We start from the raw sequence: 121,896 nt of genomic DNA on the forward strand, positions 1-121,896 counted from the left end.
TGATGTTGATATCTCAGATGTTAAGGTTTCCTGAGGGATTCTGAGCTAATTTCCTAAAAGTATACACACATAAGCAGGGTTTCCCTCACATTTTCACAGATTCACTAATCAAGGTGGTTATTAGAGAGTCTGGACTTCACTTTATCTTAAATGTCCCAGCACATGTGATTGCAAACTCACCCCAGCACCTTCCTGGTGTGCTTCCTCACAAAATTGTCTAATGGAGAATATGATTGATTACCTCTTCACAGGTACTTCTCCCCATGAGGATGATCAGGTTTTAATGAAACTTTTACGAACACTACTAGAGGAATCTATAAAATTTGAGAACTGGGAGATAAGAGGGAAAAAAATACACTTTTTCTAGGCAACCAGTTTTGAGGCAGTATTGTCAATAGTCGTTTTCAATTTATCATCTAGCTCTTGATATAAAAGTTCATACATCAAAGCATGAATCCACAAATGCAGAACCAGGACTCCATATATCAAACAGCACAAACATACTTCCTCAGTTATAGAAATTAAAACTCTCTTCTGATCATAAACATCCTATTTAGAATTTTTTAAATTTACTCATAAAAAGAGCCTTCATCACATTATAACAATGTAAAATTAATTTCTCTACAAAACAAAATCAGCAGACAAATTCAAAATTAAAATATGAGAATCTCACATGGATCAGAGTTCCAAAACTGGTAGCTGTAATTAAGACTAGAGGTGTCAGAAAGCAATTTTAAGGCAAGAGAATCTTAAAATCTGAAAGAAATGCCTAAATAATGCTAGATATAAGAATTTACATTAGCAAATGAAACAGGCACAAGGATAAAAATGACACAGTTAAGGAAGGCCAAAACTTAGCTTGTCCTCACATAAAATTGAACATATCCATTCCTTGCCCTAACACCTTACCCTAGCCTAGAGAATTCACAAGAGACTAAGACCTAAAGCAATTAGGTACAACCATCTGTAAATCACCCAGAAAATGATTGAAAGTGTAGTATCAAAAGACTGACAAGAAAAAAAAAAAAAAAAAGACTGACAAGAAGGAAACTCTTATGATGAGAATTTATAGCATTCAAGAAAAAAAAAAAGCAGTGAAGCCAGATGTCAAAATACGTATTTAGTGACTCATAAAATTTCATTGCCCCAAAGTGAAAAAAATGAATACCACAGTTAGGCAACATTTTCAGCAGATGCCCCTAAAATACTTCTAACTTTAAAATAGTTCTTTAAGTCTTCTTGAAGTGCTTGCTATTCATTTATATTTCTCTTAGTTTATTAACGTTTTCTTACCAGTGTCCTACAGAATTAGGGACTGGATGCAGGAGCAAAAGGAATCTAGGTAAACTGAAGATCAAGCTCCCCATACTCTGCTTATCCAGATCTAAGTCAAACTAGCTTCAAACATGTCATCAGATGGGATAAGCCGGGGGATAAAACGAGAGAAGGAAATGGATCCATTTTAATCATAGTCTTATCCTCCATCTTTATAAAAGACAATCTACAAGATATACCTCTTACATTTAATGTTTTAACATTGTTTTAAAAACCTGAAAAAGAAAATAGTACTGACTATTCCACACTGGAAAAGCTGAAGAAAACTCCAGGCATGAGAAGGATCTCCCCAACACCTCAACCCCCAGAAGACTTTATACTCAGGTCAAAGTGGAGACCGAAGGGGGTCAAATCTGTCCACAGATGTGTTTTGATAACTGGAGTGCCTTTCCACAGAGCATCACTCTTCAATATGCCACAACCCCACCGCTACACATTATATTTCACAGAAGCGCTTCACAATCCACTTTATCTATTCGTCCCTGTATACATTTCAGATTTTGACCCCTTCAAATGAAGATTTATCTTCATACTTTCACGTAAACTCAGCATTAGCACCAGCCTTAAAGTCCATCTCGGAGAACAGTCATCCATTAGGTAATTAGATTATCTAATACATTTCTGCCTAGCTTTTGGCACATCAGAAACATCAGAAGGACTTCTTACAAGTATAGGTGCCTGAACGCCATCCCTGATCTACTGAATTAAATATCTAAGGGTAGAGGTGGGATGGGGGTTGGTGGGTGGAGATGGTTGAAACATCTACACAGGTGAATCTGATGAGCTGTGAAGGTTACAAACCATTTCTTTACTATACCCAGTAATGAAGAACTCACTGCCTCCCAACAGTTTTTTGGATAACAATGTAAGCAAGTTCTTTCCTCAGGCAAATCTTAGTGTTCAGACTAGAGATAGAGAAGCTTTACCTGCCTCTCTGGGGTGGTTTGACAGTATATCAGACAGCCTTGTCAAAACTCACAGGAGTTTGTTACAGAAACTAGTCTTCACTTCTTCCACTTCCTGCCGTATGCTTCATCCCCTGCTGGCTCCGTTCTGAGAACATGTTCCACCTCTATGTCCATATGAAAGCTGAAGCTACCTATTCAGGTGTTGCAGCTGTCACCAACAATACCCTGGTGATGGGATGAAATAGATTTTGCTTCAGAAACTATGAAAAGAAATGCGGTGTGCAGAAATGACACGTTATGAAATGGTGAAGTACAACATCTGGCTCCGAAGTGAGTCATATAGGTGCCGTTAATGAGATAAACAGGAAACTTCTTTATTAAATAGCAAAGTTAAATTTCCAGGCTATTTTGGACTTTCTCTACAGGGGTTGGGGAGATTCTTCTCATGCCTATTAATCAATTCAGTCAAAATAACATTACAATGGATTTGACCAGATGTTTGGCTGAATTAGGTGAAATAGCTGGCTATTATAATACAACAAAAATTCATCCATGTGATTTCGTACAGAAATTTGATAGACGTATGTCAAAAATACATTGTTATAGGGGACTTCTCTGGTGGTCCAGTGGGTAAGACTCCACCCTCCCAATGCAGGGGACCCAGGTTCCATCCCAGGTCGGGGAACTAGATCCCACATGCATGCCGCAACTAAGAAGTCCGCATGCTTCAATGAAAAGATCCCACGTGCTACAACAAAGATCCCACGTGCCCCAACTAAGACACGGCACAGCCAAAATAAATAATATATAAATAAATAGATACTTAAAAAAATATATATATATAATATTATAATATCAAGTCAAACTGTACAGCACTTTATACCTTTCAAAGCACATGCTCACAAATAATCTCTTCAAAACTTTAAAGAAATCCTTAAATCTATATGATAGATGAAGGAACAGAGACTTCTGTCAAATGATTTACCCACATTTACTCAATTAGGATTAGAGCCTGCACAAGTCCCAGATTCCCCACCTCTGAGGACATGGTCAAGTTCTGGGGAATTTCAGGTTCTTAGATTACAAAAGGAAGCTAAAAAAAAAAAAGAAACAAAAAAAAATCAACATAAACCTAATCATGATTATGGAAAACACGTAACCGAACAGGGAAAAAATGCAGTAAAGAAAGAAAATGTTAGCATCTATCTCTGACTGCTTAGGTTACATGTCAGTTTTCAAACCTGAGCCCTAAGGTGCTGCTGGTGGCATAATCATATGCACCCAATTCCCAGGCCCTTAAGGAGCCAGCTGTCAAAGGCACAGATGTAGGGCAGAGAACAGAAGAGTGAGGCCACTTTATAGATGTGCAGCCCTTTAGACAGTCACAGAGAAGAGATGAGACATATTTCCCTGCTAGGTAAATACTGGCTGAAGAATATCGAGACACAGTAGCATTTGGGGAAAGAACATGTGAAGTGCAGCTGAAAGGGCTCTATGAACCTCAGCCACTACAATGCTGATGGTCAACCATGATGGGAGGTGGAAGTAAAGTCCAAGACAGGGGGCTTCCCTGGTGGCGCAGTGGTTAAGAATCTGCCTGCCAATGCAGGGGACACGGGTTCGAGCCCTGCTCTGGGAAGATCCCACATGCCACGGGGCAACGAACCCCGCGAGCCACAACTACCGAAGCCCGCGTGCCTACAGCCCGTGCTCCACAACAAGAGAAGTCGCCGCAATGAGAAGCCCGTGCACCACAACAAAGAACAAAAGCAGCCAAAATAAATAGATTAAATAAATTTTTATATTAAAAAAAGTCCAAGACAGATACTCGACTCGGTAAACAAATAACTTTGAAAACATGTACATAATGCATTATTTTATTCCACCATATTTGGGTCAGCATGCAAAGTTAAGTCATGGTAAAATGAGGAAGAATGTCTCTTAAATATCAAGATCTTAATGCCCTAAGTAATTAGGCCCCTGGATCATTAGATTGAGACAAGGAAAAATTGACAGTGAAAACAGTGGCCCCCACTCTATTAAAATATATGGGAATGAAATTAGATATGGAATGACTCCTTCTTCCTACATAATTCCTTGTTATTTAGGACGTTTTACTAGAACTCTGCTATAAAATTGTTAGCAGATTGTAAATTTTTTACAGGTATGAACCCCATAGTTCATTTTATTTTACTCTTCAAATTTTATTAATTTTCACTGTTGATTTTTAGGATCAGGAAACTTCCTCAAAATGTTATGTATCCCTATACTAATACCATATATATATCTATCATATACACGTATAGAGAGATATATTTCTCCTGGGCCAGCTATAAGTCTCTCAGAGAAACCCCACAGTCACATGGACCCTGAGCAATACAGGAGTGACTAAAACGAGGCGCCCGACCAGAAGGGCCTGGGAGAGCACTTTCTTCCCCAGGGCCAGCACATGACTGGGTGGTCACAGAAGATGGTTCAAGGTGTTGGCTGTCCAGCTCATGGGCAGTTCAGTAAGATCGTGGGTGAACAGACTGTAGCAGAGCCACTGCTAAGCCAGGGATCGCAGCCAGGCCCCAGAAGGTTTGTCTCACTACAACGAAGGGGTGGGCCAATGTTTCTTAAATAAAAGGAGCTACTGTTCTCCCTATAGTTTTTCTTGGGAAGCATTATGGTCTTGCCCACAGCCAAGGAGACGTGGACCTCCAACTAGGAATATTTTCCATCAGTGGAAGATGACTCGCAACTGCATATCCCAGGGAAATCTGCTGGAGTGCATCTAAGACTGACAGAACTTTATTACATATTTATCTCTTATCAGATTTACTGTTACTTTTTGTCTAAATTTGTTATAATAGCAGTAGCTCAGATTTGACCAGCATATCAAAAATTCCATACCCAAACACACACACAGAAAGAACTGAACTCAGGCTATGATAAACATACATTACCATCAAAACAATAAATCTGTGCTAGAGAAAGGCAGTTAAGAGACAGTCCTTTAAGGTTTTCACCCAGGGCAAAGGACATTTATCATGCATTTACAAAGAACAAATATTACTATGCATGCAACCATCATCCCCTTAAGCAGAGGATCTGATCTTTGCCCACAATTAGCTTAGGCACAATGCTGTTCAGGTCATTATATTACATCTGGGTCTGGGTCTGCATAGATCTAAACAATGTAGCTGCTACAGAGATGTACCATAGTCACGCCATATGGTCCACATCCTCTCTCTGCTCCGGCAAACAGCATGACCTTGTTTAAATCACTAACCCCTGTGCCATGGTGTTTCTATTTGTAAGACATAGAAAATACTTCCTGTCCCAGGTGCTCCTATAAGGAAGTTGTAAAAGATGAGATTAGAGATAGCAAAGCTCTTTGTTTGAAAGGTGCCATTTAAATCACAAGTACTATTATTAGGGCTCTCTGCAATTTCTCGGCTAATGGATGATGCAACAGATGGGACTTAGAAGATGTTTGATATTATTGATATTTCCCTTGGATTTTTCTTCTTCCGACCTCTCTTATTTATTATTTATTAAAATTCTAGCTCTGATCTACATGACAAGAAGAAAACAGAAGGCTTCTGTGTTCGGGCTGAATTTGTGAAGATCGCCTTATCCAGACAGTTTAAAATGTATTACTCCTCTGCATTTTTAAACGCATTGAGGTCTTACCAGCAGGAACAATTGATACAACTGGATTAAGAGGTTACTGATGTGCTAGGATTTCTTTCTCTTCTTTTAAAACCTCCTTTTTAGGTGTTTGATGTTTACAAAATAAAAATTGAAAAAAATTGTTAAACCCTACCTGTACTAAAAATGCTTATCTGGAAGGTCGAACATAAACACTTTAGACTAAACTAATAGAGTAGCATTAACTACTGGCCAGAGATATACTGAACATTTACAGTTCCATGAAGGAAGGGGATCAGGAAAACCCGGTAATGAGGGCACTGGCTGCCAGGAGACAGGAGAAGGGGGTGGAGGGTTAAATCTGGCTGGTGGAGGTGTGACAACAGGTATACAAAAGGTTTTTAAAAAGCAACTTGATTCATAGACCTATCATAATCACAGTATCATGCCCAGCAGCCTCCACTGCCTGTTTGCTTTCTGCCGAAAATCACCTCTGGCCAAACCAATTCCATTTTGAGTGTGATCGAGCCTTCCTTTTAATACAAGTTATTTCAACAGTTAACTCACTGCCATGATGCACTTTAAACTATAAAACACACCTAAGATTAGAGAGAGAGAGATGCCTAGCAAGATACTTTATTTGGCCCCAATTTGCTTTAACCCAGGCACCTAAAGGATGCTGCTTCTGCTGCTGCAACTGTTGCTACAGCAAGTCTCCAGTGAGCAGGCTGCTGCCCGACAGCATAGGAGAGAAAGGAACATGTTGTGCCTGTTTATTGCTGCTTGGTGTCGATCCCAAATAAATGGACGCTTATGGAGAGGGAGTGTGGCTTCGTATTTGATGACACCCTGAGTGTATGCTAGGAAGTCTCGGGAAGGCCGCTTTAAATTAAAGCTAAGGTTAAACTCGGCTTAATTAGCACTGCTGTAGCGGACTTCACTTTTCCCTAACAGGGAGAAGAATGTGGTATGTTACAGTTTTTCTGCTGCAAAATACTAAACTATGGGATAGAGGTGAAGAAGTGATCTGGGAACTGAATGACTTGCTGGCAAAGGAGAAAGGGACAGGATGGCATTTCACTAATTAAGATGAGTGCTGTATAACCAGATGGAAGGAATACAGAGTGGAACAATGGAAAGAAATCCTCAGAATGACACCATTATTTTGGAAACTATTATAAATCAGATGGGGGTTGGGGACCTATAAGCAATTCCCAATAAAAAATGAGCCAGTTACTCTTGAACATTCTGAGCTAAAAAGCATTAAGGATACTGAGAACTGAAACTCTGACTTCCATATAATTCATCTGTACCTGATGGGAGTATAATAGGAACAGCAGAGGTGGGAATAGCCCCTACTTTTGTCAAATATCACTGCCAGTCAGCACACTAATTGCTCCGCCTTTGACCTCACTTAGTCTTATCTCTGACACTTGCTTTTGCTTTGTTCCCATTCACACATAAGCTATGCAGGCTTTATGCTTTAGTTCAAGTTCCTTCCTCGAGTGCCAAAGAAAGAGGAGCCACTTAGGCTGCCAGTCACCCAGTCTGTTGGGGACTTCATCTGCAGTAAACACGGAAGCACAGGATTGGTTGTCTCTGGACTGGCCACCAGACATGAAGCACTGGGCATTGCATAAAGCACAGCCAGGTCAGATGGGCTTTCACAGAATGCTAGCGCAACAAGTTGACCAGAGAGAAAAATCCAAGCTTGTAGCTTTACCTAAAACGGTTTACTAAGTGAACTGTCCTACTCAGAGTCTCAGGAGGATGACTCTGAGTTTGACCACTACACAGCTGCCTACCTCTGCCAAAGACAGCTATTGTCATCCCAGAATAAAGAGATGATTATTCTGCTCTCTGATGCAAGTCAAAATACTCATATCTCCTGCTCACAAGAAGCCAGCATAAAATGGGTACTGACTGGGAGAACAGGTGTGTTTGCACTTGGAGGAAGCAGCTAGGGATATGAAAATGACTTAGCAGCTGGTGAAAAAGATTGAAATTGTGCCAGGCAAAGGGTGTTTTTTCCCTAATTATGCAAAAGCCTTAATTTCATTGATCATGTTGTTCTCTTCTTTCTCCATCTAAATAATACAAAATCTATGTAACAACTCTTTGGGGAAGTCAAAAACATTGCCAGGGATGCTTACTAAGAGAATGTAGGTCAAAAAACACTCTTTAGTGGATAACCTTGCTACTTTCTCAGGGTTTATGAACCATGGTAAGCTTAATTAGAAAAAAATGAAAGATGTAATAAAAGGAGATGTAGTCATTAGAGCTGAAAAAAAATGGCCTAAAAAGAGTAACCTCTGAAAACAAGACCCAGGAAACCCGAAATGCTCTTTTTAAAAAAATATTTATTTATTTATTTATTTATTTATAGCTGCATTGGATCTTTGTTGCTGCGCATGGGCTTTCTCTAGTTGCGGCGAGCGGGGGTTACTCTTCCTTGTGGTGTGCTTCTCATTACAGTGGCTTCTCTTGTTGCAGAGCATGGGCTTTAGGCACATGGGCTTCAGTAGCTGTGGCACACGGGCTCAGTAGTTGTGGCTCACAGGCTCAGTAGTTGTGATGCACGGGCTTAGTTGTTCCGCAGCATGTGACATATTCCTGGACCAGGGCTCGAACCCGTGTCCCCTGCATTGGCAGGAGGATTCTTGACCACTGTGCCACCAGGGAAGTCCAAGGCTCTTTTTTTATTTGCATGGTTATTTAATTGTCGGCATTCATTCCTTTACTCATTTGACAAAAATTTATCAAACGTGTATTTTGTGCCAGGCACTGAGACACACTTCAGAATACAAGGATGAAAAATGCATTTTCTGCCTTCCACAATGGCACATAATCTAGGAGTGAAGAAATGTTTCATCCTAACTCTGTTGAAAGGGTGGTGCGGGCAGCTGCTTAGAACTTCATTCTAACTGAGAAGATTAGTTGGACCTTTCATTCCAGGTGCAAATTCCTTTTTTTTTCTTTTTTGTACGCGGGCCTCTCACTGTTGTGGCCTCTCCCGTTGTGGAGCACAGGCTCCGGATGCGCAGGCTCAGTGGCCATGGCTCACGGGCCCAGCCGCTCCGCGGCATGTGGGATCTTCCCGGACCGGGGCACGAACCCTTGTCCCCTGAATCGGCAGGCGGACTCTCAACCACTGCACCACCAGGGAAATCCAATTCCAGTTTTTAAAGTTGAAGCTTAGATGAGTTCTTGTGATGATTAGTGAGCAACGTAGCAAATGATTTAAATTGAGGACGAGGACCTTGCTCACCCACGTGTGACCGTGCGACACAGAAGGCTTGCTCGATGATCCTATAAGTGATCCTACATGAGCATGTAACCCAGATATGCTCCTCTTCTCCAAACCAAATACAATAAAAGACCAAAATCAACAAAAGAAGGAACCATCCCCCAAAGATTCACATTAAAAAGAACAACTGCTTGAAAATGTGTTTGTGACATCACTGCAATTTGCCTCGGTTCTTTCCCACTCAGGGAAGCAAGTGTGCCAAGCGACCAAGGAGTGGAAGCTACCTTCTGACTCTACAGCTTGTGGTTGTGAACCAACACAACACATCTCTCCACACTGTCAGAAACAGCGTCAGCCATCCTCAGAGCTGGAAACGGCAGTCCCAGGCTGAGGTTCCATGTCGCTCTGTTTGACTTAGAGAGTGTCAATCACTGCGTGGTCTCAGATACATTGACTTGTTCACTGTTTGGTAACATTGCAATGACAATGTGTTTTAAATATATGCTGGAAGGACAATTTAAACACTTGACAGCAGTGAGAGTCAAGACAGACCATATTTTCCTTTCTGAATCTAGTATGCAAGAGAATCTGCACATACTGCCAGTGTTTTATTGTCATTTACATAGTCTTCAAATGTAGAAGGGTTGGCTAAGCAGGCATCCTGCTAGTCGGTTTTACCTTGACAGCCTGATAGAGGGAGGAAGGGTTACTAGTTGAAGAGAACAAAGAGGACTAGAGCCAAAGGCACCAACCCACAGGTTTCCTATTCATTTTGCTTGTTCTCTGTAGGTGCTGCCTCTTTCGTTAAACCCAGCTCCCATGCCCAGGCTACTGTTCTGGAACTTACACCCTTAAAATGGTCCATGCAACACTTTAAAACTTGTCATCCACTTTCTTTTTTTAACCTATGTTTCTACAGAAAGTTGTGATCCAGTTTTATTTTTCATTTTATTTATTTACATTTTTATACAGCAGGTTATTATTACCTACTTTATACATATTAGTATATATATGTCAATCCCAATCTCCCAATTCATCCCATCACTACCACCTAATCATCCACTTTCATTAAAGGAAAGGATCCAAGGAGAATGTAAAGAAAGAAAAAATATAAAACATAGTGTGGCAGGATAATTTACTGAGATATTACATCATGCTGTATTCTCAAATTACACTTCCCTCTTAAGCCCTTTTCCAGAAAAAAGCCATGCCCTTTGGATTCCTTTGCTCCAGGAGCCCAATGATTTTTTTTTTTAATAAATTTATTTATTTATTTATTTATTTATTTTTGTCTGCGTTGGGTCTTCGTTGCTGTGCCCGGGCTTTCTCTAGTTGCGGCGAGCGGGGGCTACTCTTAGTTGCGGTGCGCGGGCTTCTCACTGCGGTGGCTTCTCTTGTTGCGGAGCACAGGCTCTAGGCGCACGGGCTCAGTAGTTGTGGCTCGTGGGCTCTAGAGCGCAGGCTCAGTAGTTGTGACACACAGGCTTAGTTGCTCTGCGGCATGTGGGATCTTCCCAGACCAGGGCTCAAACCCATGTCCCCTGCATTGGCAGGCAGATTCTTAACCGCTGCGCCACCAGGGAAGTCCCAATGTTACCTTCCTGACTTTGTTTTCCAATACTTGAGAGCTCCTTGAAGGTAAACATTATGGTATTATGTTATGAGGATGATGAGAAAGAAGTTGGCCTGACAGAGAGAGGAGGTTTCCTCTCATCTGGAAAGAGATTGGAGGAGCCTGTGACCTGCACTTCCCTCCCAACGTAGAGCTTCAGGAGAGATGATGCTGAGAGCCAGGTGTCACAGAAGCAGCAGGGTCAGCTGCTGATTCAAGGGGAACCTCACCGGTTTAGACAAAGTGCATTTCAGTGGTGACCATACTGGCTCTGCCTCTATTTTCTGGGCAAAATTTAAACCTCTGGAAGGAAGGAAAAGGAGCACAATGATGACAATTTTTTTTTTTTTTTACCTGCTTAGTAACTTGCAGAAAATAAAGTAACACAACATTTCTTGGTCATACATATTTGTGATTCCAAATTCGACAGTTTCAAGTACAAATGAGATAGATTAAGCATATTTGTTAGCAGTGCATTCTACGTAGGTGTCTTTTTCTCCCAGGGGATGTGTGGTTGCCGTTATTTCTTCTTTGGCCATACTTTGTGGGGCAGTGCCAACTTCTCCATGGACCATGAATTTATAATCAGAAGACCCAGAGTCTATTATCTGGGCCTTGATTCTATTCCACAGTCTTTAACTGAATGCCATTTTGTGGTTGTCAAGAATTGTGAAGGCTGTGAGATTGTATCCTATTGATTAGATAACAAGTTAGCCTGCCATAGTTTCATGAAAGTTGGCTGATGACATGAGATTCTTGGGTCAGAGATGTAGGACTTATTACTCACGGCACAGCAGCAGGCAGCATGGATAGCATATTTCTGTCAGTTCTTCCTTGTCTTCAAATCCCAGGGAGACAACGCAGATGGGTCCAGATGGGTGCCGGCACATGCAGTGGGTTGCATTTCAGAAAAGGATCTTTGAACTTAGGAAACTTAGATCTTTTATACTGGACAGCAAGCATGCCTGCCCTTTGTTCTGGTGGGAAACACTCTCTCTGTCTTCAAAGGCTATTTGCTATATAAACCTTCTTGAAAAGACTTTCCATAGCAAAGGGCAGACTGTGTCTCTGCTCATGCAGAAATGTGAGAGACACACAGAAAACAGTGCTAAGTCTACTGTAGCATTTATAAAGGCCTCAACCCTCAGATAATCCAGGAAAAGAGATCAATTAGCTGGTATGGGATTTGAAGCAAAAAATTTCATTTTCCAGTGCTTCTCTTCCTGTGATTATAAAGTAGGAAAGATATCTGCCCACTCACTGCTTATTTTGAGAAATAAAGGAAAAAGAATAGTCTGACAAATGTGTTGAGTTTCATGATGGACACACTAAAATAGAAGAACACCATATAAAAACATACTGGGTTCTCATCACGATTCTATTCTCTGATGCCTTTGAAGGAAGTATGATAAACATATAGATATTTCATTCTGAGAACATGGAGATATTAATTTTTTAATGCTGAACATGAATTTAAGCCATTAATCTCATCAAACTGTAAAGCTGATTACATGTATTTAAATATTCTGTTTTTATTTCAAGCACTGTTTAGATTTCTTAAGAAATCCAATAGGTGTGCTGTCTCTTTATCACATCACTTTGTAGCTCAGGGATCCCTGGGTCCTCCTTACAACATCTTCCCCACACCCCACATCATGTCACATGCACAGTGGGCAGGACTGCCTTCCTGTCTGTCTTCCAGCTCAGGGGTAACCGATCTCCTCCTCATTCCCTCAGTCTCACTTCCTCTCTACTGCCTGGTGAGTGATGGTATAAAGTCAAAACTAGATTTTATGCTTATAGGTATAAGAATCACTAGGTTATACAGACTATATTTAAAAGTTTACTTAAGCGCAAATATAGAACCTAAGCATTCCATGGTTAATTCTAACAGCAATTGTGTTAAAAGATGTCCTAAATTTTCCTGAAAACAGTGTTTACTTATCGAATGTGCTCTATAACCCCTACATAAGAAAGTCTAGGTCCACACTCTAGATCTAGTTAATCAATACATCTAAGGATAGAGCCAGAAATTTGCTTTTTAATAAGTCCCACAAGTGATTCTGACAGTCACTAAAGTTTGAGAACCAATCCTTTAAAATAATCACCAATAGAATTTTAGTAATTACATTCATCTTCTAAATTACAGAATACAAGACAGGAGCATAGGTCAAGCAAGAGACAAGCAATGTTTTTTAATTAAATAGAACGATTTCTAAAGACCAAGTATATCTCAATTTTATGTGTATATATAGATATATATATAGTATGTGTAAATAGCCTGATTACCTTTATTAAAAAGCAAAGAGTCTAAAAGGATTAAATATCCAACAATAGGAAAAGAGTTAACTATAGTACATCCACTCAATGGAATATTTTGCAGTTGTTACAAATGATCATTATGAAAACTATTAAGCAATACAAAAATATCTATGAGAAAATACATCAAAATGTAGAGCACAAAACTGCATGTACATAATTACTACAACTAAATATATGTATGTGTTTAGGAAAGTCTAAGAGAGAAAAGGTCAGAGTTATAAGATTACGGATGAATACACCACTCCATTTTTTTTCAAAAATATATTTAATGTATTTTTTCTACAATTTAAGCTAAAGAAGATTGTGATAGAGTTTGGGAATCCAAATTGCAGCCTCTGACAATTCTATCAAGTAGATTAACAATGCTATTTTGTAAGTATTATGACACGAGAATAAGTGAAAGTGACTAATTCTGTTAACCTTGATTTCTGATGGGGCCTAGATTTCACATGAACATATTACGGGGTCTTTTCATTCCCATAATCTTCCCACTAATATCCAAACGCTTATCATCAGGACTTTTAACTCACTTCTCAAACTAGAAACCCAATACTCTCCTTCTTCTCCTCCCTCCCTGAATGGCTTCAAGTTCCTACATCTGTTCACTGTCTCTCAAGGGGTAGCACCAAGATCCACTCTCCAGAAAGTACCTACATTTCCCCTCTCTGGAAACCCACAGTAGAATCCACAATAAATTTTGCTCTGCAGTACAAAAGCCACTGACTGACCTATGAAAATTGGACATATTTGGGTTTTTCGTTGTTTTGTTCTTCTTAGAGTTTCAACTTAGGAGGGGAGAAATTTTTCCCACTACATACAAGTTGAAAACATACGATACTGAGACTCTGAAGATGAAATACTTTTCTTCAACCATCCCCTTATCTTATAAGCAGTAAACTAATATAAATAAAATAAAATCTTGTGTCAGGGATGCCATGAATGGTTATTCAGGAGGTACACTACACAAGAGCTCAGGCAAGACATTAAGTGGCGGCCAACATTGAGTCAGAACTCTGCTCACTACGTCTGTTCTTTTGTTGATGTAACACCTGGAAGGGAGTGTACATTCTCCACTGGGAGAAGTCTGCTATGTTTGTCTATTTTTAAAGCTCCTTGATTGCATGATTTTCACTGCGTCAAAAATGCCTGCCCAGGGGCTTCCCTGGTGGTGCAGTGGTTGAGAGTCCGCCTGCCGATGCAGGGGACGCGGGTTCGTGCCCCGGTCCGGGAAGATCCCACGTGCCGTGGAGCGGCTAGGCCCGTGAGCCATGGCCACTAAGCCTGCGCATCCGGAGCCTGTGCTCCGCAACAGGAGAGGCCACAGCAGTGAGAGGCCCGCGTACCGCAAAAAAAAAAAAGCCTGCCCAAGAAAGTCTTCAATATAGCAGACAACCTGTGAATACAGACTTGTTCCCTTTCTTCATGCTTTTTTTCCCCTGTACTTTTAACTATACTGGGAAACAAAGGAACTGGATCATACCCTGCCAAGACTACTCCTGATATTCAGTTTCTTCAGGGAATACAGACTCCTGAACAGAGCATGACTTCTGTTTCCCTGACTTAACTCTAGCACCTGTCCCACCCAAGCACAGTTCCAGGACAGCTCAATAATAGTGTTGCTAGTGTCCCTGAAGATGCTATAGCTCCTTCCGAATATGGAGAACAAGATGGAAGCTGGCACTCTGTATCTACAATAAGTCCTTTCTATCAAAAGATACAAACTTCCAGTTATAAGATAAACAAGTACTTGGGATGTAATGTACAACATGACAAATGTAATTAACGCTGCTGTGTGTTATATATGAACGTTTTTAAGAGTAAATCCTGAGTTCTCATCACAAGAAAAAAAATGTTTTTTTGTATCTCTTTAATTTTGTACCTGTGTGAGTTGGTGAACGTTCACTAAATTTATTATGGTAATCACTTCATGATGTAGGTAAATTAAATCATTATGCTGTATACCTTAAACTTATACAGTGCTGTATGTCAATTATATCTGAATAAAACTGGAAGAAAACTTTTTAAATAAAGAAATAAGTCCTTTCTATTTATGAGCTTTAACTTCAGAGCTAATGTGTGCATACAAGTGCCTAACACAAAACCTAGAACCATTGTGTACCTAGTGAATCACAAATATTCTCATCATTGTCGTCTCTCTCATCTAAACTTTGAGTAAAGAGGAAATCAGTCAAACACTAAGTTGGAGGTGGGGAGATCCCAAAGTAATGCACTGGGTAAGTTTCAGACTAGTCCCAAAACTGTATTTTCCACTTAGCTAACTCTTACCCAGATTAATGAATGTTCACACCATGCTTAGGATTGAAACCATAACTTGTGACAGTCATGTGCCCTTACAGCTGTCCCAAACCACCACAAGACTGCTTCTGCTGCCAAACCAATCTTACAACTGTTACCAATTCTTTAACCACCGGTACTTTTTTTATAGAATTGCTTATTTTTAACACTTTCTCTCATTCAAATCTAATGAAAACTACAGCTTTTATGTTAGGTGTTTAATATTTAGTGTCCATTTTGCAGAGTTGCTATCAAAAAACTTTTCCCATGAGCTCACCCTAGTGATTCGAGCAGTCTTGAGTACATCAAATTATACAGAAGAGCCAGCTCCAGAATTACCTTTGACAATAGTTTTATTCAGTTCCATCCATAATTCAGAAATATAGTCTTAGGAAACCATAATGTTAACTATTGAGTGTTAAGCCTGAACGAATCTCTGAATTAGAGTATTTGAAGTTATGATTCTATCCCAATTCCACCTGGATCGAAGTCAAATCAGGGCTCAAGCACCATGCAACTCGTTGAATTCTCTTGGGTGTCTCCAGGCTTGGTCCAATCTGACCCTCCACCTAAACTGGCAAAGACTGTCAGGCCAGAATCATCAGTTATAGGATTTATAGAGAGTCTGGGAGTTAGTCCAGCATTCGGCTCTTCAGCTCCACAGGGAGAGAAGGAGTGTACCATAGGATGGGAATAGTTGAAGATTTACCAGAAAGAGAATGATGGGATGTGATGGGAAGTGAGAGGAGCCAGACCACAGTCCATTACCACAATGTAAAACACAGCTGGACACATCTACTTAATATGCGTTTCACATGCCACTTGGCTGTGGACTCTTAAAGAAATACTTGTCAGCCATCTATCGTGTGTGGGAAATATCTTTACGGATATCAAAAAAACACGATCTAACAGGCCCTTCTGCCCTCTGGGGAACACAGCATGTGTGCTATACAAAGACCACAGGCCCTAGAGACAGACATACCTGAATTCGAATCCTGATCTGCCATTTACTATGTCCAAGTTACTTAGTCTCTGGGAGCCTACTTCATCCTCTGAAAAGTATCTAATTCACAAGGTAGTTGTGAAAATGCAATGAGAAAGCCTAGCCCAGCACAGAATAGGCTCCCGATAAACATGAGCTTCTTGCTGCTTTCCTTCATAGGAATTTTCCAACTAGGTGTTAAGGTAATAAAAAGAATCTCTGCATTTCCAGGATTAGCCTTTTGTGGAGCTGCTCCACTTCAAGGCAGTCTAATTAACAGCCACTCTTCACCTTCACCCACGCTTTCATCAGTGTCAACATGGTTAATCACCAGCAGGAGGTCACATATCAGATCCAGGCCTCCCGATTCTTAATCCCAATTTAAACTTCTGAGTATCTGTTTGCGACAGGAAATTTAAAGTACAGACTTTATTTGTAGTTTTGGAAAAATATTTAGCTCTTCAAATTCATGCCCCTAACCCCCATCCTTCTAGGTTCTAACACAATAAAAAGATATTTCTAATTAAATGCTTATCTAATTTTTTATTAATTTCTGTGAGCATGTATTTATGCTATAGGAGAGCTGCTTTTTTATGGAGTGTAAACACTTATTACTTTTTTCCCCTGAAGGTCTTTATTTTAAAGGTCTGTAAAGAAATAAAATATCACAGACTTTGCAATGCTGTTTGCACAAAACAATCAATTGGGGAAATTTTTAAAATACTGACACTTGGGACAGACCTGAGACCAATTAAGTCAGAATCTCTTGGGGTGGTACCCAGGCGCTAGAGGGTTTCTAAGGTTCCCCAGATGATTTTAATGAGCCGCCTGAGGGAAGTAGGATGGAAAAGACATGACTAGTTCTCTCCCCTTTTGTTTATTATACCTCTCCCCACTGATTAATCTCTGAGTCCCAACTCCAGCCAAGGCACTCGTTGGGATTTTAGAAGGGCCACATCATCTCTTCCCAGGAAGGAGCCCGGTGAGTTTGCACTGACTTTCCAGGCACAGCCCAGCAGCATTTCCTATGACGCAGCTCTTCCTTTCAGCCCTCCTGATGACTTGGCCTGGTCCTGTGTCCCCGCTGCCCTGGGCTCCTCTTTTAAACTTGTGCTAAGAATGCCCTCATCCTGTGGTCATGAGAGACTTTGTTCGGTTCGCTACTCTGCCAGGCCCTGGTTTCCTTGACAGAGCAAGAATCACCTGGGGATCTTGTCAAAAGGCAGAGGCAAGGCCCTAAAATTTTGCATTTCTAATAGTCTAATGGTGCTGATGCCGCCGATCTGTCAACCACACGTAGGTAGCAAGGACATGGATGGTCTTTTTTATCTCTAAATTCTAAGGAAGAAAGCAATGCTCTTGTTTCAAGGCCTTTTTTCTTTTGTGGGACATTCTTTGTTTGCTATTTCTGGTATATTTGATGTTGAGTCTGTGGGTAGAAATATATCCCACAATTAAAGCGTTGCTCCTATGGAAAAGCACAATCCATTTTATGAAAACCCACTTTTATATTCAGTTCACAGGAAGCACCATGGTGACAAGAAAGAGTGTCTCTGTATAAATTAACTGATAGCTACAATTTAGAGCAGTATATGCTACATATCAAGTGAGGGTATCAATCCAAGTTGGTAAATACACAGCCACCACACATATGTCCCACTACCTTGCCTCTGGAGCCTTTGGAAGATATCAATGACCATTGATAACATTCTTTCTCTTTGAGCACATATGTAGCCTTAGAATCCTTCCCAACACAGCAACCTAACCCAATGTCCAGCATTTGCATCCCTGACATGGATATGATGAGAGTTTAGACAAAGAAACAATCAATTCCAAGAGGAGCATTTCCCAAAGGGAGTGGATTTTGATTCAGCCTGGCCAGACAATTTAACAGCATCTCTTTGTGACACCAACCTGACAGTGAATAATAAACTAGTATGTTTAAATGGTCACTTAAGATAACATTACATTCATTTTATCTGTAACTATGTAATTATAGTTTGTGCTTTATCAATACTTCTCATGAAATCCTTGATTTTCATCTTCCTGATTTACTATCAATAATAGCCAAACAACAACAATAATTTCAAATGGTACTCAAAAATAGCTTTGATAGGGCTTCCCTGGTGGCGCAGTGGTTGAGAGTCCGCCTGCTGATGCAGGGGACACGGGTTCGTTCCCCGGTCCGGGAAGATCCCACATGCCGCGGGGCGGCTGGGCCCGTGAGCCATGGCCGCTGAGCCTGCGCGTCTGGAGCCTGTGCTCCGCAACGGGAGAGGCCACAACAGTGAGAGGCCCGCGTACCACAAAAAAAAAAAAAATAGCTTTGATAGAAAACCCATAGATGACATTTAGGATGGTCAGCAGCTGCTACTGCTGACTTAGAGAATTGGGTCTGGAATTCGATGCCACTTTTGTTCCACACTCCGTTTGCTACCATGCAAAAAACATGGTCTCTCCCTGATTAGGTTTCCTGTTTCCTTGTCAGTTGGTATATAGCTGGAGAGTGTGTGGCTTAGATCAGAACTTCCAAAATGTTTGGATTTTATGAACTAGTAATATTTTCAAAAAATATTTTGGAGACTAATATAAGGTTGTTCATCTTTAATTTGCTAAGCAAAGATATAAAAACCAATAATGACCATCCACTAACACTGTTGTTTTATTTTTTAAAAGCACATATTAATACCAAAAAAAATAAAATAGGAGGGAACAAATCACAGACTAAAAAGCAATTCTTTAAAGTGACTAAATTTAGCTTTAGAGGAAAAACCACTACATTATCCTCCTCATTTCACGTGGTCTGATAATAGACAACAGTCCATATACTGTCCTTTGGGTACTACAGGCTTAAGTAACTGAACTCTGGGCAGCAGGTAATGTTTTCCTCATCAACAGCAAGGACTAGGGTCTTCCTTTGCTCAGGGAATGAATTGGCTCTTTTTGAACCAGGCTAGAAAATCAGTACCCGCCAAAACCAGCCCTGTACAAATCATGCTTGTTGTGCTCTGCGTGGAGGACACCCAGCTACCCCTGGAAGGGCAGTTCTGTATCCATCTTTCCCATCTCAGCTTCTTTCCCTCACCTGCTTGTCCATATTGATAGGTTCTATCATGTCTAAGTATGGCAATCCTCTCTCCTATCTACTGAGGAAACGCCAGGTTATAGACAAAACAATCTTTTCCAGTCTTCTTTTATTCCAGAATGTGAATCTCTGATTTCTATCAAGTTGCCACAGACTGTTTTACACTGTGTGGGCTGCATTTATGAGCCCATTTATGAGGCAGCCCACACAGTGTAAGTACTTAGAAGAGGAACAGGTCTCCAAGTCTCTGTCAGGTTTTAATTCTGTCATTACTTTTAAGAAGTTATGTTGGCTTTGAAGAGAAGGCAAAGCAATTATGTTTTCTCCCTGTCTTAAACTGACCTCAATGACAGTAAAGATGAAATCAAAGAAAAGATTTGGGGGATTTGAGATATGTTAACTTCTTAAATCTTTACTAGCAGGCAAGCTGTGAAAGCAGTGGCAGGATCTTTCCTGATGAGTCACAACAATGGGATGATTCATACTCAAGCAAATTCAAGGCCACGGAAACCAGAACTCTAGCAAGGGAGAAGCAGGAATCAGGCCAAGATTGTAATTTCAAGATTGGAAATATGATTATTGAAATCAAGAGTAAAGTTTAGAAGTAGCACAGGCCACAGGCTGTTTGAGTCTGTTGATCATGCCGAAATTAGGAACACAATAGATCAGAATTGCATCATAATTTGAGGATCAGGAATGTAAAAGACCAGAGGTAGATGGATACTAAGTGAAGCCCCTCGATTCAGGCTTTCTGGGAAAAAAGGCCTAAAAGACCTTAAATAGACGTTTTGGACATCTGCTCCTCTGTTGTCTCTAGCCTAAAAAAATTATTCTCATTTGCCCAGTCTATTCATTACCCGTCTGTGGGAACCACCCTGAAAGAGTGATGAAAGTCTCTGAGGCTAATTCTACACACCAAACTGGGTTCAACCATATTGACTGAAGCAGTACTTCAAATAAGTCTATAAATTAAGCCATTGTCTTGTTGAAAGATATAGCCCAAATCTACACTTTGTGTTTAAATTGTCTCAATAGTAAAATTACTGATGTGTGTAGCAGTATAAGTAGACTTGTTCCTGTTGCCTCTGATTTTCTTTTTTTTTTTTATGTTTTTTTAAAATTTTTATTTTATATTGGAGCCATCGTCGATTAACAATGTTGTGTTCATTTCAAGTGTACAAGAATGTGATTCAGTTATACATATACATGTATCTATTCTTTTTCAAATTCTTTTCCCATTTAGGTTATTACAGAATACTGAGCAGCATTCCCTGTGCTATACAGTAGGTCCTTGTTGATTATCTATTTCAAATATAGCAGTGTGGATTTTACATGTCAATCCTAAACTCCCAATCTATCCCTCCCCCACTCCCAACCCCGGTACCCAAAATTTCGTTCCCAAAATCTGTGAGTCTGTTTCTGTTTTGTAAATAAGTTCACTTGTATCATTTTTTTTAGGTTCTGCATATAAGCAATAGCATATGATACTTGTCTTTGTCTGACTTACTTCACTTAGTATGATAATCTCCATGTCCATCCATGTTGCTGCAAATGGCATTATTTTATTCTTTTTATTAGCTGAGTAATATTCCGTTGCATTACATATATGTACCAAATCTTCTTTATCCATTCATCTTTTGATGGACTTTTAGCTTGCTTCCATGCCTTGACTATTGTAAACAGCACTGCAATGAACATTGGGGTACATGTATCCTTTCAAACCATGTTCTTCTCTGGGTATATGCCCAGGAGTGGGATTGCTGGATCATATGGTAGCTCTATTTTTAGTTTCTTAAGAAACCTCCATACTGTTCTACATAGTGGCTGCACCAGTTTACACTCCCACCAACAGTGTAGGAGGGTTCCATTTTCTCCGTACCCTCTCTGAAGCCCAAGAGCAGAGAACAGTGTTAAGAGCCCACATTATCTGTACATCTGCTCAGGGGTCACCAAAAAAGCTAACCCAGAAACTCAACCCCAAAAATAAAAAGAGGCAAGCTGATGCATCCTGACAAGATTATAGCTGGCCCAGGGGCTGGAGTTTGGGTTGGGGGGTTTGGGGACAGGAATTGTTCAGAGAGAGTAATTATTTGTCAAGAAGTTTCAAAAGGGAATGGTAACAAAAAGACAAAAGATACATGCTGGCGTGGATGTAGAGAAAAGGGAACACTTGTGCACTGTTAGTGAGACTGTAAATTGGTACAGCCACCATGGAAAACAGTATGGAGCTTCCTCAAAAAATCAAAAATAGAACTACTGTATGATCCAGCAATTCCACTTCTGGAAATATATCTAAAGGAAATGAAAACACTAACTCGAAAAGATATCTGCCTCCCCATGTTCATAGCAGCATTATTTACAATAGCCAAGACATGAAAGCAACCTAAGTGTCATCAGTGGATGAACGGATAAAGAAGTTGTGAGATATATACATATTATATTATTCACCCATACAAAAACACGAGGAAATCCTACCGTTTGTGACAGCATGGATGGACCTTAAAGGAATTATGCTAACTGAAATAAGTAAGACAAAGAAGGAATAAGATCTTACTTATAGGTAGAATCTAATAAAAATCCACACAAACAAATAAATACACCAAACTCGTTGAAAAAGAGATCAGATTTGTGGTTACCAGAGGCAGAGGGGGAGGGGAAGGAGGAATTGAAGGAAGGTGGTCAAAAGACACAAACTTCCAGTTATAAATAAGTAAGAGGGATATAATGTAAAACATGATGACTATAGTTAACACTGCTACATGATAGATAGGACAGTTAAGAGAGTAGATCCTAAGAGTTCTCATCACAAGGAGTTTTTTTTTCCTTTTATTTTTGTTTTATCTTTAAGAAATGATGGATGTTAATTAAACCTAGTATGGTAATTATTTCACAATGTTTGTAAATCAAACCATCATGCCATACACCTTAAACTTAAACAGTAGTGTATATCAATTATTTCTCAGTAAAATTGTGGGGAAAGGGGGAATAATGATTGAGATACAGAACTTCAATTCCAGTCTCCTCAGACTCTTGTAGGATTTACCACCTTAATACTTTATGAGTGAATATAAATCCTGGCTAAGATATCTCCACGTGAATGCTCGATTGCCTCCTGAATATCAATTTCCATAAAAGTGAACAAATCTTCTCCACCACCATGGTCCTGTTCTCTCTACATCCTTCATCTAGGCTCTAGCGTGATTACGAAGATTCAATGAAATGAGATATTTGCGTGCAGCATCTGGAATGGTGTCTGGCACAGCATTTAGCACTCAGGTACTGGCATTACCAACTTTCCAGTCATCCACTTACAAACGCAGTAGCATCCTCAACAACTGCCTTTCCTTGGTTTCCCACATTTAATCAGTGCCCATATTCTGCCAATTGTACAGTCTAATAATCATTCCTAACTGATCTCCCCGCCTCTAATCTCTCTTCTCTTCATTAGATTAGATTATAATGTTTTATACCTCTCTGTATCCCATATATTAGTACAAGTAATTTATTCTACTCAGAGCTTTCAGCTATTAAATAACCCTTTCCTCAGAAAGAGAATGTGTGTACACAAAAGCTGTCTCCTCTAGATGACAGAAATTTTAAAAGTGTAATGGGAAATCCCAACAAATAAATATTTCAGGTACTTTTAGCTTCAAAAATTTACAAGGCTCCAAAGCTATCCCATCTGTGGTACTACCTGTTTCCAGATCATGCCCCCTCGTTTCGGCAGCTGGAAAAAAATCTTCCCTGTCACACGCCTGCCCTGCTGGGCCACCAACTGGATTAAAACTGTGGTTCTTGTCTAGGCCACTTCCCTGATAAGCCCCACCTCATTCTAGCCAATTTCATTCAAAGCTACAAACCCAATCCTCAAGGAAATGTTCTCTGCTTTTAGAGGAGACCCAGGTCATGCACCTAATCTAAGTAAGTGAATTTGCCACTCATTCTAATGATCATAGATTCTCTTCTCAAGAGAGACCATGTCATGTGGTAGAAAGAGCCTGGGCTCCAGAGTTAGACAGGCCTCAATCCAAATCCTGGTTCCACATCAGTGACTGTGTGACCCTGCCATCTCTATTTTCTCATCTGCAGAGTGAGAACAAAATCTACTTAATAGTGTGGTTGAGGTGAGTCATTAAGATACTATGGCACCTGGCACAATGAAGTTACTTAATAAATATGTTTCTTTATCTTTTTTATTAATATTTATTTTTGGCTCTCTCGTCTTACACCTTGAATTATTTTGAGAATCTTGGAAAAAAGCTTGGAGTCCTGCCAGTCATGACTTTAGCTCGTACTGAGCACTGTCATAAAGTTTCTTTGTTTTATTTGGACCATAATTCTTATAAATGGGCAGGACCAAGGTATTCAATTGGGTGGTTTCCTTAAGTTTCTGGGTGGGGCTCAATTCAAGAAAAGAGTGAATGCCCAAAGCCTTTAGCCTTTTGTTTCTGTGAATAAGAGTCTTGTTGCTATAGGAAGTTTTTCTTAACATGTAATGCCAAATAGGAAATTCTTCCTTTGATTATATCATTAACTCATAATATATCAAAACTTAAACATATCATTAACCTCATAGCACTTCTAGGTGCCGTGAGAGTATAAATTATGTGCAAGTCATGGCCTCTGCTTTCAAAATACGTGGAATAATTCTACAACAATGAAGGAATATGTAAGATATAGCTAAACTGTGTGTTTCAGAATCTTGTTGCTTAGAGAAGTTCAGAAGAGACAGGAAAGTTTCCCTAATGATAGGGGAAAGTTTCAGCTTAGGGTCAAAAAAAAAAGACTTCTAATTCAAGAACAGAATGTCCACAATGAATGTACCATCAAATACTAAATTCACTATATTTGTTCCAAGTTGGATAGTTTCATTTTTCTTCTCAAGAACCCCACCTTCAGCCTTGCACACTGGGCAAGTCATCTCTGCAGCCCACCTACCTGCAACCATCCTGGCACACACTTTCACTCCCCACCTTTACCTCCACTCCACCTTCTTTTCTTCTCAATTTCCTCCTGTGTCCTGTCCCCTCATAAACAAGCTCTGTGTTAGAAATTCGATCATGCCAAGGAATAGAATGACAAATTATTGACGTGTTGGAGCCAGATGGCATCTTAGACATCATAGACTACCCTCCCCTTCATCCACTGTATGCAGTTGAGGACTTCTATCTTCTACTACTGTTTAGTTATTCATTATTTCACTTCAAAAATATCTAAGCCATCCTATCATATACAAAGTTCCCAGTAACTGTATTTACTGCTATATCTCCCTTATCCTTAAGGGTCTTATTCCCTGCCTTTTCTCTATGTGATCGGTTTAGACAAAACTGGGAAATGGACAAAACTGTCTTTTGTACTCCTAGCCTCTTCATTCTTAGCCCATGTTCCCCTTCAGTGACCACCCCATCCTAGTTCCTCAAAAATTTCTCATTTCCCTTATCAATGGTTATCATTAGAGTCTTCAGTCACCCTAAGGTTTAACGGCCCATAACAGTATAACAGTTTTCTTTCATGAGGTAGTTACATTTTAATTGGGGTCAAAGTCTTATATTACAAATAAAAGTCAACCTATTTTGGACCTTAGTCAAGGAGGATTTGGGGAGCCTCAAGACTTTGGTGAGGACCTGAAGAGACATTTTATAAGAGACCTGTTTTACCTACCTTCAAGTAATATAGAGGATATACTTAAATAAAAGCTACCATTGAATACTGACATAACAGGGTAAAATGAAAACGAATCCCCTACCTTCAAAAGTGTTCCAGCTAAAACTGTATTGCTTCCTAGTTCCAAAGCCACCTTTGTTGTCTGCCCTAAAAAAATGGAGATGGAATGTTGGAATATTTCTTCTTTGCAATGAGCACGATGTTAAACTTTGTCAGTAAGAGAACTGGAGAGACACTACAAGAGGAACAGGACTTCTCCTACTGGTTCTGGTATCTTCCATTTGCTTCTTGTTCCTATCTCACGGCTGCCAGCTTCATGCTTGCATTTCTTCCAGTGGCACTCACCCTCATCAAGTTTCTGTGGCACATGTGCAGACAGCTTCTCATCAAGTTTCAGTAGCGTCTTGATTGACAGCTTCCCAATGAGTCTCACAGGTATCCCAGAAGCCAGTTTCCCAGCCTTGGCCCACCTGCACTTTGGAGGAGTGGTTCCTGCTTGTCCAGTATCTATGGATAAGTCCTAGTCTGGGCAACTGGATTGCAAAATTCTCTGCAATCCAGGGGTCCACAGCCACACCTTTTCCAATGTGGCCTTCCTTAATCTCAGCCTTAGGGAAGAGAGATCTTTTCCACATTTGTTCCCTCTTTGGGTACCCTCCTGAGCCCTAGAGTATTCTTTTGAGTTATCTTTACCCTTCATAGATCACCATCTGTTACAGTTAATTATTCTTGATATAAAACTTTCCCTGTTTAAATTACTCTAGGGTGTCTGTTTCCTGATTGGCTTCTCATTGATATAATAGAGGGGAGAAAAGATCTTCATTCCTGAGGAATAAACCTTCAAAGCATTTGTTTAAAAACCCAAAGAATGCAAAGAACCAGAAAGATAGTTTGACTTTCTGTCGGAGTAATCTATTGCAAGTGAGCCCAATATCTTGATTACAATAAATGAGATAGAAAAAAAGGCAGTGAACATTCAAATTTTAGAAAAAAAGGATTTTCATATTAAACCTGCAATAAAATAAAGCAAAATGAACAAACAAAATTAAAAATTCAAACCTCAATACACAAGGGCCTTAATTGTCAAGTTTCAGTATTGCTGTGCCCAAATGATTATCTTCTATATTTAGTTTAAAAAATTATCTGGGGGATCAAGGAAGAGGATGCCTGAATAATTAGACTTTTACATTTGTTTTCTGTGAAAATATTGGCACAAAAATATGCCACAAACAGGACCTGCTGGAAGTATAAGGTCTGCAGTCATGATACTTTGTACATGGTGTTCATAGTTTCACTCTTTGACTCACAGAGAATGAGAATCATAATACCTGTGTCATGGAGTAATTATAAAGATCAGTACCTAGGACAGTGCTTGCCGCATAGCAACTTCTCCAAAAGTCTATTTTTTGTGGTTATTGCTGTTATTCATGACTTCTTTTTTATTATATTGAGTATTATGGCAAGAAGATTTCAGTTGCTAGTAACAGAAAATCCAACCCAAATTCACTTAAACAATCAAAAAAGTGCTTTGGGGACTACATAATAGGAAAGTCAAGAGGTAAAGGGAAAGTGAGCTATGTATTCCAAATCAGAGTTCTGAAATTCACTCAGATTAGATTGGCTTAGGTCACATGCTCACCCCAATAGCAAAGTTCAGAGAAACGTAATGTGCTGACTGGCTTAAGCCAATCCTGGCTTACCCGTGAAATCAGGGGTGTTTTCCCAAACTGCACATAGGCTATAAGGGGGAAAAGGAAAAAGCTATATGGATGTTGCATAGAAAAATAAAAAGATCTTGCTTAAATAATTTAATTTCCCTTGTCTATTTTTCCTGTAAAGCTTGTATAAATTCACATTATGATTTTATAGAGATAGTGAATATAAATATAACAAAGAATAAACAACAACAACAATCTCACATAGTCTCATCACGTGCTCAGTGTTTTAAATGCTTTAGATATACTCATTCATTCAATCCTCAAGACTACCACAAGATTTAAGCAAGGAGCTATCCAAGAATGGAATCAGGATTTGAAACTTAGACAATAAGGCTCCAGAAACTGTGTGCCTAACCCTTCTGTTAGACTGTCTCTCAACAAAGCGGTGATACTTAATTCCTCTGGTGTGCTACAGAAATGTTGTGGAGCTTGGTTCTATGGTGCCCTCTGCCCAGGGGTGATCAGCACAGAGCAATTGATGAATGAAGGACTAATGAGTAAATGAGTGACTTGGGAAGGAGGTGTTCTAGAAAGATTTTTTTTTTTCCATTCAAACAATGTTTTAAAACCTGAAACCCAATGACAAGAGACAAAGCACATAGGCCATTCACCAACAGAGTAATCTGAAGTTCTCCAGTCACATTCCACTCAGCTTCCAAACCTTAAGAGCATCCTCAGATTGTAAAGTCAGAGATGATCTTGGATCTACGATCTCTAATTCCAAAGATTAGAAAGCTGTCAACACCGTTAATCGAGAAAATCAATCTGAGTCTCAGATTCTTCCCCTGTGAAGTAAAGGAATACAACAAGGTTATCTAAAGAACAGCATGTACACACACACACACACACACACACACAATTACTCCTACACTTCTAGCACTACCTCAATTTTTCCCCCCTCAAACAATAGCTTGTGATTTTATTTGGAACCCATGTTTATTAAATCTTTCATCATGCCTCTGGCATCCCTCCAAATATGATCAAACTAAAAAGGAACGTAACTGGTAAACCAAAGAATAAATAACACACGAGAAATCTTGAAATCTCTCTGCAAGATTCAGCTGGTTAATCCTCCCAACATCCCCTTGGAGTTAAGCTAATCGTTTTCAAAGGTCAGATCTTTGAAAGCCTGACTAATTTTATTAAAGCCATAGAAAAACCCAGAGTTTAAGGATTATCCTTCCTGTCTCTCCCTCTTTTCTCTTCTCTCACTGTGTTGTGTCATAGAGGCTATAGATGGGCTAACATGTTTTTTATCTCCTTATTTATATAGAATTACAAGTTGGAACTATTAATCCTGCTAATGTTAGAAACTATATCAGGACTAAATTACTGTACTGTGTGCTCGCATAGAAAATTATTGATGACCTTAAGCACCTCACAGCAATTTCAATTTCATAAATTTATAAATCCAAAATAAATATGTTTCAGGTAATGCAAAAGCACCATTCATAAATTCTGGACCTTTGTGAAGGATCCAGGTAACTTCTATTTTCTCTATTCTAATAGCTAAATCATTTTCTGGGTTTCTCAGCTTAGAAAGAAAGTGCCTATGAGACTCATTCTTTTGGTTGGTGATTCTCATTAACCTCAGACAAAAGAAATCCCAGTACATAGATCAAAATGAAAGGGCCATTTGGCAATGAACTATTGCTACCTTGGCCACTAAAAGAGAAAGTAGAATGTATAATACCTGAAACAAACCTTTCCGTGGTGAGGTACCTTCATTCCCTGATGAAATTCTGTCAATTTATAGAGATTTTTTTATGGAGACCTAGATAGTTCACCTTGTATCCTGTAGAAAGTATCATGAATTTTTATTTTATGAGATTTACTTAGCAATCCATAACAGATGAGAAAGCAAAAAAATTGAAGGCTAAGTAAATCTGCAGAAACAAAATGTGCACTGTCATCTTCCTTAACTAATGGCATTGAATCTGTTCCAAGGTTGCCCTTTTTTTCTAAATTGACACTTGAGAAAAGGCAGCAAGTCTAATACCTCCTCCACTTCTCCACAGGAGCCCAACTTCTGCCCCACCCTCCTTTTCCTTTCCTATCACCTTGCTGTCTCCAATTATACCATTCTTACATGCCCATCCTAAGGCCAAACTGGTAGGTGTTGGGCAGGGGATTGGAGGTGGCATATGCTCAGTTCATTAACTTCTTGGCAGGCTGGAAGCTTTCAAAACTGGACATAAGAAGGAATAAAAAGTGACAGAGAAAACACCTGAATTTCTTCTCACTGCCTCTAAAATGTTGTGCCCTCAGTAAATGAAGGAATTTGTATTCAATAAAGTGCATTATAATGTACATCCCAGCTGCACTATAGTGAATTTGTTAAGAGCATGGACTTTGGAGACAGATGTCTGGGTTTCCACTTAATAGCTACATGCACTTGGATAAATTAGTTAACTTCCTTTATGCCTCAGTTTTTGTATCTATAAAAGAGCACCTTCCTCATAGGATACTTCTAAGGATTAAATGAGGTGATACATGTAAAGCACTTAGAATTGTGCCAGGACCACAGGAAATGCTATATAGGTATTACTCATTATTATCTCATCTGAGATTTTAATAACCTTTCAATATTCCCAAGCAGCGGTCATTTATCCCATGCTTGATTTTTCCCCAGAACATGGAACTCATTATCTCCCAGGGTAACTTACTATTGTTCTTACTATTGTAATGTTGATCTTTCTACAGTGAACCAAAATTTGTTTTCCTTTTAGCTCCTACTTACTGGTCTGAGGTTCACCTTGGAGCTCTATAGAAGAATTTAATTCAGGTATAAATACTATTATTTCCTTCTCATTTTCTTTAAGCTAAATATCTTCCATTCCTGCAATCATACATATGTAATATGGATGAGTATTTAATAAATAGTTTGTGGTCTTTTTAAAGCGTGGTACCTGGAAAGATGTGTCTGAAAGCAGAACTAGTGCTTCCCTCATTCTAGAGGGAATTCAAAGGTCCTGTTCATTTTGGAATTTTTTTAGCATCCCTGTATTACCACCTCAGATGAAACTCTTAAGTCATTTTTGTATGACTGCTACAAATTGCATCTCACCATCCCTTTCTGGCCTTATGCAATTTTTTTGTGTTTTTTGTTTGTTTGTAGGATGGTGGATGGTTGTAGGGTGATGTAGTCTGTAAGTGAGAGTAGTGATTACTCCTGTTATAGTTCATGTGGCAGCAGCCTACAACGTGAGTTTGTCAAGATATTTTTGGATTTTAGTTTTATCAACCTTCATTTCATCATACATCACAAAGTGTCCTCTTCCTTTGATAGTCAAAAGTATGTAGCCATCATACAATGAGGATGACAGAGTACTGTGGAAACCAGGGTCGTATTTTTATTCCTAGTCTCAAAACTAACAGGCCTAACATACTTCTTAACTGCTCAGGCCATCTGTGTACTTCGCAGCTTTGTTTTGTAACGAGAGTTACCCAAAACACTAAAATGGTATCTACCTATCATCAAGACTGTAAATAATCCTCTAGAATGTTAAAAACCAAATTAAGGGCTTCCCTGGTGGTGCAGTGGTTGAGAGTCCACCTGCTGATGCAGGGGACATGGGTTCGTGCCCCGGTCCGGGAGGATCCCACACGCCGTGGAGCGGCTGGGCCCGTGAGCCATGGCCGCTGAGCCTGCGCGTCCGGAGCCTGCGCTCCGCAATGGGAGAGGCCACAGCAGTGAGAGGCCCGCGTACCGCAAAAAAAAAAAAAAAAAAAAAAAAAAAATTAATATTTTAGAAAATGTTTACTTATAAAGCTATGGAAATGAGCAAAAAGCCACAAGGTTAGCCTAAAAGAATGAATTTACTGAGAATATGCAGAAAGGTATAATATTGATTTTTAACCCTTGATCTTCTGCTTGCTCAGTTCCTGGATGTCTAGGCATCTCTTTATGAGTTGCTCTAGCTCTGAGAACTGCCTCTCTGCCCACACGGCACTTTGTACGTATCTCTGCTCTCATTTTGGCGATAGGCAGAGGAAAATGTTGTTTGCCTGTCTGTCTCTTTCTTAAGATCATGAGCTCCTCCAAGGCAAGAAAAAGCATTTTAATAATTCCTACACCCAGCACGGAACCTAACACATAATAGATAATACATGTTTATTGAGTAAGCATGCTAAATGTATGTACCTACTGATACGAGGTCCATCATTAATTTAGGTTACAGCTTAAGTAGAGGAATTGTAAGAAGTAAGGACATTTCCCCTTCCCTATCTCCTCCCTACTTGCACCAAATCCCCTTCCCCTGTTCACTATGACCAGAAATTCAGTTAAATAAGGACATTTTAATTCTACAAGTCTCTAAGAGAGAAAATATAAGTATCCCCACTGGAGCAACACTTTAGAATAAATTTATGTTAAGTTGCAAAGTAGTGATATCAACTACTCCCCACAGTGCACTTTATAGAGACTGAGGTGGTAGCAAAAGAGCGTATCCATCATCCCTGCAGATCCCAGCCCTGCTGCGGCCATGGGCCAATGAAATCCTGTAGCATCAGCTCACCAGCAAGTAGAGGCTAGAAAAGTCTGTTCCTCCCACAAATACCATGCCTGGAACATAGATTTATACTGCAGGTGTCCTTGAAAGAGTCTGAACGAAGTTTTCCAATTAAACACCTACCGCATGCAGCCCAGCTGCCTAACTAACTTCTTGGCCAGAGTTACAGGCACCTGGGTCCCATCCTGAAGGAGGAAGTCTATCTCTGAATCCCAGTCAGCAATGAAGAGCACAGGCTTCTGCGCCCTCCGCTATCCCCAGGGAAGACTCTGCTTTCCAGGGATTCTTCTTCAGGACGTCTTTCACCCAGACCTGCCTAGAGAACCTTGTTGTCCCTTGGTGGTGATTTCTTCATTCTTTGATTAGCAAACCCTTGGCCATTCGCCTCTGCCTGAATGGGAACCTGACTTGTGCCTCCCATTGTCTCATTTGGGATGGGAGCTCCCCACCCCCTGAATCCCCCCCCTTCTTCTAATCATTGGACCCTAATCCTTGCCAATCCCTCAGTACCAATTTGCTCCTTCCTCCCCTGCAGGAATCTCTGCATTTCTATCTGCTCCAGTCACATGGTTTATGACTCTGAGAGGAAAAAAGGAGGGGGAGGGAATAGGAAAAGGAACCACTAGAGACAACAAAGATAAAAACTTCCATCCGCCTCACATGTTTTGCCTGGAGCCAGAACCAGTCCGTGACAGAGGTTCTAAATTCCATGCACGCAGCCAAAATTTCCTCCACAAGCGTTTCTAACTATAGCTTCTCTGTCTTGGCCTCAGGATCTTCTTGCAAACAGTGCCCCGCCAGGTTGAGACCAATTACCCTGGATTAGCCAGTTCTGCTGGGGCTTGGGCTCATGCCAAGCTCACATGCCAAAGTAAATAGAAGAGGGAGGGGGCACAGAATAAAGAGATCAAAGGGGCATTTCCCAGTTAAGACATCAGCACTGCTTTAAAAAGTAATAATAAAAATTAAAAAATTTTTTAAAAACCTATGTTTTTAAAATCCAATTCAAAAGTGTAAATTCTTGACAAAAAACTTTTCTTTCCACCAATGGCTATCTCACTTTTTTGTTTGATTTGCTGTATTCACAGTATTAGATAGGTTTTATTTTCCCATTACACACAAAAAAGTTTAATGTTTGATATCAGTAAGTTCATTATAAAATGTAAGGTGCTAAAGGAAATTAATACTTCATGATATGTTAGATGAATAAATGGAATGTTTTTAATCATAAGCTTATTCATCACTTTAGATTAATTCAGAATTATTTCCTTTTTATAGAATAATTTCTTCAGGAATAGAAATAACTCAGGTTTATTTAACATCTAATTTAAGAGAGGTGGTGTTTTAAAGTGGAAAAGAAACTAGACCAAGAATCCAAAGTTCTAAATTGTAGTTCTTTTGCTAACTGTGAACTTTTGGGTAAGGTCTCAAACTCTTCATCTATAAAATGCAGGAGTTGAACAAGGAGACTGCTCAATCGCTATAGTCCTTTTCCTGTTCAATAACTTGCTACACTGAGAAAAATACACTCATTCAAAAGACAGATTTTAATCTGAATGCTGCCTCTAACTTTCTTGGTGACTTTGAGCATTTACCCTCTCCTGTTTCCTCATCTGTAATAAAAAGGAAATGGAACAGATGGTGTCTAAGGACATTTCCAGCTCTAAAATTTTATAACAAAGAAAAATGTCTGGGGTGCATATGCCGCCTTCCATCTGCATGTAGAACTTGATGTTTTGCTCCAAGTAGCCTGAGAAGAATATATGTATTTGTAAAGCATTTCCCCAGTGTGCTGGCATATATGATTATCCACATGAAGAGAGAATCTGAGGTCCCAGGGAGAAAAGCTCTTAAGAGCCTTTTATGTTTCACCTCTCTTCTAAGTACATGAGGTCAGGCTCTGGAATCCAGCATAAACTTTAATAGTACTAGGCTTCATCCTAGTGACCTCTGTAGGCCATGAAGCAAAGACAACTATACTCAAATCTAGTCTTCACCTACTGTTTATAAATACACTGCTCAGGTCAAAAAGTGACTTCTTAAAACCTAAAAAAAACATTTATCAAATAAACTTACTTTAAAATTTTGCTACATGAAAATGTGCTTAATCCAAATATAATTTGGGGTTTACGATTTCTGGATTTTTGTTAAAACGTCCTAGCTCTTCAAGTAAAGTATCTTTGCTTCAAAAGGAAGTCAAAGTTACAGCCACGGTGGTTTACAGAACATTTTCTGGTAGTCTTTGCTTTGTTTCAATATCTTGCCATGATTGGCTGTTGAAAGTTACAAAAAAGGAAGTCTTCAAGGCGGGGGATTTCTCAGTGGAAGTTCCCAGTTTAACTCAAGGGAGATCTCAGGACAGTTGGGGCGGCACTGCTAGAGACTCGAGGTAAAACTTCCAGACCCTGTAACTGTCTACTTCTTTAAAAGCAATAGTCTATGAAGGAAGCCTTGTAACCTGGAGAAGAGGTAATCAAAACTTTAGTAGTTCCTACCAATTCTCAAGCTAGCAAGGTGGCCTGGATGTCTTAAACTGACGTGTTGCAGATTTGCTCTACAATTCCTTCTGTTAAGTGAGTAATTTATGACATGATTCAGTAATGCCTTTTATTCATTGCCACAGTTGGAAATTCAGCCTTTTAAAAATGGGGTCCCTAGCCAAGACTAAAGGAAAAAATTTTAAACTGTGATCTTTTTGCATTCTTCTCAACTTTTAAGGTAGAATTTATGTCTTTATTTGAAATGATTTTTTTTAAGTTTATATCTGGAATATAGCCTTCTCCAGTGAGTGGTTTTTATAACATAAGACTTAAAAGATATATATTTAGCATAAGTTAAGTTGTATACCGCTTACTAGGTTGAAAAGTAAATACTGTATATATTCATACTTTTTTTGGTTAAATTTTTAAAGGTCAATTCTGGCCTGATCCAGTGTGTTCATTCAAACATTAACTCACATTTACTATTTTTCTATCTTCTAAGAAACACATGTTTATGAATATTTCTTTACAGTAAAGTATTAACCTTATAGAAAACTTGGCATTTCCTACCTTCGAACATTTAAATTTACACAATAATAGCAATCCAGTCTTATTCTATTATCAATTGGCCTTTATTTTCACAAAAAATGAATATTAAAGATAGTATAGTATATTCTCAAGAATAAGTAGATAGTTCAAAAAGATTAAACCTCAAGGATCATTACTATTGTTATATTAATAGCTGCCATTATTGAGTGTCTGCTACAGGGAAATGGTCACAGGATCTCCCAGCTAGTAAGTGGTAGAGCCAGAGCTTAACCATAAATCCACATCATTTCTTTTTCCATGGCTCTCTGTTACCACTGCCCTGCCTTCTTACAATACTGAAAAAGTGTTTTGAGTTATCTTATCTAAACTGCAAACGGATGGGGGGAAAATGACAATACTTGGTCAAGATCACAGAGAAGCCAAGTCATTCATAGAAGCTTAGAATTCATTCCTAGGTCTTCCTTGTCCTCACTTGCCCACCCCATCTCCTCACTCCCTCCAGGGCTCACTTCCACCTGGGCACAGGTGCACACATTAGTCTGCCTCCATGCAGAAGGGGGGACCTATGGCTGTATACCAGGTCTAACCTGACTGAAGTTCCTGCTAGCAGCCAACTAGAGCAACATCCAATTATTTCTCTTAAACACTTATGACAATGAGAGAGATGGCCAACTGGAAGATTTAAAATAAATATGTTAAATTCCTCCCCAAAAGAGCTGGTTGGAACTTCATGAAACTTATGCACTAATTTGAAGAAAATAGTTATCCTTACAGGAGAGAACCTTACTGTCTGCAAACATTCTTTCTCTCCATGTGTTAAGGCCTCAGGAAACATAGGTTGGTTGTTTATTATAAAATGTATTCCAATATATTTTATCTTCTTCATGTGTGTCATAGGGATGCTATCTTGATAGGGGTATTATTTCCACTATATTTTCTAACTAATTACTGCTGACATTTAGGAAAGTTCTTGAAAACAAAATTTTATCTTGCATCCAGTCATTATATTGATATTTTATTTATTTCTAAATTATTCTAAATTATTTTAGGTAATTCACATGCAAAGCCTAGATAGGAAGAATTTACTTTTGTCTTCTTTTTTCTTCTGGTGGTGACATTGGCCAGAACTTCTAGAACAGTGTTTAATAACAGAGGAGATTGCAGCCAACCTCATCATGTTCTCATCTCAGTGGGAATTTCCCTAGTGGTTAACATTAAGAATGACGTAGGCTGTTGGTTTGAGATAAACACATTAATCATAAAGACCAAATAACTACCAAATATGCCTCTAACCCTAGTTTGCTAAAAGTGTATCAAGACTTCATGGTAAACTATATTCATTGTCTTTTTGATATCATCAGAGACAGCTGTATGGTTTTTCTACTTTAAACTATATAGTGCCCTGTTGTTACACAATAGAGTAATTGTATTTTTAAAAAATTACGTGTTGTTAAAAATCATCCCTCGGTAATAAAAGTAGGTTTATAATTATGAAGTATATTTTGTTACTGCCCTGGTTAAGATAATAAATTGGTTGATCAAAGCAAACCAAACCTACACATTTCCTCATTTTCTCTTCAATCCACATGCTTAAACGCCTCTCCCCTATTATTTTGGCTTCACAATTCAGTTCACAACTCAAATTAACAGAAAAGAATGAAAACAATGTGGCGTAGCCAAGGAACCCTATCAAGGCAGAGCAACCAACACTCAGACAAAGCAGCTGTTCCTACACATTGTGCAAAAAGCTTTCTCCCTATTTTAACACTGCTAGCTGCAGACCACAATTCAGTTACAACCAACAGTGGTGTGCAAAATGTGTGTCCAAATTGATTTATCTTACACCAATTTATATTAAGAAAATACATACTGAAAAAGAATTAATGAGAATTTTTGCATTCCTATTCATAAGTGAAATTCATCTGTATTTTAATTTTCTGATAAAAATACAAAACTCTCCATGTTCTAAAAAAATTTCGTGGGACTTATCGGCTCCTTGAAATGTTTAAAGAGCATATCTTAGCACTCTGTCCCTGACACGCACTTTTGGAAGTAATTCTTTAAAAGCTTTTCAACGTTTTCTATTGTTATTGATCTATTCAGGTTTTATGCCATTTTTTCGCACAGTTTAGGTTATTTGTTGTTTATAAATAAAATTTTATCAAAATTTTCAAATGTATTGGTATACATGGTATTGTAATTTTTACCATCTCCATAACCATATGGATAACCCTTTTCGTTATGTTTTCTCTCTGTTTTTTTCCTGATTGAACATGTCAAAGGGTTAGTCTCTTGGATGTATCTCATTTATGGTTAGCTCTTTTTTAAATAAATAGTTTTTGCTTTTATCTTTATTACTATTTTCTTACTGCCTTTCCTTCCTTTTAGATTATTTTACTTTTCCCTTCCTCAGTTTTAGATTTGGTTGCTTAGTTCATTTATTTTTTTTCTTTCTTATTTTGTAATGAAAGTATTTAAGGCTAGGAATTTTCTGAGTACCATTTTAACTGTTCTTACACGTTTATATCATTTTCACATTATTTCATTATTATTTTATGTTTTTCTAACTGCAGTTTTATTTCCTCTCTGATCCAAGAGTTATTTAGAACAATAAAGGTTTTTCTTGTTTTTTGGATTTTTTTTACCTAACAGACTTTATTTTTTCGAACAGTTTTAGATTTAGAGAAAAAATGAGTAAACACTATAGAGAGTTCCCATGTACCACCCTGCCTCTTCCCCCGCACCCCTGCTCCCCAACATAGTTTCCCCTGTAATTAACGTATTAGTGTATGGTACATTTGTGACAATAGAGGAACAATATTGATACATTTTTATTAACTCAGTTTATAGTTTATTCAAAGTTCCTTATTTTTTCCTTTTACAAAAATTGAGGTAAAATTCACATAACAAAGTTAAACATTATAAAGTGAACAATTTAGTGGTATTTAGTCCACTCACAGTGTTGTGCAACCACCACTTCTATCTAGCTTCAAAACATTTTTACCACCCCAAAAGGAAACCCTTTACCCATTAAGCAGTTGCTCTGCATTTCCTGCTCTCCTCAATCCCTGGCAGCCACCAATCTGTGTCCTGTCTATATGAATATACCTATTCTGGATATTTCACATAAGTGAAATCATATAACCTGTGAGTTTTTCTGTCTGGCTTTTTTTCACTTAGCATAGTATTTTCAAGATATATCCATGTTGTAGCATATGTCAGTACTTCATTTCTTTTATGGCCAAGTAATATTCTGTTGTCTATGTATACACCATTTATTTATCCATTCATGTGTTGATGGACAGGATAGTTGGGCTGTTTTCACTTTTTGGCTATTGTAAACAGTGCTGCTATGACCATGCATTTACATTGTATGATGACCTATTTTCAATTCTTTTAAGTATATACCTCACAGTGGAATTGTGGGGTCACATTGTGGGCTAATTCTATGTTTAACTTTTTTTTTTCCTTTCCTTTTTTTTTTTTTTTGCGGTACGTGGGCCTCTCACTGTTGTGGCCTCTCCCATTGCGTAGCACAGGCTCCGGATGCGCAGGCTCAGCGGCCATGGCTCACGGGCCTAGCCGCTCCGCGGCATGCGGGATCTTCCCAGACCGGGGCACGAACCCATGTCCCCTGCATCGGCAGGCGGACTCTCAACCACTGCGCCACCAGGGAAGCCCTATGTTTAACTTTTTAAGTAACTGCCAAATTGTTTTCCACAATGACTGAACCATTTTACATTCCCACCAGCAATGAATGAAAGTTCCAGTTTCTCCACACTCTTGCCAACACTTGTAATTTTCTGGGTTTTTTGTTTTGTTTTGTTTTTGGCTACGTTGGGTCTTCGTTGCTATGTGCAGGCTTTTCTCTAGTTGTGGCAAGCAGGGGCTACTCTTCGTTGCGGTGCACAGGCTTCTCATTGTGGTGGCTTCTCTTGCTACGGATCACAGGCTCTAGGCGCGTGGGCTTCAGTAGTTGCAGCATGCGGGCTCAGTAGTTGCAGCACACAGGCTCAGTAGTTGTGGCAGGTGGGCCCTAGAGCGTGCAGGCTTTAGTAGTTGCAATGCATGGGCTCAGTAGTTGTGGCTCGCAGGTTGTAGAGCGCAAGCTCAGTAGTTGTGGCGCACAGGCTTAGTTGCTCCACAGCATGTGGGATCTTCCCAGACCAAGGATCAAGCCCACGTTCCCTGCATTGGCAGGTGGATTCTTAACCAGGGAAGTCCCCTTTCTGTTTTTTAAGTTATTATTATTATAGTCATCCTAATGGATGTTACATGATACCTCATTGCGGTTTTGATTTGCATTACCCTAATGACTAATGATGTCAAACATCCTTTCATGTGCTTTTTAGTCAACTGTATAGTCTCCTTGGAAAAATGTCTTCAAGTCCTTTACCCATTTTTTAATTGAGTTGTCCTTCTGTTGTTAGGCTAATATAATAAAAGAGTTCTTTATATATTCTGGATACACGACTCTTATGAAATACATAATTTGCAAACATTTTCTCCCATTCTACAGATTGCCTTTTGATAATGTCTTTCAATGCACAAAAGTTTATTTTCAAAAATTTTTAGAGTCCAATTTATTTTTTTCTTGATTGTATTTTTTTGTTTATGATTTTGGTATCATACCTAAGAATCCATTGCCAAATTCAAGGTCACAATTATTTACGTCTTTTCTAAGTTGTATAGTTTTAGCTCTTGTATTTAGATTACTTTTTCACTTTGAGTTAGTTTTTGTATGTAATGTGAGATAGGGGTCCAGTTTTGTTATTTTCATTATGGATATCAGTTGCTCCAACATCATTTGTTGAAAAGACTATTCTTTCTCCATTAAATGGTCTTTGTACTCTGCTCAAAATCAATTGGCCATAGATGTAAGGGTTTATTTCTGGACTCTCCGTTCTATTCCTGTGGTCTATATGTCTATCTTTATGCTCTTATCACACTGTTTTGATTACTGTAGCTTTGTAATGAGTTTTGAAATGGGGAAGTGTGAGTCCTCCAACTCTTTTAATTTTTTCAATATTCCTTGGTTATTTAGGGCTCCTTGCAATTCTACATGAAACTGAAGATTGGCTTTTTCATTTCTGAAAAAAGTCATTGGAATTTTGATACAGATTACATTAAATCTGTAGATCATTTGGGGAGTATTGCCATTTTAACAATTTTAACTCTTCCAATCATGAACACAGGATGTCTTCCCATTTATTTAGGTCTTCTTTCATTTTTGTCAGCAATATTTTGTAGTTTTCAGTGTACAAGTCATTTGCCTCTTTGGTTAAATTTATTCCTAGATATTTCATTCTTTTGGATGCTATTATAAATTGTTTCCTTAATTTTCTTTTTGAATTGTTCATTGATAACATATTGAAACCAACTGATTTCTGAGTGTTGATCTTGTATCCTGCAACTTTGCTAAATTCATTTATTAGCTCTAGTAGCTTTCCTGTGGATTGTTTGGGATTTTCTACATGTAGGATAATGTCATTTGCAGATATAGTTTTACTTCTTCCTTTTTAATTTAGATGCCTTTTTTTTTTCTTGTTTAATTGCTCTTGCTAGAACTACCATGACAATGTTGAATAGCAGTAGTGAAAAAAAGCACCCTTGTCTTGTTCCTGATCTTAGGGACAAATCTTTCAGTCTTTCACCATTGAGTATGATGTTAGCTGTGGGTTTTTCATAAATTCAGAATGTCTTAATTTCTCCTTCATTTTTGAAGAATGGTTTTGCCGGATATAGAATTCTTGGTTGGCACCTATTTCTTTTTTTTCCCCAGCATTTTAAATATGTCATCCCACTGCCTTCTGGCCTCCATGATTCCAAAGTGAAATTGGCTGTTAATCTTACAGAGGATCCCTTGTAAATAAAGAGTTGCTTCTCTCTCGCTGCTTTCAAGATTCTCTCACTGTATTTGGCTTTCAACAGTTTGATTATAATGTGTCTCAGTGTGAATCTGAGTTTAGCCTACTTGAGTTCACTGAACTTCTTGAATGTACAGATTCAGTCTTTCATCAAATTGGGAAGTTTTCAACCATTATTTCTTTAAATATATTTTCTGCTCCTTTTCTCTCACCTCTCCTTCAGAACTTCCATAATGCATATTTTGGCTTACAAGATGATGTTTCATAGGCCTCTTAGGCTCTATGCACTTTTCTTTATTCTTTTTCCCTTTCTGTTCCTCTATCTAGATAGTTTCAAATGTCTTATAATCACATTCACTGACGTCTTCTGCCTGCTCAAATCTGTTGCCCCTCTAGTGAATTTTTCATTTCACTTATTGTACTATTCAGTTCCAGAGTTTCTATTTGGTTCCTTTTTACAATTTCTATCTCTTTATTGATAATGTCGTCTTGTTCATACATCATTTTCTGATTTCCTTTGGTTTTTTGGTTCACAGTTTCCTTTGGCTTTTTGGGCATATGTAAGACAATTGATTTAAAGTAAGAGATTTTCCTAGTAAGTACAATCTCTACACTTCCTTAGGGTGAACTTTTAAAGACATTTTAAATGATAATTCTGACTACTTACTTAAATTAAAAATCAACTGCATGTAGAACGACCTACTTAAGTTACAGATATTATCTATACAACGTGGGATTGAACTGCATGGGTCCACTAATACGTGGATTCTTTTCAATAAACATGTACTACACGATCTGCAGTTGGTTGAATCTGCAGTTACAGAACCATGGATAGGGAGGGCTGACTGTAACATTATATGTGGATTTTCAACTGCATAGGGGGGTTCGTGCCCCAACCCTCTCATTGTTCAAATGTCAACTGTATTAGCTAATATTTATTGAGTTCCTCCTATAATCCAGGCCCTGTTCATATATTATCTCACTGTACACATACACATACACACACAACTTTTTTTTTTTTTCTTTTGTGGTACACGGGCCTCTCACTGTTGTGGCCTCTCCCGTTGCGAAGCACAGGCTCCGGACGCGCAGGCCCACCGGCCATGGCTCACGGGCCCAGCCGCTCCGTGGCATGTGGGACCCTCCCAGACCGGGGCACAAACCCGTGTCCCCTGCACTGGCAGGCGGGCTTTCAACCACTGCGCCACCAGGAAAGCCCCACACACAACTTTTGAGGCCAGTATTATTATAATCTATACTTGACAGGAGAAGAAACTGAAGCTCGGGGTTGGTCACATGGTTAGTAAATGACAATACCAACATATGACTGGGGCAATTTTAATGAGAACTCTCATTTATAGCCTGCTTGCATTAGCCTATGTCAGCTTGAGTTTGCCTTTGTGAGGGCAATGATCATCTAGGCCTCAGACTGTGTTACAAGTTTCTTTAATATTAGTTGTAATAGTCATCCTAACTTCAGAAACACCCAAATATGTGTCTTGGAATTTCAAGTGTGAGGCATGTCATAAAGGGGAAAGGACAGGGTGAAATAGGAGCCCATAGTTCTAACCTGGAAGAGAAGTCAAGTGAGGCCCTGCTTTGAATCAGACCATTCAGCTGAGGCCTTAATAGACCAAGCAAAATGTGAGGGAAACGTTCTAGTATGAGGAACACACACTAGCAAACACCTGAAAAAGACAGAACACGGAGCATTTGAGGTGTTGAAAGAAGCCAGAAGAAGAGGCAGGATATGAGTCTAGAGAAGTAAGAAGAAACCTCATACTATGTTTAGAGTTTGGATTTTATTCTAAGGTTAATAGAAAGTGACTTTAGGTGCTAAAGGAACATAATAAAATTTAGAATTTGACAAGAGAAAAAGTTAGGAGAATAGTTAGGAGATTGTGTGGTAAATATGAATTTGATGATGGCCTGAACAAGGGGTGTCAATAGAGTCAGAGTGTGACAGTGAGGACAGAGTTGACAATGAGAACAGAGTATATGCGTGCAAAAACAATGTTGCAGAGGAGTGCTCACAAGAGTTACCTTATTGGATGAGTTTTACATCTTCATTACATGAGCAATGTTTTCCTTTCTTTCTCCTCTATTGAGGAGCATGAAAAAATGGGGAATTCTATGGTGGTCCAATGGTTAGGACTCCTCGCTCTCACTGCCAAGGGCCAGGGTTCAATCCCTGGTGGGGGAACTAAGATCCCACAAGCCATGAGGTGCGGCCAAAAACATAAACATAAACAATAAGCATATAATTTTTAATGGCTTTATTGGAGTATAATTGCTTTTAAGTCTACTTGTAGTTATTTACCTTTATATTAAAAAAAATCTAAAATAATATATGTTCAATTATAATATCATTGTTAGAATGAGAGCCTATCATTTCCTTGTTTTCACATATAGAAGATAAGAAAATGAGTAAATTAGAACTTTCTCCTTCCTGCCACCTCTCTTCTACCCACTTGAGTTTTTGTTGCTATAATCAGGAAGTTTAGAACAAATTATTACTAACCTATTTATTTATACTTGGACCTTATATCTTAAAGATTACTTTTAATATTCTCATTATATTTGCAACAAGTTTTTACCTAGTCCAATATTTAAATTATTTCAAATATTTACAGATATTTCTTTTATATCAGAATTTCACCTTTCTTAGTTTTTGCACTTTGATTCCCTTCTGACTAACTGAAGTGTATGTCCAGTTATTTCAGGACATAGGTGAAATATCTCTGAACTATAAGGTACCTAAGAATGTCTTAGTTTTCCTTTCCTATGAAAATGATAATTCGAGTGGGTATAGACTTTGTAAGTCAAATCTTTCTCAGGCTGCTGTACGTGTTATTCTATTCAGCTTCTGAAGTTTAATGTTGAAGTTAAGTCTATTTTTCATTTTTTTTTCTTCCTTTGAAAATAGTTTCATTTTTTAATCTGTATTCTTATTGAATTTTTTCCATACTTTAGATTCAGAAAGCTTTCTCTCACCCCCTGATGACTAGACTAAGTGTCATCCAATGTGTTTTTTGAGTACCCTATTCTTACCCTTATTGTTATGGTGTAATACCACATTGTATAGCAATTGCCTGTTTCTTGTATGTATATCATCCACAATAGACACTAAGTTCTTTTAAGGTAGAACTGTGACTTGGTAATCTTTGTAGCCCTAACTTTTAGCATATAGCAAGCACTCACAAAATAGTTCCTGAATACATGAATGGATACATAATTTAACATTACAATCTTTATCAGGATAGGTCAAAATGTTGGGCTGTTTTCATTAATACATTTCAAAACTCACTGAGTTCTTTTCATCTCTGATTGTCTTATACCAAAGTATTACTTCGGATATATTCTGATATATCTTTAGTTGCTATTTCTGTTCCATTTACTCGGATCTCTTTTTCAGAAGTTGGAGCACTATCTTTCCACTATTACATTTAATGGTTTTTCATCTATTTCTCCTTTCCATTCACATTTTGAGAGAGTTTTTCAAGCTTTTTCTCTAATCATTGATTTAACATTCTGCAATATGGATTCCATTTTTTATTATGTTCAAATAATATTTGAATTTTGATGTTGCATGTTCTGTGTCCTTACAGCCTTAACTTACCCAACTTTGTTCTTATGTCTCCCTTCTTGTCTTAGCTTAATATCATGCCTTAGATTTCAACTCTTGTATCACAGAAAATACAAATTGGATTCTTTCCACTTACTTATGCTTCTGGCAAACCATTTTCTAGAGTGTTCATTTTCTCAGGATTTGGGGGGGCTTTGCTCTTCTTCCTTTATGCAGCACAGTCTTTTCAAAGGGATGCTTTATCTTGTATTACACTCATTAATACAAGTATATTATATCTTGTATTAAACTCATTCCAAGGTTTGTGTAGCCCTTACTAACCAGAAGTGTGGATTTTATTTGGTTCTTCTCATTATTTTCCTGATTTCTACTAGCTCCTCAGCACAGATCTTGAGCTGGGAGGCATAAAGACATGCATAGTTCACAGCTAACTTTTGGACCTAAAGCTAACATTTACCAACTTTGTCACTATGAATACTGGCCTGAGGCAGAGATCCCTCACCCTTATTGCCTAGTTGTTTTAATATGAAGAAAAGAATTCCTGGTTAATCAGGAAAAAATCATTGGTCTTTTCCTTGATACGAGCCATGTATGAAAAACTAAACTCCCAGAGAGTCAAACACACAGCTCTATCTGCCCAGGCCCTTCCATTATTTGCTTCACATATCCTTAGATACAGAGTATCACATCTGTCCACTCCCATTGGGATCATGTTGGTATACTCCAAACCAGAGCTCAAAAATATCAATAGATAAGAAAAACACGTACTAATGGGGGATAATGGGGCAACAAGTTGTAAAATAGTACTTGAAGGTGACACATAGTAGTGGGGTTACTGTCCAATTCACTAGTAGGTGACATGAAGCAGAAGCAGATAGCTTTCTTACTATCCTTCAGGGTCACAGGTTTGCTCACCTTCAAACAACAAAGCTCATGTCCATTTCAGCCCTACAGTTCTTGCAAGTGGTGGAAAATCTTGTCAAATTCTGTCAGTAGGATGCTTATCAGCAGGGTTATAGCAACTCTGGAAGACTCAAGCCCAAGGTAGCAAGGCTTGGCAAGTGAGCGAGCACCTATTTCAGCCGAGTGCCCTGTACAGGGCACAGCCTCTCAGCCATATGCGCTGGGTCTGGTCATCAATCCTGCCTTTTGATGCTATTATGAGTTCTCATATTTTTCTGATTTTTCATTAGGCATTTAATTCAGAGACTCTGAGACAAAAACAGCTCGTCCAGATGTCATCCTAAATCAGAAGTCAACCAGATTCTATTAATAGTGATATTTCACATCAAAGATTTGACTAAGACCATTGATGCATACCTGGCATTCCAAGTTAGTTGTAGTGAGTGTTTATACTGGCAGCTTTCCTTGTTTCTAGATTTATATTCAGAACTCTCAATAAAATATTAAGCAGTTTTGAAAACAGGTCCTGAAATAGTTTTAATAAAGCTGCAGTTCTCATTTTCATTCCACCCTACCCTCCAGTACTACTTGTTAACCTGAGGTATATAATAATATAAGGAAAATTAGAGTGAAATTATGTCAGTTTTAAAGAATTATTCCTCAAATGAATATCCCAACTCAATTCCTAACCTTGATAAAACATATTGTATGTCATTTCTAAAAAATTCATCATCATTATAAAAAAAGGAAAATGTTTGACACTGTTTTAGCACAAACTCATCCACTTACCCCAGCATTTATGCATGTTTCAGACATTGGAGCAGTATGCAGCCACTTCTCTTCATGACTACAACATCATGGGAGTGGAAAGAGATAAAAATATATAGTTAAGAAATGTGTGTTTAATTTTTTCTTTCCTTATTTAAAGTGTTTAGCACTTTCATATTTCAAAATGCTCATGAATTCAGTTTTAGATTCTGAGTGTATTATTAAATTCTACTATTTAAATTAGAAATAGTCAAAGTAGCTCCTTCAATTTGCTCAAAAGCAGTGCTGGATAAGTTAGACTTTGTTAAAATTAAATTTTTCTGCTCTGCAAAAGACACTGTAAAAAGAATGAAAAGACAAGCCACAGACTGGGAGAAAATATTTTCAAAAGATACATCTGATAAAGGCCTGTTATACAAAACATAAAAAGAACTCTTAAAATTCAACAATAAGAAAACAAACAACCCAATTTTAAAATAGGCCAAATACCTTAACAGATAATTCACAAAAGAAGATATACAGATTGCAAATAACCATGTGAATAGATGCTCCACCTTATATGTCATCAGGGAAATGAAAATTAAAACACAATGAGATACCACTCCACTCCTATTTGAATGGTCAAAAGCCAGAACACTGACAACACCAAATGCTGATGAGGATGTGGAGCAAAAGGAACTCCCATTCATTGCTGGTGGGAATGCAAAATGGTACAGCCACTTTGGAAGACACTTTGGCAGCTTGTTACAAAACTAAATATACTCTTGCTCTACAGCCCAACAATCACGCTCCTTGGTATTTACCCAAAGTAGTTGAAAATATGTGCACACAAAAACCTGTGCACTAATGTTTATAGCAGCTTTATTCAACTTGCCAAAAGTTGAAGCAACCAAGGTGTCCTTCAGTAGGCAAATGGATAAATAAACTGTGGTACATCCAGACAATGGAATATTATTCAGTGCTAACAAGAAATGATCTATCAAGCCATGAAAAGGCATGGAAGAAACTCAAATGCATATTACTAAGTGAAAGAAGCCAATCTGAAAAGGCTACCTACTGTATGATTCCAACAATATGACAATCTGGAAAAGGCAAAACTATGGAGACAGTAAAAAGATCAGTGGTTGTCAGAGATTAGGGAGAGGGAGAGATGAATAGGTGGATCATAGAGGATTTTTAGGGCAATGAAATTATTCTTGTATAGTATGATAGTATAATGATGGATACATGTCAGAGTGTATAGAGTATACTAGTATCCTCCAGTATACTGTAGTATAATACTATAATGATAGATACATGGCATTATGCTTCTGTCCACACCCATCAAATGTACAACACCAAGAGTGAACCCTAATGGAAACTATGGACTTTGAATGATAATAGTATGTCAATGTAGGTTCATCAATTGTGACAAACGTATCACCCTGATGGGAAGTGTTGATGATGAAACAGTCTTATGCATGTTTCAGGGTAGGGAGTATGTGGTAAATCTCTGTATCTTCCTCTCACATTTACCGTGAACTTAAAGTTACTCTTAAAAATTCTTTTTTAAAATGTGCTGTACTGTCATGTTTAACTCAATTACTTATTACAAGAAAACTGTTCAACTGGTCATAATGCTATACACAAGAAGTTTCTGTTGTTTTTTTTAAAAAAGGTTTTTAAATTATGTTTTGGCTTTGACTTTAAAAAATAAGCCCAATATTCAAGTTAACCAAGTAGAATACACCGCAATTTGGCAAGTTTTTAAATTCTTGGACTTACTGGCCTAAGGAAAGAAGTATAAACATCCATGATTCAGAAATGTAGGGAGAAACTGAGGCAGTCAGAACCCCATCCTTCTGCTCTAACAGAGAAAAGATACTATCCTAGGAGGAGCAAGATCCTGGACCTCCCTGGGAAGATAGTAGCTTCTAAGTTATATGGGACAGCATGACTAGAAAAAAGGAGCTCAAGATTCCAGGGCTAGCCTTGCAACTTTCAGGATGAATAAAGATTCTTGGATGGACTGAAGACCTGTCAAGGTATGGCTTAGCCAAGACCACTAGGACAGGAGTGTTACAGGAGTGTTCAGGAGTGTTCTCAACTTTGGAAATTTCATCAAGTCTATGGATATAGAGCTATGCTCTAGAGCAGGCTCTGCCTGACAACAATATACAGTACTCATGGTCATTTTAATCTTTACTATGAAATCACTATTTCAGCACCCTTAGTATGCTTGTGCTTGGTGATAAAGTCTTTTTCAAACACCATTAACCCTTGTCAGATATATGCAAAAATAGTGAGTTTTAAAAATAATGTTTAATTAAATAAATAGTAGGTCATCACCATGGAAGCTTCTGAAAGTGCTACATGCATTCACCCAGAACAGTTATGCTCCAGTCCATGTAGAGAGTCCCAGCCTTCAGTGCTCTCAGGAAGCTTCCACATGTGCTGTGGATTTGACTGCTCTTTTCCTGAAAGGAGTCCTCGGGATGACCTTGGTGGTGGGAAGGAGCCAGCATGACATGAGTGATTCCAGACAACACCTTTCATTTACAGAGCATTCTGAACTTTACCACGACTTTTGCCTACATTATGGATTGATTCTGCAACCATCCATCCAGTGATGTAGGTTATCATTGTCATTTGTCAGATTTTAGAGTATCAGTGTTCAATAGGTTAAGCAACTTGCCTGAGGTAGTAGGTATTCGAGCTAAAACTTTTCTTGAGTTATCTGTCTAAACTTTCTATCTTGGAGAATATTCAAGCATGGTTAGGAAACGGAATAATGGGGAATCGTAAGTCATGGGAAATGTTAAAGGTCTACTTGCATGTAGCAATCATTCAACTTTAGCAAGTACTTTTAATGAAAGGTGTTACTAGTTGGGGGAAAACCAAATGTGTGTGTGTGTGTGTGTGTGTGTGTGTGTGTGTGTGTGTGTGTGTGTGTGTAATTTTTCTCAGAGTGTGGAGTTTAATCACCTTAATCACATTCATATAGGGATATGTTGAAAATTCGGGTTCCTGGGCTTCACCCCAGTTGCTCTGAACTCTGGGAATCTCTAGGGGTGAATCTACGTCTTTAACAAGCCTCTCAGGTGATTCTTGCGTAATTCTCAGGTGATTCTCAGCTCACACACTGGGTGATGCTAGACCCTGTTATTTGTTGTTTGGCAAAAAAGCTAGCCAACACACTCAGGTGACCTTTAAACTTGACATTGTACGCCTTTCCGAGGCTGTGGTTTTCCCTGCGAGGAGGGGCGGGGCTGCGCTGGGCGGGGCTTGGATGAGCGGGGCTTGGCTTGGATGAGGGGCGAGAGTGGGCGGGGCGGGGAGGGGCGGGGCCGGAGAGGCCAGGCCTGGAGAGGTAGAGGGTGAAGGGTTAATGCTCCGCGCGCAGGCGCTGCCCTCTGAACTGGAACGGAAAACAACTTCCGGTTGGAGTCACTCTGCCGGGCGCCGGCGACCCGCGGTGTGGGAGAGCGGCGCGGAAGCCCTGAACTGTGAGTAAGAAACTTCGTGAGCTAGTTGGTGTGTCCGAAGCCGTCGGGCACGGCGACAGAGAACTTGTGTGTGTGAGCGACGCTGGCCGTATGGGCGCCGCAGGGAGAGAAGCCGAGGAGCTGCAGAGACAACCAGTTCTCAGAGTGGGGAGGGACTTAGTGCGAGAGAAACCACCTGGGTCCCCATCCCCGAGCGGACCAGGGAGGGGCTTTCCGGGCCCGCGACGTCAGCGCAGCAACGACGGACCCCGCTGCGACGGCAGCAGGGGAGGGATCCTGCCCGACTCCGCGTCGGCTGCTCTCGGTGACTTGACTTCTTGGCTAGCCACCGGGGAGGCAGGGTTTGCGATATCAGGGTGAGCAGTGGACCCCGCCTGGAGGTCCCAGCCTCCTTTGAGGACGCGGGCAGCCTTGCAGAAGCTAGTACTATCGTTGTTACTCTTCCGAAAACTTCGTCGGTTCTTTCTGTTGTTTTTCCCCCAAGATTATTGCACAGTTTTGCTCTCAGCTTTCCTGTGGGGTGTTATCATAGCCTTGTCAATGAGAAGTTGGGTAACTTCCCCGAGGGTCACGGAGAGAATAGATGGCTGAGGCGGAAAGAGCAGAAGCAAACCCTGCCCCCAGTGGGAACCGGGCGTTAGGTGGAATCCCCAGCGCGGCGTAAACTGACTAGCGACGAGTTACGGGTGTCACAAGCTGTGCTTGTCACGAAGTGAAGAAAGAAGGGGGAAGACACTCAAACCAAAGAGTCTTTGTGTCTCTTATTATGCTGTAACAAGCAGAAGTAGAGCAGCCTTTGCTATGTCAAGTGTCATTTATCTCACAGATTCATTTGACAAGTTATATCTTAAGAGAGAAACCGGTAGTAAAGGAAGTGAAATGACATGAAAGTGAAGGAAAATAACGTGATCTGCTTCCCTACCACGGTTGGAATACACATTTCAAACGAGAGGTAGCAGAGAAGCAAGCTCTGTATTCTGCTGAAAAATTATTTTGCCCCTCTCATTAGGGAGGGGAGGAGAACCCTAAAGTGATAGTCATGTATAAAGCAGAAAATGTAACTCCTTCACAGCCCTCTCCCCAACCACAGGTACTCCAACGTCTTCCACATCTCTCATGTGTATGTAAACATGTTGTTTCGCTTTCTTATGAAAATGAGATTATGTATGCATACAGTTCTATTATCTGGTTTTTCAGATGAAAAATATATAGTGGAAATCTTACCACATGTAGCTCTACTTTATCTTAATGCCAGCATGGTATTCCTTTGCCTGGATGTACCATATGTAGTTAACCATTTCTTGATATTGCCTGTCTATATATTTTGCTCTTGTTCTACGAAATTATCTGTATTTCATTAGGATACAGATATATTAATCCTCTGTGAATTATATGGCAAATATTTTCAAGAACTATCAGTCTTTGGTTTAAATGCCCAGGTTTTGTATCGCTTAAGAATGCTGTCCTTACTCAAAAATTATTAAAATATTTTCCTGTATTGTCTGTTAATTCTTTTTATAGTTTTGTATGCTTTACTCATTAAAACATATGAAAATTATTTTTGTACATTGTATAAGATAGGGTTTAGCCATTTTCCCTGAAATCATTTGCTGAAATCAATTCTTTCCCAACTGACTAGAAATACTACCTTAATATAGTAAATTTCCACCTGTACATGAGTCTTTTTTTTTTTGGATTCTTCTGTTGCTGTGTTCTATTTGCCTCTTCCTACACAAATACCAATCTCTTTGATTAGGCACTTTTTAGTAATTCATAAAGCAAGTCCCTCTTCATTTGCCTTTTTCAAAATATCCTTGGTGATTGCGTTCTCTTCTCAGGTAAAATTTAAAGTAAACTGTTTATGTTTCATTAAAACATAACTTTTGGGGGGGATTTTAGCCATCCAGTAATATTTTGTGACTGGTATGTAGATAATTTATATATCTGGCCAGCTTTCTAAACTTATTGTAATAATTTTTTTCTCTTGAATTTTCTAGGAAAACAGTCATCTAAATATAATCTTATCTCCTTCCTTATACTTCTTTCTTTCTTTGGTTTAATAAATTTCTAGCTTTTCCAGAACAGTGGTGTATAATAACATTGATTCAGACCATCCTTATCATATTTCTTAGTTTGTGGATGTTTTTACTGTGTCATCATTAAATATGAATTTTAGAGTAAATTTCAAATAATTTTATTTATCAAGGAAGTGTCTTTAATATTTCTAGCTACTGGGATTTTTGCAGGGAATGGATTTTGGATTGTGTCTGAAGTTGGGTTTTTTTGTTTTTGTTTTTTCTTTTGGTCTGTTTGCATTGGCTAGCACTTGGAGAACAGTTTTAACTAACAGATGTTGAATGTTCATTTGGTCTGTATATTTCTTGTTGTCAAGATGATGTCTTTTCATTACTACTTAACTAAACATTTTTATCAGGAGTAGAAGTTGAGTTTTGTCATACGGCATTTTGGCATCTATCATGGCCTGTCATGTGCTTTTCTTCCTTGACCTATTAGAATGGAAAATTGTTTTAGTAGATTTTTGGGGTTTTTGTTGTTGTTGTTTTGTTTGTTTGTTTTTTAATTTTTATTAGAGTATAGTTGATTTACAATGTTATGTTAGCTTCAGGTGTACAGCAAAGTGAATCAGTTATACATAAACATATATCCACTTTTTTTTTTTAGATTCTTTTCCCATATGGGCCATTACAGAGTATTGAGTAGAGTTCCCTGTGCTATACAGCAAGTTCTTATTAGTTATCTATTTTATATATAGTAGTGTGTATATGTGAATCCCAATCTCCCAATTTATCCCTCCCCCCCTTTCCCCCTTGGTAACCATAAGTTTGTTTTCTGCATCTGTGACTCTACTTCTGTTTTGTAAATAAGTTCATTTTTACCCTTGATTTCTACTTTTTGAACCAACCTTACACTTGGTCATTGTGTAATATTTAAGCATATAGGTTTCTTTTCGGTCACATTTTTATTTAAAATCAGTAATTGAGTTTCATCTGTAGTTATCTTTTTACTGTTATCTTTGGCAGAGTTTGATAGCAAGGCTATGCTGATTTTCTAAAAAGAATTGAGAAGAGTTCCTTCTTTCTCTGCTCTGAGGTAGTTTAAATACAGCTTAAGAGCTCTCTATTTGAAGGTCTGAAAGAATTCACTCATGAACCCATCTGAAAGTACAGTGGACCCTTGAATAACACTTGGGGGTTAGGGGTGCCAAGCCTACCAGCAGTTGAAAATCTGCATGTAATTTATAGTCAGCCCTCCGTGTCTGAGGTTCTGCATCCTCAGATTCAACCAACTTCAGATAGTATAGTACTGTAGTATATATTTAGTGGGAAAAAAATTCACCTGTAAGTGTATACATGCAGTTAAAACCCATGTTGTTCAAGGGTCAATTGTACATTGTTCTTAAAAACAGCAATAATATTCAGCAAAAAGGTCCAGAACTTTAAAAGGCGAACAAACAAAAACTCCTTAGAGTAAATCCTTATAAAAGAAAAGATGTGAAACACCAATAATGTCAAGAAAGAAGAACTGCTGTACTGATCCTGGTTATTTTTGTCCCCCACCTTTTTTTTTCCCCCCTGTTCTGGGAAAATGCTGTAGGTAGACTGAGGCTGATAATAAAGTGTTTTACTGTTTTTTCTCTTCTCTACTCCAGTTTATGAAGGAAAGAGTGTTGCTTCTACAGGGGCAAGCTCTTCTATGCCCTGAAAGAAACCAGGAGGGATACTCAACTGAGAAAGCATCAGTTTCACTTTGTTGTCATCAGCTTCCCAATTTTGCCAGGAAATTTCTTGCTTTAGAGGTAGTAACCAAGCTGACATTCTACTCTAGCCAAATCCCATAGGGGAGTTTCAAAAGGAGTGGTTGAGAACATATGCAAGCTCAGCATGCTTTTACTTATTTAATTTGAAGTGAAAATCAGTAGCACCGTCTAGGGATGTACATGGCCTCTGCATACACGTAAGAACAGGGCTGGCTTCTAAGGAATACAAACCATCCAACCAAAGCCCACCGTTTTACTCAGCTAATGGTTTACTGTTAATATGTGGATAGTATTGTATTATGTAATCTTTGGTAGAGTTACTAACTTTTATAAATGATTATTTTAAATATTTTTTGATTACTTTCAAGACTATTACCTTAGATAATGGAGTTTAGCAGTGTACATCTGTGAACTGTGGAGGAGACTTCAAGACACTCGTAAGTGTTATTTACAGAAGAATACAGGCATTATGTCAATGCTTGGATATTTGAGTATCTTAAATTATCATCTATTAATCTAGAACAGATAATTATTGGCATAATTTGGGGGGCGTGCCCTAAATAAATAAAGACTTGCATGTTTTTTAAAAGCATACCTATTATCTGTAAGGAAATGGTAAAAAATAGATAGCCTGTTGATGTAAAACTTCACTATTCTAACTACAGTTGATCCTTGAACAACACAGGGGTTAGGCATGCCAACCCTCTGCTCAGTTGAAAATCTGCATATATTTTACAGTCAGCCTTCTGTATCTAAGGTTCCTCCGTATCTGTGGTTCCACCATACTGGCAGTTCCACATCCAGGGATTCAACCAACCACAACTGAGCAATGCAGTGTTTATGTTTACCTTAGATGGGTAGAACATCACATGCCTAATTTCCTTTTTGGTGTTAATACTATTTAGTTTTGCACTTCAACCCGTAGAATTTGATAAACAGTTTGAGAGAGGTCCTACTGGAGATAAAAAAGGAAATGAGGCAAAGCTGAGACTCATGGGTGTGGTCTTGGCTATAAAGTCTTCTTTTAACTCTTAGAAGATAGCACAAAAAGTTTCACCAAGTTTTAACATCCAGCATAGTGGAGAACCTGGTCTGGGGAGCTTTTGGTTTGATCAGTGGGATTGTCTTACCTTGTTTATCCTGATGCATTTAGCAATCCAGCTTATGAAAAAAATACGAAATCCAAATTCTGACACTACTGGATCTATGATATTTAAGTTTCTATTATTTTAGCTGCCTGATTGGAACATAGTAACAGTGTAGTGCAGTGTGCTATGGGTATATCCATAACCGAAGTTTACAACCTGGAAAGTGAGAACAGAAATGCAAGCTGTCATTTTGGGGAATTGGCTGCTTGTGTTATGGAACTTTCTTAAAAGTGGGAAATGATCGTAAGTAAATGTCAGGAGTGACAGTTCTCTTCCATTTCCTCTCTTCAGACAAGGAAAACGTACATACTTTTTAGTGTCTTTAAAGGTTTACCTTAACCATCTAAGACAGAGGATGTTATTTATGTGTATATACTACATTGTTGACTTATTTTCTGCTTTTTGCTTCTGTTGCTTTGTGTGAGTGAGGAGGCAAACATAGAGCTAAGATAGAGAAAAGACAGGATGTATCTCACTTATTCACCTCTTCGTTTGCTAAGATGGCAACTTTTCTGAGATAGAATATGAACTCATTATTATTCATACCCTGAGGGGTTGGGAAAAGCAGGTGACTTTCTTTTCTAGGGCAGAGTGGAAGACGTCATATTTACTCTATGTGATCCTTCCCCCATCCTGAAGCTTCTGTAGATTTGAACTGGCATCTTACCACAAGTGTGAACCCTGGTAGAATATTTACCCAGAAGCAGAATAGTCTCAGCAGTGGGGGAAACCCAGCAGAGGACCTTTTTCTACTTACTAAATCACCCACACTTGTCTCTACTTGTCCACAAAAAGTAGACTTGTTAAAGACTTATAAATCATTTTAGGGGTGGAGGTGGTGGAAATCTACCTTTAGGCCTGTGATTCTTTTCAAACTTGAAATCCCAATGTATATAACTAATCACAGTTGAGCTGCTCTGGTTGAACTGGGCAATTGGTGGTAGACCATTGTTTGGCTCATACACCTGCAGCCTCAGTGGAGCTCCAAAAGCACCACTACTTTCTTTGATTATTAATTTTTATTCAGGATTGGTTAGATATCATTTGGTATCATAGTGCTGGTTGTCAAAGACAACAGGCTTAAGATATTTTTATCTATAAAATAAGGGAAGAAATGTTTGTTTAAAAAGAAGGAGGGGGACTTCCCTGGTGGCACAGTGCTTAAGAATCCGCCTGCCAATGCAGGGGACATGGGTTCAAGCCCTGGTCCGGGAAAATCCCACATGCCACAGAGCAGCTAAGCCCATGTGCCACAACTACTGAGCCTGTGCTCTAGAGCTCACGAGCCACAACTACTGAGCCCGCATGCCACAACTACTGAAGCCCGAGTACCTAGAGCCCATGCTCCACAACAAGAGAAGCCACCACAATGAGAAGCCTGTGCACCTCAACAAAGAGTAGCCCCCGCTCGCCACAGCTAGAGAAAGCCCGTGCGCAGCAACGAAGACCCAATGCAGCTAAAAATAAATAAATAAACAAACAAGAAGGAGGGTGGGAGGAGTTAGAGTACCACTTCAGAAAATTTAACATCCAGATAGTAGGAGTCATAGAAAGGGACACAGAAGGAATGAAATTGCTCAAAAAGTTATTCAAGAAAATTTGCAAGAACTGAAGGGTGAACTTCCACGTGGGTTAAGTACAAGATCAGAAATCAAAATGGCTCTGGACTTCAACAAAAACAAAAGGGAGCATAGTAAAACTTATAAAACTCTGAGGAAAAATTACTTCCAACCTAGAACTTTTAACCTGGCAAACTGTCCTTTAAATCTGAGGGTAAAGATATTTTCCGTTATGAAGGGTCTCAAAAAATTTACTTTGCAGGCACTTTATCAGGAAGCTACTAGAGGGTTTACTTCACCAAATTGGGGAGTAAAACAAGAAGGATGAAGATTTGGGATACTGAAAATGAGGGATTCAGCTAGAGAGAGAGGTGAATAAAGGGAATCATCAAATTCAAGTTGAAAGAAAGTCTCAAGATGAAGGCTTTCCTCTAGGCATAGAAATCAACAAATCTAGACTTGAGCAAGTCAGAAAGGTCAAGGAGAGATTCTTCTAGGAAGATGAAATTGATAGAATAATTGAAGTGTCTCAGTGGATTGAGGAGTTGTAGTAATGATAATAAGAAATGAAACAAACAAGAAATTTTTTCAGGAAAAATGTTTTTCAGGAAAGGAAAAGGAGCCATAGTATATTATATGGCTCAGCAGTGAATAGCATTACGTAGTCATAAGAAAGTTAAAGTAGAATGCAAATCTAACCAAAAAATAGGATATAACTATATGAGGAGAATGGAGAGAATATAAAGGGAGGGGAGATTTTAAAGAGAGCTGAATCCTTATTTTGCATAGTGGGAAGACAAGTAAAACTGAAAACTCAGTAGTGGCAATATTAACATGTTATTTAGAGATACAGAGATAATACCAAAAAGAATCAACCAAAAGGGACTTCACTGGTGGCGCAGTGGTTAAGAATCCACCTCCCAATGCAGGGGACACGGGTTCGAGCCCTGGTCAGGGAAGATCCCACATGCCACGGAGCAACTAAGCCCGTGCACCACAACTACTGAGCCTGCACTCTAGAGCCCGCGTGCCACAACTACTGAGCCCACGTGCCACAACTACTGAAGCCCACGTGCCACAACTACTGAAGCCCACACTCCTAGAGCCCGTGCTCCACAACAAGAGAAGCCACTGCAATGAGAAGCCTGTTCACCACAACGAAGAGTAGCCCCTGCTCGCTGCAACTAGAGAAAGCCCGCGTGCAGCAACGAAGAGCTGACACAGCCAAAAATTAAAAATAAAATAAAAATAAATTTATAAAAAAAAAAAGAGGAATCAACCAAAAGAGCTGAAAATTGTTGCCAAGGTGAAGCAGGAAATGGGAAGGGAGGAGAGTAAGGTACTACTGTTTTTCTTAAACCTTATAAAGTTATTTTACTCATTAAAATGTAGATGTGTTATGCTTTGATTAAAAATAAAATAAAAACTAAATTAGGGTGAAAAGAGCTAGGATGTTGGACTTTCACATCAAAGAGACCTGGATTTATCTGGGTCTTCCATTTTCTCATTCGTTGAACTCAGGCAACGTATTTAACCTTTTGAAGCTCAGTTTCCTTATCTGGAAAGGGAACATTAAAATAAGGTAGTTTATGTAAAGTAGCAAGCAGTTTTTACCTCAGCAGGTGTCAGTCTCTACCCCTGTCCCTAAGGTTTCCCAGGAGGAAATAGGGAACCACCACCACTGTTGGGAAGCTTCCCATTCAATTATAAGACTAAGATTGTCCTTCTGGTTCATAGCTGTGTGCCTATTCGGATTGAAGGCATGGCACTGGGATCTATGCCCTTTCTAAACTATCTGTAGATAGTTAGAGAATTTAAATAGAATTGAGATGATTTAGAGTATTGGTAGGGGTAGAATCAAGTTATAAGGACTGCTTGGTGGGAGAACTCTGGTCACACTCAGATTTCTCTTTCAGCATGAACTTCAGTGCAAATGCCATTAATGGTGTCTCTTCCATTAATAGAGAAAACAGTTGTCACATAGACTGATGAACTGTGGAAATTTCATGGAATCAAGATCGACAAGAGTGCTGTTGCTCTGGACCATCTGCCAAAGTATCAAAATACCTTTTTTTTTTTTTTTTAAGAACATCTACCTTAGCAACTGCTATTTTTGTTTCTCAATTCTATACACTTCTTTTGGAACAGTTCATAAAGCAGATCACTTTAGAACAAAAGGACACTTTATGAAAGCCTATTTCCCTGCCTTGGTGCATATTTGTGTAGTGTTTTACAGAGTACAGTGCTTTCCCAGTTATGACTTGATCCCCTATGGCAGTGATTCTAAATCTTTCACACTTGCTTCTCCCTCTTCCTCCCCTCACCGCCCCCTCTCCACCAAAAAAAATTATGATCCAAGAAGTCTTGGACAGGGGTGGCTGATCTGTTTTTTGAAACTGCCCTGGATTATTCTAATGTACTGACAGGTTGGGAACCCATGTCCTACAGCATGCTGTACCCCAGACATTCTAAACTGGGACAGATGAGGGAACCGAGGTCCACAGAAAGGCTACAGCTTATTTACTCTCACCCATCAACAAGCATATCTAGACTGGACATGTTTTCTGCACTTCAACTCTGATTCTATCTTTGGTTGACTAGGCTTTTTAATTTTGATTCTCTAACTTGTATTAAGAGAGAAATTAACACATTTTACACAAGATGTGGTCTCAGTTAAAAATAAGATTTGGAATCTTATTTTATAGCATCTTTTTAATTTTTTCCAGATGCAAAAGGAAATGAAACAGAATCAAATTTTTTAATAAACTCTTGCTCCTCCACAGTAGGGTAGCATAACAAGCTAGACTTAACTAGATCTGAATATTCACATTTGGGATCTGGGACTTAACTAGATCTGAATATTCACATTTGAGGAAAACTGGAGTGGCCCTGAAAAGAGTAGAGATTTGGGTAATTTTGGCACAGAGGCAGGTTTGAGAAGTTGGTTTGTCAGGCTACCCAGGGATTTTTAGTCCTGTCTTCAGGAGTATTCAACAGTAGGAGTAAGAAAGTGTGTTGCATGGTATAAAAATACTGTATCTGGTTTTAAACTTCTATCATATTATACATTTAAAGTCACAACCTAAACATCTTGGGAATGACTAGGAATGGAGATCTGGATATCTCTGAAACCTTATTTATTTTCTCACTGGAGTTCTCTCAGTTACTTCTAATAAGACAAGTTGTGACTTGCAAACATTTGCCCAGCAGCCTCTAGGTGTCCTCAGGGAAATTAAAAGCAGCGATATGAAGAGCCGTAGAGTTCTGTGCTGGTAATTAAGAGCACAGAGTACAGCTTATAATTATGTAGGCTTTTGCCTGTTCCCATTTATCATTGGTAATATTCTCAAGGCTAAATGACTGTTCAGCGATTTCAACTGCGATTTAAGAGAAAATAGACCTTTTTGTGAAAAGGTCCTCTGTCTCCTGAAGTTTCATTCTCTTTTCATAGAAGAGCTCTCTCATTTCGTAGTGGTTATGATTTAGTAAATGACTCAGAGATGCTGGAGGGGCCCCTAATCTGTTAACTCATGAGATTTTAACTACTTCTTTTTCAAAAACAACTTTGCCCTTTATGAATCTGGTGCAACGTGTGTCATCTCTTCTGGTTGGCGGGACCTTTTTAAGATTACTGAAAATATTTTTTCACACTTTTTAAATTAAAACCAGAAGATAGGTACAAATGTTCTACTCTTGTGAAAGATCATTAATAATACTATTTCATTATCATAAATTTGGTAGAGTAGAAGAGAGAGACTTAAGAAAAATAACACATTCACTCTACCAGAAAGTTATTTTTCTTGTTATTTAACACTGTATAAATGTTAACAGAACAGAACGTTAGATAACATTCCTGTTTGGCTAATAATCTCTTCATATAAGGTAACAGACTTATACTAAAATGCCTTACTATTTTATGCATATCCTAGTTTTCCTTCTGACGTTGTCCAGTGGGCCTATCCTCTTTTTTGGTTTATATTTGGGAGAAAAAAAGTGTGCATCTTGTGACACAAAGTGGTACAATAACAAGTATTGCTTCTTTCTCCCTCCACTGTTTTCTTTTACAAAATGTAAGGGGTTTGTTTGTTTGTTTCTTTTTTGGTAAAAAGATTTTGGCCTGGTTGACTGTCAACCAGTACCAGAGGACATTAAAAACTTTAAGAATATAAGCAGGAGGGAAGGCATACTTAGCCATCATTTCTTCCTTTAGATTTCATTATCACTCAATTGGTACATTTTTCCTGACTGTTGTTAATTATGTCTCTGTTAGCACTTTTGTTCAAAATTGAATTCAATATCCTCTCCTCTCCCCCTCAGTATTTCTTCCTGTTTCTCTGTGGCTGACTAGCATCACTGTTTGCCTAATTTTTGAAGAATATGGCTGGTGAACTATCTTTAACAAAATAACCTGATTACTTTACTTATTAAAATATAGATTATAGGACTCCTTCCCAGGCCAACTGATTCAGAATTGCTGGGCCCTGAACGCTTCCTTCTTGTCTGTTGTACAGATCCAGTTGGCCAACAAATCCTATTGATTCTACCTTTAAAATGTCTCTTGAATTCATTCATCTTTCATTTTCCCTACTCTAGTTTAAGCCCTCATCTTTCACTCAGAATACAGCAGTAGCTTCTTATGGATATCTTCACTTTGTCTCCCTCATTTGTTTATATTCCCTGCTGATATCCAGTTAATCTTTCTAAAACATATCCATCTCCTGCTTGACAATCCTCCATTATTCCTTAATGTTAGCAAGTTAAAGTCTAAATTTCTTAAGAGTGACATTCAAGGTCTACTGCAATCTGGCCGTATCTAATCTGCTGTGTAGTATAGTTTATGTAGTTAGTGCACTCTGTAACTCTAGGGTGTAACTCTTTCCAATTATGGTCTACATGAACGGTACCTATAGGGATCTTTCAGTGCAGCACAATCACACATGGTGGCCCTGACTATGCACCTGTCTTAGCACCCTGACCTCTCCATCCTGTCTGTACATACACCTTACTTTCATAAATACAATACTCACCACCAGTCCCTAAATGCACTATACTAGTGATTTCTCAGAGCCTCAGCTCCTTCAGAGTGAATGTTCTTTCCCCTCTCATTCTCTACTTGTTGAAATCCTTCTCATATTTCAGGTCCCAGTATAAGCGTCAGATCCTCTGTGAAGCCTTCCACAGTTCCTCTCATGTTAATTGTTCCTTCTATTGAGCCTTTTTCCTGCTTATACTCTTTATTTAACAGTTCTTTCTTTTCTTCTTCTTTTGAGATAAAACTTAAATACAATGAAATGTACAAATCTTGAGTGAGCCTTTGGGTCAGTTCCTACAAATGCTTCTACCTATGTTTCCCAGATACCTATCAAGATACGCTTATACATTTTTACACATTTATAATTGATCTGTTAATATGGTTAATCATTTCCATGTGTTTCTGCCTTACTAAATTATAAGCTCTAATTAGAGCTTATAAGGCAAAGACTATGAGTTTGTCTCTTTCCCATGGAAAAAGGAGAACCTACTGTGTGTTCAGCACTGAACCAGTCTTGAATATTGTACCAGTTAGGATACAGCTCAGCTCCTCTCTTAAGAGACCCCCAAAGACACTGGCTTAAACAAATAAGACAGATATTTTATTTCTCTCACGTATTACAATTCAAAGTATAAGATGTCCAGAGCTGATCTGGCAGTTCCACAGTGTCAAGGACCTGTCATTCTTGTTGTTCCACATCTCCTTGTTCCACCATCCTGGAAGTGTTGCCCTCACCACAGTGTTTCGGGTGACTAACCACAATATTCCATCCAACTGGGAAAGGGAAAAAGAAGAGAGCTTGTCTTGGAAGTTATACTTACTTGCCGATGACCAGAACACAGTCACATGACCACATCAGCTAAAAATCAGGAATACTAGAAGAGGAGAGAATGGATATTGAGGAACAGTTAACAGATATTGCTTCATATATGATCTCAGTCTTCACAATAAACCTACAAACTATGTATAAGAAAACTAATGCTCAGAAAAGCTAAGTAAATGGCTAGAAAACTGCAGATCTGAGATCTGAACTCAAAGCCTGTACTTTTTTTTCATTCTACCTAGTAAAGTGTTAGGAGGGACTATATAATTGTTATGAAATAAAGAAAGTCATTAATTTTCACAGTGTTACATCATGTATTTTCATATCACATATTTTCACAGTATCATGTCTCTTCTAGGACATCCCACATAACTTTATTCCATACTTCTCATTATCTTTAAATGAATTACCATATCAACTGGCTTGTAACTTTTAAATCTATGATATCATTTATGAGGAAAAATCACTATATTTGCCAAGCAAAAGCTTCTATACTCTGTATTTGTTTAGAAATGCTGTCTAGTCATAAAGTTGAAGGAGATTGTCTTGTAACCCCTTCACTTTAAAAGCAAGGAAAATCGAGGTCCAGAGCAGATATAGGACTTGTTCTGTATTCCATTACTACCCTTGCTTCTTTTCAAGCATCATGGACAAGGACTAGCCTAATTAATCACTTCTATAAGTAACCATAATTGTTATACTTAAGAATTGTCTCAGGTTTGCAGAGTTGTCCTGATCTGGAAATTCAAACTGAACAATGCATAAGAAATGTGTGTAATCCTGGGCTGTTTTAGTGAAGAATGGATATTATCTAGCACAAAAAAAACATCTTTATAATTGTCAGGAACCTGTTTTAGAAAGGATGACTGCTATTTGACAGTCAAATAAAAGGAATGGGTGAGGTCATTCCTACCCATAATTCAAAACCCAAGTCAAATGCCATCTACCTCTCAAAGCCTTTCCTAAACCTTGTAAATTGATGTGAGCACTTTCCTTTCCAAACTCTAGCCTTTAAATATCTCCAGGTACTCATATATATTCTTTAAGTTACAGCTAATGGTGCCGTCGTCAGGGTAGGTTTCATGTCTGTTTTGTTTTCACTACATCAGTGGCGGCCAGCCCAGGCTTTGTTTTTTGTTGGCACTCAGTAAATGTTTTATGGAATGAAATATCCATCATGGCATTTTAGGAGAATACTTTGCAGCTGGCTTTAATAAACAATCCTTGAACTAAGAGTTTCAAAGATTTAGTCCCAGTCACTTGCTTATAGCTTTGTAGCTGTATGCAGGTCATTTAACTCCTCTGAGCCTTATCAGTCAGATTGGAATACGAGTAACAGGAAATGAAGAGCTGGTGAAAAACTTTGTAAAAGGAACACAACATTAAGGTGGCACTATCCCTAAAGCCCCTTGCTGCATCCCACATAGTGCCTTACATGTATTAAGCAAACAACTACTTCAGTTTTTCTAATTTAATTGAATCATAATGGTATATATTTTATTGAAATCAAAGTTTGGCCCTAGTAGTTGACACAGCTTTGTTGGAGCTGGGAAATTTTACCAAGGGAAAATAAAATTATTGGCCCTCATGCAGGCTGATTCTCCTATCCTAGAACAGTTTCGTTATGAACCAAGGATCAATGAAAGAGGAAGCAGCCTGATGCCCAGGGATTTTCTTAGTACTTCTTCCTGTGCAAGCACATGCTGGACCTGGGAGGCAGAATAGGAACTTGCCACCCTCCATTTTCCATCTTACAGGAACAACCCAAAGGAAAAAAGGGACTTCTGTCAGAGGAATAGAGGTAGGTGTGACAGGACTATCCTGAAGCCAGGATTACCCTGGGGGTGGGATGCTTTGTATTCTGCCCACCCAGCTATACTGTCTTGGGCATCAGTGAGTTAAGTTTTTCCTTGTGTGGTATGAGGAAACTAGTAAACCAAACCCAGAAATAAAGAAATTACCACGGAAGGCTTTCCTTAAAATACATTTAAAAGAGTGAAGCCATAACTAGAAGAATGTTTCCAAGGCAGAGCTGGCTCTAGCTTGGACCTCCTGGGTTTAGGGGATGAGAGTGGCCATTTGATTTGAGTTTGAGCATGTTTATTGTAAATAAAACCATTTCCCTGGAGCCTGGCAAGTTTTGCAGAAGACATACCAAAATGTAATTGAATTGTGACTGCCTCTTAAATTGTGAAATTAATTTTACACTTAACAAATGCTTTAAAAAATGAGGAACAAGTGGCTTTAAAGTTCAGAGTGTTAATATTTGAAATCTGTCCAATTTAATTAACTGCGTCCCAGAGACTGTTTCCTTTTTCTCTGGTCAGTGTCACTGATCTAACATCCAATTTTCTTCTTTGTTGTGAGAAAGGAATTAAATGCATCATTTATTTAGTTGTATTGACCTGAATCATATCTCCCCAGCATACATTCTTATTTCAGGAAATCGGATGCATCCATGTGGAATTTACTCAGTAACTCTTCCTAGTGACATTTGTGTGATCTAATTCAAGGAACTGAAATGAAGGCTGCACATGATTTACTTGCATATGATGCAGCTGTTTTTAGTACTGTATTTACATTTTTAAAAGCAAGAATGCACCTTCTTGATGGAACAGACATGCATTTTTAGATTCACAGACTCAAGAACCGTAGAACAAAGAAGTTTCTTAGAAATTGAATCCAGACATCTCTTTTTGTTTTGAAGAGGTAGAAACTTGAGTCCCAAAAGATTTAGTGGCCCTGAACTAAGCTCACAGGGTCAGCCAGTGATAGAACAAAACAAGAAACTAGATGGGTTCCCAATTCAAGCCTCTTGTCCCAGATAAATATAGGTGTGGTTTACATTGACAATTTGTTATGACATCTGCAGCTTATTAAGACAGTGATAGACAACCTAGCCACTTAGCTACTTAAATCATCTAATTTCTGCATGAGCATATTACAGTATACTATAGTCCCTTTAGCTACCTACCCTTATTTTTCTTTTCCTGCTTATATACTTATTTTTAATCTTGTGTTTTTTTAAGCCACCCTAAATCAATTTTTTGAATGATAATATCTAAATAAATACTCGAAGTGATGCTTTGTGTTCATGCTAATTACTCATGTTTCCGTAGTGTCTACGGTATGTCAGAGATCCTGGCAATGTTAATGTTATCCTAACAGTATTTCATCTTTTCCATCTATCAGAAGTAGCAGTAAAAACAAATTTCAAGTGGAGTGCCTAAAAAATATATCATTCTTTCATTGCTTCACAAGGTAAAGACACTGTAATCCTCATAATAAAATCCTTGAAATTGTTTTTATCAAGCCTAGAAAATAACTTAGGAGTGTATTTAGTATCTTAAAATGAAAGACTGGGCTTCCCTGGTGGCGCAGTGGTTGAGAGTCCACCTGCCGGTGCGGGGGACGCGGGTTCGAGCCCTGGTCTGGGAGGATCCCACATGCCACGGGGCAGTTGGGCCCGTGGGCCACAGCTGCTGAGCCTGCGCGTCTGGAGCCTGTGCTCCGCAGCAGGAGAGGCCACGATAGTGAGAGGCCCGTGCACCGCGATGAAGGGTGGCCTCCGCTTGCCACAACTAGAGAAAGCCCTCGCGCAGAAACGAAGACCCAACACAGCCAAAAATGGATAAATAAATAAATAAATTAAAAAAAAAAAATGAAAGACTGGCTGATGGGATTGAAATATTACCTAGGTATGTAAAAGGACATTGTGATTTATGGTAAACTGATTTTCAACAAGGCTGCCAAGGGCATTCAGTGGGAAAAGAAAAGCCTTTTCAACAAATGATACCAGGACAACTGGCTAGCCACATGCAGAGGAATGAATGTGGAGCCCTACCTCATACCATATTATACAAATTAACTCAATATGGATCAAAGATCTAAATGTAAAAGCTAAAATTATAAAATTTCTAAAAGGAAATGCAGGTGAAAATCCATGTAATCTTGGGTTAGGCAGTGGTTTCTTAGATATGATATGAAAAGCACAAGAACAAAAAAAAATAGATAAATTGGACTTCATCAAACTAAAAACTTCGTCAAAGGGCACTATCAAAGAAATGAAAAGATAATCTATAGAATGGGAGAAAATATTACAAATTATATATATATGTATGTATATATGAAAAGTGGGCAAAGGACTTGACTAGAGATTTCTCCAAAGAAGATATACAAATGGCCAATAAGCACTGTAAAGATGCTCAACATCAAAACTGTGATGAGGTATCACTTCATACCCACTAGGATCCTAGCATATAATTTTTAAATGGACAACAATTATTGGTGAAGATGTGGAGAAATTGGAACTCTTGTACGTTGCTAGTGGAAATATAAAATGGTACAGCTTCTGTGGAAACGTCTGGAACTTTTGTGGCAGTTCCTCAAAAAGTTAAACATAATTGTTATCTGACCCAGGAATTCTGCTCCCAAGCACATATCTAAGAGATTAAAAACATATGTTCACACAGATATGTATACACAAATTGTAGCTTTATTCAAAATAACCAAAAAGTGGAAACAACCCAAATGTCCATTAACTGAGAAATGAATAAACAAAATGTAGTATATTCATAAAATGAAATATTATTCAGACATAAAAAGCAGTGAAGTACTGTTACATGCTACAACATGGATAAAGGTTGGAAATTTTATGCTACATGAAAAAAGCCAGAGACAAAGGCCATGTATTTTATGACTCCAAACGTCCAAAGTAGGCAAATCCATGGAGTCAGAAAGTAGATTAGTGGTTGTCAGGGGATAGAGAGGAGATGTGAATTGGGACTAACTGCTAATAGGTACAGGCTTTCTTTCTGAGGTGATAAAAATGTTCTGTGATTAGATATTGGTGATGGTTACACAACATTGTGAATATACTGAAAACCACAAAAGTGTATACTTTAGAATGGTGAGTTTATGTTATATGAACATCTTAATGTAAAATACTGAAAGTTTTTTAAAGCATGTATACCTGACAATAAAATAAAGGTGTTATAAAAGGTTAGAGACGGTTATGAAGGATTTCTAATCATAAGGGAGTGAAATAATTTGGTACCCCCAAAATCCCCTATGACTGATAGAGAACTTTGTCTACTCTGGCTTTCAGAGGATTAAGAGAAAGGCTCTGTGGTGTGGTTTTTACAGCTTGACAGGAAGAATCAGTCATTAGATGACCCTCTGCTCAGAGTCAGGGAATGTCGTTAGAGATGTTATGCAAGTTGAGATGATAAAAATAAATTACCTCCACTGAGTAAATCACCTGTAGTTCAGAAATAGCAAAAAAGTTGGCAAACTAATAGAGCATAGGGGTAGGACTGATGGGATGTGATTTTTCTTTTTTAATGTAGAGTCCAACGGCAGCTCTCCCTAGATTTTGTGCTAAAATAAGAGCATTTTCACACATTTTAATTGCTCTGTGATAACAACAGTGTGAACTCCATCCACAAACATTTATCTACTTAATTTTGCTCTAATTTCAGTGTAGCAAGCATTTACCTTGTAAGTGGGAATAACTGTCCATTTAGTAAAAAGAAATCCGTTCTCACATTGCTAATCCTGTTGTGCATTTCTGTAATAAAGAGTAATAACAAATGGCCTTTTATATTTTTCCATTTTTAGCTTGCATTTCTAGAATACCATGTGCAAAGTAGGATCTTTATGAACTGGAACCCTAATTGCTCCTTAAACATTAGTAAAAAATATTTAAAAATTGTAGAAGTTAAGGTTTCACAATATATCTGATCAGGATTTTAAATGAGGCTTTTTTGCCTTTATAAAACTTGATAGTACTTGGTGCTATAATGTTCATGATAAACCATATAGAACTGTCTTTGAGGTACATTTTTTTTTTTTTTTCGGTACGCGGGCCTCTCACTGTTGTGGCCTCTCCCTTTGCGGAGCACAGGCTCTGGACACGCAGGCCCAGCGGCCATGACTCACGGGCCCAGCCGCTCTGCGGCATGTGGGATCTTCCCAGACCGGGGCACGAACCTGTGTCCCCTGCATCGGCAGGCGGACTCTCAACCACTGCTCCACCAGGGAAGCCCTGAGGTACATTTTTAAAGTGAGATTTATATAACTTAATAGCTATCTAAATTTTTCAATTATTTTCCAGACCTGTCATTTACTCCATCATTTATAGTGATGCTACAGGACAGAGAGGAATGGATAAAAACATTGGCGAGCAACTCAATAAAGCTTATGAAGCCTTTCGACAGGCATGCATGGATAGAGATTCAGCAGTAAAAGAACTACAGCAAAAGGTATGTGGTTTTGGTTTTGAAAGTTATTTACCCTGGTAAATGGAATTTGAGTCTTGTGCAATGGAAAATATTATATTGTTAGAAAGTGCCTTGAAGAACTAAAACACAGTGATATATTAATGGATGAAATTTGAGATTTTTATTTGTTATCTTTTTTAAAAACATTGTGACCTGTGGGAAGAATTCATTTTAAGGTGATTGTATTGAGGAAAGATAAGAATGTTATCTTCCATAAATAATTTTTAAATAAAATGACAAACTGAAAGTCAGAAGTATTATTATCTCAGCTAGTTTTATTTTTTTGTGTTTTTTTTGTTTTTTTTTTCGATACGCGGGCCTCTCACTGTTGTGGCCTCTCCCGTTGTGGAGCACAGGCTCCGGACGCGCAGGCTCAGCAGCCATGGCACACGGGCCCAGCCGCTCCATGGCATGTGGGATCTTCCCGGACCAGGGCACGAACTCGTGTCCCCTGCATCGGCAGGCCGACTCTCAACCACTGCGCCACCAGGGAAGCCCTTTTTGTGTTTTTTTTTTACATGGTTATTTGGCTGGTGCGAGGACTGTACAAATCTTAAAATATCCTGGAACTAAATTTGTTATTAATTTATAATAGTCTTCCATTCTTTAAATGTAACAGTTAAAAATCAACTATTTCAGTGAAATCTTTAGTGACTTACCAGAATGTTCAGCTTTTTAAAATTACTCCTGTACACATAAAACTTCTGTTTAGTGCTTTCAGTTTCAAAAGAAAGTAAATTGGAAGAAAGGTATACCCAGGCAAAAATTACTTGGTCTGGTAGTTACCAGACACATGTCTGTTATTTGTCCATTATAAGGTTTTCACTGGTCTACAGCAAAATGAGAATAATGTAATGAACTTCTTACAATGCTGAATTTATTCCGTTTAAAACTCTGTCCTTTATTCTGATATTGTTTCCATGTTTCTGTACTGTCAGAATAAAGAGCAAAATTTTATTAACATATATATTCATTGAATGATGATCATAGAGTTTTTTGTTTGCTTGTTTAATATCATTACTTAGTGTTTTGGGGGTCCCCAATGCCACCCACACATTCTGCGATTCTCTAGAAGGACTCACAGGACTTAGTATACTGTCATACTCAGAGCTAAGGTTTATTACAGAGACATTGTAAAGATACACAGCCAGATCACTAATGGAAAAAGACATCAGGTGGAGTCTAGAGGAATCTGTGTGCAGGCTTCCTACGCTCTTTGCCTCCTGTGAGAGGTCACACAGAGTGCACTGTCTCCAGCTTCAAAAATTCACTCAACACACTTGCAGTGTTTTGGCATGGGGAACTCCATTTGAGACTCAAGAGCTTGGGTTTTTTTTAAGGGCTGGTTACATAGGCACCCTCTGTCAACCAAAATTTCAGATTCTCAGAAGGAAAGTAGTTATTCACCATAAATCTCATGGTACAGTCTAAGTAGGCTGGCACAGCATTTAGAATCTTATCACTTAAACGTTTTCAAAAATCAAGTTCCCAGATGCTGTGAAGGGCCAGCCTTGCAAATAGGCCTTTCTGAAGATAAACAGCCTAAGGCCTGCTATGTTAAATTATTCCTGCACGGGCAGTTGAAAGTGGAGGATCTTATGTTGGTTCCCTCAATTAAAAAAAAAAATTTACTAGCCTGTGGAATTCTGAAGTCTAAGAAATATGCTAGCCATGCGGTTCTTAGTTTCTTCCATAAATATAGGAACTACACAATTCCCTTCCTCCTTTCCATTTGATACATCTACTATAAAACTAGCTGTTATACATACTTCACTGCATTCCTCAGAAATTATCATTATTCTTTGTGATTCTCCTTTTGATTTACTAAAGAATACTCACAGTTATATAGGTAAACTTAATGGGCTAGATGTCTTCATTAGGGGTGCACAAGAGAAACAGAGATGGGATAATGACAGGCACTTTCTCAATTTTTTTTTTTTTTTTGCGGTACGCGGGCCTCTCACTGTTGTGGCCTCTCCCGTTGCGGAGCACAGGCTCCGGACGCGCAGGCTTAGCAGCCATGGCTCACAGACCCAGCCGCTCCGCGGCATGTGGGATCTTCCCAGACCGGGGCAAGAACCCGTGTTACGTTCATCAGCAGGCAGACTCTCAACCACTGCGCCACCAGGGAAGCCCTTTCTCAATTATTGAAATGAAGTTTGGATTTCTTTTCCTTTCCAGTTTATGTATAAGGCATAATCACTTTTTAAAAAACAAAACAAAAACTCCCAGCTTTTATTCTTCTTATTTTCCCATTAGGTTCATTAAGAAACTTCAGCAATACTGTACTTGCTCTAGGAAAGTTAGGAAACACAGAATTAGGGAAAAGGAATATTGAGATATTCTTGGGTTAAGGCAGACACAGGGATTTCTCTGTCTCCTCTTCTTTCTGCACTGGCCAGTGGTAAGCAATTGAAAACTTTTGTAATTTAATCTCTTATCTGCCATGGAAGAAACTTTCACTCACAGCAGCAATTATCTTAAAGAGGGGAAAGGGAAATATTTTTTTACATTTCTCAAGAACAGGGGAAGAAAAAATATATACTATATATTCTTATATGTTAAACTCTAAATATTTTGATTTATTTAAGAAACATTATTGAGTGTCTGCTGTGTACTGGGTCCTTAATGAGGTTCTAAGAATACTGAAATAAAATATAGTTTATGTCCTTAAGGAACTTTCAATAAGTAAAAAAGGAAGATCAAGTTATTACCATAGCATATACTAAGTGCTACAGTAGAGATCTGTACAGGATAATATGTGAGCACAGAGAAGAGGCATCTATCTCAGTCTGGAAGGATCAGGTCATAAGCCCACTACTAAGCCCAACCCTTTAGCTAAGATTAGGAGGAGTTGGGTAAATTAGGGAAGACGGATCCTGCAAGCAGAGAGAGAATATTATATAATAAAATCTTGGAAGTGAGGAATGTATGGTATGTTTTATGTACCATAAGGTGATCCTATGGCTCCAGAAGGAACTATAGGGCAGTATAGGAAAAGAAGCTGTGAAGGTAGATTAGAGCCCTATCTCTATGATTATGATTATGTAGTTTGTACGTATTCTTATTCATTCAAAATTTATTGAAGGATTTAATATATGCTTTAGAAGGGTCTTCCTGACAGTGGGATAGGGGATAAATAGGATAGAGAATTCACTCAACAAACATACATTGATGCTAAGCAATGGTTTAAGATCCAGGAATATAAAAATAAGTGGCAAATCAAGTTGCATTGTAATATATATATATATTTCTATTAATATACGTATATTAAATACATATGTACATATGCTTCAATTTACAAAAGAAAGAATGAATGCAATCATTTCAAGCGATCAAAATGAGGACTTAAATTAAGCATTGGGAATAAATTTGGGAATAAATCTAAGATTTATTTAGGAGATAGAATGAAAAGCAGGTGGCATATGAATGTAGGCCACTTCTGAGGGTGATGGCATAGATTCTAAGATGATACCCATGTATCTGGAAGAGAAGACTGGATTAATAGTGGTGCTGATGAACTGAAACCAAGAATGGAGAAGAAGGTTCAGATTTAAGGGGTTGGGAAATAAGATGTATAATTAGGTTTTAGTTATTAGGTTTGGTTACCTATGGGACATGCAGGTGAAAATGTCCAATGGATGGTTGCAAATATGGACCTAAAAGCCTAGGTAGAGTTCTGAATTGGAGTTTCTAGATATAGGTTGTAGAACAACAGATTTCATCATAGCCTTGAATGTTTATAACATTTCTGAGTTATATGTATGGGGTGAAGGAATATATGAAGGACAGGAGGGTAAGAGGGAGAAAATAAGGAAAACCAGTTGGTTGCTGGAGATTCAGAAATAGGTTAAGGAATTTACTACGAACAGAGGAGAAACACCCATTCCTCTAAGAATTGGAGGGAACAAGAGAGAGAAATAGCTGCAAGTGAAAATAAGTTTGCAGATAAGGGGTGGAGGTGGCAGGAAGTTAAAAGGGTTATCATGAATCACTTATATCTGGAATCCAAAAAAAGTCAAACCTGTAAAAAACAGAGAGTAAAATGGTGGTTACTAAGGAATTGGAGGGGGGCAGATAAGACTGACGGTGTTTAAATTTGTAACAAGTAGTAAAGCTAGAGATCCAATGTACGGTATGACAAATATAGATAATAATATTGTACTATAATTATTTAATGTGATAAATATGACTACAACAATCCTATTACAATATATAAATGTATCAAAGTAACACACTGTACACCTTAAACTTACAAAATGTTACATGTCAAATTCATTCAATTTAAAAAAATCAAATAAAAAATAGTAGGGTTATCATATGAGAGTCCACTTTTTTCCTGTGAAATACAGGATAAGGTCATCTACTGAGTGAAATGATTTTAGAATATTCTGAAAGTGGTAATAAAGACTTGAAAGCTTCAGTTAAGAAAAGAAAGAAGAAAAATTTTGCATCCAGCCTTCACCATGAATTTTTGGTGGTGTCAATCCATGTTTGCTGGTTATTTTTTCATCAAGTTTCTTGATATAGAAGTAGAACAAGTGGGTGGCCAAATCCAGGATTAAGAGATTGTAGAGTTAAGAGTAGAAGAATTTCTGGTTAGGTGGCCAGAAAGTGCATACTAAAGCAATTGAAATTATGTGCTTTGCGATATAAGCTAAAATCAGAAAGAAGCTAATCTAGGAGGAATCTAACAGACTAAGAACAAAAAGAGGGTTTATGGCTGAAGTGTTCATGAAGTGAGAGAACAGATATAGAGGGAGTAGAAGAATGTGAGAGTTCAAAGGATAGGTTATTGTCAATGAGTAAATATTGATGTTTAGGATCTTCTGTCTTCATAATGAGTCATAAAAGTGGGTAGCTGGAATGAGATTGAGGAATTCAAGAAACTCTAAGACTAGAGCAATTCTCCTAGAATGGTGGTAGTTTTAGGAGCATTTAGAGAGACTGTTGTGAAAGGAAGAGCAAAAATTCTTGAATGTGAGGAAATGACTAGTATCTTGGAAGATAACTGTTTTGAGGAGAGACTGGTATAATTGAATGCCTTGTGAATGGTCTTTTGCTTAAGTTTAAATGAGTAATGGCCCAGAAGTGGCAGTAATGAAGCAAGATCATACTTATCTTTTTGTTCTCCCACATCTAACTCCATCACCCAACCCCTGTGGTTTGATATGACACTAGACAGCTTCATATGAGGGGGTTACAGAGGCATCTGTATCCTCAAGAGACAACATAATCATTCCCATTTTAATGTGAGATGCCAGGCTTGCTGAAATGCACATTCTTAACCACTGGACCACCAGGGAAGTAACATGGCCCTTTCAAAAGAACAAAATAAATTTCCAGAAACAGCTCCTGAAGAAAACATGCATCAGACTTAATAGACAAAGACTTTAAAATAACTGTTGTAAATATGCTCAAAGAGCTAAATGAAGCCAGACTCAAAGAACTAAAGGAAATCGGGAAAGCAATAATATGAACAAAATAAAAATTTTACTAGAGGGGTTCAAGAATACACTTGAACAGGCAGAGTACATAATCAGTGAACTTAAAGACAGGTCATTTGAAAAAATGGAGCCTGAGGTACAAAAAGAAAAATGAAAGAAAAGTTAACAGAACCTAAGGGACTTATAGGACACTATCAAGTGCAGCAATATATGCATCAAGGGAGAAGGAGAAGAGAGAAATTCTTTTGAAGAAATAGATTATTTGAATAAATAATAAAACTTCTCAAGTTTGAGGAATAACATGGATATACAAATCCAGGAAGCTCAACACACTTCATGTAGGATAAATCCAAGAGTCGTACATCAAGACAAATTATAATCAAACTGTTGAAACACAAAGGTAGAATCTGGAAAGCAGCAGGAGGAAAGTGACTCATCATGTACAAGGGAGCCCCAATTAGGCTGTCAGTGGATTTCTCAGCAAAAACCTTGCAGACCAGAAGACAATGGGATGATGTATTTAAAGTATTGAAGAAAAAAAACTGTTAACCAAGAATTTTATATCTGGCAAAACTGTCCTTCAGAAATGAGGGAGAAATTAAAATATTCCCAGACACACAAAAGTGGAAGGAGTTCATTACCCCTAGACCTGACTTACAAGAACTGCTAAGGAATGTCCAAGTTGAAGTGAAAGAGTGCTAGAGAGTAACTTGAAGCCAAGTAAAAATATAAAGTCCTCTGGGAAAGGTAAATACATAGACAAATATAAAAATCAGTATTATTATAATTTTGGTTTGTAACTCTGATTTTTATTTTCTACAGGATTTAAAAGACAAATGTATAAAAAATAATTTTAAGTCTATATTAATGGGTACACAGTATATAAAGGTAAAATTTGTGACATCAATAGCAAAGTGGGGGGCAGAGCTATAAAGGCATAAGGTTTTTGTATGCAGCTGAAGTTAAGTTGTTGTCGATTTGAGATAGATTGTCATAACTTCAGGATATTATATGTAATCTCAGTGATAACCACAAAGAAAATATAAAATATTCACAAAAGGAAAGGAGAAGAGAATCAAAGTGTGTCACTACAAAAAACCAACTAAATACAGAGGAAGGCAGTAGCAGAATAAATGAGGAACAAAATGCTATAAGACATACAAAAAATAAAGAACAAAATGACAAAAGTAAGTACTTCCCTATGGGTAATTACTTTAAGTATAAATGGTCCCACCCTACTCAAAAGACATTGATTAGCATAATGGATAAAAAAACTGGATTCCACTATGTGCTGTCTATAAGACTCACTTTAGATTTTAAAACATGCATAGATTGAAAATGAAAGGATGGGAAAAGACTCCGTGCAAATAGTAACCAAAAGAGAGCAAGTGTGGCTATACTAATATCAGACAAAGTAGACTTTATGTCAAAAATTGTTACAAAAAAAAGGAGGGACATTACATAGTGATAAAAGGACGGTATCAAGAAGATATGACAGTTATAAACATATATGCACTGAACATCAAAACTCAAAAATATACGAAGCAAACATTTATGGTATTTAAGGGAAGAAATAGATGACTCTACAGTAACAGTAGGCAGCTTCAATATCTCACTTTCAACACTTCCATTAATGGATAGAACAACCAGACAAAGATGATCAATAAGGAAATAGAAGACTTGAGCAACATCATGGACCAATTGGAAATAGCAGACATATACAGAATAGTCCACCCAGCAGTAGCAGAATTCACATGTTTTTCAAGTTTACATGAAACATTCTCTAAGACCATATTTTAAGCCATTAAAAAGGCACCATAAATTTAAAAAGATTGAAATCATACAAAGTGTCTTTTCTAATCACAGTGGAATGAAACTAGAAATCAATGGCAGAAGGAAAACTAAGAAATTCACAAGTATGTGGAAATTAAATAACACATTCTTAAATAACCAATGGGTCAGAAAAAAAATCATAAGGGAAATTAGAAAATATCTTGGAGACAAATGAAAATGAAAGCACAACATACCAAAACTTATGGGATGCAGTGAAAGCGTGCTGAAAGGGTGAAGAAAGATCGCAAATCGGTAACCTAACTTTACACCTTAAGAAATTAAAAAAAGAACAAAATAAACCCAGAGCTACCAGAAAGAAGGAAATAGTGAAGATTAGAGCAATGATAAACAAAATAGAGACTAGAAACTAATAAAGCCAATGAAACCAAGAATTGGTTCTTCTAAAAGATCAACAAACTTGACAAATCTTTAGCCAAATTGATTAAGAAAAAGAAGACTCAAATAACTAAAATCAGAAATGAAAGAGGGGACAATACTACCAAATTGGATAACCTAGATAACATCGACAAATTCCTAGAAACACACAACCTACCAAGACTGGAACATGGAGAAATAGAAAATCTGAATAGACCTATATCTAGTAAAGAGGTTGAAACAGTAACCAAAAATTTACAACAAAGAAAGCCCAGAACTTAATGTCTTCCCTGGTGATTTCTACCAAACATTCAAAGAAGAATTAACACCAGTCCTTCCCACACTCTTCCAAAATATTGATCAAGATGGAACACTTTCCTAACTCAGTTCTATGAAGCCAGCAACCCTAATCCCAAAGCCAGACAAAGGCACTACAAGAAAACTACAGGCTGATATGTCTTATGAATATTAATACAAAAATCCTCAACAAAATACTAGCAAACGAAATTCAACAGCATTTTAAAAGGATTATACACTTTGACCAAGTGCGATTTATTCCTGCAGTGCAAGGATGGTCAAGTCAATCAGTGTAATCAAAATTAGTCAATGTGGGCTTCCCTGGTGGCACAGTGGTTGAGAGTCCTCCTGCCGATGCAGGGGACATGGGTTCGTGCCCCGGCCCGGGAGGATCCCACGTGCTGTGGAGTGGCTGGGCCCGTGAGCCATGGCTGCTGAGCCTGTACGTCCAGAGCCTGTGCTCCACAACGGGAGAGGCCGCAGCAGTGAGAGGCCCGCGTGCCGCAAAAAAAAAAAAAAAAACAGTCAGGGTAATACACCACTTTAACAGAATGAAGAGGGGGACAAAAACCACAGGATCATCTCAATTGATGCAGAAGAGTTGATAAAATAACACCTTTTTTTTTAATAAAAGCGCTCAACAAACTAGGACTAGAAGGAAATTATTGCAACATAATAAAGGCCATATACGAAAAACCCACAGCTAACATAATACTCCATGGCAAAAGACTGAAAGCTTTTTCTCTGAGATCAGGAACAAGACAAGGATGTCCACTTTCACTACTTCTATTCAACATAGCACTGTAAGTCCTACCCAAAGTAATTAGGCAAGAAAAGCAATATCCAAATTGGAAAGGGAGAAGAAAAATTATTTCCATTTGTTTCCAGATTACTTGATCCTGTGTGTAGAAAACCCGAAAGATTCCATCAAATAAACTATTAGAACTAATAAACAAATTCAGCAAAGTTGTAGGGTACAAAGTCAACACTCAGAAATCATTAACATTAAACAAACTGAAAAGGAAATTAAGAAAATTCAATTTACAATAGTATCAAAATGAATAATATACTTAACAATAAATTTAACCAAGTAGGCGACAGACTTACACACTGAAAACTACAAAATGTTGCTGAAAGAAATTAAAAGAATAGGGAGTTCCCTGGTGGCTTAGTGGTTAGGATTCCAGGCTTTCACTGCCGTGGCCCAGTTCAATCCCTGGTCGGGGAACTGAGATCCTGCAAGCTGCACAGAGCAGCCAGAAGAAAAAAAAATTAAAAGAAGAAACATATGGGGGAAAGTCTGTGTTCTTGGGTTGGACCCTTACCTTTCACCATATACAGATTAACTTAAACCTGATCAAAGACCTAAATGCGAGAGCTACTATAAAACTCTTAGAAGAAATCATAGAGGGAGAGCTTCATGACATTGGGTTTGGCAATGACTTCTTAGATATGACACCAAAAACACAGACAACAAAAGAAAAATTAGGTAAGTTGGACTTATCAAAATTAAAACTTTTGTGCATCAAAGGACGCTATCAACAGAGTGAAAGGCAACCCAAGGAATGAGCGAAGATAATTGCAAATCATTTATCTGATAAAGGATTGATATTTAGAATATATAAAGAGCTCCTACTCTCAACAACAAAAAACAACTTGATAAAAAAATAGGGAAAGGACTTGAATAGACATTCTCCAAAGAAGTTACACAAATGACCAATAAGCACATGAAAAGATGCTCGACATCATTAGGGAAATGCAAGTTAAAACCACAGTAAGACACCACTTTGTACCCATTGGGATGGCTATTACAGAAAATTAAATTAAAGGGCTTCCCTGGTGGCGCAGTGGTTGAGAGTCCGCCTGCCGATGCAGGGGACACGGGTTTGTGCCCCGGTCCGGGAGGATCCCGCGTGCCGCGGAGCGGCTGGGCCCGTGAGTCATGGCCGCTGGGCCTGTGTGTCCGGAACCTGTGCTCCGCAACGGGAGAGGCCACAACAGTGAGAGGCCCGCATACCGCAAAAAAAAAAAAAAAAAAAAAATCAGTGTTGGTGAGGATGTGGGGAAATTAGAACTCTTGTACATTGCTGATGGGAATGTAAAATAGTGTATCCACTGTGGAAAATAAATGATGTTTCTTCAAAACAAAACATAGGATTACCATATAATCTAGCAATTCCACTTCTGGGTACATACCCAAATGAACTGAAAGCAGGGATTCAAAGAGGTATTTGTATGCCCTTGTTCATAGCAGCCTTATTTAGTGGCCAAAAGGTGGAAGCAACCCAAGTGCCCCTCAATGGATGAATAGATAAACAAAATGTGGTATATACATACAATGGATAGACTAGTTGGATTCAGAGAGACAGAAAGTAGTAGGGTGGTTCCTAGAGGCTGGGGGAAAGGAGTGGGGAATTAGTGTTTCAAAGGACAGATTTTCAGTTGGGGAAGATGAAAAAGTTCTGGAGGTGGATGGTGGTGATGGTTGCACAACAATGTAAGTGTACTTAATGCCGCAGAACTGTACACTTAAAAATGGTTAAAATAGCAAATTTTATGTTACATATATTTTACCACAACTTTCAAAAAAATCTATTACCAAAAAACAAAAATCAGTGTAGCCTAGATTCTCCTGCTATCTATGTTTTATTGCTGTTCACCTGTCATTCATCAGTTTGTACAGACTCGCCTGCCTTTTACCACTTAGCTGTCCATACTCCAAGTCAGTTCTTCTCACAGCATTTCTTCTAGTTCACTGCAGTTTAAGACTCAGAAGCTCCTCTTTGAAAAGTCAGTGTGCTACATCCATTTAAGAACATTCTGTCAAGCAAAGACATCTGAGCATTCCAAATCAATAAAGGAGACAAAGACAAATAAGGCAGGTAAGTGATTTTTTTAAAATACTATTGGCCAAAATTACAAAAGCAGCACATGCTTATTGAAAAAAATGCAAATAATCCAAGATACACAGAATATAAAGTGATGGTCCTCTCCCTCACTTCCCAGAGGTAATCATTGTTAGTAATATATGTATATCCTTCCAAAATATGTGAATCATGTTTTTTCAAAAATGGAGTTATGCTAATTTGAAAAAGGTTTTAAATTTTTTTAAATATCTTTATCTTCACCATCATCATCACTAAGATTTATTGAGGCTTACGTTTGCCAAAGTGCTTCACAGTCATCTGATTTAATCAGTTTACAGCTCTTATGAGGAAGAATTATCTTTCATATGAGGAAACTGAAGTACAAAAAGGGTGAAAAAACTTGCCCACAACCACATCACTAATAAGTAGTAGAACTATGATTTGAAAAAAAAAATTGCTTGACCACAGATTTCATGTCTATGACTTCTTTGCCTAAAATCATCCATAGTCTTTCAAGTTCACACATACAGAACTACCTCATTCCATCTAATAACTGATCATCTCTCTTGTACTACCTCTTACTTAAAGCACTATTTTTCTTTAACATTTCAGATACCATATTTGATTTTTCTCATTCCTTTTTGGGTTGCATTTCCTCATTCTTCTCTGTAGGTTTATTCTCTACTACCAGGTCACTAAACATTAGACTTATTCAAGGCCTTCTTTGCATCTTACTTTATATTCTTGTATGAGCTATTTCATCTTCTCCTATGGCTTCAAATACCTATGACAGTTACTCTTAAATTTATCTCCCTACTCCAGATTTACTCTCTGAGCTCTAGACTCATATATCTTTTTTTTTTTTTTTTTTTTTTTGTGGTACGCGGGCCTCTCACCGTTGTGGCCTCTCCCGTTGCGGAGCACAGGCTCCGGACGCGCAGGCTCAGCGGCCATGGCTCACGGGCCCAGCCGCTCCGCGGCATGTGGGATCCTCCTGGACCGGGGCACGAACCCGCGTCCCCCGCATCGGCAGGCGGACCCTCAACCACTGCGCCACCAGGGAAGCCCTAGACTCATATATCTTATTGTCACTTGGAAGGCACATTAAACTGAATGTCAGACCTGAACTTATATATCCACTATTTTTTTCCCACCTATACCATATTAATAGAGTAATGAGTTTTATAAGGTACCGTGTGGAATAATACTGCCTTTTATTTATCCTAAGTTACCTCAGTTAAATTTCAAAGGATGATCCTTCATACGGCTACTAATATCCTACTATTGATCGTCAAGTATATTTACTTTCCCTGGCCCCTAAGAGGTGTTCTTCTCTATACCAAATTTTCCATTGTTACATCTAGGCACTCCTACCACCATGACATTAAATTGTTTGTCTTAGAACCTGTAGTCTGTAAGAAAACATGACTATTTTTAGCTCTTCCTTACAGTTTAGCCTTTATTCTAGACCATATTAAAATGGCAGGTAATCCCAGAAAATACTGAACCAATTTTATCCTTTTCCCTCCTTCAATCCTTAAATTCATATTACTTCAGAAAGCAGAAAGGAGAATTAACTTTTTATGAATGAGTATATTTTACAAGAGTCACATACTTTATATGTAAATACTCCCAGCCCTACAAAGTTGGCATTGTTAGCCCCGTTTTCAAATGAAGAAACTGACACTCTCAGAAATAAGTTAATTTTTTAACATAAGTGGCAGAATCTATACTGAAACAGTTTATCTGACTCAAAAGTCCATATTCATTATACTAACCTAGTTAAATCACAGCCCATTCCAGGTTTTCAAACCGTTTTCTTCCCATTGCTATAAATAACCAAATATAATCTTCCCTATCCTTGGATAAATCCTTACTTTGTGATTTATACATCTCTTACTAAGAGAGCCTAGAGTATAAAGTTTGCCATTCATATTTCTTTTATTCATCCTACAAATAATTTATGATGTTCCAGGAACATAATAAATGCTAGGGATTCAAAGATACATAAAACATAAAATGTACCTTTTAAAGGATTCACAGTCTAATATGGCTTATTCTGTTTCTTGCTTTGTATAAGCACTTAGGTATACCCAGACTAAAAGGTCTTCTGACTGTTGCAAAGTAGAGGAATATTTTAATCACGGTAGCCCCTGACATAAACAACTTTTAATGTGCTTGAAGGATAAGAGAAGAGATTATTATATAGGGCAGTGATAGAGTTGGCTTGGCCTCTGAATTTTGTACAGATAGAATAAGCTATTGTTACAAAGAGATCAGGAAATACCATGCTTAAATAAGGTAGAAGCTTATTTCTCTCCCATGTAACAGTCCAGAAGTGAGTAGCCAGGGCTAGTTAGGCAGCTCATTCACCCCTAAATTACAGTTTCCCTCTCTGGAGTCACAGTGGCTGCTCTACTTGTTATCATTTCCCTGCCAGTAAGAAGAGAGAGAAGTGGGGAAGAGCAAACAACTTCCTTTTAATGATGTAGTCCAGAATTTGGACAGGTCACTTCTGTTCATACCCCGTTAGCCAGAACTTAGTTACATGGTCACACCTAGTAGTGGGGAAGGCCAGTAAATATATTCTCTAGCTGGATGATCATGTGCCCACTTAAAGGTCTATATTACTGGGCTTCCCTGGTGGCACAGTGGTTGAGAGTCCGCCTGCCGATGCAGGGGACACAGGTTCGTGCCCCAGTCCGGGAAGATCCCACATACCGCAGAGCGGCTGGGCCCATGAGCCATGGCTGCTGAGCCTGTGCGTCTGTAGCCTGTGCTCTGCAATGGGAGAAGCCACACAAAAAAAGTCTATATTACTAAAAGAAAGAATGAGAATGCGTATGTGGTAATAATTAGCAGTCTTTGCCATATCTTGTGACTGACTAGTTAAGTTGCCTAGGGAGTTTCAAATATCACAAGATTCCACAGTGTGGAATTAAATATTAAATCAGTTTTATTATACCAAGTTGCTTATCACTCATTTCTGCCACTGTCCTGTGGGAGAAACCAAATATATTTTTAAAAGACGTAAGTACCCTCTATTGTTTCTTTGACCAAGAGAAGAATCTTAATAAAGTAATAAAAACATCTGAAAATTTAAAATCTGATTGCCAATTTGAAAGTCAGATTACCATATTCATAAATGATTAAGTTACAGAAAACTTCCTGCGTTTGATCTGCTTGTCCCCAGAGCCTTTGTATTATGTAATCAGAAAATATCTTCTTGTTGAGAAAAGAAGTATTTGTCTCTTCTTGCCCAGTTCTTGATTAAAAGAGAAATATCTACAATAACTTGTATACAAAGGATGAAATTTTCTTAATTCTAAAATAGTTCAGATGCTGTGCTATAAACTGCTTTTTCTTTGTACTGATAAGTAAGTTGAAGGATATAAAATATTTCAAATCATCCTGTGTGCTAAGCAAAGAGCCTTATTGACTAACCAGTGGGTATAAGGTGAAAACCTCAAATAAGACTAAATTTATGCTGTCTTTTTATCATAAATTACAGTTCTAAATGTTTTTCTGACAATAAATGTAAAGCCATAAGGATTATGCTGTCAGATTGCTTTATTCTAGAGCTAGTCTTGACCCATGTGAAATGTAAACTCTCAAGGCTTATGTTGCCCATAAAAGCTTGTAAAACATGTTTTAAAGGAATGCATAAAGGCGTAACATGCCTTTATTTTATGTACTACTTTATTTTAAAATGCCTTTACTTTCACTTAAGATGTGAGTGGCCTCATTATTGTTTACTACTCTTCCTTTTTACCTTTCTTTGCTCCTCAAAACATTTATCTTGGTGTAAAGTGTCGGTAGGAATAAAGTAGTTCACTCTTTTTTTTTTTTCTACTGAAGCTACTGGTATTAGAATAAAGGTGCTTCTGGCTCTTTCTGATCGAAGCCTTATTTCTTCTATTGTACATTGTGAGTACTTTGCCATAAACTTGTTTTCCACCTATTAGAATTTAAAATGTTTGTATCCTTTGTTCCAGGCCTTAATTTTCAGAAATATGTCTTGTTAAAACTTTTAGGCAGGTATGCTAGGATATATATTCAAGAAGATTCATTAATAATTAGGAATATTTAAATTATGATACCCATTCAAAGATTATTTTGAGCACCTACTCAATGTATTGTATCAGGAACTGCTCTAAGTTACTGGGTCTACAATGAGCAGCAGAAATGCTCCCTGCTTCATGAAATGGTGGCACAGACTAGTTAAGCAGAGACTAGTCAAACAATCCTGTGAATGTAAAGTTTCAAACTCTGATAAGTATTAGGAAGAAAAGTAAACTGCTTTTAAAATGTCTGTTAGGGATTTGACCTAATTTAGAGAAGACAATTTTTATGAAGTGATTGTGGAAGGACAAGGTTGGGGGGCTTTCCAGGTACAAGCCCCATTGGCCTAAAGAACTGAAAGTATAAGGGAAATAATGCAATGAGAAGAGTCAAGGGCAAGACTTTGTAGAGTTTTAGAGGCCATATTGAAGATTTTTGGGTTTTTATTCTATAATCAGTAGGGAGCCATTTAAGGTTTTTTGGGGGGAGGGGTGGGAGGAGGAAAGAGTGGGTCTTATGATTAGATTTACATTTTGCAAAGAACACTATGGCTACAGTGTAGAGAGTGGATTGGCTGATAGATTTAAGAAGAGCAGTTAGGCTGTTGCAGTAGTTCATTAATGTTGGGTGCTTGAACTGTTATGTCTACATTGGAAATGAACAAGTGGATAGATTTGAGAGTATTTAAGATTAAAATTGACACTTGGTGGTGGATTGGCAATAGAACGAGGAAAGGTCAAGGATGGTTGTAGCTTTCTGGATAAATAGCGGTGCCATGTATTGAGAGAAGGAATGCTAGAAAAGGACCGATTTGGTGGGGTTGCGGGGGGTTTGAGGGGTTTGTTAGTTGGAGGGAGGAGATCATCGGATTTGAGTAAGTGAAATTTGAAATGCTTTTTCAGGAGCACTTGACCACATAGATATAGAGTTCAAAGGAGGGTTCTGCTAGAAGGAGAATTTGAAAGTCTGGGAAATAACCAACCACTGGGAATGAGATTGCCCGAAGGGAGAATATATAGCAAAAAGAGGACCTTGGTAGAGCTAGATAGACTCACATGAGTCTAGCCATGGTGCTTATTTAGGGTCTTGGGCATTGTGGTCAGGCAAACCTGTATTCAAATCCCAGCTCTACTACCTACTGAGAAACCTTGAGCAGGTTATTTTGTAACTCTTTGTGCCTCAGTTTTCTCATCTATAACATGTGGGAAATAATCTCAGAAGGTTAGTTTAAGGATTAAGTGAGATAGAGAAAATAAAGCTCTCTAATTTCTGGAGCATAGTAGTCAGTGAAATGATCATATGATGATGATGTGTTGATGAAAAATTTGGTTGCAAAACAGTTCACATTTTTAAAAAAAGATACATACACATGTACACGGAAGTTTTGAAAGGGCAAATGCCCAAGTGTCAGTAGTAATTACCTCTGAGGAGGAAAGGAGAGCAAAGTAAAGGAAGAGACTGTCACTTTTACTTTGTATGTATCTGGGGTTTTGTTATGGTGGTAATGGTGGACATTTTGTTGTTTTTTGCATTGTTTTCAACAAACGTGCTACTTTTGTAGTTTTTAACGACAATTTTGTTTCTTAATCATTTCTGAGCCTATTTTGTCTCTTTGTAAACTTTGAACAACCAGAGTTTGTTTTTTTGCTTGACAGAATGTTTTTGATTCAATGGAGATACCACACTGATTTCTTGAAGAGAAGCTTCTGAGTCCTAGATTACAGTGAACTAGAAGGACTGAGAAACTGGCTTAGAGCATGGGGTGGTTGTGTGGTAAGTCTGGTGACAAATTGCCTATGTACGGTGATAATCAGAGCTTTAGTTAATGGACATATGCACTACATGCTATAGTAATAGATATTATGTGGAAACGTTGTTCATTATTACAGGAAAGTAACTAATGTTTGCAAAGAGCTTATTATGTACCATAATAAGCAATCTCCTTCAATCCTGTAAGTAAATATTATTTTCATTTCAAAGTGAAAGAAACCAAGGCTCAAAGAAGCTGAATAAATTAATCAGGACCAAAATGCAATATTGTAAAATAAAAATAGTTTACCATTTGGCATGCAGAGAAATTGGTGACAGCACTGTCACTTAATAGTAGATAATCAGATTGATAATCTGATCTGTCAAATTGCAGATCTCCCAGGTGAGTCTTGGTATCAGGAAGGTGGGAGAGGGCAGGGTTTATAACTTCTTAGTTATAGGAGAATATAGCAGAGAATGGTTTAGCAATGAGCCGTGTAAACCATATCTCCGAGTTTTTAATCCTATACCGTCTCTTTTTTTTGTAACCTAAAATTGAAGTTGGTTTTTAGTTTACCAAAGTTTCAAGATAAGACAATTAGTTTGTGTCTGAAGTGTTATGTATTGGAATAATTAATATTTAATTATCTTCCTTCATGAACTGTGGAGCTCCCTATTGAGAGCTTTTGTGGTAGCCAAGCAAATCCTTCAATAAAGCTTTTGTCCTCTTTGTTAATCTTGGAACAGTTTGAAAGGTTTTTAAACCAAGGCTTTTTCTTTTAATCCATTCAATATTTACTAAAATTTTTATTCTTTCTATACTTAGAGGAAAAGAATGGTATGTCTCAGAATATTGGGATTAGTTCTTGAGGATGAGAAGAGATAATGTTTGACCTATTTAGAGAATTATGGATGACTTAAGGACACTTGAACTTTTTTTCCCATTTAGGAAATACGTGCTTTGGAAACTATGAAAAATGAGAATTTTCAGTATCAGCAGTAGGAAAAAATTCAATTTATAGAACTCTATATTAATATTTATGAAACCCATGAAAACTTGAGCAGCTGTATGTCCAAAATTATAGAGAATATGCTGCCTTAGTTTTGAAGATGGATTGAAATTTTGCCTGGATAAAGGGACATTTCTTAAGATAAGCTTTTTGCTTTATTTATGATAGTCGAGAGTATGTATGGACAACCATTTTTAGTAAATTCAAGATGTGTACTGTATTTAATCACCATTGTTTTAAGTTTTGCTTTTGAACACTGAGAAAGAATACAAAGTACATTCTGGCACCAAGTACCTAAGTACCTGTTTACCTCTTTAGATGCTGATAGACCACTTGTTTTGCTAGTCTTTGGAACTGGAAGGAGTGTCAAATACACAGAAGCCAGAGTCATCTCGGCCAGATGGTGTTTGATACAGATGGATGGTTAGTTGTCATGCAGATCTCCTAGTTGGTAACTTGTTGCTGCCATCTGACTCAAAGAATCATTCACACACACTGGCTGTCAAAAGCATCTTCTCTTCTGTCTGTTTTAGCTGTCATGTCTGTGCTCTGTACAGAAGTGTTGACAAGACATTGCTGTTGTACGTTTTCAATGTGGTTGTTAGTGATTTTTCTGTTTTGTTGGGTCTTTGGTAGTGCTGGAATGTACTTGCTTTTTAATTGTACTGTTTTTTTAAAAAAAATACTGTGACAGTGCAACAATTATCTGACCTTTTAAAAAGACTTTTCAGATAGTAAGTTTGTTAACATCTGTTCAGTGAACAAAAGCATTTACTAAAAAGAAAAAAAAACCAAACTTCTTGTTCCTGTTAGTTTCCAAACATAGCAAGTAAACTGAATTCTGCTGGTTATTTCCCAGTTTGATACAGTATCCTCTTCTGGACTTCCCCTCTCATAGCCTTGTGGTCAGAAGCTTTATACTATTTTCTAAATATGTATTTTCTCTTCTCAAATTAGTACGTTTTTTTCTGATAGTATAAGCTTCCCTTTTTTTCCAGAAAAAGAAAATCTTCAGACATGGCCTATTTTTTTTGCATCCATCTTCTGAAACTTAATTTCCTTTTGTCTTATTTACCTACTGACCTACTGTCTCTATTTTTCCTATTTTCCTTATAGAAATGTAAGCAAAACCTTATCTCCATTCCTTCAGGTTACTTCTGAAGGCATATCTATTTCTCTTATATTTCCTTATAAAACTTAGTTTATTTATTCGACTAATATTTATTGAGCATCTCAGTGTGTGCTAGGTACTCTGCTGTACTCTGGAGATGGGGTACTCAGGAGAAAATAGTCTCTGCCCTTGAGGAGGTCATAGTCTAAAGGGAAATCATACATATAAACATTTAGGCTAGACTACTGTAATTGATATAATGTAAGTATGTGGAAAGAACAGTAAAAGAACATGGGTCATTGCTGTTCTATTTCCCCTGCTATACTTCCAGAGTATTGGTTTTTAAATTATTACAGAATTTGCTTAAGTTTATAAAGTACTTTGTTAAGTTGTTTAAGAAATAGTTCGAAACTTCAACTTGAAATTATTGTTGATCTATAGATTTTTTTTCCAGCTAATGAAAACATTTTCAGCATTATTCATTTATTGTAATATGTTGTATGCAGATGTGCTAAAGTATATTTTTAAGCCAGAAACTAGAAGATGAAAATTACCTGGCAGAGGCTTTCTGAGTTGGTTCCAAAAGAAAATACAAGTCATTTGTTTTTTCATTAAGGTTGGGGGAAAATATATAGTACATGGAGAATGGACTGAGGCTTGAATAACTTATACATTTATTCTGGGCCCGTCTCTAACTTACTAAGTTTTTTGTACTGGTTACTTAATGCTGGATAGTAGAATATATATAGCTCTCAAAGAATAGTGAAAGAATGGGTAATTTTTCGTTGATATTTATGAAAAGCTTTGAGTTCTTTAGAGAAAGTTCTAAATACACAGAAGTAGGTAGTACAGACTGTAATATCAGCGTGTTTGCTGATTCCTCAGCCCTGGTGGCTCTGTGTAGCCAGGTAAATTTAAAGTATTACAGAATTTGCGTTAGAGGTTTAAACCCTTCTTACAGTCAACCTACCCACTCTTCCTAGGGGCTTGGATGTAAGTTTATGTAGGAATAAGAAGTCTTATTTGGGGAAGCCTGGCCCTCGACTGGAATTTGGTATCCAAGGTTCTGTTCTCAGACTCCTAGTCATAGGACATATGGTTCAGACAGATTCAAAAGACTCATTCTTTTATTCATTATAATAAAATTTACTTGGATTTTCTTTTAATTGGATTCTTTATTTCTTTTATTTTATTTTTTCAATAAGCATGTACTGAATTCCTCCTATGTGTAAGTTACTTTGCAGAGTTCTATGGGAGTATCAAGTTATATGATACCACCCTCAGGCAACATGCAAAGACAACACACCAGTTGGGTTATTTACCAGCTTTGTCAGTTACTCATGTGTGAAGTGTAATACTTATAAAATTTCACCTTTTATTTGGGAAAATGTGGTATTTTGCTTTCATTTCTTAAGCTAATTTACTTTGGGAATCTAGGAACAGCTGTGTATATAAAGAACTTTAGGTTTATAGATCTCTGAAAATAATAGAGCTTCATTAATTTTGAACTTTGATTAAGTATCAATTCAAAATAGTATATTTAGTATCTATTGAAGGACAGTCCAAGATTATTAGAACCCCATTTCATATTTCAAGGAATTTACAATTTAGTCATTTATATGTTCTTCTAGTGATAGAAATTGTTAAAGAATTCTCTATTATTCTTTGGTCATATATTTTTCAGACTTCGTGTTAATTTGATAATTGTAATGGAACGTTTTCAAATTTCGGGTTTGCAACATTTGTATTCTCTAATGCAAACTCCTGTTCTTCTTTCATTGCTTAATTCTCACAGCCACTGCAATGAAATAGTAAGGTGAATGGATTAAAAATATAAGGGAAATTGTGGTATTTAAGATATCCACTAGAGATTAACCATGTGTTCTCTTGACTTCTTAAAACTTAATCTTAGAAGTTTCTGATCAATATATTTTATAATTTGTACATGTCCCTTTGATTTTCATAGTGTTTTAGCTATAGCTACTTCCTTTGTGTTTTTGTACTCTAAAAGTAAATTCAAAAGTGTGTTTATTTAAAAGACATGAAATCTTCACTTTTTAAAGTTAGTGGGTATTTTTATAGAATAACTTTAATATCCATTTTGTCATTCATGCTTTTTTTGTTATTATTAAGGATTAAATTCTAAATTATAATTTTTATCCAAGAAACTATACGTTGAACTCCTAACTGAAATTTCTTTAAGAAGATTTTTAAAATTTTACAGTGTTTAAAGCATTTTAAATCACTTATGTGTAATGATTATAAATGCATTATTGGATCCTATTTTTAGCTCATAAATAAATGCTCCAGTACCTGGGAAATGGCAATATGGGTAACTCATATCTATATGTAATTATTAAGGGGCAGTAAATGTATGTACATGTCTGTCAGTAAATATCAGGCTAACTGGTTTTTATGTCAGCAGACTGAGAACTATGAGCAGAGAATACGTGAGCAACAGGAACAGCTGTCACTTCAACAAACTATTATTGACAAGCTAAAATCACAGTTACTTCTTGTGAATTCCAGTCGAGGTATGTTCATGTTAAATTTTTATTTATTTCTTAAACCTCTGGGAGAAAAGAAAGATGGAAGTTAAGTTTTTCTATTTTATTTCTCCATTGTTTTACAGTAGTTCTGATATTTTAATAACTGTGGTACAGTTACATTTATTTAAGAAATGAACAGTTGCAGGAAATGGGAAAATGGACATTCACATATATTATTTGGTGGAACTCTTAAGTTGATAAAACTTCCTAGAAGACAATTTGTCAATAAATAGCGAAAGCTTTTAAAATGTCTGTGCCTTTTAAACCAAAAATTCAAGTCCTAAGAATATATCATAAGAAGATATTTCTTTAAGTACTCAAGGTATATATGCAAGGATGCTCATCACAGTATAATTTCTAATAATGGAAAACTAGAAATAAATGTTCAACAGTTAAATTACAGTCATTTGTGTAGTGAACAGCTATGTAGCCAAGAAAAGTGATAATAGGTGTTCAGTTACAAACATGAGACATATTCATGACATATGGCAAACTGAGCAAAGCAAGATAAAAAATAAATGTAATTTTATCTATGCAAAAAAAAAGATTCTTTTGTGAATTTATATGTATTGGAAAAGAAAAATTCTGATAAAATATAAACCAAAATGTTAATAGGAATAATTCACAGATAATAAAAACTGTGGGTAGCTTTTATTTTTTTTATTCTTTTCAGCATGTCTGCATTTTCTCATTTTTTAATAATAAGCATAGAGTATTATGCAAATAATTATCATAAACAAGAAATGCATACCTGAAAATATGACTTAAATAAAAGTTTAATTACATTGCTGATGATAAGATACAAAGAACATACTTCTAGTTTTCTAAATTCTACATATTTTATATACTACTGATATTGGAAGAGTAGGGGTTTTGTGCGTTTAGTGGGAATGAAAGTAAAAAAATATGAATCAAATATGCCAAAATCTAAATGGGCAAATTGTCAAAGTAGCTATTATCTAAAGAATTTTTTAAATTCATAGTTTAAAATCTCTACTCTTTAAAATTAGGGATTTGGGTTTGTATTCTTTTTACTCTTCCAGGTGGTACCAAAAACAAGGATTTCCCACTTATGTCTACGAGGTTTTTGTCTTACAGATAACAGTTATGGCTGTGTTCCCCTGCTTGAAGACAGTGAAGCAAGGAGGAATAATTTCACTCTGGATCAGCCACATGATAACGTAAAATCACGAATACCAAAAGAAAAAGAATCAAAGGTAGACTGCGCTGCCAGTTTATTCCCTAAAGGAAATAAATGAGAAATCGGGCTTCTTGAATTATTTAGTCAGTATTCTGTCACATTTGGGATGGGCAGGAACGGTGGAGAATCATTCAGCTCTCTTCACCCCCACTCCAATTTCCGTTTATCTAAAACTGCTAGTAAACACAAGAAACTGTGCCACTGGAACATGTTCAGGTTTATTTTGCAAAAGACAAAATTCAGAAACAGTGATTCTGAGTTTTAGAATACAATTTTGTGATAGTGCCTGTTATAGTACATTTTAAAATCATTGAACTACTATAAAATGCTGACATAAATTTAGTGCTTAAGTAAATAATATTTGCAGACCATTTTCCTGTTTCAGAGACTTCTAAATGTCATGATTTATCATCAATTTTTAGTCAAAATTCTTATATTTATTCCAATTATAACATTTCTCTGAAAATAATAAAATATCTGCAGTTCAAGTACATAGAAAGTATTTTTGAAAGTAGCAGTCTTGATTAGAACAAAGGGGATAATGTGAAAGGCTCTAAGATATATTAATAATTTAGTTTATTTTGAATTTGGGTAATTTGTCATTATGAAAGTTTTAGAGTTTGTCAATTAGTGTTCAAAGAGAACCTTCAAACAGATTTCTTTTTTAAATTATGTTTGTTTTAATTTTGTAAGCTGTCTTTATGTCTCAAATATATATATATATCTGAACAGCTGGGCTGAAATTAAGTGTAAGTAACAGAAATGATGTCAAAGGTAGCTTATTTCCAAAAAATTAATAATGTTGCATCAATTATAACCTTATTTGTTGACAGACCACAAGAGGGAAAAATATAAAGCTCCAAGTAGGAAATAAATCTAAATTCAGTGAGTTCTCTTAATTATCTTTACTAACAGGGGAAAGATTTATTTGACAGCTACGTATTTAACTCTTTGAATAGCTCATCAACTCAATCTTTTTGTATTATAATAAAAATTAGCAGTTTTATATTTCAGTTTTCTAATCTTCCTTTATGTATCTAGAGCCAAAGTGCTAATGAGCACTAAACATATAAAGGATTAAAGGGAAGAAATATATTCTAAAAGAATGGATAAATTGGATTTATTGAGTATTTAAGAGCTGGCTATATATGCGTTACAAAAATTAGTCCTAATTTAGAAAAATACTGGCCAATTGAAATTAAAATCTTTTCCACTGGCATATATGTTGATCTGAGCTAATTAAGTTATAATTAAATACACTTTTAGGTAATACAATTGAAATCCTTTCCTGAAGGAGTTTGATTGGCATGGATATCATTAAGGTTTTTCCAAAATCGAAAAAATTCCATATTGGTTGCTTGCAATTTTGTCAAAGTATGCATGTATACACAAGACAAAACCTAGAAGGTAGTATGCAGAAATGGCTAAGATAATGGCACAATTTTCTGTTTTCAATATGCTTTTATTAGCCTTCTCAAAAACGAATTGATTTTATTTTTTTTACTGAAGTACAGTTAATTTACAACATTATGTTAATTTCTGCTGTACAGCAAAGTGACTCAGTTATACATATATATATATTCTTTTCCATTATGGTTTATCATACTGAATATAGTTCTCTGTGTCATGAAAAACTTAACTGATTTTAGAAATTACATTCCCAATCAGTTGGCCTAGCCTCTGTAATGAATTAGTGAGTTAATAGAAACGTTTTGAACCAACAACAGAAGGAGGCTACTGCTAACCACTCACAGTCCTTTCCTCCTCCTATTCGGTGGGTAGTTTGAGGACTGTTTACCTTGTTTGGGACTTGGATAGGTTATTTGAAAAGGGAAAGACCCCCAGACATTATGGCAAATGGCAACTATGGCTGCCTTGGAAAATGAGACACATAGAGTGGAGGAGAAAGGAATATGTTGAGGGAAAAGAGGACCTTTTAGAAAATTGTATTTGAGAAACATGAAACGTATAGTTTAGTCTGTTCATAGAAATCCTACACAAAGAGCATGCAAGAGTCCTTTGATTTCTAAAAGGACATAAAAAAGTCAAGGTCGCAGAACCTGTGTCATTGGATGACCCTTAGTATTCTGCTTGTAGTTTAGTGACATTAGAGGAGAAGTACTCAGTTTAATGGAAAACTTGAGTTTCACCTCTTGTACACCACTGTAGTTTGTACAGTATTTCTTGTTGAGATAGGATTCATTGTATTATCTATCATATAACAAAGTACCGGGCTTCCCTGGTGGTGCAGTAGCTGAGAGTCCGCCTGCCGATGCAGGGGAAACGGGTTCGTGCCCCGGTCCGGGAAGATCCCACATGCCGCAGAGCGGCTAGGCCCGTGAGCCATGGCTGCTGAGCCTGCGCGTCCGGAGCCTGTGCTCCGCAACGGGAGAGGCCACAACAGTGAGAGGCCCGCATACCGCAAAAACAAAAAAACAAAACAAAGTACCCCAAATTTACCCCAATATATAGCAACAACTATTTATTAATCACTTTTTGTGGGTCAGAAATTCAGAAGTGACTTAGCTGGGTAGTTCTGATTCAGGATCTTATGTGATTGAAGTCAGAATGTGGCCAAGGGCTTCCAGTCACCTGAAAGCTTAATGGTGGTTGGAGGATCCACTTCCAAGATGGCTTACTCCAAGATGGCTGTTGGCAAGATACCTCACCACATGGGCCTCTCATCACAGTGTGCCAGCTATCTTCCTCAGAGTAACAAAGAAAGAGATCCAAGAGAGCAAGGAGGAAGCCACAGTGCTTTCTACAAGCTAGTCTCTAAAATCACACCTTTGCTTCCACTTTATTCTGTTCATTAGAAACAAGTCACTAAGTGCTCCAGAGATAAAATAAGTTCTTCTTTAAAAAAAAAAAAAGATTATCAAAGATTTTGTAGACCTACTGTATTTAAAAGCATCACAGGGGGACTTCCCTGGTGGTCCAGTGGTTAAGACTCCGTGCTCCCAATGCAGGGGGCCCGGGTTTGATTCCTGATCAGGGAACTAGATCGCACATGCCACAACTAAAAGAGCCCGCATGCCACAACTAAGACCCAGCACAGCCTAAATAAATAAATATTTTTAAAAATAAAAATAAAAGCATCACAGGGATTGTTGATTGTGGTATACAGAAAAGGGTACCAAAAGATCAAGGGTGTGCGTGGGGGCAGCATAGTACATCACTTACCATATGATAAATATTGATGAGAGTTAAAGGAACCTGGCAGAATTTAATAATGAATTTGACTCACCTGAATCCTATTGTTATTCATCTCAGAGGAAAGAAATAATCATAGCTTATTATCTTGAGAATAATTTCAAAAATTCTAATATGAATATAGACTTTCCAGAGGAGATTAGCTGAGCAGTGCTTTAGAGCACCAAGAAACTGTCGCATGTTATTACTTTAAAAGTTAAAAATTGTAAGAAATCAAATAACACAAAAATGCATACACTTATTCTTGGCAAAGACTACTATCTTGTTTGCAGGACACCATTGTCAGACATAGTAACATATGTCATGATAGCAGTTATTATTTAGCAAATTTTATATTTTAATATAAATACAAATTCTGAGAAGGGATCGAACCCAGGCCCCCCTGCAGTGGAAGCGCAGACTCCTAACCACTGGAACGCCAGGGAGTTGGATCATTTTTATGATCTTGGAAATGAGATTTTTTTATAATACGGCTCTGGGAACCACTTCAGTTGCAAACTAAATGCTACCCTAGGTGTGTAGGGTGTGACAAAAGATTTTGTCATCTTTCTATCCCTTTTTTCGTGTGGAAGTTATACAAAAGTCCTAGAGTGTTTTGACACAAGAAAATATAGAGAGCAAAAATGGTAGAATACATAAAAGAATTTAGTGATGTTGGTAAATTTTCTTCACTCATTCATTCAATAACTCTAAACTGCCCTCTGATTTAATAACCAATATAGACGTTATTGAATGTTATAAAGTTTTTTCAGATTCTAGGATCCGAGATACAAAGTATATATTATATGAGTTTATTTGAACTTTTAATTATTTAGAGACCATGTGTTCATGTGTATAGAGATGTTTTTATGCTTTATTTCTGATTTTCTATATATAATTTATTCTTTATACATCTTTTTTCATCTGAGTTATACGCTTTAAACAAAAGTTTAAAAGTACAAAGAATGGGGCTTCCCTGGTGGCACAGTGGTTGAGAGTCCGCCTGCCGATGCAGGGGACACAGGTTCGTGCCCTGGTCCGGGAAGATCCCACATGCCGCGGAGCGGCTGAGCCCGTTAGCCATGGTTGCTGAGCCTGCGCATCCGGAGCCTGTGCTCCGCAATGGGAGAGGCCACAACAGTGAGAGGCCCGCGTACTGCAAAAAAAAAAAAAAAAAAAAATACAAAGAATGCAGTTGTTACTGAAAGATGCCAGTTAGACAGTTGGCAAATTTCTAATGTAGCTATCATTGTGATTAGATCAGCAGATACATGGTAGCTTTGAGGAGCAGGAAAGATTTTATAGGTTTAGAATAGTAAAACAGTAATGGAGCTGTGGAGCTGCCATCAGTGCTAACATTAAGGAAGTAGGATGTGCTGTACCTGTCAATTGCAAGTAAACATAGAAGCTCTGATATGTTTGAAGAAAGCTGATGTCTAAAAATTCGCTTGTCAATCAGTTAGACAAGAAGTTTTTGGGTTTTTTTTTAACATCTTTATTGGAGTATAACTGCTTTACAATGGTGTGTTAGTTTCTGCTTTATAACAAAGTGAATCAGCTGTGCATATACATATATCCCCATATCCCCTCCCTCTTGCACCTCCCTCCCACCCTCCCTGTCCCACCCCTCTAGGTGGTCACAAAACACAGAACTGATCTCCCTGTGCTATGCGGCTGCTTCCCACTAGCTATCTATTTTACATTTGGTAGTATATATAAGTCCATGCCACTCTCTCACTTCGTCCCAGCTTACCTTTCCCGCTCCCCGTGTCCTCAAGTCCATTCTCTACATCTGCGTCTTTATTCCTGTCCTGCCCCTAGGTTCTTCAGAACCATTTTTTGTTTGTTTGTTTTTTTAGATTCCATATATATGTGTTAGCATGTGGTATTTGTTTTTCTTTTTCTGGCTTCACTCTGTATGACAGACTCTAGGTCCATCCACCTCATTACAAATTACTCAGTTTCATTTCTTTTTATGGCTGAGTGGACAAGAAGTATTTATTGAACTCCTTCTATTTTCCCAGTCTTGCTAGTCCTTGATAGGAATACCAAAAAAAAAAAAAAAAAAAGAGTAAGATCTTTCCCCTTTAAGGAGCTACAATCTGGTTGGGGAAACAAAATTTGGAGACCCAAAGCAATTAGCAAGCAAATTAAAAGACAATGTGAAGTCCTAATTACATGACAAAATGAAATCCTAATTATCATTTTATGGTACAGATAAAACATATAGGACCTTAATTTAAAAATAAAAATTCCCAGTGAGCTGAAGGTAGGCTTGATCAGGCACTCAACATTTAGTTTAAGTAGGGGAAAGAAAACAAATTCTTAACTTGCTTATGTGGTAGTATGTGCATAGATATGTAAACTTAAATTTTGTGCAGCATTTTAATAGAAAAAGAATAATCTCTAGGCAAGAACCCATATTATTCCAGGCTACTTTGGAGAACATTAAATAAACTGAAAGCTACAACTGAGGGTTTTGGGGGCTTCCCTGGTGGCACAGTGGTTGAGAGTCCGCCTGCCGATGCAGGGGACACGGGTTCGTGCCCTGGTCCGGGAAGATCCCACATGCCACGGGGCAGCTGGGCCCGTGAGCCATGGCCGCTGAGCCTGTGCGTCCGGAGCCTGTGCTCCGCAACGGGAGAGGCCACAACAGTGAGAGGCCCGTGTACGGCAAAAAAATAAGAATAAAACTGAGGGTTTTGAAAGAGCAATTTCATTTACTATAACTTTTTAAAATTACATAATCATGACTTCAGAGGAGAGAGTGCTTCTTTTTGTTTCCTTATTCTTTATTTTTGTTTCTTTATTCTGTAGACGGTTCTTCAGTGAAAGGCATTTGCCCATGGTGTATTCCTCCAGTTATTATATATGACAGTTTTGGCAGACACTGTATGAACTTTAAGTTGTTCTGCTGTCTGGCCTTCTGTAGCTTATAAAATCCTAGCCTCACAAATCTAGGTCTTGGATGACATCTCCATCCATGAACTGTTCATATCTCATATACTCTGGACTTCAGGAGCAGCACCCACTTAGGTGGGGATCGCCATCTGAGTTTCAGGCCCCCATAGCTTCTTTCAACATCTAGATACTTTCTCTATTGCAAGTCTCTTAAACTATATTTATTTATAGGTTAGGTTTATTGTCAGGTACCTGGTTTTATATACATTGTAAATGCTTTAAAATAGAGTATCGTATACAGGTATATGATAAAAACACCTGTTTTTAAATATGTTTTTTATTATTTGAACAGAAGTTAGAAATTATATTATTAGTCAAGATATGTAACTATCAAGTGATTTCCTTGGCAAGGTAAAATATGGTTTACATTACCAAAACACATAGTACCTTTCCTGAGAGAGGAACTTTAAAAAAAATATGACTGCTTATGTTCTCACCTTTGTATTACTCACCTTTGTAAAAAACAAAAAAAAAAATTTATCCTTATATTCCTTTAAGGCTCGATTCTTTCTTTTCATCATCTCTTATTAGATAGAAATGCCCATTATACAATGACACATGACAGCCTAGCCTGGGGATTACAGAGGATTGGAGAAAACGTGTGTATGTAGCAACTTACCTTCTTGGTCAGAGCAAATGTCCCATTCCCCCTGGTTTTGTTTTTAGAGATTGGATCAAATATACCTTCTTTTTATATGTAACACTTCTATATTACTTTTCTCTAGAGATTAGTCTTTGTTTATAGACTCTCTGGTAGAATAATAATTAGAAGGAAAAAAGTTATTCAACAAGTTTATTCATTAAAATTCATAGTTTTCCCCAAGGTGTCATAATAAATATATCACAAACTCTAAGAAAATTGATATCCAAATCATTTTAATGTTTACATTGAAGCTTCTGTTGTAGAAATTGTTTCCAAATCTGAATTATTAATTCATCCTAACTCTTTCCTGTTTTGAGTCTCTGGTTTTGTTTTTGTTTTTTTTTATTGAAGTATTGTTGATTTACAATGTTGTGTTAGTTTCTGGTGCATAGCAAAGTGATTCAGGTATATATACATATTCTTTTTCATGTTCTTTTCCATTATGGTTTATTACAGGATTTTGAATATAGTTCCCTGTCCTATACAGTAGAACTTTGTTATTTATCTATTTTTTATATAGTAATTTGTATCTGTTATTCCCAAATACCTAATTTATCCCTCCCCCACCCCCTCTCCCCTTTGGTAACCATAAGTTTGTTTTCTATGTCTGTGAGTCTGTTTCATAAATAAGTTCATTTGTGTCATATTTTAGATTCCACATATAAATGTTATATGGTATTTGTCTTTCTCTTTCAGACTTACTTCACTTAGTATGATAATCTCTAGGTCCATCCATGTTGCTGCAAATGACATTACTTCATTCGTTTTTATGGCTGAGTAATATTCCATTATGTATATATACCACATTTTCTTTATCCATTCATCTGTTGATGGACATTTAGGTTGCTTCCATGTCTTGGCTATTGTAAATAGTGCCACAGTGAACTTTGGGGTGCATGTATCTTTTTGAATTATGGTTCTCTCTGGATATATGCCCAGGAGTGGGATTGCTGGATCATATGGCATCTCTCTCTCTTTTAGCTTTTTAAGTAACCTCCATACTGTTTTCCGTAGTGGCTGCAGCAATTTACATTCCCACCAACAGTGTAAAAGGGTTCCCTTTTCTCCACACCCTCTCCAGCATTTGTTACTTGTAGACTTTTTAATGATGGCCATTCTTATCAGTTTGAGGTGGTACCTCACTGTAGTTTTGAATTGCATTTCTCTAATAATTAGCAATGTTGAGCATCTTTTCATGTGCCTGGTGGCCATCTTACCTCTTCTTTGGTTAAATGTCTATTTAGGTCTTCTGCCCATATTTTGATTGGGTTTTTTTTTTTTTTTTCTGTTACTGAGTTGTATGAGCTATTCGTATATTTTGGAAATTAAGCCCTTGTTGGTCGCATCATTTGCAAAGATTTTCTCCCAGTCTGTAGGTTGTCTTTTCATTTTTTTTATGCTTTCCTTTGCTTTGCAAAAGCTTATAAGTTTGATTAGGCCCCATTTGTTTATTTTTGCTCTTATTTCTATTTCCTTGGGAGACTGACCTAAGAAAACATTGGTATGATTTATGTTGGAGAATGTTTTACCTATGTTCTCTTCTAGGAGTTTTATGGTGTCATGTCTTATATTTAAGTCTTTAAGCCATTTTGAGTTTATTTTTGCGTATGGTGTGAGGGTGTGCTCTAACTTCATTGATTTCTATCTAGCTTTCCCAGAACCACTTGCTGAAGAAACTGTCTCTTCTCCATTGTATATTCTTGCCTCCTTTGTCAAAGATAAATTGACCGTAGTGTGTGGGTTTATTTATGGGCTCTCTATTCTGTTCCATATGTCTGTTTTTGTGCCAATACCATGCTGTTTTAATTACTGTAGCTTTGTAGTATTGTCTGAAGTCTGGGAGGGTTATACCTCCAGGTTTGGTCTTTTTCCTCAGGATAGTGTTGGCAATTTTGGGTCTTTTATGTTTCCATATAAATTTTAGGATTGTTTGTTCTAGTTCTGTGAAAAATATCGGGGGTAATTTGATAGGGATCACATTAAATCTGTAGATTGCTTTGAGTAGTATGGCCACTTTAACAATATTAATTTTTCTAATCCAAGAGCATGGAATATCCTTCCGTTTCCTTGAATCATCTACAGTGTCCTTTATCAGTGTTTTGTAGTTCTCAGCTATAAGTCTTTTCACCTCCTTGCTCAGATTTATTTCTAAGTATTTTATTTATTTTTGGATGCAATTTTTTTTTAATAAATTTATTTATTTATTGGCTGTGTTGGGTCTTCGTTGCTGTGCGCGGGCTTTCTCTAGTTGCGGCGAGCAGGGGCTACTCTTTGTTGCGGTGTGTGGGCTTCTTATTTCAGTGGCTTCTCTTTGCTGCAGAGCACAGTCTCTAGGCACACGGGCTGCAGTAGTTGTGACACGCGGGCTCAGTAGTTGTGGCTCGTGGGCTCTAGAGCGCAGGCTCAGTAATTGTGGCACACGGGCTTAGTTGCTCCATGGCATGTGGGATCTTCCTGGACCAGGGCTTGAACCCGTGTCCCCTGCATTGGCAGGCAGATTCTTAACCACTGCGCCACCAGGCAAGTCCCCTTGATGGGATTTTAAAAGGGATTGTTCTTTTACTTTCCATTTCTGATACTTCATTGTTAGTGTAAAGAAATGCAACAGATTTCTATATGTTAATCTTGGTGAGTCTCTGTTTTTTAATTTAATACATAATTTTAGTTTTTGCTTTGTTATTACACTAGAAATAATTTTTGAGGGGAGAAGAAAACGAGAAGTGGCATATCACTTTTTAAATCCTCTTCTCTGGCTTCTAAGAAGATTTAAATAGCTCTAATATGGTATTTCTCCCCTTATTTCCCCTTTCTGTACCCTTTCTCACATTTCCCATTTTTCTTTTTTCTACTCTTCTCCAGAGCCCACTAAACAGAGTTACTGTATTCTGTTCTTCCGTGATTTATCTTGACCAAGGCCTGAAAGGCTGTTTTTTCAACCTCAGTAGGTTGGGGCTAGCCCTCCAAATCAATCTGGTTTCTCTTATTAATATATTATAATCTGTCATCCTAAAAGTTCTCAAAATCTGTTTTAAAGATATTTGTTTCTTCATACTTCCCTGGCGGTCCAGTGGTTAAGACTCTGCGCTTCCAATGCAGGGGGTGAAGTTTTGATCCCTGGTCAGGAAACTTAAGATCCCACATGCCGCATGGTGTGGCCAAAAAAAAAAAAAGATATTTGTTTTTTGGTTAGAAATGCTTTTTGCATTTGATCTGTTGTGATATGTTGTGGTGGGTGGTTTGGAGGGGGGCGGGTTGTGGGGGGTTTTTTTTGTTTGTTTGGTTGGTGGAATTACATGAAGAAAATCCAGCTTCACACAGATACGTAGTTGGGAAAGGGAAGAGTATTTTAATAACCTTTTTAGAAATTGTAGATATTTTCCTTTGATACTATACCAAAACTTGGCAAGTGGTAATTTCTTAACGTTAGCTGCAGTATGAAAGCTGAAACCAGTGAACTCTTCTGGTACATTAAAAGCCATTGGTCTGTCTTGTACTTCGAATGTGTCTTTTACTTATGTATGATTTTGTAGAATCATGAATTGGTCATTTGGAAAATACCAGTTCAGGGAGCTATGCACAACTTCCAAATATTGACTTATTTCATGATATAATATTTTAACTCACATTTAACATCATCACTGATCTCATCAGAAAAGTCTTTATACTGGGCAGCTGTCAAGATTATTATAACAGAAGTTTTCCAAAATTTGCACTTGAAAACTTAAATTTTTTCGTAAACAACAAATCTTTTCAGTTGTTTTCCTTAAAGTGGGAAGCTAGCTTCATTTGCTTTTGAGAAAATGTCTGAATAACCATAGCTTGCATGATAATCATGCTTTCAAGTGAAAATGGCATTCCATTAAAAAAGTGACTAGTTCAACTTGCAGCTCGAACACTTGCACAAGTGTTTTTCCCCCTGTACTTCAGTATGAAATAGAAGTCCTTTGTGTATATTTCACATTTTGTCACACAGAATACTAAAAAATGTTAGCTTGGGATCAAAATTCAATAAAGTTAATAGTTTTTACTATGTCATCATCAAGGATATTCTTAGGTGAAACTGGCTTCCTTTTTGATCGAGTATACGGCATTGAAGAATACAATGAGTACAGTTTGGTAACATGGCCTTGGTCATACCCAGGCACCAGCAGTTTTACTCACCATTGCTTTTGTATCATCAGTATAAATGCCAACACAGTAAAAAAAAAAAAAGGCAAATAATATTTAATACTACTGTGACAGTTGTTGACCCCATGAGTTTCAGGGTCTGGGGTTTGATTTTACCCTACCTACAAGCTAATAAGTTATAACTTCATGGATGGTGGAAGAAGACATGAGGCTCCTGGATCAGAGTAAAAAAGATCTCTGTTATTTATAGAACAGCAAGCAGCTAGAGCATTATATTTGCATTGGTCTCATGGTGGGGGACACAGGGTGGACCCAAATGGATGCCTGTGCATGCAAAGGGTTGCATTATGCTGTTAAAAGCTGGTGTGGTGCCTGATGCATTTCTTGAGCTATTCCACAGAACCCTAGACTTGTGAAATGTTGCATAGTATGTATTCTTCGTGGTAATTTTTAAAGGCACAAGAATGTATTATAGGATCCAAAATCAACAGTAAGAAAACTACTTAGCAGGAATTCCCTGGTGGTCCAGTGGTTAGGACTCCACACTTTCACTGCTGAGGGCCCAGGTTCAATCCTGGTTGGGGAACTGAGATACCGCAAGCTACGTAACGTGGCCAAAAAGAAAAAAAAAAAAAAAAAACTACTTAGCTTCATTTTACCATAAAATCTCTAGCTAGCACTTTTCCCAATATTGTATTTTAACAACTCTTATTGAATTTGTAGTCCCCTTTAAGATATTGCTAGAATTTGATGGGGGAGAGATGGGGAGGTCACACCTAATTTATCATTTGCACGTAATATGCTGTGTTCTTTCAGTGTCTTTGTTGCTTGCTTAAGGCACTCTTGCCATGTTATGAAAGCTTTTTTACCTGAAAGATTTTTTTTCTTTGCCAATTAGACATCTTTCCATACACTTGATACTCGGCTCTAAGATAAATAGATAGATCCTAGAATCCTGATAAAATTATTGTAAGGTAGTTCCCAGGCATTCTGTAAGTCATTAAACTATGATTTTTTTTTTCTTCTCTGGTAAGTTCCTTTTGGAAAACCAAATAATTCCAAGATGGGTATCTTTTATTTTCTCTCTCCTGTTATGCTTATCAATAGTGGTGTGATTTTTATATTCCTTATTGGATGGGTTTACCCACCGTTATTACGACCTCTAATTGCTCTTAACTATTTAACATTAAGGCAGCATGTTTCCCTCTACATTTCATCCAAATAATGATGTGCAGGAGGTCACTGACTTGTCCAGATTCCCTGAAAGTGTCACCTAGAATGTATTCCTGCTGGATGGCCAGTGGCCACAGTAAATGTTGCTTTCCTTCTTGCTCCTGCTGATTTGAACATTTTCTCTTCCTCCTCTTTCCCCATGCTGCAGCCACAGAATCCCTGTTCTTGTCCCCGGCTCTTGTTTCTCATCTTGTCCTGAGGACAGAGTGAAAACTTTTTAATAAAGCTGAATCTAAAACTCTCCCTTCGGGACTTCCCTGGTGGCGCAGTGGTTGAGAGTCCGCCTGCCGATGCAGGGGACACGGGTTCGTGCCCCGGTCCGGGAAGATCCCACATGCCGTGGAGCGGCTGGGCCCGTGAGCCATGGCCGCTGAGCCTGCGCGTCCGGAGCCTGTGCTCCGCAACGGGAGAGGCCACAACAGTGAGAGGCCCGCGTACCGCAAAAAAAAAAACAACAAAAACTCTCCCTTCTACTTTTTTGATAAATGTCCATTTCTCTTTTACATGAAGAAGATAATAGATCTTTATAGTTAGTTGTTTTTACTAAGTTTTTTCTTGGCAAAGTAAAAAGTTGGTAGCCCTTTATCAGACCCCTAGTTTTGTTTTGAATTTTGCTATTCTAGGAATGCTTAATCTCAGTTTCTTGAAGGTTTTATCTTTCCCTAAGAGTTTTTTATTTTAAGGAGAATGGCCTTGCATTAACAAAGGAAAATGAAGATTAGAAGTGTGAACCAGATTTGAGGAAGAGGTGATTGGGTTTATTTTTAATTTTTTTTAATATTTATTTTTATTTATTTATTTATTTATGGCTGCATCGGGTCTTCATTGTGGCGCGGGCTCTTTGTTGCGGCGCGTGGGCTTCTGTCTAGTTGTGGCGCGCAGGTTCCAGGGTGCGTGGGCCCTGTAGTTGTGGCACGCAGGCTCCAGGGCGCATGGGCTCCATAGTTTTCGTCACGCAGGCTCTCTAGTTGAGGCGCATAGCTTAGTAGTTGTGGTACGTGGGATAGTTGCCCCGCGGCATGTGGGATCTTAGTTCCCTGACCAGGGATCAAACCCATGTCCCCTGCATTGTAAGGCGGATTCTTCACCACTGGACCACCCGGGAAGCCCCTGATTATGTTATATTTTAAAATGTGGCGCTCTACTATAGACAGCAGAACAAGTGAAAATATATTGGATTGAAAGAGAATTGAGAGTGGCTATCAAGAGAGAGGGTGGGCCTGAAGATACAGACTTTAGGAAATGAATACTCAATAGACTTAACACGAGAATGAACAATAAGAGAAAGGTGTATAATGAGGGAAGAACAGTGTACCCATGTGTGAACCTTAGAGAATGCCTACATTTTTAGTCTAAGAAGAACAGGGACCAATGAAAACACCAAAACTCAAAAAGAAAACCTAAATATTATACTGGTAGCCAAAAAGGTATCAAGAAGGAGGAGCTGCTCACTACTGTGAAGTACTGTCACTAATGGGAGATTCCGAGTTTTCTGTGGTTTTGTCCTGAGGGTGGCCACAATTCCAGTGGCTAAAATTCCAATTGAAAGTCCACCACCATTCTGGCTGGAAGAAGCAGAAAGGAAAATGGTCCCAGAATAACCACAGTCACCAGAGAAGGAAGGAGCCCCATAAAGGAGAGAGCCAGAGAAAGTAAACCTGAAGTTCTGTGTTTAAACTCAGCCCGTCTCTGGCTCTCCCTAAAACCAAGGATGTGTGGGCAAACTGAAAGCAGTTTGCAGCTGAAGCATAAAGGAATGAACTGAGATCTGAGCTGCTGCTCTTCAGAGGAGTGACAGTTTGGAGTCTGAGTCTAACCAACTTAATTTCCTGCAAAAACAAAAACATCAACACTCTTTGGCACCATATAACCGAATATCTCCCCAACATAATATTCACAATGTTCTGGGTACAGTCCAAAATTATTCAACATATGGCGAGTCAAGAAAATATGACCCAGTTTCAAGGGAACAGATACCAACCCTGAGATGATGCAGATAATGAGATTATCAGACAAAGATTTTAAGTCAGCTACTATAACTATGCCCAGTCATCTATTAGGAGGTAGTTAGGAAGGCAGGAAGAGAATTAAAGTTTCGAGAGGATAGCATTAACAGTAAGGTACTCCACTGTCATGCTTTGTCAAATGGTTAACTTTTAATGACAAGTCTGAGAAATACTTAAACTGTGAAATTCTGGTTAAGAAGCTATTGCCAAATTGCCTCTGTTAACACGTAAACTGGTTTGGCAGAACTTGAGTAAGTCTATCTAGGGTGATTTTGGGGTGTAAATTTCCTCTTGGACATTCTTGAGCACAAAAAGGGCCATACCAAAGGCCATTCCCCAGGCAGTATTTAAACATCAAAACTTGGCTTATAACTATGCCTCACTGAGAAATATATTTGTTGTATTACAGACAGGTTTTAGAGCCTTAAAAGTAGTTTGCATTGGTGCAATGTGTAAATGTTACCCTTCTGTATCTTCCTCACCATGCTAGGTAACCCTACTACTTCACTTCTCTAGCAGTCGGGACCTGTAAACTGAGAGGTTAAGAGCCTGAGGCAGTAAGGCTTGGGTTCCAGTGGCAGCTACTCCACCTACTAGACTGTAGACAAATATTTGATCTCTCCAGACCCTTAGTAACTATAGTGAACTTTAAAATCAAATTAAAGTACTTAATTCACAAGATTATGTGGATTTAGTTAAATAATTAATATGTGCAAATTGCTTAAATAACAACTATTTTCATGAAGATATTTTCTGTTCACCATGGTAGTGTTATGACAAAAAAGTAGTAGTTAATGAAAAGGATTTTCCCAAATCATTTCATTTTAAAGTAGTGTTCAGAGAAGGGGTGAAGGAAGTATGGGAAACCTTACTTTTTAAAATTAGTCACTTACGTTATTTCTCTATTTTGCATGAAAAGGCATTCCCACAATTAGATACTTCTTCCTATTAAGAAAATTAATCAGAAAGATAACTTTTTTTTTAATGTTTTATTGTAACATTGAATTGATAGAAGTTTTGGGGGATTTACGTTAAACCAAAACCTTGTAAAGAACTTGGAAGTAATTGGGATATTTAATTTTATTTTTATATTGTTTATTTTCTTGCCTCTTCCTTCAGAACTCTGGGATGGATCCCATTTTGCCCTGGAATTGTTCCCGCACTGGCAGTGGATTTGCCTAGCACACTGTGTCATGCGGAACAGACAAGGCTCCTAGGATTTGTGTTCCTCTTGCTTTTCTAGATTTTCAGTAATATTATTGAGGGTGACAGAACCACAGATTTCACATGGCCATAAGTTCGTATAAATACAATTTCTGTGTATTTTTTTAAATTACCTTTTGTCCTCAAACTTCTTTTTTAATATGCTTTTATATTCTTATCAAATCTCTTGTAACTTTTTTCTGTTCCTATTTTCTACCTTAAGCTCTTCACTTTCTCAGCCCTTTTTTCACTTTCTCCCTAATTCAGCCATATTCAATGCTTGACTTCACTGTAACATTTTGTTTCAATATATCTAAAACTGGTAAATTCAACCTCAGTTTCTCCTTTAACATTTCATTCTTAGTTTCAAAAATCTAAGTGATACCTTATTTTCACTTTCTTTTTCCACTACTCATTTTTTCTTTTTCTGTAATAAATTTTATTAAGTTAGTATTTATAACTATTCCACAGTTTATATTACCTTTACTAATCCATGCCATTTCACCTGGGCTAACTTCTTGGTTGACATTGTTCCAAGTAAGAACATAGCTCTTTTCTGTTTTAAAAGCGTAATCTCAGAAATGAAATCAAATATTGGCTACACTCAGTTGCCTGAGCCACCTGAAAATAAATATTCCTTTTGCATGAAAGGATCTCAACTAAATTTTAGAGAGAATCTTTGATGTGAACCCTGGAATAAAGCGATAGTCATTGCTATAGGTTAAATATGTATCATTGAAGACTTACCACCTTTATTCAGTATTAGCCTTTTAAAGTTTAGATTCTGGAAAAAAAACTGGAAAAAATAACTAAGAGGTTGTTTTATCTTATATACCATAAAGAAGAGAACGTTTCTGTTTTTAATTTCCTTTTGAAGTATATGGCTTCAGGCAATCAAATAAATTGGTACAATGTCAAAATAAATAAATAAATAAAGTTTAGATTCCTTCCATATGAGAGGTATTAATGAATTTGAATTGAATCATCTTTAAAAGTTCCATAACTCAATTTAATTTTGCTGACTTTAGTTGCTTAAAATTTTTAAGAAAAAACATGATTCTGATTAAAAATTTTTATTGCATTTCTTCTTCTCCCCTAGCTTTTTGGAGCTATAAATTGACAAATAAAAATATTATATATTTACAATGTATAGTATGATGTTTTGATGTATGTATACATTATGAAATGATTACCACAGTCAATCTAATTAGCATATCCATCACTTCACATGGTTATTTTTCTTTTTTATTGTGGTAAAAACATTTAAGATTTATACTCTTAGCAAATTTCAAGTATACAATACAGTAGTATTAACTGTAGTTGCCATGCTATGCACTAGATCTCCAGAATTTATCCATCTGCATGACTGAAACTTTGTACTCAACATCTTCCCACTTGCCCTACCCCCCAAACCCTGGCAACCACCGTTCTACTTTGCTTCTATGAGTTTGACTTCTTTAGGTTCCACATATAAGTGAGATCATGCTATATTTGTTTTTCTGTGCCTGCCTTATCTTATTTTACATAACATAATGTCCTTCAGGTTCATCCATATTGTCTCGAATGACAGGATTTCCTTCTTTTTTAAAGCTGATGTGTTCGGCCTTAAAATATGTGTGTGTGTGTGTGTGTGTGTGTGTGTGTGTGTATACACACACAATATTCTATTGTATATATACCACGTTTTCTTTATCTACTCATCCATCATCAACTGACCCTTAGATCGAATTCATATCTTGGCTATTGTGAATCATCTCTGTATTTTTCACATTGATTTATTAAAAAAAAAAAACTTTCACTTTTAGTACCAAATATTAAAAAGGCAGGCATTGGGGAAAATATACATTTCTTTCTTAGAAATGTTGGTATCTAACAGATCTTGGATTCCAACACAAAAACATTTCCCATTATTGCTGCATTAAGAATAAGAAGGTTTTGGACTAATTAAATATTAGCCACTTTTTGTTTTTTCTCCTTCTTAAATATCATTGCATATTCAACTAAGTCTTGAACAGAACCTTTTTTATATATAATACACATCTATGAGAAGCTTAAATTGATTTACACTAAAACAAATTCTCCCAATTTACATAAGAGGAAATTTAAGGAATCATTTCACAACGTCTTCCAACTGCTTCAAATGGGTTTATCTTAATGATTTAGTTGAATGACTTATCCAGTGCCATACTGGAAGTGTAAATGAAAAGTACGACGTGTAAAACTCTTATTTCAGTATTCATTCCACAAGTTCGCCATTTCCAAACTAGTACTTGGAACAGTTTATAATGTTAAGTATTTTAAGTTTTAGTACCTCAAAATAAATTCATTTGTTGAATGATTTAATGTTAAAATCTCCTAAAATATAATGTTCAGAATTCTCTTGCTTTCTTATTTGAAGTTGTAATAACTTCAACTTCCTGCAGTGCGGGGTCCACCTGGATAATATTTGAAAATAGAAAAATACAAATTATCTCTTTTAACGTTTACTTACTCTCTGGGATGCTCAGCAAACTGAGTAGTCTTCATTAGGTAAGATCATTTAGCATTTAAAAGAAAGTCTGAGTTTCTGGGGAAAATGTTGGAGTTGCTGTTAGCTATACTAATCCTAAATCCTTTGAAAAAATAAATGATCTTTTTCAGAAAGTTGTGTTCGATTGCTACAGTGGAAAATAATATTAACATTCTATACCCATTTTAGATAAACCCTACTTCAAAATGTCAGAGAACTGCTTTGCTTTTTCTTGAACTAACATGTTATGGTCTCTTTCGAAATTTTTTCTTAGGTTGTGGGGACATAAAACTTTCATTTGAAATATATCAATAGACTTATTTGGTGCAAATGATAGAAGGTGCAGTGCATTGCTCAGTACAATCAGTAATATGTCTCTTCAATAATGATAACAAAAATGATAGTAAGCAGAACTGTTCCTAACCCCAAAGAAGCTTGAAGTCCTTAGTTTAGATACTTCATAGAAATTCCTCAATAAGTCAGTCCTCCTTTTACCCCCTGCCAACACAAGAAAGAAATCTTTTCCAGATAAATTCACCCACACCGGTTATGAAATCTTAACATCGCAGAAGTAAGTCAATACGTTATTTGGCGAGCCAGCTAAAAGTTATCATTCTTCTCCTGCCTTTTCCTTCACCTCTTTCCCACCACCCCCCCCACCCCTTAGTTTTTAGGCTTCTTTAACTTCAGAAGCAATCATTCCTACTTTATGTCAAAATCAGTACTTTGAAAATCGGAGTAGTCTTCATTACTGTTTTCTGTAACTATCTTCATTTTCAGACTAAAATTACAGAAGCACTTCTTTTTGGTTCTTTCTAGCTCCTAATAGAATATTTTTATTTCATGTTGAGAATTTCAAATAGTAAATTTTAAAAGGAGATTAATTACTCTATTAATCACTTGTTTTATTATTTATTTAATATCTTAAATTGTCAAATGTTTCTGTTCTCTTAATATTACTTCTTCTCTGATTTTGTTGCTATAGATTTAATATAATATAACCTTTTAAGAGTTTGTTTTTATACTTGTAGCATCCTGAATGATTGGTTAGCTTTAAAATGTTGCCTTTTTTCCTAGTCCACACTAAAATCCATTGAGTGTTCTAATTGCACATAACACTAAAGAAAAGCCTTGTCTACCACTTTTAAAAACAAACTGTGAATGTGAAAATGTCTTTTGATATGACTGCTTTATAAAGCTCAATAAAGCTCTTTTAATCCAGAAGAAGACATGGCTTAAATATTTGTCAGACAGAAAGTATGCAGCAGCAAATGATCTTTATTTTACCTAAGTCTAATGACATAATATATAAAAATAATTGTTTGGGTTGCTAAGATTATATTTTACTAATTACTGTAAAGTAATACACTATTTTAGAAATGGTAAGCAAACACTAGTATTTAGAAAAAGCTGAAAAAGTAGAGCAATAAACTGAAGAAATTGGAGAAGATACTAATTTTAAGAGAAACAAACTAGAATCAGGTTTTTTCCCTAAAGAACAAATAAGACTCTTAAGAAATTGAAAGAACCTTTTAAAAAGCAAGATTATAAGGGAGATGTACTCAGATGATAAAAAACAATGAAGTAAAATCATCCATTTTAGTAAGAGCTTAATGACCTTAACTGAATAAAATCTAAAAAGTCACCTAATATAAAAAACACTGGTTTGAATTTGAACTTAAATAAGACCCTACACAGTTTTGGCCGAATTATAAATGATTGATTAATATTAGGACTTCTTCAAATATTTGGATTTATCAATTTGTAGTTTTAAAAGGTACACAAAGTTCTCTAGGTATGACTGAAGATTTTTTAAAAATCTAAATGTTGACTTTTGTGTCATGATGAATGTAATACCAGTAGAAGCCACAGGGTGGTGGCAGGAACTTGTGTTAAAGGAGCTTAAATACATAATTGCACTATCTTTAAAATGTTTGTTAAATGCTAAGGAGCTGTAGCTTGGTTTTCTTTATTCCTCTAATACAGCCGCATTTCTCAGCAAAGAATCTATAACAAAATACAAAGACATTGATTTAAATGTATAGGCCAACAATGGAAAAAAAAGTAAACTCACACGGATATTTTTTCTTAAAGTTTGTAGTCATGTCAGATGCTTGGTGATCAGAGTAGCAATTTCATCAAGATATGAATTTGAGGAAATTTCTTGAATTAGCAATACTGGAAATAGTAATTGAAGAAGTTACCAGAAATACTTCATGTCTTCATCTTATTTTTCTACTTTCATTTTCCTTTTTCCCTGAATGTTCTCGTTGGGGAAAAAAAAATCTATTGTACCATATATATATATATATATATATATATATATATATATATATATATATATATATATCTGTAAGCTAACAAAACTTATTTTTCATTGAGGAAGATAAATTTTCTATTGTGTTTTCTGGTAACCCATTCTCATTTGAGTTTAGAAGCAATTTAAAGTGGTAATCATTTTATATCTTTAAGGTAAGAAGACAAGAGGTTTCTTCTCCAAGAAAAGAAACTTCACCAAGGAGTCTTGGCATTCCTTTATTCCATGAAAGGTAGTTCTATATCCTTTTTTGCCAACCCTACAAATTATAAATATTGAAATATATTTTTATGTACATATTTTAAATTTTTAGCAATTGTAAGAAAAAGCAGCCTTTCAAAACTAGAAGAGACCAACTCAAGGCTCCTCCATGTTAAAATGACCTAATTAAGTCATACAGTTAATAGCAAAGATGGGTCTAAAAACTGAATTCTCTGAAGTTCTCCTATATCAATAGAACAAGTACTATGGCCACATTGTTTTATATGGATGGCTCTTAATGTTAACCTTATCAAAGTGAGGAATATTTAATTTTTTCTATTTAAGATGTTCACAGAGGACAAAAAGTCAATACACTGAAATTTCTAATGTAAGAATGAGACAGCCAGCATAAGTGTGATATATGAATAAGTAGGTATGCTAGTCTTTGCTACATTTATGTATTAGAACTTTAATTTATCACTTACTTTGTACCTGGCTCTCCAAATATTAAAGTTGTTTTAGGAAACATTTTCTAGGAATTTTAAATGATTTTTCTTTAACTTTAACCTTTCAGTAATTATTTTGTGATACATTAAAAAGTGCTATGTAAATTCAATCATGATTTTTAAAAATTGAAGATATAGCCTTACATTTTAAAATGTTGATTTATTTTTAGAGGTTATATAGAGAAGACTTTCCGGGATCTGAAAGAAGAATTTCATAGAATATGCATGCTAGCCAAAGCACAAAAAGACCACTTAAGCAAACTTAATGTACCAGCCACTGTAACTGGTAAGGTTTGATGTAATGTACAGTAATATTAATTTTATTGGTTGAAACTGATTTATTTTTTATTGTGAAAATATTTCTAAATCCTTATTAAGTGCTGAGGATCTATAACTTGCGCTTCTCACCACTTATAATGGGTAAGTACTGTTTAAATTCTGTAATGTATTGCATTATATAATTATTGGCCTTTTCCCTATTTTATGTGGCACTATGTAGATTGAACTGAATGACATAATTACTAATCATCTTAATGAGAAGTCCCACCTTGGAAAAATAAATATAGAATATATCTCTCAAAGTCTTCAGTTGCTATTTGGGGGTCTTATTAAACATTAATTGATATATTAGTAAGCAACCTTGAAGCTACACTATCACATATGAGCTAAGTAAAATTATAGTATTAGGTTTGTTTTTAACTTCTGCCTAAAAGTTAATTGGACACCATGGATAGATTCTTGTAATTTGATTGAAGAAATAAACATTTCACATTTCATGAGGCCAGTTCTGTTGGACGTACAAAGTACAAATTAAGTATAAAATATAACTTAAAAGGAATATCTGTTTTACAGATATATTGCAGTGTGTTTTTTAGAAGCTCCACCCTTCCCTAAAACCCCAGACCGGCTTCCTGGTATTTGCCTCAGTAGTTCGATATGAATAGCAAAATACCATGGATTGAATCTGGCTACCATGTACCCCTGTAAACAAAAGGAAGGTAAACTGATGGTTTATAATGATAAATTCTCCTTTACCCTTGTGATTTGAGATATTCTACCTACAATTCCCAAGAGCTGTGATTTACAGTTTTTACTCTGAAAGATGTTGCAGCAGTGCTAACACTCCTTTAATTAAAGATCACTTTCCATTTCTTACAGCTCTTATAGCTAGGCTATTTAAAAAATCATTTTATAGGGTAAATTCACTTTTTGCTTACTACTACCGTTTTATTTTCAGAAAAGGTACACAGTATGCTGTTGGAGAAGCAAAACAATCTTTGTAGACAAACATAATTTACTTCTTCCCCTCCCTTCCCTCTGCTTCCCCAAAAGGAACTCTAATGTTTCCACCTTAATTTTTGTCATTTTCTTGAGAATTTGATCTTTTGTGCAGACTGAAGACACTAGGTACTTCTGAAGTACCAATAAAAGAATTATCTTTATTTAAAATCTACTAGCTATAGAGATGTAGTACCTACAATTAATCATGCTTTTTTGAACATCAGCGTAGTATCAAAACATTGTAATGGTGACGTATTCATTGTTACACAAAGAACCTACCCTGTTATCAATGGCTTAATACTTTGACCATTTTTAAATTGCACAAGTCTAAATCTGAGTATGTATTTGTCAACTAGAATACTGAGTGTTTAACTTCAATTTCCTTCCCACTAAAACTGCTTCCTAACATTATTCTTATGTTTTATATTAACTGTGTCACAAATAATAAATACAACATTATTCTTGAAATGTTTTAGGTCTTTTGTGCTACAGACTCCAGTGGAGTTTTGCTGGCTCCAAACAAACCACAATATCAAATATTATGCTTCTGACAGTAGTAGATCAAAGGGGGAAAGAAAGAAAAAGAAATGTTTTGGAAAAAGATGCCTATTCAGGTTTTTTAAGAGTGAACACTGCATTGAATACAAATGGAAAGGAACTATTTTAAATGTGATTTGCATAATACAGCTGGAAAGAGTTTATTTGACATTATTGGCCCCTGTGTTATTTTTTTGTTAAAATTTGATTTTTACTTTTAAGTAAACAGATATAATTCATAAATTGCTGAGTTAGTAGAATTGTACTTTTAATTTTTTTGCTTCTCATCCACATGACAGTAGCCTTGAGAAAGGACAAAGGTAAAATGTATGTTTAAGTAATTGTGGCTTCAAAAAAAAGTACTGTTTGGTCCATGAAGTAGGATCATATTTCAGTGGCGATCAGGAGACAAGGATATAGGACTAGAGGTTAAAACAACCCTCAGATCTTTTTCTTTTGTCAGTATACAAGGTAATTAAACTGAAAAGTCATCCAAATGGACAGCCTATACTTAAAATTTAGAAACCGAAAAAATTTTCTCATTTTACTTTTTTTTCCTTGCAGGAATACACGTCTTCACAAAACAAAACAAAATAGAAAGACAATTAGCTCACCTGATCATGTTTCTTAGTATAGTGTCAGAATGACAAGTGCTTTCATGCACCTTGTTTGATTTTTAAGTTTTCTAAGCTTGGATTTCTAGTAATCTTAGAAATCTTAACGTTTAAAAAAAAATTTTGTGTGTGTGAATAGTAACGCTCATTGCTTGAACAGATTAATTCAAAAGATTACTTTAATGTGCTGAGGTATGCCAGCTAGCTATACTAAAAGAAAATATATGCTTTATTCCACCTGTTTGGGTTTTCCATGTTTTGTTCACAAAGGGGATATCTACTACTGGAAGAGAAATTCAAAGCACATTTCTGTCATTTTGGAGACCCTTCTCTATAATTTAGAAACCAGCATGTTCAATTTATCATAATGGTTCAGAGCACAGGCTCTAGGCTGCCTGGGTTCCAGTTCCAGATCTGTCACTCATTCATTAGCTGTGTAGCCCTGGAATTAACCCCTAAATTAATGCACAAACAATGGTTATAAGTGTGTGGCACATAGAAGTGCTGTATATGTTAATAGTTGTCATTATCAGCAGCAGCAGATTCTTTATTCTCCTGTTCTACTGAAGAACATTTTGATAAGTGTTTCCTCCTTCTCAGGTGTTGTAATCTACAAAGAAAATACTGTTTCCTAGAATTTCCTGCCACTCTTATGTCTACTACCAGGAAAAATGACAGCAATTGAGCTTGGTCTCAATTACTGTACCACTCCTAGTTACAGACAGATTATCTAGTAAATGTACATTATTATGCTAGGCTCTGTGGGAAAGAGAACACAGATTCATTCAGAAGGCATTTATTGAAGGCATACTATGTGCAGGCACTGGGCAGGGTACTGGAGATAAGTGGGAAACAAAACATAGTTTAGGACCTCAAGAAACCTACTTCAATGGGAGAAAGAGGTATATTTGCAAATACAATGCAGTGTATAGTCCTCAGAGCACCCAAGAGTCATGGCTAAACCAGTCTTGGGAAACCAGAGAGAACCATCCAGAGAAATTAATGCCTAAGCCAAGACATGAAGGACAAATAAGAGTCAGGCAAAGAGTAATGGAAGGGGGAAGTTCAGGCAGTCTGCACAGCATGTGCAAAGGCCCAAAGACAAGAGAGCATGGCTGTTTGGACAACTGTACCAAAGTTCATTATAGCTGGAGTACGGAGTAGAGCAGATGTGGTGAAAGATGACAGCATGGAGAGGTGACAAAGGGCCAATCATGCACAGCTTTATGTGAGTTTTAGGGCTGAAGGTCTTGGAGAACCATGAAAAGGTTTTATTAAGAAGGTAACATGACCAGATTTGTATTTTAGAAAAACTAAGAGAGGGTTGGGGAAAGTAGTGTAAACAATAGAGTGGATATGAGAAAAATTTAGAGGCAAGGAAGTGGTTCAAAGGCTGCTGTAATCCAGTAAGAGAAGATGGTACATACTAAAGAGAGGTTAGTAGGCATATAACAGGGTGAACCAAGAAGTATTGTACTACAATCATGTCCAAACAGAAAACATCTGTGTTGAAATGTGCTGTGGCAAAAGAGAGAAAAGTGTCACAAGTCTGCAAAGACCAAAGGAAGGGAAAAGAACTGACATTTGTTAAGTGCCTACGAATCTGGACAGACACTGTGCGCAGTGCTCTGTATACCCCGTCTGCTCAAATAGGCATCGTTGGTTAATGTATAACTTCACTGATGACTACTTTTTTAAAGTGCTAGTTTAAAATAAAATGTTTACCCTTTGTCCATTTAATGAAAATATACACATTACCAACCTCCAACCTGTCTTTTTTTTTTTCTTTTTTTTTGGCTGTGTTGGGTCTTCGTTGCTGCCTGCAGGCTTTCTCTAGTTGTGGTGAGAGGGGGCTACCCTTTGTTGCAGTGCGCAGGCTTCTTATTGCAGTGGCTTCTCTTGTTGCAGAGCACTAGGCACGGGGGCTTCAGTAGTTGTGGCACGCGGGCTCAGTCATTGCGGCACGTGGGCCCTAGAGTGCGTGGGCTTCAGTAGTTGCAGCACACAGGCTCTAGGGCACGCGGGCTCAGTAGATGTGGCTCGAGGGCTCTAGAGCACAGGCTTAGTAGTTGTGGTGCACGGGCTTAGTTGCTCCACAGATGTGGGATCTTCCTGGACCAGGGCTCGAACCCATGTCCCCTGCATTGGCAGGTGGATTCTTAACCACTGCAACACCAGGGAAGTCCCTCACTGTCTTCTTGAAGTAACATTGTGGAATATAATCTAGCTTTTTCTAATGTCTCGGTATCATCAACATGGAGAGTGCTTTGATCATTGATTTTTTTGCATTGAAAAATGTAGCCCTTGTTCGCTCTACACTAGACTGTAGTGTTTTCTGAGTTCTTATATCTGATTTTTTGTTTCTCTTGTCTCCTCTCGTGCTTTCAGCTCTTACTGATATCTATATCTGCTTTCAACAATTCATATCCATACCTTGTAGTTTGTTGCTTGTTACCAGCTATGAACTAGGGAGACATCATCAAGCTTGTTAGAATAAATCTAAAATGAGAATAAGAGCAAAATTCATCTGTGGGCCTTGTGGCTCTTAGCCTGACTCCTGAAAAGCACTATTTACTTTCTAGCTTTTGCCTATGTCCTAGAGAGCTGAATTTGTTGGATAAGTGGCTTCTAGATAAATGAGCTACAGAGGTCCTGGTATCTACCTGATATCTACCTGTTATCTACAGAGGCCTTTTTCTAATAAGATGAGAAAATCATATATTCACATAGACCTTTCTGAACATGCATCCTAAAATTTCATCCTTCTTTTGCCTCCAGTCTTCTCTCTCCCAGCACCCGCCACCACCACGCCTTCACATAGTATTAAGAGTAGACAATGGCTAAGCTGATTGGTGATACACTTTGTCACACAGAGATATAAGGGGGAGTAAATGACCTAATTCATATAGATTCATAACCTGTATACTATATATGTGCCTGGTAAGGGTTTTTCCTTTTAATAACTTACTTGTCTAAGCAAGCTCACAGTTGCAGCTTCCATTACTGATAAAATGTTTAGATGTATACACTACAAGCAAATGTTTTTTAAGTATAGAGCAGTATAACTGAACAAGATGCAAGGCTTACAGCACAAGGACCTAGGAAAAGACAAAGTAGTTAAACTGTGACTAATAAGCTACGTTCCAATTCACCCACTGGAGACTGCTAATATTTCTGTGTAAGGTGGTAGCAAATGTAAAAAAATCCCAGTTGTCTTCAGTTGCTGTAAAAGCCAGTAGAAAAAATAATACTCATCTATCCAAAGCTAATTGAACGTTCAGATTTTTAAGAAGGATTGAAATGCAACTGTTTTCCTTTTGTTTTTTTTCCCCTGCAGAGACACAGTGCTCTGTGCCTATACAGTGTACGGATAAAACAGATAAACAAGAAGTGCTATTTAAGCCTCAGGCAAAAGATGATATAAATAGAGGTGCACCATGCATCACATCTGTCGCACCAAGAGGATTGGGCCAAGATGAGGAAGACACTTCTTTTGAATCCCTTTCTAAATTCAATGTCAAGTTTCCACCTACGGACAGTGACTCTACTTTCTTACATAGCAGTCCAGAAAGACCCAGTGTCCTTGGTCCTGCCGCATGTGAGGCTATGTGCCAGGATAAATTTAATATGGAGCCCAGAGACAACCCGGGAAACTTTGTCAAAACAGAAGAAACTTTATTTGAAATTCAGGGAATTGACCCCATAGCTTCAGCTATACAAAACCTTAAAACAACTGACAAAACAAAACCCTCAAATCTTGTAAATACTTGTATCAGGACAACTCTGGATAGAGCTCCGTGTTTGCCACCTGGAGACCATAATGCATTATATGTAAATACATTCCCACTTCAGGACCCATCTGATGCACCTTTTCCTTCACTCGATTACCCAGGAAAAGCTATCCGAGGACCACAGCAGGTAACTGTTTTGCATTAACAAATATATTAAGTGTGAACACACATTTTGCCATGCATGCACAGATATGTAGCTTTCAGATTATCAGACACCTTTTTTAAACTAATGACTAGCCGAAGTTAAGCTTTCAATAAAAATATCCAAGTCCTGTAATAAATGACATGAAATTTAAAAGATGAATATGGTGAAGCTCTAGTATAAAGTACCTTAAAATTTACGGCACATTTTAAAATACATGTAAACCTTATCCATATCTAGTGTGTGTCATTTTCTTACTTAGTCCCTTATTCAAAGCTTTTAACTCGGGATCATTGTTATAATAGGATTCTTTATTAAATTTCATTCTGTGAAGCAGATGGCATTTTTTTATCAAAAAGTTTGTGTGTATCATACTTATCTTTACAAGAATGCATGATTTTTTTTATAAGTAAATAATCACATTGTATGTTTCTATTTCTGAAAATAAGCGAACTGTCTTTCAAATAATACTTCTATTACATTCTCAGTTATACAGTACGTAGATCTGTAGGGTTTGGTTTTGGTTTTGGTTTCTAATCTGCAGCCTAATACATTTTTTAAACAGTCTCTACATATGTATGATTCTAATCAAATACTTTCATGTTTCTAAAGCTTGCAGACTACTTACAGCCCCCCACCCCAATCCACTCCTACCCTCCCTTTTATTCAGGTTCTATTACAAAATGATTCTTTAAGTTTAAAAAAAAAAAAGGTGTTTAATGCCTAAAGGCAAATGAAAATATGTAATTGTTACAATAAGCTCATAAAAATGCAGATTGGTAAAAGTGTCTAATATAACTTGCAGACATTTGTTTGATTTCTCTTTGCCTTGAGATACTTAATTTACCAAAAACCAAAAAACACCAACAACTTGATTAATCCCCTTTGGCTTTATAAGTACTTTTATAGGTTATAGACTTTTAAATCAGCATACAAAGAAGGCAGTAGTCAAGCTGTGGTATATTTTAGTAGTGGAGAAAACTAGGCATCTCTGACAATAAGCTTTAATTGTAAACTCACTTATGTTCTACATTGTACCTTATTTCACATCATAGTCACAGTTATAGTTACTACTTAATGAAACAGATTAAACAATTTTATTTATTTCAAGTAGAATTCCTGTGGAGCTGTGAAGTGCATCAGTTCTAATGCTTGTTATTTTTTTCTCCATTACATCTCTTGCTTGTTCTTTTACTAGTCTGTGCATTCATGTTTCAGTAGATGGCACCCTGCATTGTGCATTTGCTTTCTAGGCTACAGCAAGGGAAACAGCTGGTATGTGATTACAACTTGATGGAAAAGTATTCAGCTTAAAAAATGCAGGAGAATTGGTGTTGAGCTGTCACAAGACGTGGGGCATAAGGTTAGATAATTGATATTTTGGCAGAAAGGCAAAGAAATTTGTTTGTTTTGAAGGCCATGTTACAGTTTAGGATTCAAAGGATATTTCTTAAAATGGGTTTTTTAAAACATTTTGTTGTTTTATTTGTTTTAATAAAGCTATGAGAAATACAAAATTCTTGAGTTGTCAGTAATAACAAAGGGAAGTGAAATTTTGGTTGCATATTTCAAATTTTTACTTTTATCTCAATCATTACTACTTAGCACCTTTTTTTATACATTCAGCTATCATAATAAAGTCTAAAATATACCTGCTTATTTTTGCTCTATGTGATTTTCTTTTTTTCCTACTTTTGCTGAGTCAGTGATTGGGGTCCCAACTGAATTCTATGAAAAGCTCAAATCCGAACTAATAGCTCCTAATAGAGAAGGATAAGTATGGACTTTGAAAATAAATTGGCAGTAGAAGATTGGCTCATCCAATTTAGAAGCTAAATTGCTTCTGAGTCTATTACTATTTTATAGATCTTAATTTAAAGTATCTTTAACATAACAATCTTTTATTTATATCCGTATCAATTTCCCATTAGAGTGGTGCATATTAATCAATTGTACTTTTTGTTTAAACTGCCAACACTAAAATTTAAATCTAGTTAACTCTGTTATATACTCATAATTATTACTGCTTTTCTTTTATCATGGAAGAGAGGAAATTATTTTACTCCAGATTTCAAATATGTATTTTAATATTACTGTTTTTTGTAATAAAATTGCCACTTCTCACAAAAGTATCTGAGTCAGTGTTATTATACACCCTCTGTACTGATATTTGAATGTTATCTTGGTGCTTAGACAGACTTTGTATATTTACATCAACCGTACACAGCTGTCCACTAAAATGTTTATAAGAAGACAGTGATGTAGTGAAACCCAAATGCTTCAATTAGTAATATACTGTTTATGTAATGATTGGTTAACTAGGATGAAAGAGATTGGTTAAGGGAATGAAAACTAACACTATGTCAGGAGTTGAACTAGGTTGTTATTTTAAAAGCATATTAGTAACAGGAATACAAAGGGGTCTCTTTCAGTTGGCATTTCGAGGTGATTTTCCTCAAAGTGCCAGAATTTAGATATGTCAAGATAAGAAAGCAAATTTTAGAAGTAATTTGGTTTACAACATTTCAGGAAAATAAGATATTCCAGCCAACAAACATATATTGAGCACCTACTCTTGAACTAAATGCTTTTTCTGGCCCTTCTAGATATTTTTTAATAAGTACAGTTAAGAGTATGTAGGTGTTGCTTATAGTAATGGAGGTAGCTCTGTAGAATTATGCTTCCCATAATCCTTTAACTGGCAACTGTTGACAGGCTTCACTTTAGTTAGCCACAAGAAAGGGTAAGAAGGCCAAAGTATGCGCTTGTAACAGGAGCAAAATAAGAAGTCAAAAGAATGCATCCAATGTTGGACTTTGTTGAACGATTAAATATTTGAGGTTTCAAAAAACAACTGATCAATAGAATTTGTTTCATACTTTAAAAAAATTATTTTCAAAAATTAGAACTTATTTCTGTATGATTTATTCATTGTGTATTTGCTTATAAATAGTAGCGAAATTACATTGCTCTTGATCAAAATGCATGTACACACACATCATGTCTAGTATGCTGTGTATTAATAAAGGTCCTATAACTTAAAGTTCCAATATAAAATAGAAGAGATAGAATTTAATTTTTTTAAAGTCTCAATTATTGACTATTGTTCCAAAACTCCAAAACCCGTTGGGATAACGGGTATTAAAACATGCTGGTGTTAAAGCTGAAAGATGTTTTAATGTGTGAAGATAAAGTGCATGAATGTGTATTTTAAGTGATTCCTAAAGTTAAATTATGCCCTTTGTGAAAAAGAGAATTGAGTCATGTCCTCATGCCAATTCTAAAGGAAAGGTAATTCGCTTTCATATTAGGGAATTTCATATATACGCACATAACCCGTTCAAAAAATTTGAATTTGAAATTCAGTGCAAGTTGATTTTAAATACAAATAACAGAAGATGTTTTTATTTGTTTCCTGCAGCCCGTTTGGAAGCCCTTTCCTAATCAAGACAGTGACTTATCGGTACTAAGTGGCACAGGCTCAGAACTGCATATACCTCGAGTATGTGAATTCTGTCAAGCAGTTTTCCCACCATCCATTACATCCAGGGGGGATTTCCTCCGGCATCTTAATTCACACTTTAATGGGGAGACTTAAGACGCATTTGAAAACAGACATATCAAGTTCTATGTGATGATTCTGGGTTTGTAATATTATGTACTTGATTGCAAACTTAGCTCAAAATCATTTATTGAAAAATCCAGTGTCACAGCTATTTGAATTTTTTTCTAAACTTATGTTGTAACTTTCTTTTATTACCTTTTAAAAGATCATTCTGTACAAAACTGTAATTCATTGTATTCATGTTTACAGTGTTTATTGCCATAATTCAAAATTATGTATGTGACTTATGGAATTGTATAACAATAATTTATGTTTTTTTCAAATGTCTAAGCTTATTGCTTGGATTTCTAGTTAGATCTATTGAATTTGGTGATGTCAAATGTTTATAGGGTTTTTTTCACTTGTTTTCATTTAAAAGTTTAGATTATTTATGCTGTGGGTGTTCTTTTTGAATAAACCAATAATAGAGAATAGCAGACAAGATAAACATCTGAGTAAATACCAAACCTAAGACATTTGTTGCTCAGTGATAAGATCACTGGTAGGATTATTTAAACACTTTATTATTTTTTTTTAAATAATAGACATGGTTTTAATTTTTACTATACGTATAGCAACATGATGAAATTAAATATTAAAAGAGTTACTTATATTGTGATAATTAATGTGTTCTTTGTTCTTAAATAAATAAATAAATCACATTTGGGGGAAATTCATAAAATTCATGTTTCTTTCCAGTAATCTGATAGAAGGGTGATACCAGATCTGGTGACATTTTATTATAACTAGTAGATCACTTTGAATTTTAAAATTATTTTTCAAACTAAACTTACTAAAGAAACACATTTGTCTTTAATGGGAGCAAATCTAAAACCCTGTAAGGATTATCCATATTAATTAATTTATATTAGAAATGTTCACATTCTTGAGAAATTTGTTAATTCATTGGTAGCATCCTGCCTGATGACGAGAGGAAGATATTTAAGAAAGAG

The 121,896-nt window shown here is 37.1% G+C and overlaps 1 protein-coding gene across 9 annotated transcripts; it reads left to right on the plus strand.

Annotated features, from left to right (window-relative positions):
* Nucleotides 1-48,821: 48,821 nt before the first annotated feature.
* Nucleotides 48,822-121,635, plus strand: TANK (TRAF family member associated NFKB activator). 9 transcript variants are annotated; one of them, XR_013828808.1, is made up of 9 exons: nucleotides 48,822-48,953; nucleotides 67,409-67,556; nucleotides 88,748-88,859; nucleotides 89,973-90,091; nucleotides 110,423-110,499; nucleotides 111,145-111,260; nucleotides 116,744-117,324; nucleotides 118,538-118,702; nucleotides 120,761-120,890. XR_013828808.1 is itself a non-coding variant. In XM_079924853.1 (9 exons), exons 3-9 carry the CDS (start codon nucleotides 67,458-67,460, stop codon nucleotides 120,935-120,937), a joined length of 1,281 nt encoding a protein of 426 aa, XP_079780979.1. In that variant the 5' UTR covers nucleotides 48,868-48,953; nucleotides 67,199-67,344; nucleotides 67,436-67,457; the 3' UTR covers nucleotides 120,938-121,635. The 9 variants fall into 9 exon arrangements, 8 of the variants coding, with proteins under 8 accessions (XP_079780977.1, XP_079780980.1, XP_079780981.1 ...); XM_079924853.1 differs by lacking the exon at nucleotides 118,538-118,702 and adding an exon at nucleotides 67,199-67,344 and having other exon boundaries at nucleotides 48,868-48,953; nucleotides 67,436-67,556; nucleotides 120,761-121,635; XM_079924851.1 differs by lacking the exon at nucleotides 118,538-118,702 and having other exon boundaries at nucleotides 120,761-121,634.
* The last annotated feature ends 261 nt before the right edge of the window (nucleotides 121,636-121,896 follow it).

Source organism: Stenella coeruleoalba (genome assembly GCF_951394435.1).
Source record: "Stenella coeruleoalba genome assembly, chromosome: 6".
In the NCBI taxonomy this organism is placed as follows: domain Eukaryota; kingdom Metazoa; phylum Chordata; class Mammalia; order Artiodactyla; family Delphinidae; genus Stenella; species Stenella coeruleoalba.

Excerpts from the sequence above, each read along its gene's own strand:
- TANK (XM_079924851.1), top strand. The coding sequence starts at position 67,458 with ATGGATAAAAACATTGGCGAGCAACTCAATAAAGCTTATGAAGCCTTT. Across the intron at positions 90,092-110,422 it reads CAAAAGAAAAAGAATCAAAG|GTAAGAAGACAAGAGGTTTC; the intron begins GTAGACTGCGCT and ends TATATCTTTAAG. Across the intron at positions 117,325-120,760 it reads CTATCCGAGGACCACAGCAG|CCCGTTTGGAAGCCCTTTCC; the intron begins GTAACTGTTTTG and ends TGTTTCCTGCAG.